The sequence below is a fragment of the Ceratotherium simum genome, chromosome 18 (genome assembly GCF_057802395.1).
Source record: "Ceratotherium simum simum isolate JZ-2026a chromosome 18, ASM5780239v1, whole genome shotgun sequence".
NCBI lineage: Eukaryota > Metazoa > Chordata > Mammalia > Perissodactyla > Rhinocerotidae > Ceratotherium > Ceratotherium simum.
In genome coordinates, this window is record NC_141917.1 from 42,765,572 (window position 1) to 42,909,750 (window position 144,179).

Below are 144,179 nucleotides of genomic sequence, written 5' to 3' on the forward strand. Positions count from 1 at the left end.
ACAACAAAGAATTACCTGGCCCAAAATGTCGGTACTGCTGAGGTTGAGAAATCCTGCCTGAGCTAACATCTGCCCTGGGCCCACAGCACTCGCCATGGGTGCGACTCAGTGTCCATAGACAGCTCTAGGTATCTCTCTCTTTTTTTTTTGTAAATTTAAAATTTGTTTTGGATTAAACTTTACAACAACAACATCAACTACAAAAATCTCTAAATTCCAATTATTTATGCCATTCTTAATTCACTCCTGAAGTGATCTGTGTCTACCCATATACATTTTCATCTATTGCAAGTACGTATTGATTCTATCATGTTCTCTCCTTACTTTCGCTTATTATCTCACGTATAAAATTCCCTGCATGGACTTGGTTCATAGTGGTAGTGTTTGGTGGCCACTCAGAACTCCATGGTGTGCCTGCGTACTGTGGTTTGCTAAGGCACCCTTTAGTTGATAGGGTTGTCTTACATGTCCTCCTTTTGTAGAGAGCAACTTCAATATACATCTTTATAAAAAATTTGCTTTTCCTGCCTTTGTCCTAACTCCTTGGGGCTGTTTCCAAAGGTGGAATTGCTGGGTCACAGTTTTATGGTTATTATCACATATTGCATGACTGTGCCCCCAAAAAGGCTACAGTATCTGGTGATTTGCAGTATCAGCAGAGATGTCTCAGGCATCCTTTGTCCTTTTCCACTGATAAGCAGCTGTTTACTGCTGCAAGCTGGATTTTGTCAATTTATTAGCTATGAAACTTCGTAGTTATTTGTATTGCTTAAATCATTGTGAAGCTACACTTTTCCGATCTATATTTTACTGTTTGCATGTCCTCCTGTGGACATTACAGAATTGTCTATCTCTCAGCTCCTGGGGGCATTGAGAGACCAGCTAAGCTGCTAGACATGAGAGGCACTCAGCAAGACTTTAGAACAATTTGTGGACTTGGTCATTTGGTTGACCATTTAAAATGCATGGTTTTTGTAGGGCATTTTAAAAGAGAAATTTCACACTGATGTATTTTGTTAATTGTCTTATGTAAACGTAATTAGTGACAAGGCCTATCTGTAATCAAAGTGTGTGGCGTTATTTGTCTTGTTAATTGTCTTATGTAAACGTTAATTAGTAACAAGGCCTATCTGTGATCAGAGTGTGTGGCCTTATCTGTCTTGTGCTGTCATTAGCAGGCCTTGTTCCCTCTGCAGCTTTTACTGGACTCTGGGGTCAGCAGGGAGAGAGTTTGCTCAGAAGCACAAACAGCCCCTGTGTATGTTTACAAAAGCCTTGAGGCCACCCTTGCCCTCAGCACTGAGCTCTGTGCAGGGCCATCCTGTCCTGTCCAACATGCTTGCCCCATGCTGGTGAAAAGAGTGTGGGAGAGGAAGAGGGAGAGGGAGAGGGGAGTAACTCCACAAGAGCACAGAGCCAGCAGTCAGCAAGCCTCAGATGGTTGGTTCAAGGGAATCTAGATGCCTGTACTGCTGATTTCATTTTCAGGAAAGGAATTCTCTGTCATGCCCCACTTCACTATATGTGTGGGCTAAAATGCCAGAAAGGTATATACAGGCCTAGACTCTGAAATAGAAATCAAAGAGTGCAGGCCAGAGTGGACATGCAGAATATTCTGAATGATTATTGCAGTGAGGAAGAGAACCATCTCTGGGTAGGCTGTGCATGTTGTCTTTTCCATATATTGTTCACATATTGATGTATACATAATGCATGCGCATGAAAGTTCTGTACTCTTAAGTAGAGTATGACAACATGGTTATTGTAATGGGAATAGCCTTTAAAATGCATTCTTATAAATGCATTTGTATTTTGACCTTTCAAATAATAAAGCTGTAATACCGTTTTTATGTATGCTATGCTTCTGTTTTAAAGTTTTATCTGCTCAGGTGTTTAAAATGAGACTTCGTAATGTGAATAGCTTTGTTAGAGATCAGGGGAGTGTCGTGACTGTGGAGAACACAGCAGAGCTACAGGTGACCAGGAATCAGACGTAGGGAATTACTCCTGTTCGCACACCTCCCACCAAGGATTCGGCTGGGGCTCACACCCGAGCTCACTGTCTTTCTATTTCATTCCTCATGGCAGCATTTTCAAACTCCTTCCAGCTCCTCAAGTTCCCTCCGAGCCTCCCCTCACTGCTTTCAGCAGATGACATGGTCCCCACTTCCTGGAGGATGTGCCACCAGCTGGTCTCACTTCTCTTCAGACCAGACTTCTGGGAAAGTCTCCGCAGCGGAGATGCCCTGCTTGTTTCCTTGGCTTCTCCTCTTCTTTCACCTTCTCCCTCTTGAGCAATTCCTTCCCCTCAGGTCGCTTCTATCTTAAAAGAAAAGAGAAGAAAGGGCGCTCCTCAATCTCATCTCCCTCTGGCTGCCCACTGACTCTCTCCATAGACCGGCCTGTGGTTTAGGGGCAGAGCAGGCCACGTCTCGTGTAGCAGCTTCTCCTGGGGGCTGAACTTGTTTTCCTTTCTTTTTTTGGTAGTGAGAGATTTGCACTGCTTGAACTTTCTAGAGGTGTAGAAAGCAAGCACTTCAGGGCAGACAATTTTGGGACAGGGGCAAGGCCACCAGAATGGCCTCTTAAGAACCCAAAATAAGGCACATATCCTCCAACTGTTCTTGGAGAAGCCCTGGAGCAGGGCAGTAGTTCACAAACAGTCACCTCAGGCTGTGTTCTGTTCCTGACTAAGGTCACTGACAGCTAATGTTACTGGCACTTACTTTGTGCTAGCCACTGTACCAGGGGCTTTCCATGCATTACCCCGTAATCCTCACAACAATGCTGACTCCATTTACAGAGAGGTGGGTACCATTACATAGAGGTAGTACCATTATCCAATTTACAGATGAAGAAGCTGAGCTCAGAGAGGCTAAATGACCTGGCCAAGGTTCTGCAACTGGGAAGTGGTGGACTGGAACCCAGGCTCCCCTGTGCTACTCTGCCTCCGGTTAATAATAAAGATGGCTACTGAGGTCAGAGAGTTAAAGGGAAAAGAAGACTCCCAGGTGTGGAGGGCCCTTGAGAATCTCTTCTTGGTTGGGCCTCTGGACCCTTCCTCTCTCTAATGGGTGCCTTCGAGGACCCCTGAGATTGGTTTTAGAGCAGGAGTGGGGGTTGGGGTAGGGACCATGTCCATGTTCTCAGCACAAGGAATGACAAGAAGGGAGAAGACCCAAGGGAGCCTGAGCTTCAGGATGGGTTTGGGATGGCTGCAGAAGCAAGAAGAGGTCCCACGATGAGAGTGGTAGAACCTGTGAGCACTCTGGGGACTTGGGCAGGGCAAAGGAGGTGTGGTGGAAGAAGGGACTTCCATGTTGGAACAGGGCCTCGCATGTGACTTTCCACTTCCCACTAATCCCCTCTTCCCACCCCTCCCCAGTCACTCTTCTGCTGTTTGTCTCTCAAACTCCTCTTGGCTGACCTGCACCTTGAACCTCAGAGTTCCCTGAGGTTCAGTCCCTGGTGGACAGCTCACTCCACAAGCTCTCTATCTTCCACATCCAGGCTTCAACTGCATCTGCATCATGCCCAGATCTCTATCTCCACTGAGCCCAGGATCTACATTTGCAACTGCTCACTGGACATCTCCACTGGGAATGAACATGTCCAAGACAAACTCTAACTGTGCACACCAACCCACTTCTCTTTCATGCTTTATCTCTCCATTCTCCTAGTTACCTAAGTTGGACCAAAACTCCTTCCTCCCTTGCCATCAGCATTCAATGGGTCACCAATTCCTTATGCTCCTGAATTAGAAAAACTCAGTTCAGCCTACCTCCTTTGTAGAGAAAACACCAGTTATTCTCTCCTCTGTCTTTCTTTCCTGTGAGTCTCCTTTACTGTTGCACAGAACACTCACACTTCTGACACTTCTGGTCACCAAATGTGTGGAGGTTTTTCCCCACACCAAGCAATTCTCTGTGACACCAGCTGGGTGTCTAATTCTGACACTAGCTACCAGGAGATAGCATCAGATCTCACAGGTTAAGGGCTCCATCCCACAGGACTGCTCCCACCTCACACACACTTCAGCTGCCAGTTGCAAGCCCAGGTTGTCACCTGTGCTTCTGACCAAACGACTATAGATCGAAGGTTCCAATGAACCCTTCCTTGGGTTCCATTAATTTGCTAAAGTGGCTCACAGAATTCAGGAAAACACTTACTTACATTTACCAGTTTATTAAAGGAGGTGATAAAGGATATAGATGAACATCCAGATGAAGAGATACATAGGGCCAGGTCTGGGAGGGTCCTGAGCACAGGAGCTTCTGCTCCCATGGTGTTGGGGTGTGTCACCCTCCTGGACTGTGGATATCTTCACCCACCTGGAAGCTCCCTGAACCATGTGCTTTTGAGATTTTATGGAGGCTGCGTTACGTAGGCATGATCAATATTAACTCCATTTTCAGCCCATCTCCCTTCTCAAGAGAATGGGGGGTGGGACTAAAAATTCCAAGCTTCTGTTCACGGCTTGATCTTTCTGGTGACCAGCCCTCATCCAGGAGCTTTCCAGGAGCCCATCTAGAGTCTCCTCATTAGAACAAAAGACAGTCCTGTCACCCAGGAAATGACAAGGGTTTCAGGAGCACTGTGTCAGTAACTGGGGTCAAAAATCAAATAGAAGAACAAACGAAGCTCCTGGTGCTCTTATTTCCTAGGAAATGACAAGGGTTTCAGGAGCTCTGTGCCAGGAACTGGGGGCAGAGACTCATATATGTGATTTCACAGTCATATTGGAAGGTGATTCCTTGCATGCCCAAGCCTGATTTTCTAGGTCAAGATGAGACCCACCTCTCAGTCCCCCTGCAAATGAAGCAAAATTCAGGACCCACCACGCCTCCCATTGGCCCTAGTTGTCCAGATTGGCACCCACCATGCTCCAAAGGTACCTTAGTTGTTCACACTGGGGACTGTCATGCCCCAGCGAAAATATCATATGGAGTGAAGAGGCTGTAGACAGATGAAACAACATTAGATGCCAAAGTCGTGCTCTTGAACACATGCAGTGACGGCAGTACAGGCCCATGAACTCAGATGCTCTCATTCTCCTTAAAGCTGTGTGAGACTCTATGACCAACAGAGAATATACATTCTTTTCAAGCCTATATTCCAAGTAGTCAGAAAAATTCACCACGTAGTGATCAAAAAGTACAATCCTGGGGCCTGCCCGGTGGCGCAAGTGGTTGAGTGCGTGCGTTCCACTTCAGCAGCCCAGGGTTTGCAGGTTCGGATCCCGGGCGCGCACTGACGCACCACTTGTCAAGCCATGCAGTGGTGGCGTCCCATATAAAGTGGAGGAAGATGGGAATGGATGTTAGCTCAGGGACAATCTTCCTCAGCAAAAAAGGAGGAAGATTGGCATCAGATGTTAGCTCAGGGCTGAACTTCCTCAGACACACACACAAAAAGTACAATCCCTCAGTGAATCCCCAGTTCCCAGTGCCAAAAAGATGTCCAATGATGTCACAAGGGAATTTCCTCTAGGATTCAAAGTGCACTCTCTATAAGGTAGAGGCAAGACTTGAGGCTCCAGGGGCCTGGAGTGGGCAGGAGGGGGAAGGCAAGGCCTACTCCGAGAAAGAGAATATGTGTAGGGCACACTACGGAGACCAGAAAGGGCTGCTTAAGACAGGACTCAAACACAGACCGTGGACCCAGTCGCAACGTCCACTCTAAAGATCAGAACTTTAGCTCACCTGACCCATGCCTGGCTTCTGGGTGGGCCACACATGTGTCTAAACTCTGGAGAGTGAAGACTGTCTATTTTAGGCAGAGTAAGAAGAAATAAGGTCAAGACAACATATAAAAGATTTAAAGAAAATGTGAAAATGCTTAATTCTTGGGTTTGAAAATACTGAATTGGTCTGTGAAAATGTGTGTGTGTGTGTGTGTGTGTGTACAGCATGCCCCATAAGTCTTGGTGAAGCTTTTCTAACTTCAGAAGTATAAATGTTACTAACATAAAACGCATCATTATTTGGAGGTTTAATTATTTATATGTTTATTAGACTTTTTAAAAATAATAAATCATTAGTTTGAATTTTTGTGTCAGCCGTTCTGAGTGAAGATGGCAAAGGTTGATGGAAACAATAACTTAAATATTCAAAAGTAAATAAGTATAAAATAAAGTTCCACTTGCAGATTGATGAAACTAAAAAACTTAGTATGTGGAAAAATGGAGTTGAGATTTGCACAACATGGATGAACCTGGAGGGCGTTATGCTTGATGAAATAAGCCAGACAAAGAGAAATACTGCATGGTATTCCTTATATGTGAAATCTAAAAACAACAAAAAAAAGTAAAACTCATAGAAACAGAGAGTAGAAAAGTGGTTGCTGGGGGCTGGGGGGTGGGAAACAGGGAGAGGCTGGTAAACAGGCACAAACTTCCAGCTATAAGAGGAAGAGCTCTGAGGATCTGATGTATGACATGGTGACTAGAGTTGATAACACTGAACTGTAAAATTGAAATTGGCTAAGAAACGGTTAAATGCGCGCGCTCCGCTGCTCGCAGCCCCAGTTCGGATCCCGGCCGCGCACAGACGGACGCACCGCTTGTCCGGCCATGCTGAGGCCGCGTCCCACATACAGCAACTAGAGGGCTGTGCAACTATGACATACAACTATCTACTGGGGCTTTGGGGGAAAAAAAAAATAAATAAAAATTATAAAAAAAAAAGAAATTGGTTAAGAGAGTAGCACTTAAATGTTCTCATACATACATAAAAAGTAATATGTGAGGTGAAAAAAAAAATTAGAGTTGAGGACAGAGGAGATTCTGAGAGTATAAATCCCTGGGAAATAGCCAAATTCCTGGGAGAACTTCCGACTTTCAAAGGCTATGAAATGGGTGGGTTCAAACCAAGATCTCCAAGAGATACAAGGAACTAGGTGATAACTGGCTTCCAGGTGGAAGGAAGAGAAAATTGACGAAGGCCTAGAAGGTCCCGGAGGGTGGAGGAATGGAGTTGTAGGCTGGATGGTGGGGGAGGGGCCGTGCTCTGGCCTGCTCCCCTTCTGTCCCCTCCCCAGCCCTCAGGAGCCCACAGATCCATGATCTGGGCCTGGGGTAATCTCCAAGTCACTCCCAGAGCTCAGCTGCCTGAGGGCAGCACTGCATTTCACACATGGAGAATCCTCTCCTTTCTGAAAAGCATTATTGTTACTGGCTGAGCTCCAATTTCACTTCCTGGGCGATTGGTACCATTCTCGCCTTCCTGCGTGGACTGGGGCTCTTCCTCGTGTTCCTTCCCTACCTCCAGAGTAATCCATCCTTATGACTTCCTTGGAAATGTAGAAACATCAGGAAGGTAAGAAACCCTTGGCTGAGACCCACCAGAAGATGATTCTCTCTTCTTTTCTACTATGATTTCCACTTTTGTGAATCAACTAGAGGGTCTCCTGGGATGGGAAAGAACAGAACATCGTCCTTCTAGGGACAAGCCAGGCCGGGCTGGCAGGGATTAGAGGGGGCACAGGATTTCCATCCGAAGATCTTGGAGCAGGAGTCCAGGCGAGGTAGAGGGCTCCAGGGCAAAGTCCCCAAGGCAGTGAGCAGCGGGCGAGGCCTGGGTACTGAGTTGGATCTGTGTGGGAGGACAGGCCCAGAGCACCGATTCCCCAGCCGCCTCTCCGTGGCAGGTGTCTCGGGCGAGACTTTCCTCTGTCGGGGCTGATCTGAGGGCAGTGCTGAGCCCCCAGAGCCTCTGAGCAGGGCTGGAGTGGGGGGCTGGAGTGGGGCTCTGGCCTCGGGAAGCAGAGTCCCACCTGAGGAAGCTCAGGAGCACCGGCAGGGCTGAGAATGTGGACGTTTCCTGAGCAGAGGAACAGAGGCGGGAGAAATCCACGGTGGGTCTCACGTAGAAAATCCTTCATGTTCTTCAAAGAAGGAAGACGGAAAATACCCATTTTGTGTTCAGTTTTCCACTTTAAAACTGCGTGCAAGGAAAGCAACACCGCAGGGTCCGGGGGCTCATGGAAAGTCATCTTGCTCATGGACGCTGAGCGCCCGCAGCTGGTCTGGGAGGGGAGGGGGCGCTGGGTCCCGGCCCCGGAGTTGTTTGCTTTTCCTCACGTGTCTGCGTCAAGCGGAGCCGAGGGGGCGGAGCAGCAGGAGGAGGAAGAAACGTGGAGCTTTGGAAGGGAAGCTGCTGCCATTCAGCCCTGTGCCCGAGAGCTCGCCTCCCCCTCTCCTGCCCCTGGGCGCCAGCTCCACGGGCTCCGAGGATGCCCGCGGCAGAGCCCGTCCATCAGGAGACAGAGCCCTCGGGGAGGCTCCCGGGAGGGAGATGAGAACCCGGATCCTTGCCCGAGTCTGTGCTGGGAACCAAGCCCCAAGCCGGCAGGGGCCTGGAAATGGGTGCTGCCCGGTAATACCAGCCCTGATATTTGTTCCCCTGTATTGAACCCAGCATATATGGGGTTAAAACCAAAAAGCACTCACTCCCCCTTCCCTTCTTCTCTAAGTTACATTCACATGTAGATATTGGTTGTTTTATCCTTTGTGTCCCTGAATTCCACAATGCAAATGGAGGTAATAAATTGTTAAAAGCCCAGGTGGCTACAAACTGAAATTCTGGCTAATTACCAGTTCTTGAGGTTTGTTACAGAGAGACTCATATCTTGAAATTATTAAGAAGCTGAAGCTCCCCAACTCCTGGTTCCTGGCGCCGAATCCACCATTCATCACAGGGACGGACAAACGGAGGACACCTGCAACTTCCTTTATCTCGGGCAAACGCAAGGCAGGCTGATGGGAGGACACCGGACTGCAAAGCATTAATTGGTGGCGGTTTCGTTCCACTTCCCAGGGCCCAATTTCGGGTGACGCGGGAGGACTGATTGATGGAGTCCTACATCTCCTGCTGTAGATAGGGATAATAGCCGGCTTGGCGCCGGAGCGCTGGGATTCCTCCTCCAAGAAATAATCACAGTCACCAAGGATACCTTCTTTCCCACAGACTTTCCTTTAAAAACTCCAACTCCTAATACCTCAGGAGGACTGTGGATTTGGGGGCATGAGCCCACCACAGCCTCATTTTGCTGGCAAAATTAAACCATTTTTCTTTTCCTCGATCCCTGGTCATTGTGTTCACTGATCCGGCTAGGGTGACAGGGTCCCGGGTTTTTCCGGCTACACTGGCAGGGCCGCGTGGGCTGTAGTGGAGGGGGAAGCACTTTGTCAATGAGAAATCTCAATGCGTCCTGAGCCTTGCTGTCCCCGTCAGGGATCACGGGGCCGTGGACACTGATGCCTGGGGTCCAGAGTCTGACCTCCCAACAGTCTCCCCTAAAGGGACATTGCTCGCAGCCGCCTGTAAGACCCCTAGACTCCTGCCTTCAGCACTGTGACCCAGTCTTCTGATTTCTAGCTTACAGAGATTGGTGGAAAAGACTGGAAGAAGTGCGGGGCCTGGTTTCTCTTCAGCAAAGGTAAAGATTCTTCCCCTTCTCTCCTGGGTCCTTCTTCCCTCCAGAGCCTGTGATGTGGTCCCCCGGCTGCAGGCAGCTTAGGGCTGAGCTGGGAGGGGGCCCTGGGGACAGGGTGTGGCTAAAGGCCTGGGGTGAGGGACAGTAGGAGAATTTTGTGAAGTGAGGGTGGGGGCCGTGGAGGGCCCTGGGCCTCAAGTGGCCACTCTTGCCCGGCCTGCCCCGCTCTCCTGGGCCCATCTGCTCCTGGCCGCAGCCTGTGCCTCCTGTCTCCCACAGCCCCCCGGGGAGGCTCTCTCACAAGGCTGGCTTTCATCGGCTGTCATGTTGAGACTCCCCTGGTGAGGTTGCCAAACAGCGTCCAACAGAGCCCACCAGCCATGCGCAAAGCCTGAGAAGATGCTGCTCTCGCCATGTCTCCACTGTTTCCCCAGCTCCTCTGACCAAGCACCCTCCACTTCTACCAGGGTCCACTTTCCCCCCTCAGCCACCTGTGAATCTGGGGCCCACTCGAAAGCCAACTTTCGCACATCCTTGGGAAAACCTCTTTTGCCCTCTCTGGGAGAGAAACTTAAGAGTCTGATAACAAAAGAGTCAGTTCCCACCCTGGCCTGTCCCCTCCCTGCTCCCTCACCAGCGTGTGAGGAAATCCAGAAGGCCCTGGGAGGGACCCTCCCTGGTGGTTGCCGTGGGCACTCAGAGGCCCCTCTGACTGCACAGGAGGGACAGGAGGGCAGGCTGCCTTCTCAGACCTTCACACTCAGCCTCACGGGCAGAAGCTGGCAGGGCGGGACTGTCGAGGGGGCCGAGCAAGGCAGTGTAGACTTGAGTCCAGGGTCCGCAATGGCCAGGAGTGAGCCACGGGAGGAGAGTGGGGGTGAAGACCCCTGCCATGGGGTAGCAACACTGGAGGTGAACTCGGGGTCCCAGTCTTCGAAGGCTGAAGAGGCCTGGGAGGTTGTGGAGGCCGAGGAGGCCCCTCTTTGGGAAGTCATGTTGGGACCCAGAGTGCTGGCCAACTCCCAGACCGTTCATGTGCATGTGAGGAGTCCAGAGTCTCCAGGGTCTGGGAAAAGCCCCTGACCACCTGCCATGTCAGTCGCCCAAGATCCAAAGGATCTTAAAACCAAGCTTGCTAGGAAGCTTGAGCTGCGAGGGAAGGCAGCGTCAGAGACGCAGCCTCAAGGCTGTGCTGCCATCATGCTCCTTCAAGACTCTCACCCCCGCGTGCTCCATGCTCCACACATCTTGGCTTCTCGCTGGTCACTGTCCAGTTCCCAGAGGGAACACACCAGTGGGGACACACCAGCTTGCCAGATGCCATATGACCTCCAGTCAAGTGGAGGGAGCAGCCAGCAGCAGCAGAAGCCCAGGATACCAAGACATAAGGCCCCACAGAAGAGTCAGAGGCAAACGCTTCCCACAATAGATGAGAGCAAGGAGTATAAGAGTCCGGGACCAGGAGAGTCTGAAGAAAGATTTGCAGGACTGAGGGCTTCCCAAGCCAGTGGGATGAGCCACCCTCCCCAGGTCAGGGTAATAGGAGACACGCTTGGGAGCAAATCCCTCCAGCTCTTGCTGGAGAAGGAAGAGGTTTGTTCAGACAGCCCATTCTGAAAAAGGATGAGACACTTGCTGCCATGTCTGAAGCCCCATAGAGAAGACAAAGCACCAGAAGATCCCTTCCCAAAGGCAGCCTGCGTCAGCCACCGCCCGAGCCAGGGACCGGAGAAGAGCAGACCAGTTAGGGACAGTGGGGCTGTCGAAGGTCAGTCGATGGTGACATCTTTTGGATGGGCCCTGGGAGAGAAATCGAGGCTTCGCCGAGGACTTCGTGCCTCCCAGTAGAAGCAGGACAAAGAACGACTGCAGGCCAGGGTAGCTGGGCCTTCCTGCCACCACGGGGTTCCCTCCTCCCCAGAGCAGACAAGAGTGATGACAGATGACAGTCCCCAAGCCACCCCCAGGGGCCACAGCTGTCCTAACAAGAGAGAGTGGACCAGAGACGGGGATGGCAAGTGGACTTTGCCACCCAGGGAGCCGCGGTCCCCAGCTGAAGCCTGCCAGTGTGGGCCGGGGGTGGCCGGTGCCTCAGCCCACCATTACCCGCCATGCTGGATTCAAAAGGTGTCTCCTGTGGTCAACCAGAGGGTGCCTCTCACACCTTTCCTCGTAGGAAAACTTTTCTCCAAAAAACAATGAAGTAGATGCAGAGAAAACCTGTTTTTTCTCGTTAGCCCATCCTCTGTGACTAAGGGCATCTTCCTACCACAATTTTCCCAAAATACATGTTTTTTTCTCATGAGAGGTTGTGGCCTCTGTCTGTGCCCTGCTGGGGGGAAGGGAAGGGATCAGGGTCTGCCCTCGTCACAGTCTGGAGCAGCAGCGAGGAGGAGGAAGGCGCTCCCAGCTCTGAGGGTGTGCATTTGGGGAGCATGGAGGCTGCTGAGGGCCTGTCCACCTCTGCCCCAGAGGAGGCAAGGGCCCTCTCACCTGCACCTGCCTCCCCTTCTGGGGATTGGAGCGGGGGCACCACTGTGTGGGGGTCACGATCTGATGGTGGGACACTGTGCGTCTAGGGTGGGACGTCGGGGAAGGAGGCAACGTGGCACCACAGTTTAACTGTTTACGTATGGAAAGACAGTTTTTGGCTTTTGGATTTTAGCTATTACAGAAAAAGCTGCTATGAACTTCATGAGCAGGTTTTTGTGTGAACATAAATTCTTATTTCTCTACAGTAATTATCAATGGCAATGAAAAATGAAGGTTTGAAAATGGGCACTCCTCCCAGGCTCTTAGAAAGAAATGCAACATGCATTTAGGACTTGAAGAGGTTTAAAGGTTGAAACAGGTGAGAAAGAGTAAACCTAATCCCATAGCGTAGATCTGAGCTATTTCCGAGGAAAAATCCTTTACCTAATGCCCCAGATAAATGCTGACCAAGTGGTCTGGAACTGCACTGTCACGTGTGAGAAAACACTATCAAAATGAATTCTAACAGGGGACCAACGACAGTTAAACTGTCAACGGCTCTTTTCCTCTTCCTCTCCAGAGAACTTTCATTAGAAAGAGATGCACCCCTATGGAGCAGGTCACCTGAATGAACCAGATGACCTGCCGTCCACTTGAATTAATAAGAAACTGATGGGCGCTGGCCCCGTGGCTTAGCGGTTAAGTGCGCGCGTTCCGCTACTGGTGGCCTGGGTTCGAATCCGAGCGCCCACCGACGCACCGCTTCTCCGGCCATGCTGAGGCCGCATCCCACATACAGCAACTGGAAGGATGTGCAGCTGTGACATACAACTATTTACTGGGGCTTTGGGGAGAAAAAGGGAAAAAAAGAAGGAAGATTGGCAATAGATGTTAGCTCAGGGCCAGTGTTCCTCAGCAAAAAGAGGAGGATTGGCATGGATGTTAGCTCAGGGCTGATCTTTCTCACAAAAAAAAAAAAAAAAAAAAGAAACTGATGGTTGCTGAGGACCCAAATTATTTGTCAGAGAACAGACAACTTGTGTCTCAATTGAATATTAGCACATGATTGCTGGATTAAATGATGATACCAAAATCACTAGAATTGGAAAGGGAAGCGGTAAAATGTGCCGTGTATTCATGGTCTTCCTATTGCTTCTCCAGATCCTACTGAAATAAGGAATATTCAATAGAAGAGAAAAGGGAGTCTTTCTGAACCTTGTCTTAATATCTGAGCAGCAGGCGCTTCCTGTGCTTATGTCTTCTGTTATTACAGCGATAGAAATCATCACATATATCAGGGAAATAATCCAATGTCATATTGCTAAATTTTGGGGGGAGGGTGTCTTTATTTAAAACCAGGGGTTCCTCTCTGCCAAACACATGCTGTTCTAGTTGGATTAGGTTTTCTGAAAGAGTTTTCTTATTGATTTACATCTTAAAACAGATGCCCTCATCATACTTTCTCTGAGGTAGGAGGACAGCCGATTCAGGGAACATGCATGGGGCCTGAGTCACGTCAGTCACTGCTCTGAGAAGCTGGCCATGAGGAGGACCTGACAGGCCCAGAACTTTTGTGGGAGAGCCTGAAACCGGACTCTGAGCACAGTCATCGGTCCTACCCGGGGTCCCCATTTGGAGGAAGGGCTCCCACTCTGGTCTGCGAATCCCAGGAGGCAGCCACTTCTTTGGATGCAGCTCCAGGCCTGTGGGATGAGCCCACCAGGCAGTCAGGAGAGCTAACCCTTCCTCTGAGCGGCTGCCGGCCCCCAGAGTGGTATTCCTTTCGTTTCTGCTTCCTTAGCAGTGATATGAGGTCCCACGCTGCATCTGAGAAACATTCCAGCAGCTGGCATCCCCGGTAATGCCCTGACTTGAAGCTCCATTTCCTTAAACCCTTCCCTGGAAAAGAGTGACTTCTATGTAGTCACCACTAGAATCTTCAGGGAATCTATTACGGGGTGTCTTTAAAAAGAGGTCTAAGGTCTTCATAACAAATGGACGTGGAGGTCTAGAACAAGTACTGAACAAGATTAGGTTTAAAGTCAGTGAAATATAAGAAAGCCAAATTAGGATTGTCAAGCATATGATGCAGTGGGAAAATAAGTCATTTAAGATATTGAATTGCACCTACTTTTCCTTCATTGACTAAGGTGATCATTGGATTTTTCTCCTTCTTTCTTTTTATGTGATATGTAATAATGATTAATTTTTTTGAATGTGAAAACAACCTTGCCTTCATGAACTAAACTCTCTTTAATGGTTTTTGTGTCCGTTTGCATTTCCCCAAGAATTGTCATTTCTTTGTCTGTAGCACTGGTGGATTTCTCTCATCCTCTTTCACTCCTTCCACCTTGCTGGAATTTACCACATATTACAATGCAGACATCAGCATTGCGCTTCCCAGCAGAGAATACTGGGACCAAAGAAATGGGCAAACTGGAAGACTGTGGTGGAGGTCATGGCATAGCTGTTAACAAGACCAGGAACCTTACTTTTCAAGAAAAGCCGCAATCTCCTTCATGAACATAGATACACAACTCATCAACAAATCCCAAGCAAAGTATAGCACAGTGAAGATGAGAAGATTTGTGATGCTAAAGTGAACACATATGTTGTGTTCAGATCCACTGACAACCCGTATCATTTGCAGTTCATAAATGAGGAAAAGTAGTAGGATATTTCTTCAAAATGGTACTTTATTATAAGGATGAAGGCTAAAAATTTCTATTTGGTGGCCTATTAATAAATAAGTAATGGTTCTTTCAGTTTTCTGTTATTTCCTCCTTAGTCCTATGTTGCTATGCTAAGCATATTTGAGTGCCCGATACCTACTTATTGGCTTATTGGAAGGCCAACCTTATGATATAAGGACAATCAGGTCAAAACTGTGTTGAGCTGTATGGTGTCAAGAACACAGGACTGAGAGTCAAGGGACTGTGTGGTAGGCCTATCTCTGCCGCAAACTAGACCTATGACCATGGGCAAGGAAGTCACCTGGCTCAAACCCTACCTAGGCCTTGCCTGGAAGAGGTATGCCTGAGTCCACGGAATCTCAAAGTTCCTCCATGTTGCTTGAACCTGTCCAAAATAGTTCCTGCTCTCCAAAAATTTGCTATCCAGGAGAAAAGTCAGACATATCCATAGACGATTCTGCTACCAAGCAAATGCTAAAAGTGGTTTAATAGAAGTGGAGTGATGCAGGTGGAGAAATTGACTTTGCAAGGTTCTCTGAAATTCTCTTAAAGGAGGCTTTTATGGAATTGGACTTTGAGTCACGGTTAAGATGTTACAGAACTGTTAGGAAGGTGCAGAGGGAAGGAAAACCTTGATCAGAACAGCAAAGTAGGGTTGAAATGCATAGCATCTTCAGAAGTGGTGAATGCACAAACTGTATTGGTGAGAAGTGATACACTGGAAAGGTGCTGGTAAGAATGCCTGGACAGATGCAGAGACATGAGTTGACCCATTGCTCACAGTAATTCATGTTCAGACATGTTTGTGATGCTCCTTTTCATATCAGATCCTAAAGATATATATTATTTCCACCACACTTGAACTATTAAACTATTCAACGGTCAGTATTTTAAGTGGAACCATGCCTGACACTTCATAAGTGCTATATAAGCATTTTTAAATGTAAAGTAAATAGAATAACTTCCCAGTATGCCCGCTCCCTTTCTTGATATGCATCTAGGTGTCTCTATATTTGTCCCTACATCATTTGATGATAGGAGGCAATAAAGTAGCTGACTTGAATTTCACTCCCAGCTCCAGAAAAAGGTCTTTGTTTGACTTATGAAGAATAAAGTTGTTTTTTCTGTTGAGAAAGACATTAAAGACCCATTTTGGTGACTGCTAAGAGAGTTCACTCTGCAGCACACCATTCTCTGATCAAACATATTCATAAATTGGAAGTATATTGATCAGCTTAATGTAATAAGAACAACTTACACAATACCTCTTTCAGTATAACCAAGATTATCATTTTATCAAGTAAAAGATTAACTTTCCATAGGTGTGTGTATGTGTAATTGTGTAACAGCTATACAACTGGATATCTAAGCACTCATGTGTACCAAAGGGTTCACAGAATCAGTAATTTGTAGTCAGGAAATGATGCCTCTGTTCTTCTGGTGGATTTCTAGATGATGAAGTCCCAAGGAGGAGCCACGCAGAGTGATGGCTCCTTTCTTGCCCACTGACTCCATGCTCCCGGCACTCTCCCATCAGCCCACATGATCCCACTTACCTTCCTTCCACAGAAATTAGGAAAGGACGATGGGCAGTGGGTTCATAAAGGCTGACAATGAAAATGTACTATGAACTGTAACTCAAGGTCTCTCATGAGACAGACACACATTTACTCTGAGAAGGCCATGCTCTTGAGGGTGTGTGAATTTCTTGTGCACGCAATGTGAGGGTTATTTGCCGGAACTTCAACTTCATAATGTGAAATGTCTGTGTTGCTATATTTGTTTGTTTTATATACTTGAGGCTGATCAAAGAACACAAGGAAAAAAAGCTGCCCTGCCCAATAGAAATTCCCTCTCCTTCTCTGAGGCTGTTTTTCTTTTTCTCCTTCCCCGCAATGGAAATATGTGAGACAGCAAAGCTTTGACTCAAGCCTATACCAGAGCCCAGGAAAATTTCCAAGACCCTTGAGATGCCCGGGGACCAGGGGCTTGTTAAATGCAGCAAGAAGCGTCTTCCTGGCACCATGAGGATTAGCAATGAATTACAGTAAAATCTGGACTGACAAGAGCGAGGAAGCCAAAAGGCACCCAGGTCTGCCCACCCAGGATGAGATGCAGAGCTCCCCAAAGAGGGTGTCACAGCCTGTAACAGCCCCCAGGGAGCTCTGATGGGCCCAGCAGTGTGGGGAAGTGTCCATTTCATCTGCAGCACCAACGGGGGAGGGGCTGACCCAGGGAAGATGCACTGTCTTTGTAGTGGACACACAGGATGAGCAGTTGCATGGACAGCAGTTAAGATCTGTGTCAGCAGAGTCAAGTCTGTGATGGAGAACGTATTGATGAAAACACACACACAGAAAACCAGTGTCTCAGGGAACCCCACCAGAACCACGCATTCCTCTTGGTTCTCCAGAAAAGGGTGCGCAGGTTTAGAAGAGGCACGGGTCCTCAAAGAAATCTTTTACCTAACTGTGGAGCTAATGTGGCCAGCTCTCTCTGCTCTCTACTTCCTGTTCTCTCACACGGAGCTCACCTACTGGCATAGCAGCTGCCTGGTGGGAGTCTGTGTTAGACAAACACGGTCTTTCCCTCCTGAGCAGGGAAAAACTCAGTTCTCCACCTCCTGTGTGTTTCTCCTTTACTTTTACACAGAACGCTTCACTTCTGACACGGTCACCAAATGTGTGGGGTGTTTTCCCCCCACACCAAGCAATTCCCCATGACACCAGCTGGGTGTCCTATAGTTTAACTTGATTCTGGCACTATAGTGTCAGATCCCACAAGTTAAGGGCTTAGTGTCACAAGACTGCTCCCACCCCACTTCAGATGCAAATCACAAATAGTAGGTCCCCAGGTTACCCACCACTTCCATCCAACTTTGCTATAAATCGGAGGTTCCCACGACCCCTACTCGGGTTCCATTAATTTGCTGGAGCGGCTCACAGAATTCAGGGAAACACTTACTTATGTTTACCAGTTTATTAAAGGATGTGATAAAGGATACAGAAGAACATCCAGATGAAGAGTTTCAAAGGGCCAGGTCTGGGATGGTCCCAAGCACAGAAGCTTCTGTCTCCCATGGTATTGGGGTGTGTCAAGCTCCTATAACATGGATGTTGTCACCTGACCCCTGTACTTTTGAGATTTTATGGAGGCTTCCTTATGTAGGCATGATCAATATTAACTCCATTTTCAGCCCATCTCCCTTGTCAAGAGAATGAGGGGTGGGACGAAAAATTCCAAGCTTCTACTCATGGCTTGGTCTTTCTGGTGACCAGCCCTCATCCAGGAGCTATCCAGGAGCCCATCTAGAGTCTCCTCATTAGAACAAAAGACAGTCCTGTCACCTAGGAAATGACAAGGGTTTCAGGAGCACAGTGTCAGTAACTGGGGTCAAAAACTGGGGTTGTTTTAAGAAATTTCCAAACTATTTTCCAGAGGGATTGTTGCCATTTTACATTCCTACCAGCAATAGATGTGTGACCCAGTTTCTCTGCATCCTCATCAGCATTTGGTGTTATCACTGTTCTTTATTTTAGTCATTCTGATAGGTGAGTGGTGATATCACACAATCTCTGTGATGGCATTAATTTTCGTAAAAGACAGAATGAACCTCAAGTCCGTTCTGAGTGCCCCCAACTCTGCAAAAGTGCCAAACTCAAGAAGTCTGATCCCAGAGTGTTCCAATGGTGGGTGAGGCAGGGTCTCTGAGGCAGCCCATCATGAAAGGTGGCGTCTAAGCTTTTATTGTCACAGACATTTATCTCCAGGAGCCACTGTAGTCAAGAAGTCTGCTTGTACTTGTTCTCTTAGTCCTTACTTAGTATTGTGATTACTATTGTCAGTGATGAGCCATTTCTAATATGGACTGTTCAGGTTTTGATCTTGGTAGCAGAGCCATTGATGAGACGATTCTTTTCCAATTCTTTCTCTTGGGAGCTGGGATTTTAAACTTGGACCTTATTGGCAAATGTACTGGGGTTTACGTTTGTCATAAATACCTGAAATACCTGAACCTCTTAATCTCAAATTCGTGTGCCCAATATGCAGCAAGCCAATCACTGAGACATCGGTGCTTGGAGATGGAGAAAAGTTTATTCAAATTGGCCAAAATGAGAAGGTGGGGGGACAGGTTCTCTCAAATCTGCCTTAACAAGAGAAGAAAGCGGGGGTTTTATGGAGGTAGGGGGCTTGGCAGGAGGAGTTTTGGAGAAACAAAGGGTCATCTGTGTTTCTTTCACTCCCAGTAAGCCCCTGGGCAATGTGACTTCTGGGTTTGAATGGCAGCTGGGAGCTGGTTGTCTGGTGATCCTTGAAGGCATTCTTTTTCTTCTGTAAAACAAGGTCATAAATCCTTGTGACCCTTGAGTCACCACTCAGGTTAAACAAGAAAACAGCAAATTGACAAGATTAATTTCTTTTCATAACAAAGTCAAAAGGTAATCTTATTGAATATTTACAGTAACCTTCAGGTACCCACCTTCACAATGTTCACTTATTTCAAGGCTGCAAGAAATGGTGAAGCCTGTCTCTGTTTGTTTGTTTGTTTTTTTTTTGGTGAGGAAGATTGGCCCTGAGCTAACGTCTGTTGCCAATCTTCCTCTTTTTGCTTGAGGAGGATTGTCTCTGACCTAACATCTGTGCCACCCTTCTTCTATTTTGTATATGGGACATGGCCACAGCATGGCTTGATGAGGAGTGTGTAGGTCCGCACCTGGGATTGGAATCTGCGAATCCCAGGCCACCAAAGCGGAGCATATGAACCTAACCACTATGCCACTGGGCCGGCCTCCAAGGCTGTCTCTGTTCATCCAGAGTCCTGCAGCCATGGGTCTCTCTTCCTTCTCCAGTGTCCCTGGAGCCATGTTCTGACGCTGTCTTTGTTACTGTTTTCACCAGGGCCAGCACTGACTCTGGAGAAAGTGAGGGAAGCAATCTGTACTGGTTTTGCTCAGTCAGTGACACTACTCCCACCACATCATCCGGCCCCCCTAGCCACTGGTTTCCCTACACCAGGGCTTCTAATCCAGGCCTATGATCAGAGGACTTTGCTCTTCCTCGTCATTAACTCACCCCACAACAAAACTTCCATCGTAGGTTCAACATTCCTGGCCTTGCCAAGTAACTAGCTAGTGGGATAAGCTGCCTGCAATGTGGCAACAGTTATAACCACCGGAGCCTGGGATGGGGTTACCCAGGTGTCTTCAAGAGCAGGTAGGTGACAGCATGTGAGGCAGGGGCTGTGCCAGAATCGGGAGGGCTTGGGCCAATGGCAAATGGGGCAGCAGCAAATCCCCATCTATAAGGATTTAAATGATTCAAAATGCTGGTGTTTGCAGCGCTGGATTAAAGGGTTAATCTCTTTAAGGAAAGCAGAAAAGTCGCTGTTTAAAATCCATGTGCAGAATCAGATCAGTAAGAGAAAAGGGCAAAGCCCTGTTTTAAGGACCCAAGTTTGGTTTTTTAAGCAGAGGGGCTGTATGAGCTGAGAATATGGGTGGGAGGATTTCTGGGAGGAGTCTTCCTTGAAAATCCTGGTAGGGCTGATGAAGTTTCCTTAGAAAAAGAGGTGCTTCTCCTGCAAGAAAAGTTGCCAAGGGCATTGAAGTTAAGCTTTGCTAAACTAGGCTAGTGGAAGGGAGCCCTGCCAGCCCACGGGCCATCATGATTCTCAAAGTTTAGGGCTGTTATATATACAGATAGACACAAAACAGGAAGGAAAAAGAGCCTTAGAGCTGGAATCTGTGATCTCTTGTTGGGTCTCAGACTAGCAATAGAAAACCATGTCCTTCTGGAAATCAAAACAGCCTCACCCTGATAAGACCAGCAGGCCGAGAAGAGAGGCTGTGGAGCTTTAGGAGCGTCAGAAGCCTCAGGGCTAAACTTCTGGATTTTAGATGGTTTAGAGTAAGATTTATGTCCCGAGGTTTAGACTGATAATCTCTAGTTATAGTGAGATCAAGTACTGCTTTCTAAGAATTCACAAACAAGGAAAAATAATGATAAAGATTTAAAAGACATAGACACTAAAAATAAAATTTGTTGAACATCTCCTCTGTACCAGGCATTGTCTCGATCTTCATAACAGTGGTAAGGAGGAGGTATAATTATCCTCTTGTTACAGATGAGGACACTGAGGATCAGAGAGATGAAGAAACTTGTCTAATCAGTAAATGACTCGAGGGACCATGATCTTTCTATTCTGATTTTTATGGAAAAAACAATATGGATGGAGTGATGTTCAGGGCTCTGGGACTTCAGTTAGAAAGGTTTGGGAAGAAGCTTGATCCTTGTTGGATCTATGTTGGTCTCACAGTATAGTGGTTCATGTTCTGAACCAAAGTTGGACTTGGTAAGGGATTGTTGTCTCACTTCTGGATGCCTGTCAGGTAAAGAGCAAATCCTTGAGCAAGATCTAGAAGGTTCTTTGTTGTCTAGTTTCCAGCTACAATTCTAGCCCATGTCTCCCCGTCATATGCCCAGAGAGTGCTTGTACCTGTGCTGTTTCTCTTTGCTGGGTGTACCCTGAGTCAACCTCATTGATACTTTCCTACCCATTTAAAATAACTCAGCTTGGGCCGTCTCCTTGGTGAGGATGTTCTGGGCCTTGCCCCCTCACTTCCCAGTGTTGGGGAAGAGGAAGAATCCCCCTCCCCACCCTTTCCCTTAAGGTTCTTATAGCTGGTCAAATAATTAAAAAGGCAAGTTAGCAGGAGAAAATAAAACAAAGTTTAATAACATGTATACGTAGGAGAAACTCAGGAAAAACTGAGCAACTTGCCAAAATGGGAGAGGTTCTAATCTTAAATACTATCTTCAGCTAAAGACAAAATATTGGGGGTAGTGGGAGTCAGCTATGGGAGATTACCAGAAAAGCACAGTACACAAGAGTAAGGTTAATATGCAGATTTAAGTCTTTGCCTTCTGCACTGATAAGAGTTTCTAGAGATAAGGTCATCCCCCCTTCTTCCTGGTACAGAGAGGGAGACACCTTTACAAATGGAGATTTTCCTTATAAATATAAATGTCTCTTACAAAGGCTAACTTCTACTTTCACTTGGTTTTCAGAGCTTTGATAAAAATGGGCTTAGGAAGTACCCTCCCAGTCTATCCATACCCAGAGTTATCTATGGTGATGGTCTGTCCCTTTTTTTTTTTTGTGAGGAAGATCAGCCCTGAGCTAACATATGCCAATCCTCCTCTTTTTGCTGAGGAAGACTGGCCCTGGGCTAACATCCATGCCCATCTTCCTCCACTTTATATGGGATGCTGCCACAGCATGGCTTGACAAGTGGTGCGTTGGTGCGCGCCTGGGATCTGAACCGGCGAACCCCAGGCCGCTGCAGTAGAGTGTGCGCACTTAACCACTTGCACCACTGGGCGGGCCCCAGTCCCTTCTATCTTAAATTCTTTTAGGTAGTTAGTAGGTGGGGAGGTCAAAGTTTCTTTCAGAGTCTTTTGTTCTTGAAAATAATCAAGGTAAAGAGACATATTTTGAGGTGGCTAATTCTGATCCCCTACACCAGTCTGCCAGACAGCATCAGTCATTCCGTGCCTGTGTTCTCATAACCCTGTTGCATGCTTCTCCAGGAGGCGTTGTTGAGTTGTATCACAATGTGTGTGTGTGAGTCTGATGCTGTCTTAAGAGATCTGTTATTTTTAAATACTTCTGCATATACAGTGCCATATGATGTGTGCACAGCTAGTTTAGGCTCAAACCAAAGGTTTCCGGACCCTAATCAAGAGTGCACAATCCAGAGGCAAAGCGTGTCTGTTATTCATATCTCTGTCAATAACGAGTGCCTTGCCAATTAGCATAGTTCATGTCAGAATTGTTTTTTAATTGGTGAAACTAGTGGCATTTGATTGACACGATGAAAATTAGGAATGGGATCTCCTTGGTAAATATAAAGATATTCAAGATAAGCGAATTAGTTAAAAGAAACTCTCCACTCTTGCCTGAATAGGATATATGTATTCAGCTAGAATTATAACCTGCACCCTTAGAATGATGGCTTAGGTGAGCCTTTATCTGGGCTTGGGTCCAGCCATGAACTCTGGAGGATTCTGGTTGCCCCGTACTGGCTATACTGGCAATTGTCTTGAGAGAACCTTGCATGGAAGTTTGTACGAACTACTTTTTTGCCTGTTTACTAATAAATATTTAGTTAATAAGTGTCTGTAGGTGCAGCAGAATTTGGCTGGAGGCTTGCTTTTATCATAGCTGGGTAACATGTTTGTAGAGGAGAGTAGCTAACATACCTGATTTAACAGTTCCTCGGTGGCTCCCATTTTAGCGTGAGTAATCTGTCTCAGGGCAGTTTGCAAGACCCACTCACCAGAGTGTGAGTTTCTGGAGGGCAGAAACTTATCTGATTTACATAAGCATCTGTGAAATGGTTGAAAGTGAAAGGCATCTGGGAGACGGAGTTTAGATGTCAAAATACCAGCATTTCAGGGAAAAATGGCACAGCATAATTGAATTCAGAAAACACGGGGCCCACGATTGCCATGTTTAAGGGGGTGCGGCTCTCTCCCCAATGTCTGGTTCTGAATTGCAGACCCAGTGACTGAGGACCTGAGCAGCCCCCATGGGACACACCTTACAAACTCACACTACTAAGATTCACAAAGACCATATTCCCTGAACCCAGGAAAATATTGACTGACTCGGGACTCGCAAAGCAGAGCCACCTGCTCAGAATCACCTGGGATGCTTGTTGCAAATGCAAATTCCTCATCACATTCCAGACCTCCTGAATTGGCACCTGTTCTTATGGGGCCCAGGTGTCTAAATTTTTAACAGGTTTTCCAGGGGTTCTTCTCTATTTAATAACAATGAACCTAACAATTGTCAGGGGAAATAAAGAAGCATTACCACATTAAAGAGTCACTTTGACTGTAAAAATGCATCCTGATTCAGAAACATTAAAATGTGGGTGAAATGTGCATCTTAGAATAAAGGCAAAATTGCATCACATCTTCCTAGACAACGTATTTGCATTTTAACCAGGCCCTCACTGCCTAAATGAAGATATGAGGTAAATGTGAGGTTTTTTCCTGGCCTGGAGCAAGCCAGTGAGAGATACTTGGGGACTGGGCAGTCTCTCCAGGGCCTCTCAAATCACATTAAACTGGTTTTATCTCTTCGCTCTGTCCCCACGTCCTTAGACATGCAGGAGCTCTCTTCATTTTGAGATTGATTGATTGATTTTTTGAGGAAGATTGGCCCTGAGCTAATATCTGTTGCCAATCTTCCTCCTTTTTTTTCCTCCCCAAAGCCCCAGTAGATAGTTGTATGTCATAGTTGTACATCCTTCTTAGTTGCTCTATGTGGGATGCCTCCTCAGCATGGCTTGATGAGCGGCGCGTAGGTCCTCGCCCAGGATCTGAACTGGCAAACCCCGGGTCACCGAAGCAGAGGGTGCGAACTTAACTGCTATGCCACCAGGCCAGCCCTGCACTTTGAGATTTAAATACTGAGGCATAGAGTCAGAGTAGACAACCCTGCCAAAGCCCCCCTCTAAGGAAGTCAGTGCTAAGGCAAAACACACCAGCAGACGTCTGACTCTCAATTTCTTCACTGAAGAAGCCACAAGCCTCTCCTTCCCATAGGCTCTAGCACGAAGCCTTTCACAGATGAATTCCTAACCTAAGGAGTTCCTTTCCTTTAAAATTCATAAAGACCCAACAAAACAGATTAGAGCACTGAGTGCAAATAAATCTACCCACTAGTGGCTCTTACTTCCCTATTTCGTTCCTCAGGAAAATAAGAAGGGAAAATATACTTTTTATTATTCTCTAGAAAGTATTTCTTTAAAAAGCAGGTTAGGGTGCCTGCCCGGTGGCATAGTGGTTAAGTTCGAGCTATCTGCTTCTGTGGCCCAGGGTTTGCCAGTTTGGATCCTGGGCTCAGACCTACTCACCGCTCATCAAGCCATGCTGAGGTGGCGTCCCATATAGAAGAGCTACAACTCTACGATTATAATATACGACTATATACTGGGGCTTTGGGAAGAAAAAAAAAGAAAAAGAGGAAGATTGGCAACAGATGTTAGCACAGGGCCAATCACTGTCAAAAAAAAGTTAAAAAAAAAAGAAGCAGGGTAGGAATGATGTACTTCTCCTTCACAAGCAAAACTTTTCAAAATTTCCAGTTTTTTAATTCTCCTGGTCAGTCAGTGGCATCTGCTGAGGATGTCCTGTGTGCAGAGAATTGAAATACACCATGGGGAGGCTTCGGGTGGGGGAGAGTCAAAGAAATAGAAAATATGGTTTCAACCCTCAGGAAACAGAAGTTCCAGCTTAAGAGACAAAAACACCCCACAGACCAGATGATTGTATCTCTGAGTAAAATTCTGGAAAGCATTTGTTCACCTCTTTTTATTAACCTGTCAATAGCCATATCCCACAGTGGGGTAAAGTCAGCCATGGAGGAAACTTTGAGGTAAAGTCAGCTGGAGATGGGGTTTAAATCAGGAGGAGTGGAGGATCACGGCAGGAACAGCATTGCAGTCTGAATGTTCCCGATTCAGGTGAAGGTACGTAGTGGGAGAAGTGAGCAGGTCAAAGGGCAGCAGGCAGCAGCAGAACCCAGGTGGCATGGATCATGTTTTTTGGGATCACTTAGACCTGGTGGCTTCCCGTCCTTCACCACGTACAGTTGTGCCATGTTGGGCAGATCGCCTTCCTGAGCCTGTCTCCTTGGTTATGAAAACAGGAGGATTAGCTCTACCTCATAGGGTTGCTTTGAGAATTAAAATAATGTGCAATGCCTGGTACGTAGTAGACATTAAATAAAGGAGCAGTTTGCCTTCGGAGTAGAGAATGATTAAATGTGAAATGGGTGAAATGAGAGAAGGGGTTGAGGTCACTGGCGAAAGGAAAGAGAACCCCAAATGTTTAAACTCTGTAGCGCTTCCCCAGGAGACGAAATCCACACCACTGCATAGAAGCTGTTTTTCAGCTTCTTTTCAGATATTGCACTCTGAAAAAACAAAAACAAAGCAAAAAACAAAAACGTGGCAGACTGCTGACCGTGGCACAGGTGGAAATCTTGAGGCGTCAAAATTACCGGACACAACAGGTTTCAATCACTAAGCTGACCCCAATACTATGGCCACAAAGATTCTAAGACTTAAGTATAATGAGAAAGCAAAGATGAAAGAAGACCCCCAGAGGAAATAAACATGCCTACATTATTATTTAAGCAAGTGATTTCTGATGACAAATGGCACATTAAAAAAAAAAATCTCTCATCTGACATGGACTTTATGTGTTAGGGCCCAATACACTTTGGACACTATCTGTGATTCTTTTTCCTGGTGGAGGAGAGAAGAAAGTTTTGCCCTTCAGTTTTTCCATCTCTGTTTTATGGAGAGCTCTATCAGTCAGGGAAGCAGATGTCACACTCAAATTAGGATGATTTGGAAAGGGTTTATTTACAGACTGACTGCAGCAGTGTGGGCCAGAAGAAGCAGAGGAGATAGGGGAGTGGCCTGGGGCTGGTATCAGCAGAGCTGTTACCAGCGCTAGGCCGGAGTCTTTGAGGGGAGGAGAGAGCCATGTAGGAGGGGACTGCCTTGAGAGAAAATGTAATCTCCAACTGAGGGACACAGTCGGCCTGAGGTGACCTTGCAGGAAAAGAGCCAGGGGAATAAATATTGAAGGGTAGCAGAATATGTCACCCAAAACACGCCTCTTTGGCATAAGGATTATTCTGAGCTGATTATTTTGAGAAACAGCAGACACAGGAGAAGTTCTGAAAACAGAGTAGAGGTTACCCTTTTGTAAAGGACATTTGCATTTATAAAGAAAATTTCCATTTATAAGAGTGTCTCTCTCTCTCTCTGTACCAGGAAGAGAAAGATGACTCTAAATCACAAGAGAACATAATCAATGGAGAAGCACCTACTTAAATCTGTATAACAAATCTTACCCTTGTTTACCTTGTTTTTCCTGGTAACCTCCCCATGACTGGCCTCCTCCTGCACCTTGCTTGCTTTTGTCTTTAACTGAAGATGGAATTTAAGCTGGAGTTCTAAACCACTGGGGAGAGTTACTAATTTTTTACTGGATATCTCCCATGTACAAATGACGTATACATGTTAATAAACTTCTGTTTATTTTTTCTCTTGTTAATATGTCCTTTATTACAGGGGTCTCAGCCAAGAACTCAGAAGGGTAGAGGGAGTTAAACCTTCAACATATGAATTTTGGGAGAACGTGATTCAATCCATAACAGTCGGCCATTGGGTTTATACCAGTACACTCTTTAAATGGTTGCTATGAACAGGTAGGTAACTGGAGTAGCTCACAGAACTGCCAGAACCTCTCATTTTCATTCAAGTGCCCATCACATTATTCTTCCAAACACCCTTTTCTGGTATTGGATGTCTACTTCTACCCCTCTGACCGTAAGTCCCTTGAGACATAGGAATCTTACCTGGGTCATTGATTTCTAGTTGTCAGATCTAGTGAAGTTTGTTCTAATCTAGAGCTTCATTCAATCCTGCGAGTAACTTTGCATTCTTACCAGCAACATGAGTCAACAAATTCCCTTGTTACTGAATCTAATTTGAATTGTGTTTCTGCCACTTGTGTCCCCAACTCTGGACTAGTCCTGACTAGGGATAGAGGGCATTTATCTGTGAGAATTTTGTTCTAGTTGCATAGGGGCAGGAAAAAATTAGAAATGTCACTCACAATTGAGATTTGAAGCCAGTTTTCTAAAATAGCAACCGGCCTATCCATATCCCTAGCAGATGGGTCTACCCCTTGAAGGGATCCACAGAGCTGGGGAGGGGACCCAGCTCTCCTGTTTAGTGATCACTGCAGCCAGTCATGATGTTTCTCAACACTGACCTTTAGAAAGATGTCACGTACAATATCACTGTTTATATGCGGCATTGACAGGATCACTTAGGTATCAGAGAAGGGTTAATCCTAGATCCCCCTGCCTGCTCGTTTCACCACACTCCTCGTTCTTGATGAGATGGGTGGGTTGCAGCCAGGATGCTCTGGAGACAACAGCGGCTTCATCAACCCTCTAATAAAATGCCTTGAATATATTGCCTCAGAGGCTGCAGACAGCTACTGTGCTAAATTATTCACTCTGACTTTTACTGGGTACCTTCCTCCCATTTCAATTACTTGGGATTTTTATAGAAAATTGGCTGTGGGAATTTGACTGCTCCAACTGCCTGGTAATAATCTGATCTGGATAGTAAACTCAGCATGGGTTGATTCTGAGACGAGGCAGAGCATTCTCAAAAGAATTCGTGAGGAGCTGCCCTCAGCTGCCGAGAAAGCTAGGAATCTGTTTATACAAAATGATGCTATTTATTTGTGAGAATTTTGTGCTGTTTACATAGTAGCAGGAAAAAATTAGAAATGTCACTCTTAATCAAGATTTGACTCTGGTTTTCTAAAATAGCAACCAGCCTTTTCAGAAATGCTTTGACTACCGTCAAATGGGGCTATGAAAATGCTTTTGAACATCTGTGTTATAATACAAAACAATTTTGACATACACACACACAGCCATAAACATAGTGGCTAAAAGCTTGGCTGGGTGCTTACTCTGTGCCAGGTACTGTGCTGTGTTTATATTTGTTAGCTCATCTAATGCTAACAACAATCCAACGGGATAATGCCTGTGTTATCTTCATTTTGCAGATGAGAATATTGAGGGTCTGAGAGATTAAGCGACACAGTGAGTTTAACATAGCTTCTAAGCGGTGGTTTGATTTCAGAGTCTGATTCTTCTTGACAAGCTAAAATACTTTACAGTTAGGCCATGTTTGAAGCAGACAAAAGTAAATATTAAATTCTTTAATTAGTTTGTTTATACTCCATAGTCAACTCTACTCACTTCTTGAGTTTTCTTTCATTAAGATCAATAGTGTCCATAAATACAAGGAAAGTGTTTTGGGTCCCCCCAAACACACTGCATTGTGTTTCACATGTGGACTCAGCTTCACTTGACTCACATCTACCGTGGTGATTATTGTCTGGTGTGAGAACTGGGGGGTGTCCAAGCTTGAGGGCCTAACCTATGTATCCTAGGTTTTCAGACATGCCTGGGTGGCCAGTGGGGTGGCAAGACTCATCTGTGAGTGTAGTGAAAGTCATTTACGCAAACTCGGCTCAAGGATGGGCGACCAGCATCGGAGAGAGCTCAGTTAGAACTTTTGGGATTTGCTCTTTTTCTGAATCCCCAGAACACGTGCAGAGTCCTGGGGAGATGAAGTAGTAAGATGAAGAGAGCCAGGAGGCTTTTCACTTGTCTCTGTGGGCGCTTGAACGCAGAAGGCAGGGTAGCCCAGCACTGCTGCACTTCAGTGAGAGGACTGCCAGAGCACGTGACACAGAGGCCAGCAGGTCTCTGAAACAGGGGAGGTGGGATCTGTCCTAGATCTGGCACCGAGAAGCAGCAGTCTCCAAAGCAGGAGAGAAGGAACGAGCGGGTCCCACATCACAGCTGTGAGAACTTGAGGAGGGAATGGTGCTCTCTCTTGATAGCCAGGTCGTCTCCATCCCCACACTCAATACACCCAGGAGCTTCCTCAACTACTTAGGAGATTTTGAGGGAGCCAGCCTCACCAAAAATGTGTGAGTGAGTTGACGCCAGAGAAATAGTGTCCTGTTGCCATTAGTGAGATTCTAATGGTGTGGGAAATGCAGATCAATGCAAATTAAGAAAAAACTTGTTTTTTTTTTTTTTAGCTTTTGCAGCTTTTTTTTTTTTTTTGAGAAGTATGCAAAGAAAGACAAATAAGGCTCTTTCCAACCTGGACCTTGGGTGGAACCCTTGGCTCTTCAAAGATCTCATTTGATATACCATTCTTCTTCCCCACGCCTTTCGCGTCTGGAACTTTCACTAACTTTAGGTCATAGAAACAGAATAGGAGTTTTTTTTTTTATTTTACCTCAGCTATGAGTAAGCAGATCTTTAAAAGTGTGCTCAGTTCATTATAAAGGAATGTGGTTAGTAAGGATCTCAATGTTTGTGGAAGGATCACAGATATCCAATAACCCATTGAGCAGCTATTAATCTGAGAATACACATTGACTAAATCCATCAGTGTCACATCCAGCATTTTACTAGATCAAACTACCCTGAAAATAAATTAATCAATCAATTGCATGCTGTATAGTGTCAAATACCACACTATGTAGAGGCTGCATAAAATGATACCCTCCAAATGGTCCTAAGCAATCGTACTCATGATGCTGAATTCTCTTGGTATTCAAGTCACTTCCTAAGATCTCTCCACTGTGTGACTTCTCATCGTGGGCAATGCAGAGAGACAGGCTCCAGGGTATTATTGTTAGCAAGTCACAGTCTCCTTAGCGCCTAATTTAGCTTTCACTCTTTCTAGTGATCAAATACCTGACAGGGGTTTTATTTTTCCCAATGTCTTTACCGTGAGCCAGGCATGGTACATGGGGACATAGAGGTGAGAAAGCAAGGAGAATTCAGTTCCACATGTCACGTATTCTGGAGCACCTGAAGCAGTTCAGAGCCTACAAGTACCTTATTTTGTGTTTCTGGGACATTTTGGAAGAAAAATTTTAATCAAGATCTCTGCCAATATTTCAAAATTGAACTAAAAATTCATGATACTGCGGCAAAAGATTCCTTGATATTTCAGCTTCTTACACTGTTCAATTTTCTGTTTAATGGGAAGAGAAAATAAACTGTCCCTGTCAATGGGGAGTACTTCAGGGCTTGTGTGATCATGGAAACTAAAAATCCAGAGCAGACAGCTCTAAGGCAATAGGGAAGTTCCACTCAAATTTGGTGTCCAGCAGTTTCCATCTCCAGGGGTGCATGGAGGAAAAAATAGCTGTCAACACTGTGCCCCGCCACCCCTCACCCCCAGGATATGTGGCTTTGCAAAGTCTCTTGTAAGCCAGCTCAGTACATCTATTCCTGATGCAGTCACATGAAAGTCTACAGTTTTTCTCCCTGTGGCTAGGGTGTCAGAAGAGTGCTTTCCTTTTATAGTTTGAAATTTATACGTTCAGTCAAAATAGCCTAATTGGATATTATAATGAATATGTGTGTTTTTGAGCACCAGAAATCCTATGGGGCTATGCCTCTCCCAATCTCAGGCCATGGCGTTTGGTGAAATGGTCCCATCCTGTATCCCTGTGTGTGTGGTGGTGGTGGTGGAGGGTGCGTTGTATTAGTTACCTATTGCTGTATAACAAATAATCCCACAACTTAATGGCTTACAACAAGAAACACCATCTCATAGCTTCTTTGGATCAGTAATCTGGGTGCAGCTTTCCTGTCTGCTTTTGCCTCAAGAGCTCACAAGACTGTAATCAAGGTGTCAGCAGGGCTGTAATCATCTCAAGGCTCAACTCAGGGGAGATCTGCTTCTAAACTCACTCAAACGCCTGGTGGCAGGCCTTTGGTCCTTGCTGGCTCTTGGACAGAGTCATCAGTTTCTTGCCACATAGGCCTCTCCATAGGACAGTTCACAATATGGCACGGTGAGCAAGACGGAAGTCATGATCTTTTTGTAACATAATCTCAGAAGTGATATCCCATCACTTTTGCTGCATTCTGTTCATTAGAGGTGAGTCCAGCTTACACTCAAGAAAAAGAAAATATACAAGGGCATGAAAACCAGGAGACAGGAACCAATGGAGGCCATCTTAGAGGCTGTCTACCACAGGGTGTGCTGACAAGCCTGGAAAATCATCTGGAGTGTTCCATTTCTCTGGCCACATGATTGGCTCATGGATGGGCAGACAATCCAAGTCAGGCGAATGAGACTTAACTCTGGAACTTTGGCTAGAACTCTTGGGAAAGAGAACTTCTCTTTCCACTGGAGTTTCTAGGATGTCGGCCTGGAGCCTCAGTGGCCACCTCTGTCACCATCTTGGGAAAACACCTTGAAAACAAGGCCAAAAGAGAGGAAAATATGACCAAAAGATGGAAGTGAAATATCCCTGGTGTCATTGTTTGAATACCTTCGACCCAGGTGTATCTAGAGCCAATTCTATCCCTGGATTTTCTGTGACATGACCCAATGAAAAGCTTCTCTTTTTTGTTTAAGCCACCTTGAAGTGGATTTCTGTCACTTGCTATTGAAAGATTACTGATATACAGATATAGTATAATAAAGACACTATAATTTTTTTTTTAATATTTCTGTCTGGTAAAAAAAAATCAGCAAAAGCTTAGGGTTGGGTAGTGAAGATAGACCAAATCACTCCTTATACTTGTAGTAAACTATTTTTCAGTACCTTAAATTTACCAGGTCTGGGAGAATTTCAACTCCCTTGTCCTAAATCCTTGTTATCACAACAGCAGAATAGTTCTCTGTTGCCCTTCAGATGCTCAGCTGACTCCTTGTGTCCGGCTGAACTTGGGTTTGAGAGGTACCACTGCTCTAAATCAGTGTTTCTCAACCAGGGGTGATTTGGCAATATCTAGGGACATTTTTGTTGTCATAACTGAGGGAGGAGATGTGCTAAGCTACTGTCATGTAATGGGTAGAGGTCAGGGATGCTGCTAAATTTTCTACAACGTACAGGACTTCCCCCCCAAAACAAAGAATAATCCAGCCCAAAATCTCCGTAGTGCTGAGGTTGGGAAATCCTGCTCTACACGGCCTGTGAGTAACTTAGCAAATTACAGTGGGGGATTGCGTTAGCTTGTTTCTGGTTAAATAATAATACAAGAAGGTTCAAGCTTGAACATGTCAGAACATGTTGGCTTGGAGGAGAGTCTGTCTTCATCCTGCCTCCCATGGTGAGTCCTAAAGTTGGATAGTGACACAACAGGGAATGGATTCTTAATGTTTTTCAATACCTATTCAAAAATTGATTCTTCAGACATATATTCACATCCTCTGTTCTGTTCTCATAGAATAATTTCCATTTCAGGATGACCTGGGATGCTGAGCAAGGAAAGAAAATGATTTAGGATCTACTCATGAGATCTGGTTCCATATCATCCTTATAGACACAAATCTCCATTGAGATCCTGATTTCAAAGATTAAAGGGTTTTGCTTCTAGCTGGAAAACAGGGCAATTAGTTTTTTTTTTTTTTTTTTTGGTGAGGAAGATTGTCCCTGAGCTAACATCTGTGTCAATCTTCCTCTAATTTGTATGTGGGTTGCCACCACAGCATGGCTTCATGAGCGGTGTGTGTTTGTGCCTGAGATCCAAACCTGTGAACCCTGGGCCGCTGAAGCAGAGCACGTGAACTTAACCACTATGCCACGGAGCCAGCCCCACAAATTTATTATTTTATAGTTCTATAGATTAGAAGTCCAGCACAGTCTCACTGGGCTAAAATAAAGCAGGGCCATGTTCTTTCTGGAGGCTCTAGGAGAGAATTCATTTTCTTGCCTTTTGCAGCTTCTAGAGGCTGCCTTTATTCCTTGGCTTGTGGCCTTCTTGTGGGGGGCATCTACAAAACCAGCCACGTGTCTCTGACAGTTCTTCTGCAGTCATTTCTCTCTCTGCTTGCCGGGGCTAGGTTCAGCCTAAGGCCTGGAGCACATCACTAAGGCCCCAACCAAAGCCTGGCTCTCCATCTGTTAACTTTCTCCTGAGATGCCAGTGTCTGTCTACTTCTCAGTGTTTCTGGCCCATGGACCAGCGTTGTCTGAGACCAGAGCCCAGTGGGAGCTAGATAGGAACCAAGCCCAGACAGAGATCAAGATATCATCTAATTGCTAACAAAGCTGCCTAAAGAACCTGGCCCTCTCTGTGGCCCAGTGGGCTTGCTAATGGTGACCCTGGAATTAAACCAACTGGGTCATGGGTCCAGCTGGACTCCCACAGGCCTTGCTCTGCAGGGACAGGCCCCCTACCTCCTGTGGGGTGGAGAGCTGACTAGGGCACATCGTCCTCCAGATAGGCTGGCTCCTAGACAGAAGGAGCTGAGAGAGCAGACCTGGGGGCTGTCCTTGGCTGACTGGGCCTATGGGGGCCCTGGCCCATTAGAACCACATGAGCAGGTTCCTGAGAAGAAACAAAGGCACATGAGGCTGGGTCCAAACAACTTCAGTCTCAGTTTAGAATTCCAAAGTATTAATGACGTTCAGGACAGTGCAGGGCTCAGCACGCCATCAACGAGTGGACAACCCAGGGTGCTGGAGGTGTCGACACAGTGACTTGATACATACACATCTCAGAGCTTCTTTACTCCAAATCTTCCTTCTTAGGAAACAACCCACAGGATGAAAAAAACTTTCAGTTGCCTTTCCAAATAAATAATAAATTTTTACTTGGAAGCTAAATTGAATGTTTTCTCTATGAGAGGCAGCATGTAAGTCAAGCCCCTCCCAAGACATGTTTTATTAGCCAGGCTTTGTTGTCCTCCAGGAAAAAACATGAATTCTAGGAAAAATGACAGGCTTGCTGGATGTTGATTTCCTCATGGTAAGATGATAGCCTCTGTTGGGGAAGAGGGAGAATCCCCCTCCACCCTTTCCCTTAAGGTTCTTCTGGCTGGCCAAATAATTAAAAGACAGATTAGCAGGAGAAAATAATGCCAAATTTAATAACATGTATACATGGGAGAAACCGTGGAAACTGAGTTTCTCAACAAAATGGCAGAGATTCTCATCTTAAATACTATCTTCAGCTAAAGACAAAGGAGGATATTGGGAGTGGGAGAGGAGACAGCTATGGGAGATTACCAGAAAAGCACAGTAAACAAGAGTATGCAGATTTAAGTTCTCTCCTTCTGTATTGAAAAGAGTTTTCAGAGATAAGATCATCTCCCCCTCTTTCCAGTACAGAGAGGGAGACACCTTTACAAATGGAGATTTCCCTTATAAATGTAGATGTTTGTCTGGCAACCCTTCACAGGGCCACCTAGAGAATATGGCAAAATGTTTGATAAGATGGGCTTGGTGGTGCCTTTTCTATTGTAACATCTATTTTACATTATAGTACAGCCATCATATGATAGTGGCTCCTTTCTGAAACAGGTCTTCTATGTTAAATTCTTTAGGCAGTTTGGGGAACGTCAACTGTCCATCAGAGAAAATAATCAAGGTGAAGAGACATATTTCAGGGTGGCCAATTTTGATCTTCCACACCTCCTAAGCTGACAATTCTGTGACATTTCCCTGGTTGGTTGCCAAGAACAATTTATACTTTAACCAAAGGGAGAATGCTCCATCCAAAGGCAGTGTCTCTTGGACACAAAGCGATATTTTCCATCATAGTCAGACTTCTCTTTCTTCCCTAGATCCTGGTCCTTTCGCTATCCCTCCTCCTGTCAAGAAACAAAACAAAAATACCAAAAGAAACAAAAAACCAGAAACAAACAAGCAAAAAAACCTAAAACAAAAACTTCTAAGAAGAGCAACCCCAAAACAAAACAAGGAAATGAAACTCCAGGGCTCCTACTGTCTGAATATCATCTTTTGAGTCCTCCTGCCCTCCTTGGCTGGGAGAGCCATGAGTGAATGAGCTGGGGACGGTCCTTCCAAGGTCTGTGGTGTCAGGTGGGGACAGGGTGGCACTGGGGACCCGTCGCTATGCTGCCCATGGCAGGGTGGATTTGCAGGCCCACAGACCAGCACTTCCCTCTAGGGTATTCCTGACTCCTTAGGCCAGGAGGGCAGTCAGGCTCCTCGAGCACCTGGGAACAGCTCATAGTTGTGTCTGGCATTGGAGCCACAGTCCTCAGGGGGGCAGAGCCATCCTCAGGGCAAGTGAATACCAATGGTAACCCCAGCTTCCTCCCCACTCCCACTGGCCTTGGCGCCCAGCATCCTTGGCTGGTGAAGGGCAGCAGGGAGGAAGTGACTGATGGCTAAGCCTCCAGGGCATTTGCACACTGGTACCCTAGCTTCCTCAGGCCACACCCTCATGGGATTAGGACAGAGCTCAATAACAAACCAGGAATTCTCTGGCACACTGCTCACCAGCAAGACTATGGAACCCTAGCAACAAAGCCCTCTTTTCTAGGCTTACATGGCTGCCTCCTTCTCCCTCCTGCAATCTGCTGTGCCCCCAGCTCCTGAGGGGCTGTGTGGAGCCCTGGCTTTGGTTAGAGTGCCCAGCCATGTGGGTCTGATGGGTTTCCCAGGGTGTGGGCTGTGCCATGCTAAAACTCAAAAGTCCAGGCAAACTGGGATGGTGTGACCCTACAATGTCGCTCCTGGGCCCATCCCCTCTTTAAAAGTTATGTTACCTGTTCTGGTGTTATCTTGAGTGTGATGCCCCCAGCTGCCCCCAGACCCTCAGCCAGCTTATGCCCAGCAACTCTACCCCTCAGGGAACCCCTCCCTGACTGGAACACAAGCTGGGGTGTGAGTGTGGCCCTTGCTCCCCATGCCTTGGCAGGCTTGCTCCCCAGGTCCATCAGCCTCCTGTAAGGTTCCAGTATCCCTCCCAGTTCCCATGATGTTCCTCGTGACCCCAGCTGGCCCCCTCTGTATACCTGGTCATGTCACAGAGAACGCCCCATGAAACATTCATTCCTTTTCTCACAACAAACTGGACTGTCTCCTGGCTTCACCCCTGTGGCCGATGTCCATTTTAACCTGTTTTTGCCATTGAGTCAGGTGGGTGTGGGACCTAGACCTCAGGGTTTGCTCTGTCCCATCTCCTAGGATGACCTGGACCCTAAACACAGACCCCCCCCCCAACATCCCCAAGGGGCACTGGTGTCATAGAAGCATTCACTCCTCCCAGTGGACCAGAGCCCTGTCAAGCCCTTGGCAAAGTCTGCTGTGTCCATTCTTGTCCTCACTTTGAGGCTCTGACCAGGCCCCTCAGATTAGATTGGTCAAATGTCCCATCTCCTGTAACACGATGGAGAATAGAGTGATTTCTGGGCCGTCTGTCAGAATTGTGCTTGATGAGTTGGGCATGAAACTAGGTGGGGATGGAATAGTATGTGCTAAAAGCTGGGACCCCTGAGAGCTGTCATAGGACCCAGGGAGCCCACATACTGTCAAATATATTGAAATTTCCACATTTCACATTAATTATAATTTTTTTGTCATAAAAATTTTGGAAGTGGTTTTACGTTTTGTTTTTGAAATTATTTGGCTATGTGGAACTTTGTTTTATGATTTCTCAGCAGTCATCCTGCATCTGTAGGGATTCTTATGAATTGAGAAAATCCATCTATTCTAATCTAATTTACAAATTGTTTATAAATGTAATAACATTTTTATGAATTCTAAATGAAGGTGATATTATGTTTTATATCCACTGAATTAAATATCCTTCAATTTCAATTTTGCAATTTTCTTTTCTTGCTTTTTGGCCAACAATCGTTTTTTTCAGGTTGCTGTGTATGTTCCTAGGTCCCTGAGACACTCACCGGCCTTGGATACTGGGCGTCCTGTGCCAGAGCATAGAACATCTCTGGCTAAGTGTTGTGATTGAAAACACCAAACTGGCAACTACTTGGAAACTGGTGGAGGCCAACATCTTTAAAACGGGACGTGGAGCAAAAAGGAGGCAGTGCTGTTTACTGGGGGGCAGGGTGGTTCCAGGTGGAGGGCTGGGGCTCAGGGGTCAGCTTGTGTTGTGGGTGGAGAAGCAGGGCAGGCCCCACAGGGCTGACGGGATCCAGCCATAGGTTCCCTTCCATCCACGTTTCCAAATGGAGCCTGGCTGTTAAATGGGATGCGTGAACAGGTGATCCCGATGGGCCCCTTTGAGTTTGGTAAACTGGGGCCAGGTGAGTCTGATCCTTTGAGTGAGTCTGCCTCTGACCATCACCTGGGCCCCTCCTTGCACACGTGCCCACTCTCACCCCAGATAAAGGCCAGGTCCGTGTGGTCAGAGTACTGAAGGCTGCACCTCTGCAGGGTGCGGGTAGGGATGGTGGCATAGGTTAAGTCGCCAGAAGCAAACCCCGAGACACAGATTCAGGTGTGACTAATTTATTACGGGCGTGTTCCCAGGAGAAACTGGTAGAGGAGTGAGGGGAGCTTCATGGGGAAGGCGAAGAAGCCAAGCAGGGTGGGATTTCAAAGTCCCGCAGAGGGCAGTCCCAGCCTGATTCTGCTGAGGCCGCGGGAGGTAAGTGACTGGTCCCCAGCGTGTGTCCCCTGCCAAGGCAAGGGCCCTGGGTTCTCACATTCCTAAACCTCTCAGTCATTGCTAAGGGCTTCCTCACTGGGTGGGTAACTTGCAGGGACTTTTGACCGTGTGGAAGCCAAGGAGGCCGGCTGCCTGGGAGGAGCCGCAGGCGCAGGCGGCGAGAAGCAAGGCTCGCCATGGGAGGGCTGCCAGATGTTGTAACCAAAAATGCAGAGCACGTGTTTATTTAACATGCACCAGATACTATGCTGTGTGTGTTTGTCAAAGATTGTCATTTAATATTCCCCTGGAGGCTCTCTGAGGGGCACCCCCGATTTTTAAGGTGGAGCTTGGTGGTTTGGAGCAGGAGCACTGCAGTGGGACCTGTCTGAGCCCCAGCTTTGCTGCCTGCTGGCCTGTGGCCTCACATGAGCTCCTTGACCTCCCTAAGCCTCAGTTTCTTTATCAATGAAATGGGGGGAAACAGTAGTATCACTGCCTATAACTAAGGGGAGATTAAGTGAAGTCTTGATTGTTCTGAGCTGCACACAGCATGAAGTAAAATCCCAGTGAATAACAGATATGCCTATTGTGTTTTTTAAAAAAATTTTTATAGTATTTTGAATGTGAGGCAGCCTCATCTCACAGGAGAGTAAATGGCGATGGAAGTTTTGAGGAGTAAAGGAAAGGTAAAGAATAGTTCTTGCCGTGACGAAAGAATTTTACATGTGAAATTGGCGAGTCACGGTGCTGGTCTGCCCAAAACTATTTGGCATGGAGGAGAAGAGGGTAATTAGGTTTATACAGGGTATGGACTTCTAGCTGAGTGGGACAGAGGGAGCGACAGGCCCTTGCAGAGTTTTGGTGTGGGTGAAGGCAGAGGAAGCTGATAGAGAAGGGTGGAGGCATTGGTTATGGAAATGGAGGCCTAAGGAGGGCCAGGAGGTGGTCAGGGGGTTTCCTGTGGGAGTGTTGAGTGAGTTGGAAGGGGAGGTGGTTGGAGACGTAGGGTTAGTGATTTGGAGGCGCTGGGGTGTGGTGAGATCAAATTCAGGGTGTGATCGTGGGCTTGTGGGGCTGAGGGGAAGGAGAAGTACTCTGGAGATTTTGAGGGAACTCAGAGGCCAGATGGGTTGTTTGCTTCAGGCCTTCGGGCCGGCCTCAGCACGTCTTAGTGTTGTTCATCTCCCTCAGTGTTCTTCAGAGCTTGGAAAAAATTACTGATATCTTCTTTGTAAGAAAATTGAAAAAACTGTACTGTATCCCTTTGCTTATGATTCTCAAGCCTTTGCCTCTAGCCCAGATATTGCTTCTGTTCCAGACTCCTCTTTTCACGCACCACACACACACTTTTAAAGCCAACTTGGCTTGAACGTCCCCAACTTGTTCTCTTCCCGCATTGACTGCCTTTCCTCTTACATTTGGTGAAGCAGCTCGAGTGGCTGCTCTCCCCCACCTGCCTGTTGAATCAGTGGAGCACGTACTGACGATCCCACCTCATTAAGACCCTTTCCTATCCATTCCTTCCTCTAGGTCTTCCTGACTCGCCGTAGTTCAAGCCTTTACTCTCTCTCCCTGCGTTCCAGCAACAGCCTCCCGCTGCTCTCCTTTTTCACACCCTACCTTAGAACCAAGCATTTCTCCCCCCTGAACACAAAGTGGTCTTTTAACTTTTTAGGTCATATTCCTTCTTAGTGGACTTAAGTGGCACCAACTTTGCCGCCAGCCCCTCCAACCCAAGCTCCTTCTGAGGCTCTCTCGTGTCTCGAGCTGTCCTAGACTATCTTCGGTCCTGGAGGCGTGCCAGGACGTTTGTCTCCAAGCAGACAGTAGGTGCTTCCTTTTCCTTCTCTGTCTGTTGAACTCCTTTTAAGATTATGTTGGAACAACAATGGTAGAACCTTTCCTAATCTCCTAATGTTAAATTAAAACTCCCTTCCATTGTATGTTCTGGAACTGACGTTCAGTCTTCCTAAGGTATATTAGAAAGGAAAAGAAAACTTAGAAATGCAGGTTTGTGTTCTTTCTCCCTACCTTCCACATAATTTTACTAACACTCAATGCCATTTATTGAGTACTTATTATGGACCAGTCACTGTGCTAAAAGTTTTATGTGTCTTATTTCATTTAAGCTTCACAACGTATCTGTGAAGTAGGTTCAATTATTCCTCTCATTATAAAAAAATAGAGCTAATGAGGTGACATTGCCCAAGATCATAACACTTGAAAGTGATGGAATCGGGGTTCAATAAAATTCAGGTCCGTCTGAGAAAGCTGTGTTCTTAATATACTTAATGCCTCTCTCTATCTTCACAATTTCAGTGTTTTGTAGAGTAGATTGGAAGCTTACATGAATTTAGTTTAGGAGTTTTATGATTTCAGGCCTTAAGTTCAAGTCTTGAATGCATTATGTGGTAAGATAACGGTCTACTTTCATTCTTCTCCATGTGGCTGTCCAGTTTTCCCAGCACCATTTATTGAAGAGACTGTCCTTTCTCCATTGTATATTCTTGGCTCCTGTGCCATAAATTAATTGACCATATACGCGTGGGTTTTTTTCTGGGCTCTCTGTTCTGTTCCATTGATCTATGTGTCTGTGTTTATGCCAATACCATACTGTTTTGATCACTATAGTTTGTAATATAGTTTGAAATCAGGGAGCGTGATACCTCTAGCTTTGTTGTACTTTCTCAAGATTGCTTTGGCTATTTAGGATCTTTTGTGGATCCACACACATTTTAGGATTGTTTGTTCTATTTCTGTGAAAAAATGCCATTGGGATTTTGATAGAGATTCCATTGAATCTGTAGATTGCTTTGGGTAGTATGGACATTTTAACAATATTAATTCTGCTAATACATAAGCATAGAATATCTTTCCATTTGTTTATGTCTTCTTCAATTTCTTTCATCAATGTCTTAAAGTTTTCACCTCCTTGGTTACATTTATTCCTAGGTATTTTATTCTTTTTGATGCAATTGTAAATGGGATTGTTTTCTTAATTTCTCTTTCTGATAGTTTGTTATTAGTGTATGGAAATACAACTGATGTTTGTATATTGATTTTATATCTTGCAACTTTACTAAATTCATTAATTCTAACAGTGTTTTGGTGGAGTCTTTAGGATTTTCTATATATAATATCATGTCATCTGCAAATAGTGACAGTTTTACTTCTTCCTTTCTGATTTGGATGCCTTTTATGACCTTTTCGTGCCTAATTGCTCTGGCTAGGACTTCCAATACTATGTTGAATAAAAGTGGTGAGAGTGGGCATCCTTGTCTTATTCCTGATCTTAGAGGAAAAGCTTTCAGCTTTTTACTGTTGAGTATGATGTTAGCTATGGGCTTGTCATACATATTATGTTGAGGTATTTATTGTCCCTCTACAACCACTTTGTTGAGAGTTTTTTCATAAATGGATATTTAATTTTGTCAAATGCTTTTTCGGCATCTATTGAGAGGATCATATAATTTTTATCCTTCATTTTATTAATGTGGTGTATCACATTGATTTGTGGATGTTGAACCATCCCTGTATCCCTGGAATGAACCCCTTTGATCATGGTGTATGATCCTTATAATGTATTGTTGAATTCAGTTTGCTAATATTTTGTTGAGGATTTTTGCCTCTTTGTTCATCAGGGATATTGGCCTATAACCTTCTTTTTTTGTTGTGTCCTTGTCTCGTTTTGGTATCAGGGTAATGCTGGCCTTATAAAATGAGTTTGGGAGTATTTCCTCCTCTTCTATTTTTTGGAAGAGTTTGAGAAGGATTAGTATTAATTCTTTGAATATTTGGTAGAATTCTCCAGTTGAAACCATCTGGTCCTGGACTTTTATTTGTTTTTGATTACTGATTTCATCTCCTTACTAGTAATCAGTCTGTTCTATTTCTTCATTATTCAGTCTTGATAGGTTGTATGTTTCTAGGAATTTATCCATTTCTTCTAGGTTGTCCAATCTGTTGGTGTATGCTTGTTGTTGTCATTGTTATTACAGATGACGTAAATGAGAGTCAGAGAGGTTGTGCCAGGTTTGTCTGCCTCCAAAGCCCATGCTTTTCCTAATGGGCAACCTTGCATTGTTTGTTCATTTCTATCTAGGTCTACTGTGTAATGGGGGAAGGTTCAACTTGGGCGGGGGCTGAACTAGCTGTTACTGAGAACCTGGGGAGTGTCTCTGGGAAGGAGTTCCACATGTTCCTACCTCCATCAATGCCATCTTCCTTGATGCTGTCCACAGAACCTCAGATGAGGCCTGCAGTCTCAAGGCAGTGTTCTGGGAGGTTAGGCAATTGACAGGAGAGGAATACAGGAAGGGGGATGAAGGCAGAAATTGACTGGGCAGGGGATTGACTACAGTTGCCTTAGAAGAGGAAATGAGGTATTTCTCAGCTGTTTGCCATTAGTGGTTGTCTGGAGACACCTTTGTGACTTTCCCAGTCTAGTCACACCCTGGAAACCGTCCCTTGCTGTTGGCCCCACCCTCCCCAGCTCGTAGGCATGGTCAGAGACATGGCATCGACATGAGCCCCTGAAACCAACAAATTGGCCTCCCCAGGACAGAAACCTGCTAGTCCTAAAGAGGGGAGATGGGGCCTGGTGTCATAGGCCAGGAATCTAGAGCCTCAGGCTTCCCTCATCATCTGTAGGATGTTCTCCTTGGACGTGTCATCCACAGCATCAAAAGTAGGGTAACCTCTTCTTCATCTCCCTGGCTCACTTACCCAGATACACCTCCTTTCCCTCTTTCCTGACTGGCTATGTGGCTTCTGAAGTGTCCTGTGAGCTGTCACTGCCTTCCTATTTTCCTCCTAGTCTAAGCCCCCTTAACACTATTCTCCTTAACACTTCCCATCCCAGGCTTTACCCTCTTTTGTCCATTCCTCATTCAAGTGCTAGAATAATCTCGAAGTTATCCCACTTGCCCAACTGGAGAACCTGAGAAACTCCCAAACTCTTGTGATGACAGAAAGCCTGGCCCTCCAGCTGGCTACACCACCACCAAGCAGGGCACGGACTGGAGTGGCCACCTGCTCACCCCCAGGGTGGTGCACATGCATGGAGTGCTTTCAGTTGTGTGTCCTGGGTGTCTCGCTGGCCTCACCCTAGCCCCAGCCCTGACACCAACTCCTGTCTGTCCCACCCACTTCATTTCTTCCTGTTCCCTGCCCCCTATGGGAGGCCTTCAACATCACCAAACCCTGACACTTCATTTATCATGGATCAGAAGGGAATCTGACACCTGCAGAATTACTTGCATAAAGCCTCCTTGTTTAAAAATGGAGCTGCCTTGCTTTCTATGATTCTATTGGAGAAGGGAGAAACCTGCTCCATGTTGCCTCAAATTCAGTAAAGAGCTTGCGATTGCATGTCTCTATTGAACCTTCTTCGATTGAGGTTGGAGATCTATGATTAGGTGTGAACTCAGGGCATTCCTGTTTCTGTCCTGGGAGCAGAAAAAGAGCAGGATTACCTCCCCCAGCACTTGACTGTGGGTTGCAGATCAATCCAACTGTGGCCACACTGAGAGGAATGGAGATAAGGCAGCTGGAGGTCCTTGATGGCTTGAGGAAATCACACTTTAGGCCAAGGGCTGGAAGCAGGGCAGGTAATATCTGGATGGTGCTCAGAGAGGTCAACAAAAATTCTTTTGCCCAATCCTGAAATTTAAATCACACTGTGACAAAAAGAGTTATAGTTTAATCTGACCCAGAGAACTGAGGCAACATTAATTTGACTTCTTTTTTTTTTTTAAAGATTTTATTTATTTAATTTTTTCCCCCCAAAGCCCCAGTAGATAGTTGTATGTCATAGCTGCACATCCTTCTAGTTGCTGTATGTGGGACTCGGCCCCAGGATGGACGGAGAAGTGGTGCCTCTATGCGCACCCGGGATCCGAACCCGGGCCACCAGCATTGCAGTGCGCGCACTTAACCACCAAGCCACAGGGCCGGCCCAAGGCAACATTAATTTGAGAACAGTTTGCACACACTGGCCCCTCTCCTTTTCACTTCTTCATAATTCCACAGAAGATTCTTTTCTTCCAGGAAGGCATGCTTGATGAATACAGCTTTTCTGGAAATATGAGTGTTTTCCCCAAAATCATTTTCCAGAAAAGGAGTCTCCTAATAGTTAATTCCTTACAAAGTTTCTTATATTACAGATTGTCTCTTAATTACTTTGGAAATAAGATTTATGTTTGGGCAAGACCCATTCACCAAAACAACCTCATTCATGCCAGTTTGGGAGGCCTGTGGAGATCACCAGAAGAACTGCCATAAAAGAAGCCAAAGGCAAAAAACAAAGATTTAGTAATTACTCCTGGGGTATGATCTCAATATTAAATATGTTAGATTTCATTGTAAAGTTTTTTTACAGATCCTTTTAAAAGGCAAAATTGTAAGAGGTTACATTGTGGAGATGATACATATGCACTTCTAGGATAATTGGGGGAAACAGTTAACATTAAACAAGCAGATACTTAAGGCTTGGAACACTGTTTCCAATGACAGCTTCATCACACTGTGTCCCAAACAACTAGATGGAAGCGACAGGGATGAGCTCTGGAAAACCGTGTTGATGATTCACAAAGGGGAGCTAGTGATGACGAGAAAGACCCTGTTGTCCCAAGGCATGTGGAGATTTGCATAGAATTATTTCATAAGGTGTGACTGAAAAAAAAAAATCAATATTCTATATTTCTGTATTGTATATGGTCTGACTTGAAACATGATCTATAGGTAGACAACTATTTAATCAACTTCTCTAAAGTTTATACATTCAAGTTGTCCAAAAATTTTTCTTTAGGATCTTCTCATTGAGAAATTAGGGGATCCCTCTATATTTGGGGCTGCCTTATATTCGAGCCTAGTGGTAACTCAGACCCTGGTTTAGGTTGCTTGCACTTATTTGCCTTTTCACCTTTTTTATGTGTGTGTGTGTGAGGAAGATTGGCTCTGAGCTAACATCCGTTGCCAATCTTCCTCCTTTTTTTTTTTTTTTTTTTGTGAGGAAGATCAGCCCTGAGCTAACATCCATGCCAATCCTCCTCTTTTTGCTGAGGAAGACTGGCCCTGAGCTAACATCTGTGCCCATCTTCCTCCACTTTACATGGGACGCCGCCACAGCATGGCCTGACAAGCGGTGCATCAGTGCGCGCCCAGGATCCAAACCTGGGCCACCAGCAGTGAAGCGCGTGCACTTAACTGCCAGCCCCTATTCGCCTTTTCTGATGTGGTTTTGTTTTCAAGGCTGAGCCTGATCCTAAGTGTTTATTTCATTTCCAGACAATTTCTGAGGGCAGGGAGGTGTTCTTTTTCTATTGTAACCCTCCAAATAGAGTTCTTTCCTCCTGCGGTGCTGTGAAGTTCACTGGTCTGTCCTCTCATTTTCCTTGTCTGCAGGATAAGGAAACTGAACAAGAAGATCTGTAAGGATCCATCCTAGCTTTAATTATTTTTGACTTTTTGTTTTTTGACTTGCTGAATGTATGTGTTGCTTTATAAAAGCCCTCTCCTTTGGTGAGAGTGGGAATGGGAATCAGGAGGTGTTTTCACGTTGGAGGTGGAGAAGAGGGCAAATTCCTGACTGCTCATGGTACTATGCAACTGGGCAAAATGAAACCTGAGACACATGCTAAAAATAAAAAAAAAAATTAACAAATTTAAAAATCTGTTCCATCTATTCATCCATCCATCTCTTCCTATAAGCAAGATTTACCCAGCACCTGTAGATACCAGGCACTGTGCTGGGTGCCAGGCAAACAGAGATGAATAAGTTGGGGAACCTGCCTCTGGGGGCTCAGCTCCAAGGTCAGAGAGAGACAAACACCAGCCATCTGTCCGGTCTCAGGACACAGAAGGCCCTTAACTCTGGGGGTAAGGAGAGAGGAGGAAAATGGAAAGTCTCACCCAGGAGGATCTGTTTGAGTCTATTCTTGGTGAATAGGCAAGCATTTTCTAGGTAAACAAGGGATTAGGGCCGGGAGAACATTGGGGGAGGAAACCATGTGCATAGGCTGAGAGGTGAGATGAAACACAGTATGTTCCAGAAACAAGAGCATGGATATCTGGAGAGGAGGCTATGTGAAGCTTGAAAGAGAGGCACAGCAGGACCAGGAAAGACCATGGAGCCTGAGAAGCAAATGTGGGCGGTGTGGTCAGAGCAGCTGGACTGCAGCAGGCCCTTCGGGCTGCCAATGCTGCCCCTTAGTGGATCGGAGAAGATGGGCAGATGCAGCTGGAAGCCACACTGCAGAGGAGAGGCTCCAGAGGGGGACAGGCTGGGATGGGTACGTGCACTTGGCAGCAGACCTGGGAAGTCTGTGGCAGAACCACCTGGCACAGGAGTGTGATCTGAGCACCTAGGGAGGGTGCCCTGCCCCCAGATCCTTTTGTCACCAGCTGCAGGGGGCCAGATTCCACCCCAGAGGATCTTTTCTTTGGCCAAAGTAATGAGACTGTAGGAGTTGTGTTATAACGCATTCTGCTCAAGAAAGTGGGACATATTTACCTCCCTTTTAGGTGTTGCCATAAGTGGTGAGAACAAATGCATGTGCTGCGGGGAGGCCAGGCTTCAGAGCTCAGACGAGGGCAGAGAGAGGGAGAGATTCTGACTAAGAAACACTGCTCTGGGCTCAAGGCTCAGCACATTTAGAAGTAGGCAGTTGGCGAGGGGGGAAGCTTGAGGGCACTAGATGATGGTGGGGAGGTCAGGAGGCAGAGATAAGGAGAGGGAGAGAAAACTCAGAAAGGAGAGGGAACTAGAAGTGTGTGACTCGACAGGTGGGCCATGGGCCACCGGCCACGGGCCTCGGGCATGCTGATCATCAAGGTATTTGCTAAAAGCACTTGGGTCCAGTGAGTATACAGCCCAGAAGGTGGGTTTTGGAGTCACATTAGCGTTGGAACCCCATTCTGCTACTTGTCAACCATATGATCCTGAGGCAAGTTGTTCAACCTCTCTGAGCCTATGAGTCTGTAAATGGTTTTGATATTTATCTCCTAAAGATTTTTAAGGATTTAATGACGCAATGTAAACATTCCATGGATGGCATGTGTTTATTCACCTTGATACACCCTGTCCCAGCATGTGGCCCTCAGTAGGTGATCAAAAATGTCTTGGGCATGCAGGGAACAGCCCCTCACTCCAGCAACATGAGCAGCCAACAATTTCTAGTCACAGTCCTAAAAGTGGAACTTATATTTTTCTCAGAGGTCCTTTCCTAGGCTCTGATGCCACTGTGCAGCCCAGGTATTGTAAGTCTAGACTGAACAAGGGGTAAAATCCACACGGACTCTGACCCAGAGCCAAGAGTGACTGCTTTTTCATTCTGAATGTTTGTGCAGGATTATGTTTTCTATTGTCAGAAGTTCAGTGCCCCAGAGTATCCTTTTACTTACATATTCTCTTTTAAGCCATTCATTTAAAAGCACGATCCCCTTCCTGGAAGCTTTTAGAACCAATTCTAGAGAAATTTATACTAATTCATTTAAAAGCTATCATGTCAACAGCCTTTTTCTATAGCCAAAACTGTAGGGAAAACAATTTCTCATAGGGAGAGGATCCAGATTGTATCTTGGACCCATTAAGATTGTTCTAGCAAAGGGGGCCTGGACTGAGTCATAAGGTTGGTCTCATTCAGTGTCTGAACAAGTGCTTTCGGAGATAAACTACTTCTGATCGCTCACTCTGGCCACTTTTTCTTGAAAGGACTGTCCACAGCCCTGCCTGACGAGGCAGCTGCAGTGAGAAACACTTGATCTGCATTGCTTCCCCCCCGCCCCAACTTTATTTTTGTGTATGAGGATTCCCATCATATATCTCACCATGTTATCCCAGTAAGATTCCAATTTCATACAAATATATAAATAATTTTAAAAAAGTAAAAATAAGAAAAATTTTTAACTAAAAAATGTTCAAGAATGATGAAAGAATTCTAGTTACAATTTTCTGACATATAAAATGAGATAACCATAGTCACAAGGAATAAATGTAAAAGAATGGTTTTGAATGTCCACAGATTTCTAAAACTAAGCTATGCCTTCCTATCTCGTTAAAACCTTTAGCAGTTGAGAAAAAAGAACTATAATCTAAAAATAAATGTTAAACTTTGAATTTAAAGGTAGATTTTTCTCCCTTAACGGAGATAGAACTGTTTTAAGCTGTTGAGAAACCAAGTCCCCTTTCTAAGGTCTTTCTAGGTCAGCCAAGAGCCAGCCTAAGTGAGCAGCTACAGGCACAAGAGCCATTTACCGTCCCTCTGCTTCCTCCCCTTTCCTTTTTCTACCCCAGTTCTCCTTTTCTCCTGCCCTTCTGCTTACTCTCTCAACTAGCCAAAGTCTCGGACTTAAACATGTAAAAGCACGCACACAGTTTGTTGTACTAAGTTCTATGTTTATAATCTGAAAGTATGGAAGAAATGTTTCATATTACTTTAAAAAAAAAAAAAAAAGCTTAAACCAAAAGTTAAACAAAAATGTTTCTGTGCCTCTAGGCTAGGGAAACACAATGCTGAGTGAGCCCTGTAATCTTTTTGAAAGCAGGATGGATTGAATCCATATATAAATTAGGGTACCACAAGAGGTACCACAAAGAAGTCAGGCTGAGCTTGTAAGCCTCATAGCCATCTATAAGATTTTAGACAAAGGAACATACAGGCCAAAGCCAAGATATTCTTTCTATAACCTTTAGTATATATGTGAAGGGATGAAGTTAACTTGTTGCCTGGTTTGTGGATTTATTTTTGACTCACTGCATAGTTTAGATAAAATCACAATATGCAAATCTAACGGTTCAAATATTCTCCCAGGTGGAAGTGTTGACTAAGTTAGTTTCATACACTACTACCCAGCAATGTATCAAGCTGGCTTCATGCCTCACTGTGACAAGCACTAGACTCCAGCCGAGTGTGGGCACAGACAGGCCACAAGATGGCACAGCACCTCTGTACTTGGTTGGTCCCTTGTCAACCCAGTAGGAAAAAAATCCACTAGGAGGTAGGATGCTGGGACTGCAGAACTCACCTTAGTAAATGTGGAAAACTGGTAAAGGAATTTACCTTTGAGTAAATTCTGAGTCCATTCTATATAGTATTAAGGCCAACATAGCTTGATTTTCTTCTAAATCCTATTCCATTATGCTAAAGGAGCATGTAAAAAGCCACAGAACCCTCATAAAGCATCTAGTTTACACTAAGACCCAACATCAGTAGGGATAAATACTGTTACTTCAAACATTACATGTAACGACATCAAATGGTACTGACCACACAGAAAAAATCTGAATAAGAATTTATTTAAATTTACTTAAAGGATTAGAGCTAATATATAGGAGAACATTTACAGTAACATTTAGAGTTATGTCAACATAAAAACCATTAGCTGTGGTTACGATTAGCACATGCAATTTACTGCAAAGGTAAAAATACATACATCACTCTCTCTAGACAAGTCTTCTATGTGAAGTTAGATTAGATGGGGGTAAAACAGCAAGTGAACCTGAAGGGATTGCACTTAGAAGTAAATGGGACACAGCTAGTATATAAAGAGGAGACACACCTAATGCTAATCACTGTACTGTAGTACTAGCAAATTGCACTTATTTTTTGAGTATATTATTCAATATACATATACATTAAGACTAAAGAATTTTCAAATATCCACCTTTAATATATCCTTTTATTTCTGATGATCTCATGTTGGTATTCATGTAACAGCATCTGGAACATGTAGTTATCATTCAGACAAAGTTTGTGTTTAAGGGACAAAAGACCTGGACCATCTATCCCCATTGGCCTTAAATGCATTTTCATCACCATCTATCAACTTTAAAGAACAACTGGGTAACGAAGTTAAACTAACCCATTTGAAGGAACTGCTGACTACAAAAAACCCTTAAAAATGTAGGAAAAAGTGGATAACAGAAGAGCTCACCCAGAGCTATCTTCTATTTTTAATGCAGCATATGCTAGAATATCATGCTAACACACATACTAGTAGCATATATGATTAAAAAATAGATTAATCCAAAAGATATTACATTCGGCTTTGGAAAGTTTTGTTTTGTCTTACATCTGAACCCTGTTTATGAGTAGACTGAAAAGGAACTGCTGTCAAGGACCTGTCCAAAGAAGAATTAGGCTCTAAGTTTGCTAGTTTTGCTTTCTTTGAAATCAATGACAATACACAATTTTAGGCTAAACCTAAATACCTTGCTATTTTATGGTTTCATATTCTCTTAATTTACAGAAAAGTGCAAAAAAAATTTTTCAAAGTAATGTTAACCTGGGCAATAGACTCGAACATGACCTAAAACAGAAACCTATCCCAATAATTTTTAACAATGAAATTTTAAGTTGTCTATAGCTTATTATTTTGACATTTTACCCATTTCAACAAAATAAAACTAGTGAAACAGAAGTGTATGGTTTAGAAATTTGTTCTTAAAACCAAACAGAGGAGAACGATGTGAAATATAACAGAATGGAAGAAGAGCTCACCTACTTTATACTTGGTCAATATGTGCCAGGTAATAGAAACATTTCATGGAATTCTATATAATTATTCTACTTCTACATTTATGGCATGATTTTAACTAGTTAACTGTGTGGGTAGAAAACAGACAGCTTTTAAAATTTGATTTCTATTTATAAAGCTATTTTAGATGTTCTACTTTATGAGCTTTCATAAATGTTTTAAAAGTATATTTCAACTTCATTAACCTTTAACTTCACAATAAGCTAGGGTCATTGGCTGACATGCGTAAAAGGAATAATGTTGAAATTATACGCACAACTAGGTAGAGAACAGATGTGAACACAAAACGTGAATGATTTTGCTTTTCCTACTGCTTCTACTCACATGTTGGCTATGTTTGTGAGTGCTGACTGATCCATGTTAAAAAGGGATTAAATTTTTAGATTTTAATGGGTTTGAAGTTGGATAGTTCTCCAATAGTTATTCAGCATCATGCCTTTATGAGGGATGGGGATAGGATACCAAAGAAAGACACCAGCAACTAATAGTCAAATTACAGTAGCAGTACATATAACATATGCTTGATTATTATTTTTAATCCTACAAGAGGACAACTGCATCAGAAGGAGTGAATTAGTTTTGTCCACCAAGAGACGGTTTTCTGATGTGCATTACTTTAAATTTTTGGATCTAAAGATTTAATGAGTAATAAATCCACTAACATATATAGACTAATTTTCACATAAACCAGATTTGTTTCTCTGCCTACCTAAAATATAATTTACATGCATCAAAACATAGATTATTCTAAGACATGCCTTAGGAAAGTAAGTTTCATGTTGCTTTTCTCTTTCTGGGCAAAGATGTATATTACATATTAGTGACCAAATACATATTTATTTCTTGAATGGATTTTTGCACAGTAACAATTTAATGTCCCAAGTGCTCTTGTGGCTGGTAGGCATTCACTCACTGCACCATGTTCTACACAAGTTTCAACAGACAAATTTGTTATACGATGTCCTTTCTTAAATGACTCTTCATTCTCATTCCCTTAGATCATGAGTTCACATTTTAAAAGTGCCCCCCCAACCATGTACAAACTTCACACTAGAATATTCTTCACAACACTGCTATTTGTAAGAGGAAGGTGAGAGCTAAACATGATTACAATAACATGACTACTTATTTTGAGGAAATAAAAAAATGTAATCAATATAAATTTCATGACACATATCTAGTCCTGATTTGGACCAGCTTTTGACGACCAACTTAAACGGTGGTGATGCCATTATCCTGTAGTGTGAGTCTGGGGTCTCTCTGTCCCTACTTGACCTCTCTGTGCCTAATTTTCCTCATCTACTTCTAATTCTGTCATTCTACAAATCTCATGTTGGTTTTGCCTAAAGTAGAACTGGATGTATCAGAATAAAGCATCTGCTCTGTCTCACAAAGATCATATATGTGAAAGAACTCATGAAAAGTATTAGGCAAGAATACAAAGGAGAAAGTATAATAGGAAGTCTCATGTGAACAATATTTTGAGAGTAATGAGTAGAATCATATTTCAACTGTAAATGTATACCAATTTTTCTTAGCCTTTTATTCTTCAATAACCTCTACAAACGTTGGCCTGGTTTCTGTAACTTAAATATCACAGAAAAACAAAACCTATTTTCTCCAAACTTACTTGATAGCAGTAGTCAACCACTAATGATTTATGACAACTTCTCACTTACTCAGCTCCTATCTTTAGCCCCCTGCCTCCTTGTCAAATGGAAATGGCATAAACGCAAAAGTGGGTTTAGCACTAAACTCTGGAGGCCTGGCTCACTTCTGCACTGAAGAACAGAACATGTGGAAAGAGGTTTAAAATATAACTAAATCACAATGTAAAACTAAGTTCTATCTACCTCAGAACTGGCAGGTATTAAAACACTATTCATTAAGTGCCTCTACAATAAGGATATTTGCTGTGATATTTACTAAGATCAATATGTACATTTTTTGAGTTGGGTTTTGTTTTTCTGAGTACTGCCCAAGTCCTCTTAGTTTGCTTCAAACACCTAGTAGAAAAAAGAACATTTTTGATCTTGGCCTATTCAGAAATAAAAACAAAGCATATTAAATTAAAACACAATTTTAAGCCCAAGACATATTGTATAAAGTGCTTCATCAACCAAATTCTCGGAAGTCTTAACAAGAAGGGTCAATATGTTTATATACACATATAGAAAAACGTTAACAAAAACGTTAACAATTTAAGCTCTTATAAATGGCAAAGAATTTTAAATGCTTAAGATAGCTTGTGGTATTCATTCCTAGCTCTTATCTGGGCACTCAAATGAGTTTGTGAAATGGATCTTCAAAGAGGTTGTCAATAATTGTCAATAATGATAGAAAATTTTTGAAAATTTGTTGATTATTGTTAAAATTTTGTTAAGATTATATAATATTCAAAAATTAATACTTTTAATTTGCCAAGTTAAACTCCAGAAGTCCTTTTCTCCAGTAACTGGCAGCATCATTACCAATGGAAGAGAACTAATATTTTATATGTTGGTATGATTTTAAACGAGCCCAATTTTTTGTGTTTTTTTGGTCAGACAACAAAAGCTGGGCTTATATAGTAATGCCATCTGAACCTCTTTTTAAATTATGTTGGCAGCTGAAGTAGAGGGTCTAGACTTTGCTCCCCTAATTTTTTACATTAACTCTCCTGAAGCCACTTTGATGACTATTTTGATCACTAAAATCAGTATAGCTGTGCTCACTGCTTACTATTTAAATACTCTCTGCTTTCTAGGTAGCAAAGCAAAAAGTTTTACTTTATAAATTTCAGACAAGCTTTCTATTTTTCTTCAGTGCAAACATCCTGAAACAGCACAAAGTCATTCAGCTATTCAGAGGATGAAGTCAGTTTATGTAGTGCTTAAAGTGGAATCCCAGATATTCTGGAAAGGAAATAGCCCATGTGGGAGGACAGTACATTTTTGTCCTTAAGGGCAAATGAACATCTTCAGTGAGCGAAGATTATTTTTATCTGAAATTCCAGATAAAATATTTTTAGCTTTACTTTACAGGTACTGCTGTGTAAGAGAACAAGTCTTTCACTGAGGCATATAGCCACCTTGTCTTACAGTCTGTGGTAAGTAACTTTTAGGCATTCCTTCATCAATCGCAGCCTCCATCCCAACTGTTTCAAATCTCTCTACTTGCTCCTCAGTACCTGGACCAAAAGAAGCTGCTGTAGAAACTTCCTGAAACATTTTCATTTGCCCAGATCCACTGGACTGTGAAATATGATCTGAAATCTGCTGCTGTTTAAGTCTAACAAAATCTTCTTGATTGATTGATGAACCTTGCTTTGACCTTTCAAAATGTGAAATAACTGGACTGGTTTCACGTTGACCGCAGTTTTGTTTGAAATACTGTTGCCTAGGCAAAACGCCGTCACTGCCCTCTACGTTATCTACTAGCTGTAGATCTTCTGGTCTTTCTTCGGAATCTAACAAAGGCTGGGTGGACTCGGATCTTGAGAAGACCTGGACTGAAGGAACCTGGTGTCTGTAGCCACTATGCACCACAGTGGAATACTGGACAGTGCTCGAAGTGTTTTGTGCAGATTCATTTTCATCACTGCTAGAAATGCTTGGCCTAGAAGACGACATGCACGAAGACCCTCCAATACCACTGCTGTGTCCTTCAGTACTGATTTTTTCCCTCTTGAATAGATCCAATGATTTCATATCTTCTGGAAAGGTCTTTTTGTCATTTGCTTCTATTTCCACAACACTTACATCAGTGAAATTGCCATCTGAATACATCTGATCTTTTGAATTAAAATTATGCTAAGAAAGAGAGAAAAAAGATTATATACCTGGTATATGTTCATTTGGAAACACTGAAATAAATATATATAGCAAATATTAAGTAAAGACACAGAGGTAATGCATCTCTGAAACTTTTCGGCAACTTTCAAGGGTGCAGAGATAATCTATATCACTAAATCACTGTCAAGTACCTGAATCACAGACATTGTGAAATGATTCTAAGAAGTATAAATAAGGCTGTACGTCCTCAGAATTCCAAATCAATATTGTTGGTGTTACATTTTGATAAGCTAAGAGTCTATAAATAATATTTCATATTTCATTCGTGCCTAGAGTAGGATTAATTGGATGGAAAAACTAGGAAACATTAAGAAAAATCAGACTAAAAGGACTGAAGTTTCATAGAATATAAAATACACAACACATTTTAATCTGTTAATATAAAATTAAAGGATTATTAGAAGGTAATAAATACAAATCATTTCTTCTTAAGAGAAGTTCAAAGATATTAGCGTAGGAGTCCAGAAATCATTTCATCAATGTTAAAATGGTAGAATGTTACATTTTATTTTAATATCCAATTCAAAATGCTTGCCTTACAACACAGTTAACACATAGCAGTATTAACACTTCGAACTTGCAAACTGAAAACTTAAATATTTTTAATGTTTACTGAATAAAATTAGGAATATCAGAACAAATATGCTGTGATGATAAACTCCTTGAATATGTAGGTATTATTTAAAACTTTGATTAAAATTTTCATTTATGTACTATTTTTTGTTTACTTTTTGATTCAGTCTGATTATCTTTTGGTCAAACTCTACAAATGTATTCTAATATGCTTGTGTATTATAAACAAGTCAGAAACATTTTGTCTTACTCTTGGAGGTGTGTGAGGTGACCACTGGGCAATATGACTCTTTGAAGGATCTGGAACATTAGGCCAGATGTGTTTTTTAATTCTAGAGAGAAAAGAAATACAGCATATGTAGAACCCCATGTAATGAACAACAAATAGTCCTTATTTCTAAACATGTTCATCTAAGAATCTTAAGAATCAAACCAATTAAATAAACCCAAAATACCTACTGTACCCCAAAGCCAACAAAAAAAATTATTTTTCTTGTAACCAATATAAAAATACTGTTAAAAATGCATAAGGATCTTAATCTAGTCATAAAAAATTGTTAAGGCTAGAGAGGAGGCTGGGAAGATGGAAGCATAGGAGGACTCTGAACTCACCTCCTCCCATGGACACAACAAATTTACCACTACCTTTGGAACAATTACCCTGAGAGAGAACGGGAAAATGGATAGAAAGAACCCTCACAACAAGGGACAGCGCTGACTGAGGTGGAAGAGGCAGAAATTCCGTTCCGGAGAGGAAAAAGCCACATTCCAGCTGTGGCACTTCATGGCTAGGAGCAATTTTAAGCTACGAAGCTTTCCCTGGAGGAGTGGGGGATCTGAGTGGGAAAGCTTTGCCACAATAAGCAGTTTTTGAACTCCGCACAACCAAGACAAGTGTCATAACTGGCTTTGCTGGCTATTAACAACAACAGGGAATACCCCCAGAAAAGCTATCCAACATAAGAGAAAGAAAAGCTTACTCTTAAAGGCCCCACACACAAATTCACCCATTTTGGAAAGCAACCTAAAATCACCAGAAAGAAAGGTACATAATCCTTTGTTGAAAAGAGACTCACTTGATAGGTTCTGGGTGCAACTCAGTGAGGCAGGAGGTGGCTGGGACCGCCTCCCCAGAGACTGAGACATTGGTGGCAGCCATTATTATGACCTAGTAAAAGTGTGCTGACACACTGGCAGACGCCATTGGAGTTCTTCCCCTGACCTGTTAGCATAGTGGTTTGCCCCACCCACTAGAGCACTGATTTAATCCAGCTCAGCTAGGACAGGCAGCTGGTCTTAGGGACTGGCCCCACCCAACAGTGGGCCCACATAGGTGGGGCATGTGGGACCTCTGCAGCAGGGCAAGTGGGTCTGCCTCTGCCAGGCAGGGTGTGCATGGGGGTGGGCCTGCGTTGGCAGAGGGTATGGGGCCTCTGCAGCAGGGTAAGTGGGTCCACTTTAGTGGTCTGGGGTGTGCGTACAGGGCAGGATTGCACCGACAGAGTGTGTGGGCCTGCAGGTGGTGGGGCTTGTCAGCTGCAGAAGACTTGTGCTTCTCAAACAGCCACACAGGGGATCGGCCTCACCTTTCAATGCCTGAAACAACTGTGTGCTGCCACACCTGGGCTGGCCCCACCCAGCTGCACTACTTGCAGGCCGGAGGCCTAGAGCAATTGTAAGCCCCTGAGCCTAGCAACCAGCCACACTGGGAGCCTACTCACTTATCAGAAAAATTGCAGCAAGAATGTGCTATTAGACCTTGTAGCCAACTGTGGTGGGGCTCCCCATGCCTGATAAAGTGACTGAAGGGACCACAGCAGCCTCATGCAGCTGAGCATTACAACCAGCTGGACAGGGGGACAGCCTAGCCTCCCCAGGCATCTGCAGCAAGAGCAACCCTGCCACAACGGAAGGACACACATAGTCCATATAGGGGACACTCCTGGAACATCTGGAACTGGTAACTAAAGGGAAGCACACTGCTGGGCCTCATAAGGCATCTCTTATATAAGGCCACTTCTCCAAGAGCAGGAGATGTAGCTGATCTATCTAATACATAGATTTAAATACAGAAAAAGAGGCAAAATGAGGAGACAAAAGAATATGTTCCAAATAAGGGAACAGGACAAATCCTCAGAAAAAGAACTAAACGAAACAGAGATAAACAATCTACCTGATAAAGAGTACAAACTAATAGTCATAAGGATGCTCACTGACCTTGGAAGAAGAATGCATGAATTCAGTGAGAACATCAACAAAGAATTGGACAATATAAAAAAACCAATCAGAACTGAAGAATACAATAATGGAAATGAAAAATTCACTAGACAGACTTAATAGCAGAACAGATGATACAGAAGAACAGATCAGTGAGCTGGATGAAAGACTAGAGGAAATCACTCAAGCTGAACAGAAAAGAAAAAAGAATTAAAAAGAACAAGGACAGTCTAAGAGACCTCTGGGACAACATCAAGCACACTAACATCCATATTGTAGGTGTCCCAGAAAAAGAAGAGAGAGACAAAGGGGCAGAGAATCTATCAGAAGAAATAACAGCTGAAAATTTTCCTAACCTAAGAAAGAAAACAGATATCCAGGTACAAGAAGCACAGAGAGCACCCAACAAGATGAACCCCAAAGAGGCCCACACCAAGACACATTATAATCAAAATGTCAAGAATTAAAGATAAAGAGAGAATCTTAAAATCTGCAAGAGAAAGGCAACAAGTTACATAAAAAGGAAACCCCATAAGGTTATCAGCTGACTTCTCAGCAGAAACCTTACAGGCTAGAAGGGAGTGGCACGATATATTTAAAGTGCTGAAAGGAAAAAACCTACAGCCAAGAATACTCTACACGGCAAGGTTCTCATTCAGAATGGAAGGCAAGATAAAGAGTTTTCTAGACAAGCACAAACTAAAAGAGTTTATCACCAATAAACCAGCCTTACAAGAAATGCTAAAGGGACTTATATAAGTGCAAAAGAAAAGACCACAAATAGGACTAAGAAAATTATCAAAAACAAAACAAAACAAAACAATAAAATCACTGGTAAAGGCAAATATACAGTAAAGGGAGCAGATCAACCACCAATGAAGCTAACGTGGAGGTCAAAAGACAAAAGTACTAAAATTATCTCTTTCCATGATAAGAGGGTAACGGATATACACACACACACACAAAAGAGGTTAAGTATGATATCAAAAACATAAAATGTGGGAGGAGGGGAATAAAAGAGTAGAGCTTTTAGCAAGAGGTCAAACTTGACATCATCAACTTAATATTGACTGCAATATATGTAGGTTATCATATATGAACTTCACAGTAATCACAAACCAGAAACCTATAATAAATATACAAAAAATTAAGAGAAAGGAACCCAAGCACAATACTAAAGAAAGCCATCAAACCACAAGGGAAGACAGCAAGACAAGAAGAAAGGGAACAGAGAACTACTAAAACACCCAAAAAAAAAGTTAAAAAGTGGCAGTAAGTACATTCTTATCAATAGCTACTTTAAATGTCAGTGGACTAAATTCTCCAATCAAAAGAGACAGGGTGGTTGATTGGATAAAAAAACAAGACCCATATATATGCTGCATACAAGAGACATACTTCAGACCTAAAGACACTTACAAACTGAAAGTGAAGAGATGGAAAAAGATACTCCATGCAAATGGTAATGAAAAGAAAGCTAGAGTAGCAATAATTATATCAGACAAAATAGACTTTAAAATAAAAACTGTAAAAAGTCAAAGAAGGGCACTACATAATAATAAAGGGAACAATCCAACAAGAAGACCTAACACGTGAACTATCTATGCACAAATCATAGGAGAACCTAAATATATAAAGCAATTATTAACAGACGTAAAAGGAGAAATAGACAGCAACACAATAACAGTAGGGGACTTTAACACTCCACTTACACCAATGGACAGATCATCTGAACAGAAGATCAATAAGGAAACGTTGGCCTTAAATGACATACTAGACCAAATGGACTTAGTAGATATATACAGGGCATTCCACCCAAAAACCAAAGAACACACATTCTTTTCAAATGTACATGGAACATTCTCCAGGCTAGATCACATATTAGGCCATAAAACAAGTCTCAATAAATTTAAGAAGACTGAAATAATACCAAGCATCTTTTCTGACCACAATGGTAAGAAAATAGCAATTAACTACAGGAAGAAAATTGGAAGAGCCACAAATATGTGGAGATTAAACAAAATGCTACTGAACAACTATTGGGTCAACAAAGAAATCAAAGGAGAAATCAAAAAATACCTGGAGACAGATGAAAATGAAAATACGACATGCTAAAATTTATGGGATATAGCAAAAGCCGTTCTAAGAGGGACGTTTACAGCAATACAGGCCTACCTCAACAAACAAGAAAAATCTCAAATAAACAAGCTAACAGTGTACCCAAAGGAACTGTGCACCCAAAGGAACTGGAAAATGAAGAACAAACAAAGCCTAAAATCAGTAGAAGGAAGGAAATAATAAAAATAAAATCAGAAATAAATGAAATAGAGACTAAAAAAAAAAAAAAGAAAAAAAAATTAATGAAACAAAGAGCTGATTCTTTGAAAAGATAAAATTGGCAACCCTTTAGCTAGACTCACCAAGAAAAAAGAGAAGGCTCAAATAAATAAAATCAGAAATGAAAGAGGAGAAATTACAACAGACACCCCAGAAAGACACAAGATTATAAGAGAATATTATGAAAAGCTATATGCCACAAATTGGATAACCTAGAAGAAATGGATAAATTCTTAGAATCCTAAAAACTTCCAAAACTGAATCAAGAAGAAATAGAGAGTTTGAATAGACCAATCGCCAGTAAGGAGATCAAAACAGTAATCAAAAACCTCCCCCAAAATAAAAGCCCATGACAGACAGCTCCTTTGGTGAATTCTACCATACGTTCAAAAGACTTAATACCTATCCTTCCCAAGCTTCCTAACTCATTCTACAAAGCCAACATTACCCTGATACCAAAACCAGACAAGGACAACCAACAAAAGAAAATCACAGGCCAATATCACTGATGAACACTGATGCAAAAATCCTCAACACAGTACTAGCAAGTCGAATACAACAATACATTAAAAAGATCATACACCTTGATCAAGTGGGTTTATTCCAGGGATACAGGGATGGTTCAACATCCACAAATCAATCAACATGATACACCACATTAACAAAATGAAGAACAAAAATCACATGATCGTTTCAGTAGATGCAGAGAAAGCATTTGACAAGATACAGCATCAATTTATGATAAAAACTCTGAATAAAATGGGTATAGAAGGAAAGTACCTCAACATAATAAAGGCCATATATGACAAACCCACAGCTAATATCATTCTCAATGGTGAAAAACTGAAACCTATCCCTCTAAGAACGAGAAGGATGCCCACTTTCACCACTCTTATTTAACATAGTGTTGCAAGTCCTATCCAAAGCAATCAGGCAAAAAAAAAAAAAAAAAAGAAATGGATCCACATTGGAAAGGAAGAAGTGAAATCATCACTATTTGCAGATGACATGATTTTATATATAGAAACTCTAAAGAATCCACCAAAAAAACTTCTAGAAATACTAAATGAATACAGTAAAGTTGCAGGATACAAAAGCAACATATGAAAATCAGTTGCTTTTCTATACACTAACAACAAAGTAGTAGAAAGAGAAATTAAAAATACAATCCCATTTACAATTGCAACAAAAAGAATAAAATACCTACGAGGTGAAAGACTTGTATACTGAAAACTAAAAACAGTGTTCTAAGAAACTGAAGAAGACACAAATAAATGGAAAGATATTCCGTGCTCTTGGATTGGAAGAATGAACATAGTTAAAATGTCCATACTTCCTAAAGCAATCTACAGATTAAATGCAATCCCTATCAAAGTTCCAACAACATTTTTCACAGAAATAGAACAAAGAATCCTAAAACTTATATGCAACAACAAAAGACCCCAAATAGCCAAAGGAATCCTGAGAAAAAAGAACAAAGCTGGAGGTATCACACGCCATGATTTCAAAATATACTACAAAGCTATAGTAACCAAAACAGCATGGTACTGGCACAAAAACAGACACACAGATCAATGGAACAGAATCGAGAGCCCGGAAATAAACCCACACATCTCTGGACACCTAATTTTTGACAAGGGTGCCGAGACTGTACAATGGAGAATGAAAAGTCTCTTCAATAAATGGTGTTGGGAAAACTGGTCAGCCACATGCAAAAGAATGAAAGTAGACCATCTTACACCATACACAAAAATTCACAGTGGGTTGAAGACTTGAATGTAAAACCTGAAACCATAAAACTTCTAGAAAATATAAGCAGTACGCTCTTCGACATTGGTCTCAGCAGCATATTTTCAAATACCATGTCTGACCAGGCAAGGGAAACAAGAGAAAAAATAAAATGCGACTACATCAAACTAAAAAGCTTCTGCACAGCAAAGGAAACCATCAACAAAACGAAAAGACAACCTAACAGCTGGCACAAGATATTCGCAAACCATATATGTGATAATGGGTTAATATCCAAAAATATAAAGAACTCATACATCTCAACAACAAAAAAACAACCAACCCAATTAAAAAATGGGCAAAAGATCTGAACAGACATTTTTCCAAAGAAGATATACAGATGGCCAACAGGCACATGAAAAGATGTTCAACATCACTATGGAAATGCAAATCAAAACTACAATGGAAAACTACAATGGAAAACTACAATGGAAAACTATTATGGAAATGCAAATCAAAACTACAATGAGATTTCACCTTATGCCTGTCAGAATGGCTATAACGAACAAGACAAGAAATAACAAGTGTTGGAAAGGATGTGGAGAAAAGGAAACTCTCATACGTTGCTGGTGAGAATGCAAACTGGTGCAGCCACTATGGAAAACAGTATGGAGAGTCCTCAAAAAATTAAGAATAGACGGGCCGGCTCCGTGGCGTAGCGGTTAAGTGCGCGCGCTCTGCTGCTGGTGGCCCGGGGTTCGGATCCTGGGCGTGGACCAATGCACCACTTGTCAGGCCATGCTGTGGCGGTGTCCTATTTCATATGGACAAAGATGGGCACAGATGTTAGCCCAGGGCCAGTCTTCCTCAGCAAAAAGAGGAGGATTGGCAGGGATGTTAGCTCAGGGCTGATCTTCCTCACAAAAAAAAAAAAAAAATTAAGAATAGAACTACCATATGATCCAGCTATTCCACTGCTGGGTATTTATCCAAAGAACATGAAAACACAAATGCGTAAAGATATATGCACCCCTACGCTCAATGTGGCATTATTCACAATAGCCAAGACCTGGAAACAACCTATGTGCCCATCAAGGGACCAACGGGCAAAGAAGATGTGGTATATATATACAATGGAATACTACTCAGCCATAAAAAAAAGATGAAATCTTGCCATTTGCGACACATGGATGGACCTTGAGGGTATTATGCTAAGCGAAATAAGTTAGAGGGAGAAAGTCAAATACTGTATGATCTCACTCATAAATAGAAGATAACAACACACACAGAAACTGAAATATAATGATGTACACATGAAATTTATATAATGTTTTAACCAATGTTACCTCAATTAAAAAAAATTGTTAAGGCTAAAGCTATTTATCAGTATTCAATTAAAAAAAAAATCTATGAAACCAAATCCTGCAATAAAAACCACTTAAACACTCTAGCCAGATCACAAAACGTTGTGGCACACCCCCTCCCAACAACAACAAAAAAAGTAAAAATGTTCAATTTCCAACTGAAAGAAACCAGATAACAAATTTTCACATTGGTACCAGATAAAATATGATAAATTTGATTTCTTTCAAGGACGAAAGTCTAATAATATAAAAAATAATTAATTTAGAATATCCCCATCATCAAAAACTGACGTATTTTTACGTTAATATAGTTCCTAGCCCAAAGTCAGAAGTCTGTAAGTGTACATAAGTATACAGAAAGTGAGTCATCTTAAGAATAAGCTCAGCATTATTCACAATAGCCAAGAAGTGGAAGCAACCCAAGTGCCCATCGACTGACGACTGAATAAAGAACATGTGGTATATATCTACAATGGAATACTACTCAGCCATAAGAAAAGACAAAATCGTCCCATTCGCAACAACATGGATGGACCTTGAAGGTATTATGTTAAGTGAAATAAGCCAGACAGAGAAAGACAAACACCATATGATTTCACTCACATGTGGAAGATAAACTAACACATGGACAAAGAGAACAGATTAGTGGTTACCAGATGGGAAGGGGGTTGGGCGGTAGGGATAAGGGGTAAAGGGGCACATTTATATGGTGACTGACAAATAATAATGTACAACTGAAATTTCACAATGTTATAAACTATTATTATGACCTCAATTAAAAAAAAAAGAAAATTTGAAACTAATAAACATCTGCATAGCCACCACCCCAAATTCACACACACACACACAAAGTTCAAATATAAAAATAAAAATGAGTAATAAGATCCTACCAGACTGACTCTACTGTGGGAACAACTATAAAATCTGGACATAATACGAAAAGCAATCAAGTTAACAACATAGATGAACAATCAACCAATCACTGGATAAATTCCTTGAAAGACAAATTACCAAAAGAGACTGAAAAAGAAAACTTCAATAACCCGATATTTATAAAGAAATTGAATTTTTTTTGTGTGTGTGAGGAAGATCAGCCCTGAGCTAACATCCATGCCAATCTTCCTCTTTTTGCTGAGGAAGACTGGCTCAGAGCTAACATCTATTGCCAATCCTCCTCCTTTTTTCTCCCCAAAGCCCCAGTAGATAGTTGTATGTCATAATTGCACATCCTTCTAGTTGCTGTACGCGGGACGCCGCCTCAGCATGGCCGGACAAGCGGTGCGTCGGTGGACGCCCGGCATCCGAACCCGGGCCGCCAGTAGCGGAGCACGCACACTTAACTGCTAAGCCACGGGGCTTGCCCCCCGAAATTGAATTTTTAATTAAAAATCTTCCCACAAAGAAAAATCTCAGGCCCAGATGGCTTCATTTGTAAATTGTATCAAACACTTAAAGAGGAAATAATACCGATTCTACAAAAACTCTCCCAGAAAATAGAGGAGGTAACAAGTCCCCATTAATTTTCTGAGGCCATTCATTTTATGAGAGAATCTATATTACCCTGATTCCAAAACTAGACAAAGACATCATAAAAAAAGTACAGGCCAATATTATTCATGAACATAGAGGCAAACATTATTAACATGCTGAATCCAGCAAAAGCCAAGGAATGAAAGGATGGTTTAAAATCTGAAAATCAATGAATAAAATTCACCATATTCATGGAAGAAAAGAGAAAAATCATATGATCATCTCAATAGATACAGAAAAAGCATTTGACAAAATTCAACAACGATTCATGACAAAAACTCTCAGCAAATAGAAATTTTAAAGAACTTCCATAATTTACAGCTAATGTCACATGCAATGGTGAAAGAGCGAATGCTTTCTCCCCTAAAATCAGGAATAACGGAAAGATGTTGGCTCTCACCACTTCCATTCAACATTGTACTGGAGGTCTTAGCACATTCAGAAAATGAACTGAAAGCCTAAAGATTGGAATAACTATCTTTACTCACAGGCAACATGACTGTATATGCAGAAAATCCTATGGAATCCAAAAAGCTACTAGAGTAAATGCATTTATCAAGGTCTCAGTATACAAGATCAATATATTAAAAAAAATCAATTATATTTCTATACACTAGCCATGAACAACTAGAAAATAAAAATTTTTTAAAACTCCATTTACAAGAGTATAAATAATACTTAGGAATAAATTTAACATAAGATATGCAAGGCCTGTCCACTGAAAACTACAACACATTTCAAAAGGAAATTAAAGGAAACCCAGAAGTATACCATGTTTATGGACTGAAACACTCATGTGACTCATGAACATGTGAACTCATGTTCAGATTGCATTTTTCCCTAAACTGATTTATAGAGTCAATAAAATCCCAATCAAAATTCTAACATGCTTTTTTTAAGAAAATTGATTAGCTGATATTAAATTTTATATGAAAAGGCAAAGCCAAAATAATTTTCAAAAATAAGATATTGGAGGAATTCCACTACCTGCTCTCAAAACTTACCATAGGGCTATAATAATCAAGACAATGTGATATTGGCATGAATAGACATATAGATCAATGGAACAGAATTGAGAGTTCACAACTAGATCCAGATTTATACAGATAATTGATTTTGGCAAAAGTATCAAGGCAATTCAATGGGAAAAGACAGTCTTTTCAATAAATGATGCTGGAATGGCTAGCTATATCTACAGAAAAAAATAAACTTCGACCCTGACCTCACACCATGCACAAAAATTCTAAATAGATAATAAACATAGAGCTAAAGTGATTAAAATTCTAGAGGAAAACATAGGAGAACATATTTGTGACATTGGGTTAGGCAAAGATTTCTTAGAACATAAAATGTAAGAACCATACAAAAAAACCTAATAAAATAGACTTCATCAAAATTAAAAACTTGCTTTTCTGAAGTCACAGTTAAGAAAACAAAAAGGCAAGCCACAGACCAGAATTTGCAAAACATATATTTGACAAAAATTTTGTAACCAGAATATATAAAGAACCCTTACAGCTCAATATTGACAAACAACCCAACTTAAAAATGGGCAAAAGATTTCAAAAAACACATTACAAAGCAAGATGTATAAGTGGCACATGAAAAGATCCATTACTAGTTATCACGGAAATGGAAATTAAAACCACAATGAGATAGCACTATCCACCCATGAGAAAGAATGGCTAAAATTAAAAACCCTGACAATACCAAGTGTTGGTGAAGATACATAACAATTTGAACTCTCAAACTGCTGTTGGGAATACAACATGGTGTAGCCACTCTGAAGAACAGTTTAACAGTTTCTTATCAAGTTAAATACACACTTGACCATACGACCCAGCAATCCCACTATTAGGTATTTACTCAAGATAAATGACATATGCCCACACAAAGATCTGTATGCAAATACTCACTGCAACATTATTCATCATAGCCAAAAATGAAAGAAACAACCGGAACTTCCATAACAGATGTATGGATAAATAAATTTTGATACATCTATACTATAGAATACTAGTCAGCAATAAAAAGGAGAAAAAGATTAGTATATGCAACAACACAGGTGAATCTCAAAAATATTCTAAGCAAAAGATGTCATACACAAAAGACTACATGCTGTTTGATTCTACTTATATGAAATCCCAGAAAAGGCAAAAACTACAGTCACATAAAGCAAATCAGTGATTGCCTGGAGCCAGGGCTTGAGGGAGAAGAAAGACTACAAAACAGAATGAGGAAACGTTTTAGGGTGATGGACATATTCTCTATCTTGACTGTGGTGGTAGTTATACATCTGTATACATTTATAAAAATTCATCAAACTGTACACTTAAAATGGGTGAATTTTATTGCATGTAAATTATAGCTCAATAAAACTGGGGAAAAATGCAAAAATATGAATAAGGGTACTTACAGGTCTCGCTTATTAAAGCAGAACAATACTCCCAAAAGGGTTGTCAATAGGAATGCTAAGCAAACAGGTACAACTATGGCTTCAATTTCTCCTTGAGCTAAAAAAACAGAAAAGAGTAAGAAGGAAAATAATTGTTGACACATACGTTAAAGAGAAATAATGCAACTTCCCAACCAGATTACTGTTGAAAAGATGAAATACTGTCTTAATTTTTTTTACAGTCTTTTCAAACTAAGTATTTTCCTCCCTCTGTTCTTGACAGATCATATCCTAGCCACTTATGCCTTACACAGTAAGGCCACAGAGTAAGCATACAATATTATGTTGGCTGGGGGAATAAAATTAGTTCAGTTGATTGGACAGATAATCCACCTGGTAAGTTAGAGCTTTCAAACTTAACCATTTATTACATTTATGATCTGCACTTGGCAGAATCTTAGCAAAAGCTTATCTTTGAGTTCTATGAGTATTGGGTAGAATTGCAAAAGCTCTAAAACAATCTTAGTAATTGAACTACAGGGGCCGGTCCCGTGGCTTAGCGGTTAAGTGCGTGCGCTCCGCTACTGGTGGCCCGGGTTCGGATCCCGGGAGCGCACCGATGCACCGCTTCTCCGGCCATGCTGAGGCCGCGTCCCACGTACAGCAACTAGAAGGCTGATCTTCCTCACAAAAAAAATAAAAATAAAAAAATAATTGAACTACAAATGTAACCTACAAGGAATAAAAATGTAACCTTTAGGAAAATTTTTAATAGTTATTAATAGTTATTTACTATTTTTAAAAATGATATATCTGATATAGGGCTAAGAATTTTAGGAGAATCTTAAATGGCACAAGGAGTGGCAGAAGCAGGAATATCATCATCTAAAAAGCAACAAGCCTGAGATTCCTAAATACCACATGAACCTCTATCTGCATTTAAAAGAGGGCTTATTGATCAAATGAATCCACTAAATTTATATTGGAGATTTTTTTTTTTGTGAGAAAGATCAGCCCTGAGCTAACATCCGTGCCAATCCTCCTCCTCTTTTTCCCCAAAGCCCCAGTAGATAGTTGTATGTCATAGTTGCACACCCTTCTAGTTGCTGCATGTGGGACGCGGCTTCAGCATGGCCAGAGAAGCGGTGCATCCGTGTGCACCCGGGGTCTGAACCCTGGGCTGCCAGTAGCGGAGCGTGCGCACTTAACTGCTAAGGCACAGGGCAGGCCCGGAGATATTTTTTAATGATTTACCTTATGGTTGTTTCCGGTTAACTCCTCTAGCCCCCTTTTAATTAGTCTTTTACAGCAAAAATGTATGAAAGTAATATTGCAGTCATATAATATTCACTAAGTCTTATCTCTTTATCACACATATCCCTTTGTAAGCAACTTTACATCCTACGAAACCCAGGAAATCAAGAAATCAGATCAACCCTTGGGAATAAACTATAGGTTGGCAAATATTAACTCTTGAATGCTAAGGTTCTCATACATATATACACCAAATCAAATTCAGGCAGAACCTTCCTTTTATTGCTGCTAAACTTCTGCTTATTATATTTTCATGCTTTGGACCTTTACTCATGCTGCTCTAAGATGGCTGCTTCTTCCTATCTGTCCACATCCTAACTTCAAGGGCTCAAGTATCTTTGCTCCACAAAACCTTTGTTGAAGGTAAAACTCCCCCCACCAATATCTTTGAATTCCTACTCTAATTACTGTCTAAATGGCCCAAATGGCTTTCCATTTGTTTTGTTTACTTATGCTGTATTTTTTCAACTAAGCTATAAGGTCCTTGGGAGCAAGGCCCATGCCACATGAAGAAACCATAATGAATCCATAAAATAGATAGGTCAGTGAAAAAAGCAGGTCATGAAGTAATACTACTAGGTATGATCTAATTTTGGAAAAAATGTATGCATAGAAAAGACTAGAAGGATATACAAACATGTTAAGAGATTATTTTAGATGAGGGATTAGGAATGATTTTTCTTCCTCTTTGTATTTTACTGTATAGTCTAAATTCCCTATAATGAACATTACTTTTATAATCAGGATAATATTTAAAAGTTTATTATTTTTACTTTTCTAAAGATCATGGCACAAAGTTTTATTTCAAATATTATTTGTTACATATATATTCTATTAACATGTCACCACAAATCTTATCCCAGAAACTATATTCACTATTGGCCATCACAGCAAAGCTGAGGATCTTTTATTACCTATTTTACGTAGTCACTCACCCATTTATTCTCATTCAACAATCATTCAACCAACAAGGAATATGGAGCTTACTATTTATTATTTACTGTGTTGGTACTTGGGGGTAGGGGTTACAAATACAATTACAGTAAAATAAGGTAATTTCTATAATGATTCAAAATGTAGTAAGAACAAAAAAGAATGCAGCTTAAGTCTGCCTTAGGGAGGCTACAGAAACAGCCAAAACAGAGAAGGTGAGAACCTAACCTAGAGCAACACACCAGGAAAAGACAGAAAAAGGTGGAGAAAATGATGAGAAGCTTAGGGTCAAAGAAAAAGATTATGAAAGGGCATAGACAAGTAGTAATTAGAAGGTATGATCAATAGGACTTGATACTTGGCTTATGTAAATGAAAAAGATACGAAGAAATTGCATCTACGTGTCTGGTTTTGGCAGAGTTGGATGGTTGCGGCATGGAACAAAGAAAGATAAATGTATTTGGGAAGGAAAGAGAGGATGGCTGAAGTCATAGACAGGGAGTTTGAATAGGCAGATAAGAAAATAGAGCCAAGAACAGAGCCCTGCAGAATACAAACAATTTACAAGCAGAGTGAAAAGGAAATCAAGAAGGAAGTACCAGAAAGGGAATAGACTCAGGAGAGTGCTATTAGAAAAACAAAGAGGGCCGGCCCCGTGGCTTGGTGGTTAAGTGCGCGCGCTCTGATGCTGGTGGCCTGGGTTCGGATCCCGGGTGCGCACCGAGGCACCACTTCTCCGTCCATCCTGAGGCCGAGTCCCACATACAGCAACTAGAAGGATGTGCAGCTATGACATACAACTATCTACTGGGGCTTTGGGGGGGAAAATAAATAAAATAAAATCTTTAAAAAAAAAAAGAAAAACAAAGAAAAGGTTAAAAGAACCAAGGTAAGAGGCAGTTTCAAGGATGGAGAGGCCAACAGAGTCAAAGACTGAGAAGTGTAGGAAAAAAAGATGAAGCCTAAAAAGCACGCATTGGATATGACAACTAAGAGGTCTTCTATGAGTGACACCAGAGAGGTGTCAGTGGACTGGTGGGCTGGAAGCCTGGTTTCAGGAGGTTAAAGACTGAGCTGGAGGTATGGAAGAGAGGAGACTGCAAGGGTGGACTAGTCTTTCCAGCAACCTGCCTAAAAAAGGAAGGAACAAGAGAAGAAGGAAAGAGACGACACCCAAGTTTTACCAGTGAAAAAATGAACCCATTTAGAAAGACATACAAATTCTTTTGGGATTTATAGAGTATAGGTGAAATTAGTCAGAAACAGTTAATGAAACTACAAAAAAGGTGAAGAAAAATATTTTCTATAGTTTAAAGGAACAACCAAAACCAGAAAAACAACAATATAACAATCATCATTTATTTATTAACACTTCATTTCTATGAACCCAAAGATGTACTTTTAATAAAATTTTAGCATATACACTAAGTCAGTATTAGTATGATTAAATTTTAAAAAGAAAGAAAGAGAAGAAAAGAAAGATCAAAAGTCATTATTTCTTACCAAACTTCGGTGTGGTAAAAGTGAATTCTGGCCCATCCTTTCCACCTTCGTCTGTGTACGCTGCCATTCGTACCATGTATAAAGTGTCACTAGTCAAAGAGGACAGTGTATATTCTGTGTGGGAAGAATCCACATTCACAGCTAGAAGAAATCAATAAGTGTGCTTTATTCAACTATTCAATGTTTTTGCTTCATTTGGCCTATATTTGACATTGTGAAAGCATTAAAAAAGGAATATAAATATAATTTATCAGAAAACAACTTTCATAACTCTGACAATATTATTCTATAAGTGCAACACAATATTTCTTTAACAGTACAACCATAAGGCATATTCTCAGGTGTCTCTTTTTGAGGATAATATACTATATAGTCATTGTCACTTAACAACAGGGATACATTCTGAGAAATGCATCATTAGGCGATTTCGTCGCCATGTGAACATCATTGAGTATACGTATACAAAGCTAAATGGTATAACCTACTACACACCTAGGCTACATGGTACTAATCTTACGGGACCACTGTTGTATGTGCGGTCTGTTGTTAACCAAAAACATCGTTATGTGGTGCATGACTATACTAAGATGCGTAACATAAGAAAATGAGACTTAAGTTAGTATTTAAAAACTTAAGGAAAAAAACATCTGATTCTTAATAACTGATATCGTTTTATTACCAGTTTCATTTCCAATGATAGTTCTATAAAATATAGTATAATTTCTGATAAATCCATTCTGAACATCCACAGGAAGTTGGTCCCACTCTAAGACAGCTTCATTTTTCCCCACTTTTTTTGTCCGAACAGTAGGTCCTTTGGAAGGTGCTGGAACAGAATAAAGGTATTTGCTAACTGAAAATCATTAGAATTTAGTAAAATTTTATCATGAAATTATTTGAACATAATGAGACATATTTTCATTTAAAGGGCTAAAATGTCTTTGTTAATACAAAACCCAACATTTTTCAAAGAAAGTGAGTTTGTACTTACGAGCTTGTTTAAGGTATGCCTTTATAGACTCAGGGCTTCCTGGTCCGTCAGCATATACTGGAGTAACTGTTATCAAATAACATTTGCTCTCTGCTAGGTTCCCTAAAGTAAGAATAGTAGATTAAGCGTCTTTTTTCCCTATAACAAAAAAGTCTAATTCCATTATTTATTTTTATATTATAATTTCATGATGATTGTACTTTTAACACTTCAGCTTTTTAAGCAAGCATCGCCTTTTGTGTACCAGACTCAAGCTTAATAAAGTAAAACTGTTAATAAAAGTAAAAGGTTACTTTTATTGCCAATACAGTGGATAAAAAAAAAATTTATATTGTCAATAAAAGTAACAATTGCGTTTATATTCAGGATTTACAAAACAGTGATCTCAAATTATCCTGGGTCTTACTTATAGTTTGACAATTTAGTACATCTTACTTAATTCTCTGAGGACTGCCTAATGAGCAAGCCACTATTAAGAGCTAGGGAAAGCACTAATGGCCCTGGTTTCTCAGGTGACTGGGAAAAAAAGAATTAGTGTTATTTCCCCCAGAAAGTCACACAATTTTAAAAGAAAAAATTATCTTTAATACTTCCTTTATTTATAATCTCTCCAAATTAACGAAGTAATCTATCTATTCCTTTAGCACACAACAGTAAAATTCTTCTTTTTCTACAGCATTTTATCTGTCCATATCAGAAAATAAGGTGTTTGTTATACTGAAGTTTATACTGTCAACAACAACTTGTATTTCCCTATTGTTCATGAAGTTACATATGCTCCTTTACCTTCTTACACAGAGTTATCTTTTCTTGATGACTCAATAATATCAAGAGGATGAATAATTTTTATATTCTGCTGTAACACAGCGATATTATCAGGGCTACTGAGCTATATGGGGCTACCTGTACAACCTGAAGGTCTCCAGAGCCTATGCTATGCTTTATTTAAAAAGTTTCTGGGCTGGCCCAGTGGTGTAGTGGTTAAGTCCAACGCGTTCTACTTCGGCAGCCTGGGTTTGTGGGTTTGGATCCTGGATGTGGACCTACACCACTTGTCAGCCATGCTGTGGCAGTGACCCACATACAAAATGGAGGAAGACTGGCACAGATGTTAGCTCAGGGTGACTCTTCCTCAAGGAAAAAAAAGAGGAAGATTGGCAACAGTTGTTAGCTCAGAGCAAATCTTCCTCAGCAAAATAAAAAAGTTTCTATTGTCCAGTTATTACTAATCTGTCTCCTCTCTAGCTCTAATCTGCTTTTAATTTGATAAGGTTGATAAACTAGAAACCAAGTTTATTAAAATTGTATATTAAATAATAGGTTAATGAGGGGCAAACAGCCTATTTTACGAATAAAGCTCACAAATTTTAATGCATGTATGTCTTTGCTTAGAGCTTTTCTCTGATTAATCGTATTATTTATAGCTGAATTCTAATGGTTATCCTTCTTTACTAAAAAAACACAGAAGCTGAGTGTTTTTGTTTTCTCTTTAAAGTTGTTATATCACTTTAAAGCCACTTAATTAGTACTATAAAACGCAGAGCAATCCACTTTGGAGCTCTATAATATCATTACTTTCTGTCCTTCATTAGTACTTTTAAATACATAGTACAACTAAGAGACATAAGAAAATCTGAGCTCTAGTTCTGCATCCCCTGTTCAACAGCTATAAGAAGTCAATAAGCATTGAGGGTATTATGCAAAGTGAAATAACTCAGATGGAGAAGGTCAAATACCGTATGATTTCCTTCATTAAGTAGTAGATAATAACAACAATAAACAAACACATAGAGACAGAGATTGGATTGGTGGTTACCAGAGGGGAAGGGGGGAGGGAGGAGGGCGAAAGGTGGTGTGTGTGTGGTGATGGGTTGTAATTAGTATTTGAGTGGTGAACATGATGTAATCTATGCAGAAATAGAAGTATAATGATGTACACCTGAAATTTATACAATGTTATACACCAATGTTACTGCAATAAACAAAAAATTAAAAAAAAAAAAAGTCAATAAGTTATCCAGATGCTATCGGAAAGTATTTTCTCACTGAAAGATGAGGGAGTTAAATCAGGTACAGAGAACATACAACTAGTTAGCAGCAGAGCTTGGTTTATCTAACATTTCTCTCTTACTTTACAGGTTTGTGAGCATTCCTTTGATGATCAAAACAACATTGGAGTATAGAAAGAAGATAGTTATTAACCCCGCCTTGTCCATAAACAGACTCTGCAGTTCAGAGGGATTAAGTGTGACTTGCTGAGTCATACATCTAGTAAACTAGATGCAACTAGTAACTATGCTAAATTAGAAGTCTTTTCAATGGACCGCAATGCCTATAAAGCAGAAAAGAATATGTAAAAGAAAAATCTGTCTGAAGAGTTAGAAAAAGGATATCAGCTTAAATGTTTCTAGCCAGGTATACCTCTTAAATAGGTGCGATGTACGGTACCGTCTTCTTGTTGCCAGTCTGGGATACAGGGCAATGTATCCGATAACACACACCACTCCAGTATATATTTGTTTACAGATCCATTTGTAGCAGTCCATTCTACCCAAAGCACATTATCTTTGGGAAAGGCTTTAAGATCCATTACAGGGTGAGTAGCTTTAAAAACAAAGTTTGAATACTGGTATGATAAAATGAACATTTAAAAATTTGAAATTTCGATATTTTACACTCATTTTTATAACCATGTGCTCTATCTTGCTATCAGTTTTTGTAGCATATAATTTTAACATGTATTTGCATAAATTAAAGCACTTTATTATAATTCACATGTAAAGTAGTCAATTTATTTTGAAACTTAAATTCTCCCTCTCCTAAAACTCTCCTAATGTTTTGTGCATAGAAATTGCAATTTTTTCTTCTTTGAAATCTACAGATAAAGCTATAGATAAACAATATATTTAAGTCATATGCATATAAAGTTCACAAAATCTTAAAACAATATTTAAAAAAACAGATAAGTAATCAGAAAATGATTAAATGAACTAAGTAGCTTTCTGAAAAGTTTAAGTGAGCCACATAATGATGGAACAGATTATTTGGCTGCTGACTGATTTCTGAAAATACAATCATTGCTGATACTGAGGAGACAGTCTTAGAATACTTATGCTTTTTTATGGGAGCCCTGACCATACTTAACCACCTTTTCCCATCCATTAAGTCAGGCTCCATCTCACAGACACAAACCTTGAAAGTCACAGGCAGGGATAGTTAGAACAGATGCATCTGATTTGCCAACCAGATTTCTTGCTGTTAGAGTTGCTATATAGCGATCATTTGTGAGGTTTACTGTCAGTTCTGTGCCATTAACTGTGTAATTTTGTAAACGTGATTTCCATCTTGTGACAGTCACTTCATAATCCAAGATTTTTCCATTGGCTTCAAAAGGAGGCAATGTCTATAATAAAATAGTTTATTTTACAAATATATTTCTTTTATTAAAGATTAACGTAAATCTTAAAGTTAATCAGTTATTTAATTCTGCTTTTAATGTTAAATCTCTAAATATTTACTTGGAAGGGACTGGCAACTTCATTTTGAACTCACTACTAAAGTAAAACTACTACATACTGAATGAAGAGTAAAGGCATGACTTCAACTAAGAGGAAAAGTAGCAACATTCTTTCAGCTTTTAGTTCTGTATACAACTCTGCACTGTGGCTATGTGGGTCTAAATTATTCTAGGCCTGAGTATTCCTCTCTACATTTCAGTATGATCCACTCATGCACATTTATGAAGTGCACAAAAATTTTATATTTCCTATTATTGGCATCCATTTTGATTACCCAAAACCTTTATTAATTATTTTCTGTGAGGCATTCAGGAAAGTTCAATAAAAGACAACATCTTTCTTCTGACAGAACGTTCATAAAACTGTGCTAAGTATCTATGAGGTATTACGTGCAGTTTATGAATCTGACTTCTGTGTAGTATATACAAAGCTCCATGTGTTTATTTATTAAAAAGTTATCAAATGCTTTGCTGATATTAAGATAGATAAAAATTTAAGTTAAAAAACTCCACTCATAATACCATATAAAATGTATTTATATGAGATTAAAAAATATAAATATGCAATTTTTTTTACCTTCCATATGAGTTGCACAGATCTATGGCCATGAGTACGGGATGGCTCGATCTTATACCAGAAACTTGGTGCCTTGGATGGTCCTAAAGGAATACATAAACTTTTTAAAATAAAAGTTTTTACTGTAACAATAAAATAAAATCCTAGAAATTATAATGTTCTTGCCCTTCAATGACATGGTGTCTTTAACTCTTTCTTTATACCAGCATTTTGCCAACCCAACACAATATGCCTAGGACTTCCTTTATTTAGGGTAAGAGCTTGATGATTTAGATTATATTGGGAACTGTTTTCTAAGCTTAAAATTGTAAAGCTATAAATATATCCTAAGCAATAACCAAAGATGCAACACTATTTCTTACGACAAAAAATAAAATTGAAAAATCATATTTAAGATACATGATTAAACCCCCTAAATATATATATGTAGGAATCTAAAATAAATTAAAATAAATGGAGTAAATGTAGTATAAGTTTATTACCTTATGTTGGCATGATTCAGTGTAATAGGATATAATAAAAATGAATTCACAGGATTGTTGTGATAATCATCAACCACGTCAAAAAGCACTTTATAAAACAAAGTATGAAATGCTAGTAATTAGGATTTAAAAATTCTTGTAGGGTCAACTGATTTTTCAAAACTTTTATAATATAATCACAAAATACGGTATTCAATAGAATAAAAAAGGATCTGAATAAAATCTAAGCAGTGATGTGTTGATCATGAAGAGGCAATTACAGATGACAAAACAGAGAAACGAGGAAAAGCAGACCAGGAAGGCTGGGGAAAAGGCTTGCTGGTACAGGGGGTTCAAACAGATATGTTTTAGAGTATAGTGCAGCATCCAAAAAGAATAAAGAACATGAAATTATAAAGAAAATTTTATAGTCCAGAAATATTTCCTGAAGAGAACCTAGAGGCTTCATTTACTAAGTTAAAGAAATGCTTAATCCAATGGTTCATAACTTTTTGGGCTCCAGACATTTCTCTGGTTTGACAAAGGTTATGTATCATCTCCTCAGAAAATGCACAAAGCATCAACCACAATATTGTGTCTACATTTTAAAGTAGTTCAGGGCCGGCCTGGTGGCTTAGCGGTTAAGTGTGTGCGCTCCGCTACTGGCAGCCCGGGTTCGGATCCCAGGCATGCACTGAGGCACTGCTTCTCCGGCCATGCTGAGGCCGTGTCCCACATACAGCAACTAGAAGGATGTGCAACTATGACATACAACTATCTACTGGGGCTTTGGGGAAGAAAAAAAGAAGGAGGATTGGCAATAGATGTTAGCTCAGAGCCAGTCTTCCTCAGCAAAAAAAAAAAAAAAAAAAAAAGTAGTTCAGGTACTCCCCCAAACTGACCTAAGTACCTTTAACGGCCCCAAGAATCTCAGTTTAAGAATTCCTGGCCAAGACAACGGAATCTGGTTGAGGACCCCAAACCCGCAACAGCAGGACTGCTTTCTTTCCTGGCATTTACAAGAATGAAAGAAAATTATTAGCAGAGAAGTGTACTTTACTTTTCTGCCTATGGCATTCTCAATTCACATAACTATCTAAACCTTTAGCAGAGCTGGAAGTGAAGGGATATAGACGGTAGGGGAGGTTTTAAAGCCATGGCTGCTGCCACTGACACCTAAAGTGTGAGACTGTGATAGGAAAATGTTCAAAAAGAAAAATCTATATGCCATAGGACTATTTCTAGATGGCTACAGAAGAAATTAGTAATGTTAGCTGCTTTGGAGACGAAATCTTACTTTAGACCATATATCCTTTTACACCTTTTAGATTCTATACTATATGCATTGTATAATCATGGGAAAAAAAGAAAAATGAAAATCAACCAACCAACCAAAACTCCAAGATCTTTTTCCAGGGGCTTATCAAGTGCCGGTAGAAAAATATAAATAAAAAATATAGGGCCGGCCCCGTGGCTTAGCGGTTAAGTGCGCGCACTCCGCTGCTGGCGGCCCAGGTTCAGACCCCGGGGGGGCATAAACGCACCGCTTCTCTGGCCATGCTGAGGCCGCGTCCCACATACAGCAACTAGAAGGACGTGCAGCTATGACATACAACTATCTACTGGGGCTTTGGGGGTAAAAAATAAATAAAATTATTAAAAAATAAATAAATAAATAAATAAAAAATATAGTATAAATATCTTTCTGATGGTGAAGGTCTAAGGTATATTTTGCTAGATAGAGCGCTTTTAATGATTCAGGATATAATTCTCCACTTAGGGATATTTCTGGACCACTCTCCTTTAAAAAATGTTCTGGACTTATCAACCGTTAAGTCAATGGTTTTCTCATGGTATCTAAGACACCATCCCATGATAATTTTTTAGGTATCAAATAGATTTATACTATCAATAATGCAATTAAATTTTATATCTTGATGTCCTTAAAAATAAAAGTGTAAAACACTAGCTTGGCTAAAATGATCACAAAATAAGAAGCAATGATGTCTAATATGAGACACAGTTCATAGCCAGAATTCCAATGCTAGCTTTATTTCTTCATATACTTATTGACTTACTATCTTCATATGTGATCCCACTTGCTTCTTCACTCCAGTCACTCCAGAATCCTTTACCATCTGCCTTCATACAACGAATCCTAAACACATATTCTGTAAAAGGTTTAAGGTCCTGGACAGTGAATGAAGATCGAGTGGATGCTGTATCTTCAGGAGGAATCTGAAAATAAAGTGAATTTACCAACAATAAACCCAATGGTATTTACTATCGGTCTTCTAAAATGCTTAAGATTTTAGAAACTAATTTAATGAAACAAGACTAATAAATTAAACTCAGGATCTGGAGAGAAATAAATGTAAGTCAAAAAGCAGTCAAAATCAGTAAAGTTAACAGACTTGGGAAGTATGAAAACATCTATTACTAATCCTTTCTTCCTTTAGTTTTCTTTCTTCCATGGGGCTTATAACACTCAGGGTCTCAGCAGGAAAAAGATGGCACATTCCAATTAGAATTTAATTCAAGGAGAGTTTACTAAAGGGAATAAGGGCAGAGTGTAGGGAAACCTAGATAGTGTAGTCAGTACTCTGAGGCTTGTAGCTATTACCACCCCTAAGTCCAAAGGGATGAGGGAAGGTACCAGAACCTGGAAGAGGGTCAGATAGGAATAACTTGAGAGGAGCAGTGACCTTAGGCTGAGACACCTGGGGCAGCTCTAGGGAGGAAGCAGGGAAAACAAATGTGCTGATCTCACTTCTATCTCTCTCTCTTGCCAGGTCCCCTCCTCCCATTAACCAAACTCACTAGGCAACTAGAGGGAATAGGAACCCACATATGAAATCCATACAAGTCAGCAGCCCAAGACAAAGAGTAGGGTGAAGAAGGGTAGAGTATAAGATCTGGATAGGTAAAAGGAAGATATCTAGCCCAATCAAGAAAGACTAAAGCTATCATTGTAGATAAACTTGGTTTTCAGGAAAAAAGAGGAGACCAAACATAGATAAATAACTGGTTCTTTCTAGTATCAATTTCAATACTGGATAACAAAATAAGTGTCAGTCATTTTTCTACCAATGAATTAAGATGCTATGATATTAAAAAATATTTTAAAGAACTCGGGTATAGTATCCTCTCTGTACAACAGGAAGCATTAATCCATTTTGGTTTGTTGCTTTTTCTGGTTATATTCTGAGCCCTTTACATAAGTGGAATGGAGGACAAAAGTAGTAAGGTCATGGGCTCAATTTCCTTATAAGCTCATTATTGCAACCACAGAAACAAAGCAAAAGCACACTGTTAGTGGTAAATAGAGTTATAACAAAGAATATTAAGGGAAGTTCAATGCCATGGGGATAGCCTTTTAAAAAGCTCCAAGTATTCTTTTTGCTGACAGTATCATCTTTGGTTACACTGTTCTTTTCCTTTTCAGTCTTACAAGTTCCCCACCAAACCTATTCTCTACCTCAAGGGTTGGCAAACTTTCTATAAAGGGCTAGATAGTAAATATTTTAGGCTGTGGGCCAGATGGCCTCTGTTGCAACTACTGGACTCTTCCATTGTAGCACAAAAATAGCCAGAAACAATATGTGAACAAATGTGTGTGGCTATGTTCCAATAAAACTCTATTTACAAAAACAGGTGGCAGGCTGAATTTGGCCTGTAGATGTAGTTTGCCAACTTCTGCTCTACCTTATTCATATAATCTCCTCATTTTCACTCCATGTAATCTGCTTATTATTTGTGTTCCTTTCACCTCCCATCAAAAATGCTATTCCCTACCACCCTGCATCACTTCCATAATTTCACTTAAAAGCTACTGTATGCAGCAAAACTATATTTTCCATCTGGATGTCTTTCTGTCTGCCCTTGCTTGAAATACAGATCTAGAAGAGGTGTCAAGTAAAATATTTCACATAACCAGACACTTAAGACATTCAGAAAATGATTGGGACTTTTAGGTTAAAGGGTTGCAAGAAAGACCACCTGAATAAACAGTAACTTTCAATTTACCTGGCTCCAAGTTGAGGCATCTTTGGTCCTATATTGAATGTTATATTTCAGTGTTATAAAATTCTTAATATTTGAGTTGATCCATGTCAATTTTAAGATACTAGATAGTTCCTCTGAGTTGTTGACTGACAAATTATGTGGTGCATTGGGCTTCACTGAAGAATAAAATAAATTCCAATGTTTATCATATTTTAATTTCACAACTTCTTATATAAACTCAAATATACTCTTTACATTTTCTTTATTTCACAATATTAATTTATTCTTACCAAATAAACTAATTTCTCTGAAAACAATGCTACACCATAGTATTATAAATGGAAAGAAAAGCTTTCTAAAGAAACTTTAGTTTTCCTTGTCACTTTATTACATTTGTTAATCTTTTCACGTTCAGATATCAAAAGATAATTAAATGTTTATGATTTATAAAATTTTAAAAAGAATAAAAATGGAACAGGTATACTATGATTACAATGCTGTAAAATATTTGATAATTGGACAAATACTAGAATATCCAAAGTAAAAATAGCTGTGAGTGTCCTGGGATTATGGATATTTTTCTTTTTCCAAATTATTCTTAATGTTGTTGATAAAATGAATTTGTATGGCCGGCCCCGTGACCTAGTGGTTAAGTGCATGTGCTCCGCTGCTGGTGGCCTGAGTTCGGATCCCGGGCGCACACCAATGCCCAGTTTGTCAGGCCATGCTGTGGCAGCGACCCATATAAAGTGGAGGAAGATGGGCACAGATGTTAGCCCGGGGCCAGTCTTCCTCAGCAAAAAAAGGAGGATTGGCATGGACGTTACCTCGGGGCTGGTCTTACTTACAAAAAAACAAAAAGGAATTTGTAAAAGTCACTAAGATAATAAAATAAATGCTTGTTTCTACATTAATTAAAATCTAAAAACTACTTTAATTTTTAAACCACTGTATATTCTAATAAATTCTCAAATTCAGATTTATAACTACCTTTATCTATAGGATCAAAATTGATATGATCTGATGTAACCTTCCCAAGGGCATTCTCTGCTTCTACCCAGACTTCAATGTTGACAAAATACACAGGAGAATAATCCACAGTGCATGAGGTGGGGGTATCACGTTTTGCTTCACAATCATCAAACTTCTCTGTTGCCCTAAATGCAAAAAAGGAGGAATCAGTCATTAAAAATAGATTTCAAAAAATGAGAGTGAAAAGGCTACTCGAAAAGAGTTTGATGAGACCCAGATTATTATAGCTTAGAATAAATAAGTTAATTCCCTTAAATTTGGAATAAATTATGATCACTAAAAACAAAATTTCTTAAAAGGTAATTTGTTTTTCCTTACAACTGAGTTTGATGTCTATCCTAAAATGCAGGGGCCTGCCCGGTGGCGCAAGTGGTTAAGTGTGCGTGCTCCGCTGCGGTGGCCCGGCATTCGCCGGTTCGGATCCCGGGCACGCACCGACGTGCCACTTGGCAAGCCATGCTGTGACAGCATCCCATATAAAGTGGAGGAAGATGGGCACGGATGTTGGCCCAGGGCCAGTCTTCCTCAGCAAAAAAACAGGAGGACTGGCAGATGTTGGCACAGGGCTGATCTTCCTTACCAAAAAAAAAAAAAAAAAAAAATGCAAAATATTTTCAAGTTTTTAGTCCAAGAATATTACATTTAGAATATGCTCTATTCCTGTTGACCTTTCTCCAAAAATTATTTAATTCCTGTGATCTTAGTACTGTTTCTTTCCTTTCCTGAGAGGGAATCTTTCCTGTACCAGCAATGTCTTCTTTAGGCCCAGTGTGCTTTTTCTAAGCACAATATGCTAGGAGGTGATAGGAGGACAGGGATAAGAATTTCTGTCATCCCCAAAAGTTCCCTCAGCCTCTTTCTAGTCAAACCCAGGCAACCACTTTTTGATTTCTATCACCACAGAAAGTTACAAGTGATATTACTATATTTACTCACATATGTTTAAATTACACATCAATTAAGAATATTTATATATACACACTATTTTTGAAAATAAAAGAAAAACCAAAACAAGTAACCTCTAGGGGGAGGGAGGAAATAAAGTATAGCAGACAGGGAACTGAGACTTCTGTGAATATACTTTGTTTTATAAATTTGACTTTTTATATTAATTTATTATTTGACATAATTAAGAAAATTCCTAAAAATCAAAAGCAAAATGAAACATATGAACTCTTGTATTGAGCTGGTGGTATAAAACATAGAAAGGAACTATTTCAAGTAACTTTAAAAACAATATTAGGGGCCGGCCCCATGGCTTAGCGGTTAACTGCGCACGCTCCGCTACTAGCGGCCCGGGTTCGGATCCCGGGCATGCACCGACACACCGCTTCTCTGGCCATGCTGAAGCCACGTCCCACATACAGCAACTAGAAGGATGTGCAACTATGACATGAAGCTATCTGCTGGGGCTTTGGGGAAAAAAAAGGAGGAGGATTGGCAATAGATGTTAGCTCAGAGCCGGTCTTCCTCAGCAAAAAGAGGAGGATTAGCATGGATGTTAGCTCAGGGCTGATCTTCCTCATAAAAAAAAATATATATATTAAAATTCTTTTTAGTAATCATATTGTTGGTCCTAATATTGACACTGTTATTCTGCAGCTGTTGTATTTATTGTGAGACAAAGCAAATAAATAATTATGTTGGTGGTGTTGCAAATGAAGGTTTTCAGCACAGCAGAAAGAAGATACAGAGAATTAGATAGATGAAATGAAGTAAAAACCCATAGTCTGGATTTTAAACTGGAAATATCAGAATGAGTTCACGATGTATTGTATCTTAAAAACATTTCCTAGCTCTTTCCACTGCAAAGGCCCAGAAACAACGATCACCCAGTAGCAATGAGTTCCCTTAGCACCCAGACTGTAGTCTCTAACTGGTATTTCACACTAAATGGATAGGTCTAGGGGAGGAAATATATTAAGATGAACTTAGAAAATCATGTCATATCAGAAATCAAGGAAGCTATCAAAGACTAATGAAGTTGTATCCAAAGGATGAGCCAATCTGAGTAAGTTCACTAACCCAAGATGGAACAGTTTAAATATCAAGAAGAATAATAACCATAACACATCAAATATGTTTAAATACGAATTCATAATGAGGGAAAAAACCCCTCATTATCTATCTACCTTTGGAGCATACTAAGGAACCAACTAATTATAAAACTGAATAATAAAGGGAAAATACCATTTTGCTTCTCTTATATGAACTGTACCTCAGGGTAACCAACAGTTGACGAAGGGAGGTTTTCTTTAAGAATTTCAGGTAAAAAAAAAAAAAAAGATAGAATATCACTGTTTTGTACCTTATATACAAATAATGATCACTGATGACTGCTCAAATCTTAAAAGTGAAAAACTAATGGGAAGCAACATGGTTAAATCCCAGAAACATTCTGCTGAGTCACAAAAACCTTTCGCAAAAGAGTAGATACTGTATGATTCCATTTCTATGATATTCTGAAACAGGCAAAAATCTAGAGCAAAGAAAAATCAAACAAGCAGTTGCCTTGTGGGATGAGGTAGGATACGGTGGTGGCTGGGATTAACTGGGAATGGGCATGACGGAACTTTCTACGGATGTTAGTAATGTTCTATATCTTGATAGGGGTTTGAGTTACACAGGTGTACGCATTAGTCAAAACTCACTGAATGATACATTTAAGATATGTAAGTATATTTTAAGATATACATAAAGTTTACCTAAAAACAAAAACATACCTGTAAACATGTAGTTAATTACATCTAATTAATGATGTAAATTCTCAAGTGTTCAAGGGTGAAGTATACTAATGTCTGCAACTCACTTTGAAATGATAAAAGAAAGGTGGATTGATAAATGGAGAGAAGGATGCACAGACAGTTATGCAATAAAGCAAATATAGTAAAATGTTAATTGTGGAATGTAGTAATGGGTATGAATAAGCATTCACTGTAAAATTCTTTCAACTTTCCTTCATGTCTGAAAAAAACTAATGAGGAATTTTATAATGAATGGATCAGGCTGACAAGACCTGAAACCACTGCTTAATCTTAGCATCAGAAAAAGAAAAACAATCAAACATTATGTAGTGGTTCCTGATGCAGGTACACACCACTCCTATGAATTATTTGGGGGGGGGGCGGGGATCAAACCCAAATCTGATCAAGTGTCTAGATCTAACAGCAATATTTAGGAAATAAAGGGGCAGAGGAATATATTAAGCAATATATAACCGTTATTTTAAAAACTGAATTGCAAAGAAAAAGAAAGGAGAGAGAAGCGAGTAGAACCTATGGTTAAGGGAGACTTACAAGACATATCAATTTGCAATGTATGGGGATTATTTGATTTGAACAAATGTAAAAATATATACATATATTTATGAGACAACTGGGGAAATCTGAACCCTAACTGAAAATGTCACAACATTAAAGTATTTTCAATTATAGTCACGCAACATTTAAGGACGAGGATATGTTCTGAGAAATGTATCGTTAGGCAATTTCGCTGTTGTGTAAACATCATAGAGTGTACTCACACAAACCTAGATATCGCCTACTACAAACCTAGACTATATGGTACTAATCTTATGGGACCACTGTTGTATATACAGTCTGTCATTGACCAAAACGTCGTTATGTAGTGCATGATTGTACATTTGGGTGTAAAAATGGCATGTAGTTATGTTTTTCTAAAAAGTGTCCTTTTCTTTTAGAGATATGTACTAAAATATTTATGGATGAGATGATACCATGTCTGAGATTTTCTTTAAGACAATCTAGGGTGGGGTATTATATAAAATAAGACTGGTCATGAGCTGATCATTATGAAACTGGATGATGGGCACACGGGGATTTACTATACTATTCTTTTATAGTTTCAGACATTCTAAAATAAAAGGTTAAATAAAATGTTTAAAAATTTACATTTAATATTACTACTTGACACGATAAAAATTCCAGCACAAATGATTAACTTAATAAATTCAACATAAAACCAACTTAAAATAACTTGCCATTCAGATTTTAAAGTGAAGTTGGTTTCCAGGTATGTTTCCCTTCCAGGAGCCCACTGACACATCATTTTCTTTCCTTCGTTCACAATGCAATTCAAATTTTTAGGTTTTTCTGGAGGCACTAAAAGGGAAAAATTAGCAATTTTCAAAAAGTTTTATATCCACAAATAACATGCAATTTATAACCTAGACATTTACAACCTAAATTAGATAGAAAAAACAAACCCAAGCAAAAAGTGTGGACATAATGAAAGACTGGTGACTAAAAAATTAATTTCTTTTCTATTTAAACTCAAACTTTCTAGATACTAATATACATTTTCTATCATAATTGTCATTAACTTGTATGTATCAAATTAATTTTCTACACAAAATCAACTTTCATTTATAACTGGATCATCTGATTTCTCCATTAAGTATATTTTAAAAAGTAATATTTGCATATTAGTAACAGGCAATTAAATAGAAGCAAAAACCATTCATTTATATTTCTCTTTCTATTGCCTTCCCAAACTCTACTAAAGGAAAAGCAAATGCCAAAACCGTAGTTTCGGGTGATCCACAAATTTGATAATCCACTCTTGGATCGTACTAAGTTACTTATTCACTTTGACATAGAAGAAGGACTTTCTCCAGTACTTATTCACCTTCTTTAGGTAGCTGTTTTACTTGCGCATTTTCTCAGTAATTAAGGGATACTGAAAGTTACTATGAATACGTTCACAGATTTCAATTCAACAACACTTTTTTGGGAGTTTCACATCAACATATTTTTCTAGAATACTGACAGATGCTTGACTTTCAGGAAAGATATTAAACCTGTGTTACTCTTCAGGCTTTTTATATATAAGTAATGCAAATGTAGTTCCACTTCTAAGCTTATTTTAAAAAAATATATATGTATAAAAGTCACGAGCCGACAAGTTACTGCATTTCATAGAGACAGACAGACACTAAAAATGCAATTCAACAGTCATGACAAAGTCTGAAATAAGACAAAAACAAAATAAAACTTACAGCCTGAAATTATTCTGATTCCATAAACATTCTGATCAATCTGTCCAAATGTACGAATGTTGCAAGTGAGTTGACTATTTAATAAAGGTATATTTGTAAATGTGACACTAGATGCTGTTCTGTTTATGACAGTATATTGTTCTTTGGGAACAGTAACATGGTTTGTTTTCCAGAAAATGTAATTAGCATTTACATGGAAATAATCCATACATTTTTCCTTTAGCACACAAACTGCAGTGAAATTAGAACCAAGTTGCACAACTGGAGATTCAGGGTTGATATAACCACATGGATCTAGAAGTCCACCTGAAAAGGAACAACAGAAAATATAAAAATGGATTGAGTTTTTCTGGTACAAAATGTTTTGTATCAAGGCGGTCCCTCAATCTTCACTAAAATATCTCTAAAGACACAGAAAAAGAAGAAACAGTGAAAATTAATACGGTCAGAATTTAATGCCTAAATTTCTAAAGAAATGTACAAATTGTAAGGCAGATGGAGCTGGATTAAAAAAAACCTATGTAAGCTTCAGCCATTTTTTTAATAATATTCTAACTTTGCTTTAGAAAACACACACTGCCTGCAGCATGATTCATACTTGCTCCATCAATCCTGTTCCTTGACTCAGATCCAAGGTCTAAATTAAACCTTCCAGAAAACAGGCAGTGGTAGTCTCTGCTACTCTCCAGTCCTGAATGCTGTTGGGGGTGCAGATAGGGGCACAGAGAGATAACATACATCATTCATATAACAAAATTCAGACAGCAAAGGAAACAGCAAAGGAGCAATAAAAAACAGAAAGAATAGAACAAGATGGCCAAATATATTAATTTTTACAATAAGTTGTATGGGATAAAATCCCATACTAAAAAACAAAGAATCACATTGTATAAAAAAATAAAAGACAATATGCTTTAACTATCACCTACTCCATGTTGATGACATCTAAATCCCCATCTCTAGTTCTACCTTCCTATGTTTTCAATAGCTTGTGAGACATACCCACCTGAGATATTCCGTAGGTACTTTAAAATGAACATGTCTAAATGAACATGTCACTGTTTAAAATGAACATGTCTAAAACTGTATGCATCACAGTCACTTTCAAATTTATTCTTTGTCTACCTCTGCTAACAGCACCATTCCCATCTAGTCATCTAGGCCAGATACCTTGTGTCACCTTCAGCATCTCTAATTAGCTTTCTCCTACCTCCAACTTAATAATACTACACTGAGTCTTGTTGGTTCTATATTCTTACTATGTGTATTAACCTCTTCTCACCAACCCTATTTTGACTGCTGAAGCTCAGGCCATCATATTATAGCACAGTCTGACCTCCTTCCAGTTTATGCTACATACTATTGCAAGAGTTACTGTTCAAAATTTTGATTATGCCATTTCCCTATTTTAAATTATTTAATGGCTACCTATTACCATCAAGATAAAATTCCCAACTATTTGGCATGATTCTAATCTACTTCTCTAGCCTCACTGTTCAGAATTTTTTTCCTTTTTTTGCTGAGGAAGATTCGCCCTGAGCTAACATCTGTCACCAATCTTTCTCTTTTTGCTTGAGGAAGATCTGCCCTGAGCTAACATCTGTTGCCAATCTTCCTCTATTTTGTATGTGGCACAAAGGATAAAACTACCTTAAAAAGATAAACAATTATTTTCTTATTCCATATCTCTCAAAGTCAGCAGGAAGATTTAAAAACAGTTTTTGCAGTCAAACTTGTATTCCCAACTGGAATCCTGAGACCTCTCATTGAAGGTGGAATCTTCAATGGAATCCTCGAACCTCTGTTAAGTGTGTTTCAAGCCCAGAGTCGGAATATGTATTTCTGTTTCAAAACTTATAATATGGCCTGTTTATACGACCTTGCCATTATTTATACATGTCTAAACCCCAGTGCACACATTACTCTAAATTTTCAATTGTATAGAACTTCATCTTGTGGAGTATTAAGTTACCCTGTGATAGTGAGCCAGTCCTTACAAATTCCTAGATCTCACTTTATTCCTTGGTAAAATTACTCCTGTTTTACTTTCACTAAATTAATAATAGGGAATAGTAAATAGGAAATACACTTTAGAGTATTAAAGAACATGAGCTATAACCAGAGACTCAATATTAATAATTCTTATTCAGATAGAATGAGAGAAATACTAGAAATGGGCAAATGTTTCAGTTCTCAAAGTGAAACAGAGGCTCATTAAAACCATCCTATGCCAAATTAATCCCATTTTTATAGGGCTATTAGGCTATTTGAGATTAAATTGTAGAAGGAGAGTATTTTAATTTAAAAAAAGGTATTTGATAGAGATTAGTTGGGGTATTCATGTGGACAAGATGAAGAAATGTGGATTGGACTATACTGTAACAGATATTAGAATAAGCACTGCAAAACTGCTGATATTTGGCTGTTCTTGATCTAAAAAAACAGAAATTCCATAATTTCAAACTAATAGATTTTTTTTAAAAAATTTTATTTATTTATTTTTTTGCTGAGGAAGATTCACCCAGAGCTAACATCTGTGCCAATCCTCCTCTGCTTTGTATGTGGATTGCTGCCACAGCATGCCCGCCGACAAGTGGTGTAGGTCCGCGTCCCGGAACTGAACCCGGGCTGCCCAAGTGGAGTGTGCCAAACTTAACCACTAGGCCACAGGGCCGGCCCCCAAACTAACAGATTTTTAATTGGTTGACTCCTCATATATAAAAAATATTGACTAAGAAAAAAGTCAATGAGAGGAAGGTCTTGAGTAGAGTATGCTGAAGTGCCTGCCCTCAGTCCTTGGGGCAGACTGTATTTTCCAAAGATGGTCACATCTACATATTTATCCCATCCCACAGGCTCTTCTTACAGTGTGACTGATAATACTCCCACAAAGATGTGGGGTCTCAATTCCCCTCCCATCTTTAGATCTGTGTGGGTGCTTATGTCCACCCTAGCCAACAGAGGGTGCTACGTGACTTCCAACGCTAGATCAATAAAAGAATACAGCTTCTGACTAGTTCTCTTTTTCTCTTGGGAGATTTGGCCTAGGAAACCAGCCACATGTGGAAAGGAAGCCACGGCCACACGGAGAGACCACGTGTGGTGTTCTGGCCAACAGCCTCAGCAAAGCCCTCAGCCTACATATCTAGTATCAACACTAGACATATAAGTGAATGAGCCTTCAGATGATTCCAGCCCCCAATCTTTGAATATTGAAGCCCCAGACACCACAGAGCAAAGATGAACCAGTTCAGCTGTGCCTGTTTATATTCCTGACCCACATAAACCATGAGAAATAATAATTATCGTCATTTTAAGCAATGAAGTTTTGGAGTAATTTGTGAGGCAGCAATAGATAATGTAGTCCTTTTCTTTTCTTTTCTTTTTTTTTTTTTTTTAAAGATTTTATTTATTTATTTTTCCCCCAAAGCCCCAGTACATAGTTGTCTGTCATAGCTGCACATCCTTCTAGTTGCTGTATGTGGGACGCGGCCTCAGCATGGCTGGAGGAGTGGTGCCTCGGTGCGCACCCGGGATCCGAACCCGGGCCGCCGGCAGCGAAGCGCACGCACTTAACCGCTAAGCCACGGGGCCGGCCAGTCCTTTTATTTTCAACATTTTTATCAACAACTTGGGGGAAAACAGAGAGAGGCACACACACACTTATCAAATTAGCAGAGGACAAGACTATGAAGGATTGCCAACACTTTGAATGATAATGTTATGATTCAAAATTATGTTAAAAGGTTAGACTGATAGCCTAAACTAATAAAATGAACTCTGCCGGAGAGGAAAATACCTCCTATTTAGGTTGATAAGAAATAAATATAGGGTGAGGGAGAAATGGCTTAAAAGTAATTCATGTGAAAACAACCTGAGAATTTTCACTGAGTGGTAGCTTAATAGGAAACTACGGTTTATCTTAGCTGGCAAAAAAACTATGTTGCTTTAATAAAAACGATGTTCAGATCAAAGTAATAAAGTCACTATACTCAGACTATGTCTTAATTGCATTATTTTTTTTCTAAGTGCATTTTATTCAAACCTTAATAATAAATATATAATTACTATCCTTTTTATAAGGCTTACTGTGGGCCAGGCTCTATCCAAATGCCTTCTGTACACTAATTCATTTTATCCTCATAATAACCCTAAAGGGAGGAACCATTATTATCCCTATCTTATAGATCAGGAAACTGAGGCACAGATTAAGTGACTGGCCAAAGTCCTACAGCTGGTAAGTGGGAGAGGTTGGATGGTATTATATTTTAAATATGCTATGGGCAACAAACAGAACAATCAGGAGGGTACTCAGTACGTACAGGGTTGGAGCCAAGTCCTATAAAGAATGATGAGGATAAGTGGGTAAGTTTAGTTTGGGAAGAGAGGGCTTAGAGACACATGAAAGCAGTCCTTCAATACTTGAAGAACTGAACAGTGCGAAGAGAAAGTAGGCCTACTCTAGAACTAGGATTAATGGAAAAATAGTTAAAGGAGGAAAATTTGAGTTCAAGAATAAGGAAAGACTCTCTAAATAAGAAAGATTTTCAACATGAGCTTTCCGTCACTGGAAGTATTCAAAAAGAAGCTGCATTCCTGGATTTGGAGACGAGTTGACTTAGAGCAGTGCTTCTCAAACTATCTGTGGTGAAGGACTGGTTTGGGTTTTTTTCCCCCAATCCTTTGCAGACTTACACTTTTGTTCTATACTATGTCCCATGAGACAAGTCCACTGATCACATGCTTGGATGTCACAGCTATGTCCAATTGTTAAAAGAGTTTCTAAACATTTATTCTTAATTTCTGTACTTATCTCATTGTGGATCAGTAGTCAGACAGGCATCAGGCTGTGGACCAGTTTAAGCAGTACTGCTCTAAGTGATCTTTTATTCTGGTATCACAATCACACTGCTGCTCAGTGACACCTTTGGCCATTAAGGAGTAAAGGGTTAAAAGTTAACAGATTTTCTACTTCTTTATTTAAAGAAAAAAAAAAAAACACATTTTTTTCCTTCCATACCTTAAAGTTACTATTAGTATAGTTAAACAGCATTTAGGATTACTGAGTGACTGTTTCTCAAATTATACAAATTATAATTTAACAAGAGTATTTTTACTTCTTAATATCATTTTTAAAACAACATTATTCTCTCAGTAATGATCCTAGAAAGAATAAATATATAAGCATAATTATATAATTACTAAGCATAAGCTTAAATACATAATTATATAAAAAATATATAAACCTAATTTCTGGGGTCAGAAGGTCAGGTATTTCATAAACCTTACCTATAGAGTCAGTGGTGAGGAAAACTAACAAGGCTTGCACTATCCAAGTTTGCAATGTCAACATCTTGCATAGATATTTCTGTAAAAGACAAATGTAATATTACTTTTAGTATTTTTTCTCATTACACATAAGATACAATTTCTAAAGCTCTTTTGTTTCCATTGTTTCCATTGTGTAGCTGTTTTCTAAAAGGCGGTAAAATTCTTCCGAGAATGCAGAAAACAAGTTTAAGTCTTCACAATATTTTTCTTTATTCCCATTGAAGTTCGGGCTACGTAAAATATTGCTGGAAAACATAATTTATACTTTAAGGATAATTAAAAGAGGAATCCTGTTTCTTTATTATGCGAAGTCTTGCAATATTAGTAAGTACTCTGTGAGACTGAGAACTTCAGAGAGAAAAATTTCTCCACAGCAAAACCCACCATAAGCAACCTCTAGATACTTGAGAAAATGGAAAAAAAAGTTTGCAATTCTCATAGCATGACCAAAATATCCCGATACATGAAAAAATGCCTATAAATCACTAAAAAATTCCAAATCTCTTAGAAAAACAGGCCAGATGAGTTGAACAGGCAATTTATAGAAAAGGAAATACAAGTAACTCAAACATATGAAATGATACTTTCAATCTCACTCATAGTGAGAGATGCAAATTAAAACTACCCAGATAGGAATGCAAGATGATACAGGCACTCTGGAAAACAATATGGCAGTTCTTTACCAAGTTAAAAGCACCCTGTAAGACTTGGCATTTCCACTCCTAAGACTATACCCAAGAGAATAAGAATATATGTCCACACGAAGACATCCTTTATTTTGGAAGGAACCATTATCTCTATTTTCCAAGGGTGTAAGCAAACCTGTCCTTTGCTCTATGGAGAGAAGCCATTTCTATCTTCTAATATCCTTGAAAAAATAGTCTAGAAAAAACGTAGTCAGGGTTTTTGTTCATAAGACATGCAGAAGTGCAAGAGACTCATGGGGAATTATGTCCTAACCAATTGTACACTAAAAATTGGTGAATTTTACCGTTTATAAATCAGACCTCAATTAAAAACAAACAAAACCTACCCAGACAAGGGGAATAGCCAAAAGAAACGAGTGCTTAACTCCTCCAAAAGACATGTACAAGAGTGTTAATGGAAATTTTATTTGTAAAAGCTGAAAAGTAAAAGCTACCAAAAATTCATAAACAGTAGAATAGATAAATTGTGGTATATTCAAGTAGTTGAATCACAGCAACAAACAGAATAAATTACAGGTACTCACAACACCATGACTGAATCTCACATATAATAAAGAAAGAAACCAGACACAAAAAAGTATATTCTACATGATTCCCTTTATATGAAGTTCAAAAACAGACCAACTTAACCCGTGGTAATAGAGGTCAGAATAGTGGTTATTTTGTGGGGGGGAGAGGAGGATAGAAGGGAGCATTCTGGGATGCTGGACATTTCTATATCTTGATCTGGATGGCGATAAAAATTCACCAAGCTGTACCCTTATGATCTGTAGACTTTATTGTATGTAAGTTGTAATTAGTAAAAATAGTAAATAAGCAAACAAAACAAAAACTATCCCAATATCATTCTCACCTCTAGTATTGGCAAAAATATAAAAACTAAACAGTTCTCAACACAGTGTTGTGAGACTACAACATAAAGGCAATCTCATATACTGCAGGTTATAATGTAAAATGGCATAACCTTCCCAACAAATCGTACACTTAAAACTGTGAATTTCATTTTTTGTAAATTAGATTTCAACTAAAAACAAAGAAAAACCCTACCCAGACGAGGTGTATGACCAGTTTTGCACTATGAATCAAAATTAAAATACACATAAGTTTAAATCTAATGATTTTACTCCTAGTATTTTATCCTATAGATATGAGCAAAACAATACATGTACAAGGTTATTCACTACAACATTGTTTTTAATAGTAAGAGGCTGAAGCAACCTAAATGTTCATGAATAGGGGACTAGTTAAATTATGGCATATCCAAACATAGTATACATGTAGCCACAAAAAAAAATGAGGAAGCTCTATATGTACAAATATGTAATGATATCTAAAATACATTGTTAAGGTACAGAACAGTATATTTGTTATTTGTGGGTAAAAATAACAACAAAAAACAAAACACACTAATTTCCTTATATATGCATAAAATATTCTCTAGAAGGATAAAAAGTTGGATATGGTTGTCACTGGGTGTTTGAGACATCTGATGCCAATCCTCCTCTTTTTTCTGAGGAAGACTGGCCCTGAGCTAACATCCGTGCCCATCTTCCTCTACTTTATATGGGACGCCGCCACAGCATGACTCAACAAGCAGTGCATCGGTGCGCGCCCAGGATCCGAACCGGCGAACCCGGGGCCGCCACAGCGGAGCCACCGGGCCAGCCCCTGTACCATGTGACTTTAGTACTTAGTCAAAAAATAAATATAATTTAAATTAAAAAGTACCACATGTGTAAACTTTCCCTCCCAAATAAAACTATTAACTTCTTGATGAGGGCTTCATTTGGAACATACAGTCCCATATTAGAAAAATCCACCACATCATTCCACTGTTCATCAAAACAACAAAACAAAGAAAATATTTGAATACACTGGTAGAGTACTATGTGGTCATGCCATCCTGACCACTCACCCTACCAAGTACCTTGTTCACACTGTAGAGAGGTTTCTCTATAGTTCCTGAAAATTGTCAATCTTTCTATTAACATACTATATATATATTTTTTTTTGTGAGGAAGACCAGCCCTGAGCTAACATCTATTGCCAGTCCTCCTCCTTTTTCTCCCCAAAGCCCCAGTAGATAGGTGTATGTCATAGTTGCATACCCTTCTAGTTGCTATATGTAGGACGCTGCCTCAGCATGGCCGGATGAGCGGTGTGTCAGTGCACGCCTGGGATCCAAACCCGGGCCGCCAGTAGCGGAGCATGCGCACTCAACTGCTAAGCCGTGGGCCGGCCCCTAGCGTACTATATTCTTATAAGAAAACACTGAAACAAGGGGTCCCATGAAGGTATTTATGATTACTTCAAAGCAACTGCTTTGAATATAGATATATATTTCTCTCTATATATTTCTATATAGATATATAGAATATAGATATATATTTCTATATAGATATATAGAATATAGATATATATTTCATGGCATTGTTCAGATATATCGATATATATCTGAACAGTGCCATGAAACACAAGTACAATCATGCATCGCTTAATGACAGGGATACATTCTGAGAAATGTGTCATTAGGTGATTTTATTGTTGTATGAACATCACAGAGTGTATTTTCACAAACCTAGATTGTGTGAGCATCACAGAGTGTACTTTCACAAGCCTACTACATACCTAGGCTATATGGTACTAATCCTACGGGACCACTGTTGTATATGTGGTCTGTCATTGACCAAAACATCGTTATGTGATGCGTGACTGTAAAAGGAGAACAGGCAATGGCAGATTTCACATTTTAACAGTTAGAAAGTAATGTTTCCTAATTTTCAAAGGATTGTCACTGACATGGGATAAAGGAACATCTATTAAGGAACTTGATTTCATAGTCCAAACTTAGGAGATGGAGAGACAGTAATGCTATCTAAAATATTATATGCAATATAGTCAACTTCATTTTGGGGCTTTATCTATTTTAAAATTGACAGAACTGACAGTACTCTGCTTATTTTTCCCCTCCTTTCATTCTGTTAACAGTAAATATTCAATGTAAGATTCTATTATTAGCACTATTCTCTTTCCTCATATCTTGCAGAAATTTCTATACATATTATAACTACATATTGCATATATTAATTTTCCTTGAAATCTGCATGTTATCTTGGAAGCTTCTACGAAGCCAAAACATGACGACTAACCACAGACACAGGAAAGGATTATTCCAAGAACAGAGTGGTTCTCCTTACAGCAGCAATTCCCGTGTACCTGCTTCACCATAGTAATGTGCTGAAAGGAGCCAGAAGATGCATCATAAGTAGTTCACTGCTACTAATGCTAAAGTAACAAAGTTCATGAATAATTTACCTAAAAAAATTAAAACAAATTCAAGATTATCCCTATAGTTGTTCATTCTCATTCACTTTCATTCCCATGGATTTTCTCAAGTGGAAGAAAAAGCAGTGGAGTTATAATTGATAAATATTTAATAGTTTTGTTCTGGGCCGGCCCCGTGGCTTAGCGGTTGGGTGCGCGCGCTCCGCTGCTGGTGGCCTGGGTTCGGATCCCGAGTGCGCACCGACGCACCGATTCTCCGGCCGTGCTGAGGCCCCGTCCCACATACAGCAACTAGAAGGATGTGCAGCTATGACATACAACTATCTACTGGGGCTTTGGGGGAAAAAAAAAAAAATTAAAAAAAAATAGTTTTGCCCTTTATAAATTATTTTTATTATCTATGGCTTGTGATTTTTGAGTTTCTTTTCTTTTGACCCAAGGACAGAATGAAAAAGCATGAACACATTTACATTTACACTGCATGTGAGGAAGAATGTCAATATAAACACTGTTACTATAGTAACATTACTACTATAATTGTAGAATAGCAGATGCACTACAATTGCCAAACAGAAGGCAAAGTAAAATTTGTTGAATGAATTAGCTGAGCAGGGATCAGAATGGGGAAAATTTCAATATGGTATCTTTGACATCTTTTACACAGTACCGTATTACTTCGAATAAATTTGCAAAAAGTTGGTCATGCCTAAACTGTATAAACTAATCATTATTTTAAAAATTATCCAAATCTATTCTATTCCATTCCTACTAATTATGAATTCATAACAACACTTGTATACTATTTTACATGACATGAAGTGCTTTCATGTAAATTATTTCACTTGATTCTCCTAATATCCTAGAGAAGCTGGTGGGTAAGGCAGGGATTATTATTTTATTTTTTTAAAGAGTTTATTTTCTTAAAGCAGTTTTAGGTTTACAAAAAAACTGAGAGGAAGATACAGAGGTTTCCCACATACCCTCTGCTCCTACACATGCATAGCCCCCCCCATTATCAACATCACTCACCATAATGGTACATTTTACCAAGGAAGAACCTACATTAACACAGTATAATCACCCAGTCTATAGTTTACCTTAAAGTTTACTCTTGGTGTCATATATTCTATGGGTTTGGAATGGCAGGGATTAATTACTGGAACTTTACAAAAGAAAAAACAAAAATTCAGAGTAAGTTACTTACCCAAATCACAAAATTAGTAAGCGAAGGAGCAGAGACTTGAGACTAAGTCTTCTGCCTCCAAATGTCATGCTCTTTTCATTGGGTCTCACTGTAAAGAGAGGAGAGCCTTATTCAGAAAGCTGGCTTGGATAATATCTTTTTTTCTTTTTTGGTGAGGAAGATTGGCCCTGAGCTAACATCTGTGCCAATCTTCCTTTACTTTGTATATGGGATGCCGCCACAGCATGGCTTGATGAGGTGTGTAGGTCTGTGCCTGGGATCCAAACCTGTGAACCCTGGCCCACCGAAGTGGAGTGCACAAACTTAACCCCTATGCCACTGGGCTGGCCCCAGGATAATATTTATTATATGTGTACTTCTTAGATCCCTGCCTGCTATTAAGCTTTCAGGTTTTCAGAAAGTATCCCATTTTAGACATCCTGTGAGCTTCAGATAAAACAATCCTATAAAAACTTGTATAAGAGTATTCAAACATCCTAGTGTTGTTTTGATACATACTTGGAAACCTTATCTGTTCCCCCACGCCTCATCTGAACTTCCTTGATGTCCATGTAGTATCATAGAATCATGAAAGGAACATTTTGCTGAATTTGACAAGTGGTTAAAGTAAATCTTTAACAGAATCATACCTTTGGTTTTCTACTAGCAGTAACTTAAGGCTATTGACTCTTCAATTGCCAAACTGTTTTATACACATAGACGTAAAAATTCATTTTAAGGTTTGTTCAGTACTAGGTTAAATTCTAGCATAAGTAATGGTGGTTCCTCTTCGAAATGTAACAAGATAACTTCAAACTTAGACAAGGACTTGAATCCTCCATGTTTTACACACATTAAGCCTCTGATATAACTTAATAACATAAGAAATCAAATTTTTAACAATGAAATTTTAAAATGCAAAGGAAGTACATAATTATTTTTAAATTTTCAAATGAATAGAAATTGAAAATATGTCATGTGAAAGGCCCCTATAATCCCACTGATAACTTACTGTGAACAATTTAGTGGATAATCTTGTAAAATTTTCAATGTATACATATATATATATATATATATTTTTTTTTTTTTTGGTGAGGAAGATCAGCCCTGTGCTAACATCTGCCAATCCTTTTTTTTTTTTTTTTTTTTTTTGCTGAGGAAGACTGACCCTGGGCTAACATCCATGCCCATCTTCCTCCACTTTATATGGGATTCCGCCACAGCATGGCTTGCCAAGCAGTGAATTGGTGCGCACCTGGGATCCGAAGCGGCGAACCCCAGGCCGCCGCAGTGGAGCATGCGCACTTAACCACTTGTGCCACCAGGCTGGCCCCTTCAATGTATATATTATAACTTTATATTGTCTAAATATACATTTTCTTATTTTACAAAAATGGGATCACAATAATGTTCTGTAACTTGCTTTCTTCACTTAACATTACAAATTGGACACCCTTCTACGTCAATATATGAAGATTAATTTCTTGTAGCCTTTGCTCAAATTCACCTTCTCATACAGGTCTTCCCTGACTGCTTATTCCTCCTTTTCTGTTTTTTCTCAGTAGCACTTAAAACCTTCTGAAATAGGTTGTCAAGCATTTCTTGTAAAGGGTCAGATAATAAATATTTTAGGCTTTGTGGGCCTTAAGGTCTCTGTTGCAACTAGTCAATTTTGCTGTTGCTGTGAAAAAGCAGCCATAGACAATATGTAAACAAATGGGCATGGCTGAGTTCCAATAAAACTTTATTTACAAAAATAAGATGCATGCTAGATTTGGTCTGTGGACCATAGTTTTCCAACCCCAATTCTAAAATACTATTTAACCTATTTATTTTGCTTATTGTCTGTCATGGGTTGAATTGTGTGCCCCCCCAAAAGATATGTTGAAGGCCCAACTCCCAGTACCTCAAAATGTGACCCTGTTTGGAAATAGGGCTGTTGCAAAAGTAATTAGTTAAGATGTCATACTTGACTAGGGTGGGCCCTTAATGCAAGATGACTAGTGTTATAAGAAGAGACAGAAACACATATGAAAAATGCCATGTGACAACAGAGGCAGAGATTGGAGTGATGCAGCTGTAAGCTAAGGAATGCCAAGGACTAACGGCTACTACCAGGAGCTATGAAGAGGCAAAGAAGAATTCTATCCAGTCTTAGAAGGACCTCTGGCCTCCAGAACCTTGAAAGAATACATTTCTGTTGTTTCAGGCCACCCAGTTTGTGGTACTTTTTTACAGCAGCGCTAGGAAACTAATACATTGTCTGTGTCCCCAAAACAGAACGTAAGCAAATGAGGCAGGAAATTTTGTCTGTTTTGTTCCCTGCTATACTCCTAGCATCCAGAATCATACCCAGCATAGTAAGCAACTAATATATTTGCTGGATGAATACAATGACTTCCTCGTGTTGTTAGCAGGTATATATTTATTAGTGTATAAATATGCTATAATTTAACCAGTCCCAAGTATTTGCATGGATATAAGCTTTCATTTCTCGAGATAATACCTAGGAGTGGAATAGCTAGGTCATATGGTAGGTGTACGTTTAGCCATACTCTTCTTTGGTGATGTGCCTGTTCAAATATTTTGCCCACTTTTTAATTGAGTTTGTTTTCTCATTATTGTGTTTTGAAAGTTTTAAAAATATATAGATATAAAGTCTTTATTAGAAAACTGATTTGTAAGTATCTTCTCCCAATCTGTGTCCTGCCTTTTCCTACTCTTAACAGTGTTTTTAAAGAGCAGAAGTTTTCCTTTCAATGAAGTTCAATTTATCAATTAGTGCATTTGGTGCTACATCTAAGAAATCTTTGCCTAACCCAAAGTCTCAAAGGTTTTCTCCTATGTTTTCTAGATAAAAGCTTTAGTTTTACATTTTACACTGAGGTCTACAAAATATTTCAAGTTAAATTTTATATATGGTGTGAAGTAGGGATTCAAGTTCATTCTGTTACATATGGATAACCAACTGTTTCAGAACTATTTGTTGAAAAACTATGCTGTCTCCAGTGAATTGCCTTTACACTTGTGTCAAAAATCAGTTGTCTATATATGCGTGGATCTATTGCTGTACTCTATTCCAGGGGCGGTCAAACTTTTCATATAAAGCGCCAGAGAGTAAATATTTTAGGCTTTGTAGGCCATAGGGTTTCTGTTGGAACTACCCAATCTGCTGTTGTGGCACAAAAGCAGCCATAGAAATGGGTGTGGCTGTATTCTAATAATATTTAATAGGAGGTAGCCCGGATCTTACCTGTGGTCTGTAATTTTCCAACTCCGGCTCTATTCTGTTCCACTGATCTATTTGCTCATCTTTATGCAACTACTCCACTGTCTTGATGACTACAGCTTTATAAATCTTAAAATTAATGTTCTGTGTGTACTTAAAAAGCACTGCTATTGCTGGGTGGAGTGTTATATAAGTCAGTCAAGCAAATTTGGTTGATAGTGTGGTTCAAATCTTCTATATTCTTAGTGATTTTCTGTCTACTTCCTCTATCAATTATTGAAAGTACTAATATCCCCAAATACAACTGTGGCTTTATTTATTTTTCCTTGCAGTTCTATAAGTTTTTGCCCCATGTATTTTGAAGCTATGCTATGAGGCACATAAATATTAGGTCCTCTTGAATTGACTCTTTTATCATTGTGCAGTTATGTTCTTTACCCTTGGTAATAGTCTTTGCTCTGAAATTTACTTTGATATTGTTATAGCCAATCCAATTTTCTTTTCATTAGTGTTACCATGGTATATCTTTTCCCATCCTTTTATGTTTAACCTGTTTGTTCCTTCATATTTAAAGAGCATTTTTTTTTGTAGGCAGCATGTAGTTGTATCTAATCTGACAATTTCTGCTTTTCAATTGGGTATTTAATTTATTTACATTTAATATTATTATTGATATACTTAGATTTAAAACTATCATCTTCATATTTGTTTTCTACTTACCAGTTTTTTGTTCCCCTTTTCTTCTTTTTCTGTCTTTATGTTTGTTAACTAAATATTTTTTATGATTTCCATTTTGTTTTCCTTGTTGGCTTATAAGCTATAGTTCTTTGCTTTCCTGGTGGCTGCTTTAAGGTTTACAGTATACATCTCTAACTTACCACAGTCTATCTTCAAGTGATATTATACCACTTCACGCATAGTAAAGTATACAGGCATACCTCAGAGACATTGTGGGTTTGGTTCCAGACCACCACAATAAAGTAAATATCGCAATAAAGGAAGTCACACAAATTTTTTGATTCCTAATGCACATAAAAGTTATGTTTATACTACAGTGTGGTCTATTAAGTGTGTAATAGCATTATGTCTAAAAAAAATGTATATACCTTAATTAAAAAATACTTTATTGTAAAAAATACTAACCATCATCTGAGCCTTCAGCAAGTAGTGACCTTTTTGCTGTTGGAGGGTCTTGCCTCAGTGCTGATGACTGCTGACTGAACAGGGTAGTGGTTGCTAAAGTTTGGAGTGGCTGTAGCAATTTCTTAAAAGAGACAACAATGAAGTCTGCTGCATCAATTTACTCTTCCTTTCATGAACGATTTCTCTGTAGCATATGATGATATTTGACAGCATTTTACCCATAGTAGAAATTCTTTCAAAATTACAGTCAATCCTCTCAAACTCTACCACTGCTTTATCAACTAAGTTTATGTAATATTCTAAATTGTTTGTTGTCATTTCAATTATCTTCACAGCATCTTCACCAGAAGTAGATTCCATCGCAAGAACCACTTTCTTTGCTCATCCATAAAAAGCAACTCCTCATCCGTTACGGTTTTATCATGAGACTGCAGCAATTCAGTTATATCATCAGCCTCCACTTCCAATTCTAGTTCTCTTGCTATTTCCACCACGTCTGCAGTTACTTCCTCTACTGAGTCTTGAACCCCTCAAATTCATCCATGAGGGCTAAAATCAACTTCTTCCAAACTCCTGTTAACGATGATATTTTGACCTCTTCCCATAAATCACTAATGTTCTTAATGGCATCTAGAACAGTGAATCCTTTCCAGAACGATTTCAATTTACTTTGCCCAGATCCATCAGAGGAATCACTATGGAAGCCATAGCCTTACAAAATGTATTTCTTAAATAATCAGACTTGAAAGTTGAAATTAATCCTTGGATCCATGGGCTAGAGAATGGATGCTGTGTTAGTAGGCATAAAAACAACATTAATGTCGTTGTACATCTCCATTAGAGCTCTTGGGTGATCAGGTGCATTATCAATAAGCAGTAATATTTTGAAACGAATCTTTTTTTCTGAGGAGTACACCTCACCAGTGGGCTTAAAATATTCAGTAAACCATGTTGTCATCCAGGCTTTGTTGTTCCATTTACAGAGCACAGGCAGAGTAAACTTAGCATCATTCTTAAGGGCCCTAGGGTTTTCAGAATGGTAAATGAGCACTGGCTTCAACTTAAAGTCACCAGCTGCATCAGCCCCTAACAAGAGAGTCAGCCTGTCCTTTGAAACTTGGAAGCCAGGCACTGACTTCTCCTCTCTAGCTATGAAAGTCCTAGATGGCCTCTTCTTCCAATATAAGGCTGTTTTGTCTACATTGAAAATCTGTTGTTTAGTATAGCCCCCTTCATTAATTATTTGAGCTAGATCTCCTGGATAACTTGCTACAGCTTCCACATCAGCACTTGCGGCTTTATCTCGTTACTTTTATGTTACGGAGATGGCTTCTTTCCTTAAACTTCATGAACCAACCTCTGCTAGTTTCAAACTTTTCTTCTGCAGCTTCCTCACCTCTCTCAGCCTTTGCAGAATTGAAGGGAGTTAGGGCCTTGCTCTGGATTAGGCTTTGGCTTAAGGGAACGTTGTGGCTGGTTTGATCTTCTATCCAGACCACTAAAACTTTCTCCACATCAGCAATAAGACAGTTTCACTTTCTTATCATTCATGTATTCAATGGAGTAGCACTTTTAATTTCCTTCAAGAACTTTTTCTTGGCATTCACAACTTGGTTAACTGGCACAAGAGGCATAGCTTTCAGCCTGGCTTGGCTTTTGACACATCTTCCTGACTAAGCTAATCATTTCTAGCTTTTGATTTAAAGTGAGAAACATGTGACTCTTCCTTTCACTTGAACACTTAGAGGCCACTGTAGGGTTACTAATTGGCCTAATTTCAATATTGTTGGGTCTCAGAGAATAGGGAGGCCCAAGGAGAGGAAGAGAGATGGGGCAATGGCAGATGGGTAGAGCAGTCAGAATACACACATATATCAATTAAGTTTGCCTTCTTATATGAGTGCTGTTTGTGGCGCCCCAGAACAATTACAACAGTAACATCAAAGATCACTGATTACAGATCACCATAACAAATATAATAATGAAAAAGTTGGAAAAGCTGCGAGTATTACCAAAATGTGACACAGAGACACAAAGTGAGCAAATGCTGTTGGAAAAATGGCATCAACACACTTGCTTGACACAGGGTTGCCACAAACCTTCAATTTGTAAAAAATGTAATATCTGCAAAATACAATATAGCTAAACCCAATAAAGCGAGGTATACCTGTACAAGAGTATACATCCATTTCTCCCCTCTTGATCCTTGTGCTATTTTTGAAATACAACTTACTTTTACATATGTTATAAACTTCACATGTACTTTACAAATTTTATAAACTATATTGTCATTATTTTTGTTTAAAAAGTCAACTATTTTGAGAGACTTAAATAATACGAAAATCTTGTATATTTACCGACGTAGTTACCATTTCCAGAGTTTTTCATTCCTTTGTACAGATCCATACTTCCATCTCATATTTTCCTTCTGCCTGAAGAACTACTTGAACATTTTTTGTGTGTGGGTCTGCTGGTGATGAATTCTTTAAGTTTTTGTATATCTAAAAAGTCTTTCATTATCATTTTTCAAAGATATTTTCAACTGGCTATAATTCTTGATTGATAGTTTTTTTCTTTCAATACTTTAAAACCGTAGCTCCACTAACTTCTTACTTACATTGTTTCTAATGAGAAATCTGCTACCATTGTTATTTTTGTTGTTTTGTATAAAAGGTCTCTTTTTTTCCTCTGGATGTGTTTAAGTTTTTTATAACTAGCTTTATCGTGACTTTTGAGCAATCTGATTGTGATGCACCTTGGTGTAGTTTTCATGTTTCTTGTGCTTAGAGTTTGTCAAACTTCTCAGATCTCTTGGTTTACAGTTTTCATCAAATCTGGAAAAATTCTGGCCATTATTTCTTTAAATATATTTCTGTCTCTGCCCCTCCTGCTCCCACTCTTCTTTGAGAACTCCAATAATATGTATATCAGGAGGGTTGTAGTCCCACAGCTCACTGATGCTCAGTTCATTTTTTTTTTCTCTGTGTTGTGTTTATAATAAACAAAATTGCTGTGTCTTTAAGTTTACTAATCTTTTCTTCTACAATGTCTAATTTTCCATTAATCCTAACTAGTGTATTTTCATCTCACACATTGTATTTTTCATCTCTACAAATTCAATTTGGTTTTTTTTCATATCTTCTATAATTCTACTTAACTTTTTGAACATATAGAATACAGTTATAACAACTGTTTTAATGTCTTTGTCTGGTAATTCTAACATCTGTGTCAGCTCTGTGTTAGTTTTGATTAATTGATTTTTCCCCTTTCCATACACTGTATTTTCACGCTTCTTTGCATGCCTAGTAATTTTTGAGTGGATGTCAGACATTGTGAATTTTACCTTGTTGAGTGTTGGATATTTTTGTATTCCTATAAATACTCTTGAACTTCGTTCTAGGACACAGTTAAGCTAACTGGAAACAGTCTGATTCTTTCAGGTCTTGGTTTTAAGATACACTGGGTGGGACCGGAGCAGTGCTTATTCCAGGGCTAATTTTTTTTTTTTTTTTTGTGAGGAGGATCGGCCCTGAGCTAAAATCCATGCCAACTCTCCTCTTTTTGCTGAGGAAGACTGGCCCTGCGCTAACATCTGTGCCCATCTTCCTCCACTTTATGTGGGATGCTACCACAGCATGGCCTGACAATCGGTGCATGGGTGCCTGGCCAGGATCCAAACCTGGGCTGCCAGCAGCGGAGCACGCGCACTTAATCACTACCTCATGGGGCCAGACCCTCCAGGGCTAATTATTCCCTACTATTGAGATAAGATGCTTTTGTGTACTCTATCCAATGCCCATGAATCAAGATGGTTTCCAATCTGGCTGGTGAAGACAGGCACCATTCCTGACCATGTGGAAACACCAAGCACTGTTACCTGTAATCCCTTCAGAAGGTTCTTTCCCTGGCCTTCAGTAGTTTCTTTACATGCATGCACTTGTCAGTACTCAGCCGAATGGATGAAGGGGGCCTCTGAATCTTTCAAGAGTTCTCATTTCAAGAATTTCAAGAGTTCTTCGGTACTCTGTTCTGTGAACTCTAGAAGACTTTGGTGTCCCCAGCCATCTCTTCAACTCAAAGAGTGTCCACTGGGCTTAGCCTGGATTTCCCCTACCTGTGCCACGGTCTGAAAACTCTCTCAAGGTAATAAGTGCAATCACAGGCGTCACATCATTTGTTTCCCCCCATTGCCTTTCATCATCCAGTGTCCAGTGTCTTGATTATCATTGTTTCATGTATTTTTTCTGTTTTATGGCTGTTTCAGACAGGAGAGTAAATCTTATCTTTGGTACCCCTTTTGGCCAGAAGTACATGTTGAATAGTCATCTGAATATCAAATCAGAAAAGGATTACACAATCAAACTACTGTCAAACTATTTTGAATATTGGTGTGAAAAAGCCTAATTAAAGTATGTGCAAATTTATTCTTGCAATATATTTGAAAACAAAAATCAAACCAAACCATAAATACTAACAAGTATTTAGCCTAAAAATACAAGTATGGTTCAACATAAGAAAAGATATCAATGTTACACACTATATCAATAATTAAAGAAGAAAACTACACAATCATTCCAATAGATGCTTGAAAAGCATCTGATAATATTCAATTGTTCACTTAAAATTTAAAAATAACAACAAAGTGTCAGAAAACTAAGACTGAAAGAGACAATCCTTATCTTCATGAAGTATAACAAAGACAAAAGGTTAGACTCTGGAATCAGACTGCCTGTGTTCAAATCCCAGCTCCTTGATTCCTCAAAAAATTAAAAATAAAAATACCTTATGATCCAGCTATCCCACTCTTGGGTATCTACCCAACGAACCTGAAACCAACAATCCAAAGAGGCTTATGCACCCCTATGTTCATTGCAGCATTATTCACTATAGCCAAGACATGGAAACAACCCAAGTGTCCCTCAACTGATGACGGATAAAGAAGATGTGGTATATATATCCATGGAATACTACTCAGCCATAAAAAAAGACAAAACCGTCCCATTTGCAACAACATGGATGGATCTGGAGGGTATTACGTTAAGTGAAATAAGCCAGAAAGAGAAAGACAAAAAGTGCATGATTTCACTCATATGTGGAAGATAAACCAACATACGGACATATAGAACTGTTTGGTGGTTACCAGGGGCTGGGGGGTGGGGGATGGGCACAAGGGGTGGAGGGATGCACTTATATGGTGACTGATAAACAATAATGTACAACAAAAATTTCATTAAATAAATAAATAAATTAATTAATTAATTTAAAAAAATCCCAGCTCCTCTATTTTTTGTAAAACATTGTAGGCAAGTTATTTAATATCCTTTGCTTTCATTTTCCTTATCTGTAAAAATGAGGATAACACTACCACGTACCCACATACTACCTAGGACTTTTGTGAAAATTAAGTAAGTCAATACACATAAATTACTTAGAATCTGTCTGGCTTATAGTACATACTCAATAAACTGTAAAAGCTGTTATTATCAGTGCAGCTCTTGCTGTTGCTGCCTCAGTACTTTATGAGAAACCTATAATTAACATCATATTTAAAGATAAAAGTTAGAAGCATTCCTATTAAAGTCAAGATTCAAACAAGATGCTTGGAGTCACTTATTCAACACTGTTCTAGAGGGCTTAACCAAAAATATAATAAATAAATAAAATATAAGAAAAAAGAAAAACTTGTAGATGATATAATCACCTATCAAGAAAAAGAATGAGAATCAAATGACAAACTATTAGGACTATTGAAAGTTTAACATAATAGTTGAACAAAAGATCATAAAGGGTCAGCCTGGTGGCGCAGCAGTTAAGTTTGTGCATTCCGCTTCGGCCGCCTGGGGTTCGCCAGTTCGCATCCTGGGCACAGACCTACTCACCACTCACCAAGCCATGCTGAGGTGGTGTCCCACAGAGAGCAACTAGAAGGATGTACAACTATGACATACAACTATCTACTGGGGCTTTGGGGAGAAAAAAGGAGGAAGACTGGCAACAGATGTTAGCTCAGGGCCAATCTTCCTCAAAAAAAAAAAAAAAGGCAAAAAGCAAACATAAAAAAAAAATTCACATTTCTAAAACAAAAAAAATAAAAAAGATCATCAAAAAATATAGTTCTCCAGATATGGAGAAACAGGAACCCTCATACACAGCTGGTGGGAATGCAAACTGGTGCAGCCTCTATGGAAAACGGTATGGAGATTCCTTAAAGGCTTAAAAATAGAGACGCCCTATGACCCAGCCATCCCATTACTGGGAATCTAGCCAACGAACCTGAAATCAACAATCCAAAGAGGCTTATGCACCCCTATGTTCATTGCAGCATTATTCACCATAGCCAAGAAGTGGAAGCAACCTAAGTGTCCCTCGACTGATGACTGGATTAAGAAAATGTGGTATATATATACAATGGAATACTACTCAGCCATAAAAAAGGACAAAATCGTCCCATTTGCAACAACATGGATGGGCCTGGAGCGTATTATGTTAAGTGAAATAAGCCAGAAAGAGAAAGACAAACATGGTATGATCTCACTCATATGTGGAATATAAACCAACACATGGACAGAGAAAACTGTACTGTGGTTACCAGGGGCAGTGGGGGTGGGGGGTGGGCACAATGGGTGAAGGGAGTCATGTATATGGTGATGGACAAACAAAAATGCACGACCCAAAATTTCACAATGTTAAAAACCATTAAAACGTCAATAAAAAAAAATATATATATATATAAATATATATATAGCTCTCCTATATACCAGTTATAACCAATTAGAAAATGTAATAGAAAAAATCCTAGGGCCGACCCCGTGGCTTAGCAGTGAAGTATGCGCACTCCGCTGCTGGCGGCCCGGGTTTGGATCCAGGGCGTGCACTGACGCACTGCTTCTCCGGCCATGCTGAGGCCACAAACCACATACAGCAACTAGAAGGATGTGCAGCTATGACATACAACTATCTACTGGGGCTTTGGGGGAAAAATAAATAAATAAACAAAAACTTAAAAAAAAAAAGAAAAGAAAAAATCCTATTCACAATAACATCAAAAACTATAATATATCTAGGAAAAATCTAATCGGAACTATAAAAGAACTTTATGGAGAAAACTATAAAACCTTACTAAAAGGTTCATTAGTAAGACCTAAATATCATGGAATGAAAAAATATATACACAGTAGAGACATCAGTTCTTCACAAATTAATATATTAATGCAATACAATTTTAAGCCAAATTGCAAAGTGGTTTATTATGAAACTTTACAGACTAATTTAACATTTCATATAAAATACTAGAGAAGAATAGCCAAAAGCCAATTTTCAAAAAGAATAAACAAAATACTTGCTGTGCCATCTATTAGTACATACTATAAAATTATAGTAATTAAAACATGGCATTGGCACAGGAATAGACAATTAAATCAACAGTACAAAACAAAAAGTCCAGGGCCAGCCCCGTGGCTTAGCGGTTAAAAGCGCGCGCTCCGCTGCTGCCAGCCTGGTTTCGGATCCCGGGCGCGCACCGACGCACCGCTTCTCCAGCCATGCTGAGGCCACATCCCACATACAGCAACTAGAAGGATGTGCAGCTATGACATACAACTATCTACTGGGGCTTTGGGGGAGAAATAAATAAATTACAACAAAACAAAACAAAAAAAACAAAAAGTCCAGAAACAGACACAAGTAAATATAAGAATTTAATATGTGATTTTAAAAAAAGTATCTCATATCACTGGGGAAATAAAGGACTATTCAATAAATAGTATTGGAACAACTGGCTCCACAAGCAAAAAAATAAAGAGCCCTACTTCATCACAGATGCGTATACTCCAGACTGATTAAAGACCTAAATGCAAAAGTAAAATTCTAAGGGTACTGGAAGAAAATACAGAGTATGCCTATGACCTTAGAGTTAGAGAAGGCCTTTTACAAATTATCATTGACTGTTTTAGACATATGAAAAGTTTAAAGACTACTTTAATGACCATCCATTTTCTCACCATAGCTTAAGAATAAAACATTACAAACATAATTGAAGCCAAATAAATAGTTCTTGCCCTTAAGAAGTTCAAAGTTTAGAGAGGTAGAATATGCACAGAGTGCTACAGCAGCATAGAGAATATCCAATTCAGACAGGGCCCAGAAGAGCCCAGTTATGAAATAAAAGTTTTCTAGACAAGGAAAATAGAATACATATGAGCTATACATCATCTTTGACACTAATTGTCAAGTGAAGATTACCAATGGCAAAATCCCAGAGCGTGCCAGTCTACAAACCAGAGCTGTGCTATCTGAAACAGAGTTCTGATGAGTTTACTTTGTGTTAGGGAGTGGGGTGCGTAATACATACAACAGAACACCCAAACAAAAACAGACTGTACAGAAGACCAATATGAAATGCACTATTCAGAAGTAATTACGAAACCGATCTACCTTAGAACAAAGGATGAAACTGATTTGTTTGAGTAAAGAGAAAATAAAAATTTGAAGGCAGAATGTTCCAATTTTAACAGGGCAACAGATTTATCGTGCTGAAAGAAATAAAGCTCCTGCTCTGAATATGTATACACGCAGCTTTAAAACAATAATCTCTATTACAGCCACATTTCAATAGATGTAGCTCTCATTCATGATCAATTAGCTAACTTAATTCTCATTAAATCTCACTAAGATATGCTAGATAGACACAGAATACAAAGGAGACTGTAGCCATTGTGACAATATCACAAGTGTTTCCGAAGCATTTCACATTATTGACCAGCTCTGCTTCTTGAATTTCTCATACCTCCTGGTTTCTACGTAATCATATTATGTGGTTGAATTCTTTATCTACTTTACTGAATTCTCTGCTAGGGTTTATCTCCTGACTACGAATGTACCCCAAAGTATCTGGCATCTACTACTCTTTTAAAATACCAACTTCTTTGAAGACATATGACTTCAACTATTACCTTCGAACAAAATAATTTCAAGAATTCTGACTGGGACCTTTATTAACTCCAGTTATGTATCATGGTCTTAGATATTCTTCTGCCTCTGACTCAAATGAATTTAACATGTCTAAAAACCACACACACATATACACAGGGTCATGCACATGTACATACATAAATGCACACACTTTTTTTTTATCACAGCACTTATCTTTTTTCCCCATCTAAAAACACCCACCCTTGCCTAAGTCAATGAGGTCCATTGTTGTCTCTTACCTATCTATTACATTCAGCTTTTCTCAATTACAAATCTTATGCAGTCTTCTTTCATAACGTCTTTCCCATTTGTCTCTTCTTTTCTACCTAATTTAGGCACTGATCACCTCAATACTTATAATTGCCTTCCTGCTTCCAGTCTCGTTCCTCCCTCCAAATCATTCTGAACATTACTGGTGGATGAATCTCTCTAAAACACTACTTTAAACTTGTTGCTCTTTTCCTTAAAAGTTTTTTAAAGGGTGAATAATAATGCCAAATATTTTAGCTATTTAAGAACCTAAAACTTTGGCTTCAGTGTGCCTGTCCAATCTATCTTCTCCAATATTCAAAGTCCATTCTAAAAAAACCTCTCTACTCAGACTTCTCCACCAAGCTACTCCACCACTATACTTCTAGAGAAGAGTAAGCAATCTGGTTTCTACTCCAATCATGCTGAAATTATTTTTGCAGTTTCCCAAATGCAAAGCAAATATTTAAGCTCTTCATTTTACTTGACCTCACCATGCCATTCACAATTCGGTCTTATCTATCATCATTCCCTACTAGCCACCCCTATGGATTCTAAGCTCAAGCCACAGCAAACTACTAGACTTTGCCTAACACACTTTGTTATTTCAGAGTTTGTGCTTTCACATATGCTATTCCCTGCCTCCAGAATGTCTTTTCCCGGATTCTGCTTTGCACTGTTTATAACTCAGATGGAAACATCATCTCTTCTGTGGAAGAGATGGAATTTCCCCAACTCTTGCAAACATCTTTGCTCCCAATGCACTTGTATATAGTTCCCTAATACTATTCATAACACTGTACTGTAATTGTTTATATGTCTTGATATTGTCAGAATCTAACACACAGTCATATGCCGCATAATGACATTTCGGTCAACAACGGACTGCATAGATAATGGTGGTCCCATATATAATGGTGGTACCATATAGCCTAGGTGTGTAATAGGCTATATCATCTAGGTTTGTGTAAGTATATTCTATGATGTTAGCACAATGACGAAATCGCCTAAGGACACGTTTCTTAAACCATATCCCCATCGTTAAGCAACGCGTGAGTATACTTTGAGGCACAAAGCAGCAAACAATTAAGAGTGGGTTTTAAAAGACCTACTGGTGTGGCCATATTATTCCAGTCACTGTCACTCAAGCATACTACGTGAAGAGGCAGTATTTGTATCATGGTTAAGAGCTCGGATTGTGAGACCAGGCTGTCTAGGTATGAATTTTGGATCTACCACTTATTAGCCGTGTGACACTGGGCAAGTTAATTAACCTCTCTGTGCCTCGATTTCCCTCTTTGTAAAAGGAAGATAATAAGATCTACCTCATAATGTTATGAGGATTAAATGAATTAATACAGGCAAAATGCTCAGGATAGTGACTGACATAAAATAAGCATTACATATGTATTGGCTACTATAATTAATATACCTTGGTTATTTCCCACCTTTTCCACGTAGACCTCTATTTGGAATGGGCTCCCTTCATTTTTCTCTTTACCCAAATCTTACCCAGGTTTCAAGGCTGACCTCTGGTAAATCCTTTGATCATTCCAACCCTTAAATGATCACTCTCTAATTTAAATATCTATAGCATTTTCTGTATCATTCTGCATTTGATTAAAACTGCCTGCCATCCTTGTAATTTTTCACATAACATTTGTCAACCCAATTTCTCTAAACTCTTTGAAGGTCCTGATAACATCTCATGCATCTTTGTAAGTTCCTACAGCCAGTAGTACGTGTTTAGTATTTGCTGTGTAAAATAATAAAGCTCAGCAGAAACTTCAACTTGACCACTCTGTCTTTGCAATCAAAGAAACGGAGAGGACTGTGAGAACATTCCATGCTTCTCTAGGAGCCAAGCTGCAAACGTATCACGGCCAGGGAATTCTCCCATTAAAATCAGAAGCTCTGAAATAGCTTCCAGGGGAGAAAACCCTCCCTGCAGAGGAGTTATGAAGAGTCCTTAAGTTCCCAAACTAAATTGTAGTAGTGGCTTCTCTATGAGAAACTTGTTAGCATGACAAAATGACGGACTGAGATTATAGGATTTGGAATTACACAGATCCAGGTTTCACAGGGACCCTCAGCCTCAGTTTCCTTCTGTATAAGGTGGGTATTCTAACACCTACTTCACAGGTATATAATAATCACATTCACCCTAACAGTTAACTGAAGCACAAAATTCTCTTCGGAAAAATTTTAAATAAACTGAAAACACTGCAATCCATAAATAAAAATGAGAACATTGAACACATTTTTCATTACATAAGAAAACAAATTAGCTGGCAGCAGTACTTATAATATTCTAAATTACCTATGAGAAAATTAAACATGTATAGTATTGTCAGTTATACAGATCTGAGATGAGGGAAAAATTCCACTACAAAATTTATCCTCCTTTTCTGACACTTTCTCCATCCTGTAATTTTTTTTCTTCCACTTCTGATTAAAAACAAGTATTCAAAATTATCCCAGAAGAGAAATATTTGGAAAGCACAATTTAACTTAATATGAAGTTGGTTCAACAAATGTAGTGTTCCGATTTATGGTCCAAATATACTTCCAAATAGGAATTAACAAGAATTTAAGAAATGAAGATAATGGCGAACAGCTCATATGATGACCTGAGTCAGTAATTTCAAATTAAGAGTTGTTCCAACTTGAAGCTGGCAGTCACAGTCTAAAGGGTTTGTTTACAGCACTGACTAAACCAAACACTCCAGTCTTTTAGAAGATTCATCCTGGCGCTCTAATAATTAATTCTTTTAAAGCAGTATAATTGCCAAAGTGCCCAATACTACACAAATTAAACTGAAATGAGTTTCCTTGTGAAGGAAAAAAGAACAAAAGTGACAAATCTTATTTTTAGCCTGTGATATTTTTTCAGTTTGGGGTTACGAATAAAACGCTGTTCATCTACCGAAAAAAAACAGAACTTTGCTGCTTGGAATAATCTTTAAGCTTGGGGGAGGGGGTGCAATTTTAAAGACATGGATTTGGTGCCTTTAGGAGACAGCGGTATGTGGGATTCATTAGGACCGGCACATAATAAGAGATCAAAAGAAAACAGACGTTAGTTAGGAATGTTAATAAGTATGGTGAACTTCCAGCAATGTTGAAACGTTACAATTTAAGGATGAAAAGATGGCTTTTGGGAAGAGAATTAACCTTCGGATAGAAAATGAAGAGTCCAGCGCGGGGCTAGTGGAATTTAAGGGGAGATGGAAAGAGAATTGCGAAAAAAGTGGGGATTTGGTAACCAAAAAGGGGTATGACCCAGAAGGTAGTTTCGGGATGGGGGCGTATGTGTGTGGTGTGGTGTGGTGGATATAAGGTTTGCACTTAGGGTCGAGAAATCTAGGTGACAAAATTGGGGAAATCAAATTCGGAGGTGTGGGAACCCGAAGGGGAAGGAATGTGGGAATTTCCAGGCTGGGGCTAATAAAGTTCGGGGCGTGCGCGCTGTCGGGGCGCCCCTGCCCCGGGGAAGGGTGGCCCCCTAGCGTGCCCCCTCTCCTGGCCGGTCCGCCCCGACCGAGCCCTTACCCTTCCGCTACACGGCCCTCCGCACCAGCACGGCCCCTCCTCACCTCAGGCCGCGGCGCCTCGCTCCTCCACGTCTCCACAGCGCACGTCCCCCTCGGCGCCAGGCCGGGCTGGGCCCGTCGGCCGGGCGGCCGCGGCCCCCAGCTCAGCTGCGCCCGGGCGTCCCCCGCGCGGTTCCGCGGGCCTCTCGGCTCCCCGGCCCGGCACCGGCTCGCTCCCGGCTCCTTCCCGCAGACGCGGCACGCAGGCCTCCTCCCACCGCGGGGCGATGTGCCCCACTGATCCCGCCCCGCGGCGCCCCCGCCCACGGACTTGGGGCCTGTGCGCTGATTGGCCCCCGCGAGACCCGGCGCGCCCGGGCATTGGCCCAGCGGCTGCCCGTCGGCGAGGGGGCGGAACGCAAGGCGGCTGCGATTCCCGTAACGCGGCTCCCGGCGTCCCGGATTCCGGTGGCTGCGCCCGCGTCGCCTCTTCCAGACGAGATCGAAGGGTTCCCCCCACCTCCTCTCTGCGGGCGGAAGGAGCGGAATGTTCCATTTTTCCGTGGAATAACGGGGTCGTGAACTGAAGTCGGGTGCTGCCCGCGCTGGCCGCCCTTCCTTCCCGCTGCGGCTCCTTCGGGCTCCCTTTGCGGCCTTCCACGGGGGACTCAGAGCCGCGAGGGACCGCCGGGCACCCTTGGGGACAGGGGAGGCGTGGGAGCTCCTCGGGAAAAGTGGGGGGCTCGGTGGTCGTGACTCTCGTGCGGCGACGAGATCCCCGCAGATTGTGGCGGCGGCGGCTTCGGTCCAAGTCTTATGTAAACGAACCTTGCCACTATATATATTTTTAAGTTAGTATATGAGTTTGGTTGTGATTTATCAGTGAACCCCAGAGCTGGTGACACGCCAAGAAACTAGCTTTTCTTTGCGGTTTATGCCTCCCAATCTGTGATCAAAATACCGAGTAAAAACCAATTTCATTACATTCTCCCACCCCCAGCCTGTAAAAGGGCCCTTCAGGCTCGCTTTGATGTAGTTTTTCCAGAGCAAGATGAGAAGCGTAAAAGATAAGCTGTGTGTGTGTAAAGAAACACCTCCAAGGCCAAGGTCTTTTGTGGAAGGATGGCAGACTATAGGAGGGGAATAATGGTTTAATGGACTTGAACAAATTATACCCATAAGTTAACAGACAATTATAAGGTTCTTCATTATATGGAGGATTCAGATAGAGTAAAACACAGACCAACTTATCATCTCTTAGTTGTTGATCAGATAATTCTTAAAAGACACGGAAAAGTGGGCCTGCTATGTGTCTAGTGCTAAATAAGTCCCCGGCAAGCTTGGGGTCGGTGCTGCAGGGGTGACAGAGCTCCATTGTGTTCAGCTGCTGCTGCTCTCTGTCATCCTATATCTAACCTACAGAGTGTGACTGGATTGTATTCTAGCTCTGCGGTTTATAGAGGTGTTTATTTTAAAACTTTTAAAGAATTTTCTTAAATTAAAAAATTTATTTAGATCTAGCAAAATTTTATTTAGGGCAATGTATAGTGCTTAAGTGTACTTTTGGGTTCCAAATTACCGGAATTTGAATCCTGGTGCTAATTCCCATATCTGTGAACTCAGGCAGGTCTTCTCAGTTTCTTCATCTTCGAAATGAGAATAATGTACCAACCTAATAAGATTGCTATGAGGGTTAAATGAGTTAAAATTCATGAAGTGCCTGGCACATAGTAGGTGCTCCATAAATGTCAACTGTTATCGTTATTGAATGTCTACTATGTCAGTGCTTCCTAAACCTTTTTGCATCACAGCATAATTGAAAATGATGACATTTCTCTGGCACAGGGAGTAGACAGAGGGGATCAATATCTCACAGCACACTCACCTGCCTTGGCCATTGGTCAGGAAAGCAAAGGTCTGAGTTAGTCCTTTTGTGGATATCTTTGTATTGGCTCAGCCCGGCCCGAACCCCTAAGAAACTCATTTTGTGGGGATGGTTAAAGTCCTAGGCTAAAAAAATGAGTCAATATTGTGAGATTTTTCAGAACAGCAAGAGCCCTTCTTCCCTCTGCTGGAATTACATGACCTTACAGACACCTCTGTAGGGTACTGGCCCTGAAATAACCACTTTCAAGTTAAGGATTTGTCATTAGAAAGCCCTGTCAAAATGCAAAGATAAGTGGGAAAAAGTGACATATCAATCAAGAACTTTCCGTTTATGCCTTGGGACCGTTTGGGAATTTAAAAATGTCAAAAGCGGAGGGTGGGGAACCTGTATAGTGAGAGGGCAACATGAGGACACTGAGGTTACTTGAGAGTAGGTGAACAAAGCTAGGAGAAAATGCTATGGAACAAAGGTGATAAATGTGGAAGACAAACCTGGCCTGCCATGCATTTTGTTTAAATCTGGCCCTGACCAGGAAGTACATGGATAGCCATTTACTTCCTTGCCTGTGCCTAAGGTGTTTCTGAAACTGCGTCAGCCTAGGAACTATCTCCACGTCCTGCATCAACCTAATGACATCAGCATCCATTATAATGACTCAATTAGCACCCTAACCTCACAATTTCTCATCATTCTCTTTTCCAGTGTTCTTCAACTTCACTCTGTATCAGAAACCCACAGATCTAACCACACCTTGGATCGAGTCATCGGATGAAATTGCTCCACCTGCAAAATTTTGGATTGTGAGTTTCTCTCTCTACTGAGAGCTACCTACCCTTCTAGCTCTCTTACTCACTCACTCCCATTGAGTCTGCAATTTGTCCTCAAGGTGACCTCCAGTCTTTGTTCTCAGAGTTTATCAGTAATTTCCTACCTTCTCTTATCTTCCTAAACTGTGAGAACCTTTTATCAACCATTTTACTGCTCTTAGTAGTATCTTCAATTCCCTTGACCTTCAGCCATGTTTACCTTGTCAATGCTATTTCCTATTTCCCTTTTCCTTGAACTACCAGCCCCTCCCCAACATTTATTCTTAGTACAGAACCTTGTTTCATTATTCCCTGTAAAAACCAAGCCCACCATTTTTGAGCATCCTTAACTTTTTTTCTCCAATTTAGGAGACAACTATGTATTTATCCTTTTCCTCTTTTTCCCATTGCTTAACAGGAGGAACAACCCATATTCTTGTAAAAGTTTTCCTCTTTCTATGTTCTTCGTCCTGCTCCTACCAAGTTCAGCCTCCTAGTTTTCTATTTTTCATGATTAGCCTAAAATACCTTAGAAAATTAAAAAAATTAAATACTAACTCAATGGTGAGTTGGGGACAGCTTTTCTGTATATGTTAAAACCTTTGTAACCTAATAGCATCTAATTCACCAAACAGAATTAAAAGTAATTAATTCAATATAAGTCTCAAAAATGAAGCAATTTAAGCCACATCATAATCCACTTAATAAAATAAGTTTGCGATGAAATATAAACTTAAATCAAGTTGTAACTAAATTTCCAAGCTAGAAAACAGGAAAAATTCATTTCATAGCAACGAAACTAAGCAACATTACGACTCCATTTCAAAAATCTTACTGAAGAATAATGTATATTCAGAAAAATGATCATACTATGAGTATAACTTGAAAATTTTTCACAAACTGAACACAGCCATGTAACTTGCATCTAGATCGAGAAACAGAACATGACCAGCTCCCAAAAGGCCCCTCCTGCTTCCTTCTAGTTACTGGAAGGCCACTGGTGACCACTATTCTGACTTCTGGCACCATAGTTTTATGGCTATCATTTTAAAATTGAGAAGTTAGCAGAAACTTCTTAATGTTATTAGTACTTGCTTATTTTATTTCATTCTAATGAAATAGTAGAGCAGGAGAGTTTGAAATGAGATAAGTACTGCTCTGTATAAAGGTTAAGTACAGATGTGAATTGAAGCGGAGGGAGTCTAGCTTCTCGTTACTCCAGACCTCTGGGAAACCTGGTGAAATGGCCCTGGGCTGGTCAGTGATCTTGCATTACCCTCTTTCACAGAGAGCTTGGATTCAGAGAAGGAAAGGCCAGTGCAGAAGCGTGAGCAGCGCTTAGGTGCATCCTATTCACGGATACATGCATAGGACAGGGAAATCAAGTATTGTGACTGCAGCTTTGGAATAGCCCACACTAGCTTCAGAATACCATCCTGAGGAGTTTGAGCATACTTTGCTCTTGTTAGCTCTGACAAAACATGTGCAGAAGCAAGGGCTTTCCTTTGTTGACCCTCATTTGAAAGAATACTCTTCGCTTACAAAATAGATTCCTTGGCTCCAAGTCTGATACTTATACTAAAACCAGATAGGGGAGAAATACCAATATGAATTTTTAGAAAATATTTTTATTTTTTATTCTTGTATGGCCAAGAATTCCCATACCCTTGCCTGGGATTTGGATAAAGACATAGTACTAATTGTATTAAATAATGGCTAGGCAAATGTGTGTCTGTCTCCTCAAGGGAAGATGGCAGTGCCTACTGAAAAGGTAAAATTAAATGAATATACTTCTTGAGATAACTGGAATTTTCTGAAAATTGTCCTCTGATTTTTCTTTACAATTTTAGGAGTTGGTCATTTTCCATAATCAACAAATAATAAATGGAATTTAGTGTCAGAGTCAAATGAAACTGGAAACAAAGCTAATCTAGCTCATATTTCAAATGATGAGAATTATTATTTTGCTGTAAGCAGGCAGGAGATAGACAGACTCTTAGGGTGAACTCTGTGACCTCTCACTTCCTGGTGTTATTTGTGTCATTTCCTTCTCATGACTGTGAAAGTATGTACTTGACTATGTTAAATAAGATTATAATGCCCATCTTGCTAGTGTCTCTTTGTTGTGGCTTTGAAAAATCAAATTGCCATGTTGTGGCCTCTATGTTACATGAGACTGTAATGCTTGTCTTGTGAGGAGGCTCTTTCTCTCTCTCTTGCTGGATTTGATGAAGCAAGCTGCCATATTGTGAACTGCCATATGGAGAGATCTATGTGTCAAGGAACCGAGGGTGGCCTCTGGCCAACAGCTAGTGAGAAATTGAAGCTTTCAGTCTTACAACCTCAAGGAACTGAATTCTGCCAACAAAACAGATCCTGCCCCAGTCAAACCTCAGGTAAGACAGCATCCTCAGCCAACAATTTGATAGCAGCCTTGTGAGACCCAAAGCAGAGAACCTAGTCAAGCTGTGCTCAGACTCCTGACCCAAAGAAACTGTGAGATAATAAATGTGTGTTGTTTTAAGCTGCTAAGTTTGTAGTAGTTTGTTATACAGCAGTAGAAAACTAATGCAGCTTGCAAAAGTTGAAAGCTATTCATGTAAATGTTCATAATGAATGTTGTTTTTACTCATTCAAATCAAGCACTTCTTAAGTCAATAAGAAGATATGGATCTGGAGAAGGAAATTATATCAAACTGGAGGCTGCTCTGGTGTCCTGAAGACCCAAGAATTAAGGGGTCCAATTTATTCAATTTATTTATTCCATAAACATTTATTGAGCATCAACTATGTATCAGGCACTGAGATATGGATCTAAACAAGACACGTGTTGTTCTTCAGCACCTCAAAGTCTAATGAGAGAGAGACATAAATAAACCAGCAATTATAGCAATATCATAATGCTGTGAGGAAGGTGTTAAGAGAGCATTCCAGGAGTGCTCATGTATGAATACTTCAGAAACTGGGGGTATAAGAACTCTGTACCTCTCTCTACCTCCAGTCTCACATGCTCACACCTTGTGGTGGATTAAAAACGGTCATAAATTCTTTGATACTCCTCTTTGGAGAGATGAGGTCTACTTCCCCTCCTTTTGAATTTGGGTAGGCTTGAATACTATACTGATCAACAGAGTACAGAAAAAGTGACTCTGCCAGTTTGGGGGCTAGCCTTTAAGAATAGATTTCACCTTGGTCTCTGGAAGTCCTGAGCCACCATGTAAGAAGTCCAGCTACCTTGTTAGACCATATGGAGAAGGCTGAGATGACATGGACGGGGGTAGTGGCCCAGCTGCCGAGGCACCAGGCATGTGAGTAAAGCCATCTTGGAACCTCCAGACCAGCTCATGTATCAGGTGAATACTACTTTAATGCCAATCAGTGCCACATACAGCAGAAGAATTGCCTAGCTGAGCCCTGCCCAAATTCCTGACCCACAAAATTTTGAGATATAATAAAATATTTATTATTTTAAGTCACTAAGTTTTGTTAGGGAGCAATAAATAACCAGAACGAAGCCCTCAAATCCATCATGCAAAATGCTGAAAATCCAACCATCTCACTCTCCTTGAAGGTCTGCCAATGCCTTTACATCACCTAAGCCCCTTTTGTATGTCATAAAAGTCCTCAATGACCTGATCCCTACTTAATTCTCTAGCCTTTTCTCTAATATAACCTCCAACTCCAGGCTGTCATATTAGCAATTTGCTAATGGTTCCTGGGCCAGCCTCCAATATACTGTTCCTGCTTCCATGCCAAGAAAAGATAGTTTATGCTGTTCCCTTGGCTTATTATTGCCTTCTTCATTTTCTTCACTTAACTCTATCACCATCTTTCAGTATTCATCTTAGAAGTTATTTCCTTCTCCCAGAAGTCTTCTCTGACTTCTTCCTGCTCTAGACCATGAGAAACTCACAGCAAAAGAATGCAAATGATTCCAGATGATCTCCTCTACCTGTTTTCCTCCAGAGTGAGCTAATTCTGGGTCAGTAGGAAAGGGCTTCTGTCCTCAATCTTGACATGCCCTGGCATCCGGTAAGATGAACAATAGCCCCATATGATTCTTGGGTGTCCTCACCCCCACATTAGGCAGCTGTAGAGATGTCCTTGTTCCACTTGGACTCTGGATGTACATTCCATGCCACTATCCACTTTCATGACTTATTGTCATGACTATTAGACCCCTTGGGCCCTTTGTCAACTAAATTCTGTGCCCTTTTGGGGGCATAGGGGCAATTGAGCTCTTCACCTGTGCCTCTCTGGGTCTGCTAGAGATTCAGAGGGGCTGCCTGAGGCTTTCCCTGCCTATGGCACTTTATGTGGCCATATTTGCCTTACTACTGTCACAATACTGTGGGCTAGGAAACATCTGCTAGGCTGCTGCCTTCTAGGATTTCACACGGTTACAGATCCTCAACATCATCATGAGCCTCCATCATCTTTCCCCACCTTGGAGCTAACCTCAAAGTCAGGGGCATAGTGGAGGACCCTGTCTTACATCTTCACTACCTCTAGTTCTCTTGCTAACACTCATTTCTCTACTTTTGCCCTCTCCAACTTGGAAAGTCTTTATCTAGTCTAGAGGTGGGGGTGGTGGGAGGTTGATGTCAGTGGCACAGGCAATTAAAACTGGTCAGAAAACACTCTTCCCAAGTCTTTCTGTCTTATACCTGGACCAAGGCTTTTGAACTTGCAAGTCAAGAGATTGACACTTTTATTCTCTGCTAATGCTATGATAATTTTTCTAAAGCAGTGGAGGAGAGTTAATAAATGGGGAGTGCAGAGAGAAAAAAAATAATTTTGAATGAATACTTTACTAAAATATCTTGACATACCAGAATCAAGTTTTTAGCTCTCCCAAGTTTATGCTCCCTCTTCTCACACCTGCCAAGACAGTCGTGTGTAAGAAACCCCAAATTAGAATGAAGAGTGTCTGCTTCTTTAATCTGATTCCTGCTGTGTAGGTAATGAGAAGAGGAGAGAGATCAACCAGATGAAACCTTGCTTTCAAAAACATGGGGCCATGGGCCGGCCCTGTGGCTTAGCGGTTAAGTGCGCGCGCTCCGCTACTGGCGGCCCAGGTTCAGATCCTGGGTGTGCACCGACGCACTGCTTCTCTGGCCATGCTGAGGCCGCGTCCCACATACAGCAACTAGAAGGATGTGCAACTATGACGTACAACTATCTACTGGGGCTTTGGGGGGAAAAAAAAAACACGGGGCCAGAGCTTAAAACTAAATATTTTCCCAAGGGCTGATTGACTTGGGAACTGAGCCTCAGAGGTCATGTAGAAAATTTCCCAGTGACATTCAAGGCAGCCCACACTCTCTATTATGATAAATAAAGGGAAAAACTAAAACAGCTGCCTGGCACTGAACTTCTCTTTGTGTCCAGCTCTAGTTCTGCCTTGTGGAGCTGTGTGAAAGAGGGTAACCAATGCCCAGATGTGTCCCTACACATCTCCTTCCCTTTGACCATTTCTTCATGCATTCATTTCTCCTTCACCCTATTACCTCTTAACATCATTATGAATGTTTTTTCATACACTGCCTTTTTCTGCATGCATGAAGGCAGAACAAGAAATGAAAGAATAAACAATAGCTCTCATGTGTTTACCTGTAATGGTAGGAGGTAGCGAAAGGAAACCGTTTGTCTCTAAACTTCTCTAGCATCTAGCTACAGATGGACTAAATGATCCAACCTCAAATGCAGAAAACTATTCTAAATCATTTAGACTGTGATTTTGATTTTAAAAAGGATAAAGTGATTTTTTTCCCAGTAGGAATAAGTTACACTGTTTTCTCTAACTGATCAGAGACAAATTTTCAATCCCTGAAAAACAAGTATAATCATAACAGCCACCCTTTCTTGAGTGCCAGCTATGTGACTAACTACCTATACAGTCGTCCCTTGGTATCCACAGGGGGTGGGGGGAATTGGTTCCAGGACCCCCTCAGATACCAGTATCAGTGGATGCTCAAGTCCCTTATATAAAATGCATAGTTTTTGCATATAACCTGTGCACATCTTCCCATATACTTTAAATCATCTCTAGATTACTTAGAATACCTAATACATGTAAATGCTATGTAAATAGTTGTTATGTTGGATTGTTTAAGGAAAAAAAAGTCTGTACACATTCAGAACAGGTGCAACCATCTTAGGCCTTTCAATCCGTGGTTGGCTGAATCCATGGATGTGGAACTCGTAGATACTGGCCAACTGTATTAGGCACTTTATATCCCAATTAATCTTTGCAATAAACCAATGTGGAAGATGTTGTCATTCCCATTTTATATATGGGAAAGCAAAAGCTCTGAGAGTTTAAACAATTGGCCAAGGCCACACAGCTAGAAATTTGTTCACGGGCCTGGAATTTAAGTTTTGATTGCTCTCAAAATCATGCTCTTTCATGATACCACATTGTCACCTCACCACATGTCTTACAAATGCCTTCTCATGATTTTCATGATTTTGAGCTGTGTCATAAATGTGATGGATAAAGAGGTTGGGATAAAAATGTTTTCTACCACAATTCTTTGGATCCTGAGACTGTGCTCTTAAACGCTACGGGAATGGCTATTCATAAATTACAGGGTAAAAAGTTACTTTATAATTTAAAATATAGTCAGTATCAATTTCTGTATAAACTAGGGCTCCTTATGCTACAAGTGACAAAATAACACAATACGTTTCTGAGAAGTCCAGAGGCTCTAGGCAAGCTTTGGTCTGATGGCTCAAATGATGTCACCAAGGGCCTGGCTTCTCTCTCTCTCTCTACTCTGCTTCGACGGTATGGCTGGAGCCTCGGGCTCTAGTCAGTGGTTGCCTGAGTCATTACCATACTTCACTCTATGGTGACAAAATGACTGTGGCAGTTTGAAGTCTAACATCACCACACCATTCCAGTGGGAGAAGAGTGAAAGTTTGCCTTTCCCAAAAGCTCTAGCAAACGTCTCCTTGTATTTCATTGGCTCTAATTAGGTTACATGTCCATGCACAAATCCTGGCCAGGGGAATGAGATAAGCTGATTAGCTTCAGTTCACTGGCTCCCACCTCTGTAGCTCACCCAAGACACATGTCTGAGAATGAGAGGAGGGCGGTTCCCCAAAGCAAATACAGGGGATTATTTCCTGGAGGAGGATGTACCCTGGGCAGGAAACAGCAGTTGTCCATGGCACCCACACACCTATGGCCTAGAATTGTTAATATTTTGGTATATTTCCTTCAAATCAAAACTTATTTTCTAAAATATTTTTTACTTGCATATACTTTTTGTTTTGTTTCTTCATTTACCATTATGGCGTAAGCAATTTTGCATGTTGTTAAAAACTCATTTTACTGACTATACTCATAGTGCTTTTATTGCTCAATGAAATCTCCCAATAGACTCATGGATATAGATATTGGCAGTAGATGAAGCTGGAGGGTATGCTAACTTTAAATTAGGCTGGGTATAGTCTTGGAAGGAGGCAGCTACCTGGCTGCTCCCTACTACTCTTGGCTGCAGCCAAGCCCCAAGCCCCTCTCTGCATGGCTTCTGGGGTTTGGTTTGCAAGAGGAGAGAATGAGGAGAAGGTAGGCTCAAACCTTCCAGCTACACTTGGTCCACTTTGCCCTGTTGCCACAATCCCCCAATAGAAAAACTAGACACCATCACGTTTTCCCTCATGACCTGAGAAACTTTCTAGCATGGGTAAAAAGACCAAACAGTGGGAAAACAACTAATTAGAATTATGGCAGATCATGGGTGGAAGGAGCCACCATTGTATGACTCTGAAAACCATCACCATGGCCCTGGCATCAGTCTCTGAAGACATACAGTATCGCCTCTATGTGAGATGTTTTTCATTTGGTTGGAATTTTCACTTGTAAGAGGGCCAGTTTCTTTAGGATTTGGCCAGAATATTTCAGATCCTGAATTTGTGGGTCCAAACTCATTTGTGCTTATTCTAAGTAGAATAATCAGGTTGAACCTATGGATTAACAGTTGACATTGTGCCAAACAAAATATTTTCTTCTTTGAGGCAAGTAATGAGTTCCAATATTCTTCTTGAGCCTTTCTCTGCTAAGGAAACAGGTCACATCATTAAAACTGCCTTGGAGGCAATTATATGGTAGCATTTCTTAAGCTAACATTCTAGAAGAGAGGGAACTATACCAATACAGAGAATTATTAATTGCTATTTTTGTGCCCTGAGATGACCTGACGTTTTATGTGTTAGTCTCTAAGTGAAGTTCACAGTTATCACGTTATGTGCAAAGGTACAAGGCACTGCACAAGGGGTGGGTGGCTGCTGGCTCTGATTTCTGTTCTGCTGGGCCTTGGTGGAAGCAACAAATTAGGCAAATAGAAGCAGGCACAATGCATGTTACATGTTGGTTTGTTTCATGTTTGTTATTTATGATGATGGATCTGAAAGGAATCACTGGATGATAGGACTGAAGACCAGGTGGCTCTACCACTTATTAGCTCTATAACTTTACACAGGTTACCTATCTCATCTGAAACTCCATTTCCTTATCTGTAAAATGGGAATACAATTTTTTTCAACAAGTTATTATGAAATCTAAATAAGACAATATATGTAAAAGTGCTTTAGGTAACAAATATTTTATAAATGTTAAGGTGTATTATTGTTGTTATGATTATTATTACTATTAAGTTTACTATTAAGTTTAATGGAAAGACTTATAGATTGACTAGTTAACTTCGATAGCTTAGTAGGAATCCATGGCTTAGGGTCTCAAAATAACGATGAAAACATAAATGTCAGAATCTTATTTTACACACACACTGCAGTTTGTTTAGTTGGTGCCCTTGGTGACGATGGGGTAGATTTTTTTACCTTTCTAGTTCTTGCTTCCCATTTGCCAAGTAGTTAAGGCAGGATTCTTTCCAGATTCCAGCATCATAGCTTTTGAGAATTGATAGAGACCCCAGAAATTTGACTGTATGTCCAACCTTCTTATTCTACCGATGAGGAAATTGGGACTCGCTCTGGTTCCAGTTAGTCCCTCATTCAAACAAATAGTAAATGGCGGAATTGAGATGACAACCTACAGTCCCAAGTGAATGTGATACTGGACTGAATGACTTGGAGTAGTCTGGATCTGATGTTATACCGTAAAGTGATCCTGTCACATGGAGATACAGAATCTTTTGTGTGCAAATAACCAAGGTTCTTGAGTAACTGTCTTAAGAATGGGATGAGAATCTCCAATGGATTTTTGTCATTTTTCTGATATCATTAAATTGTATTATCTGTAAGAATATTGTTTAGAAAACATTGCCATGGTATAATTCTTGTTACTTGCTTAGGATAAGAAATTATACCCACCATTTATCAATCACACATCATGTGCCAAAAATTCTACTTAAATTAGGTAACTTAACCTTCCCACCAACCTAGAAAGTTGGTACTACTCTCCCATTTTACAGATGAAATCAAAGCTCAGAAAGGTTTGGGAACTTACTCAAGGTCACAGAGCTAAACGTCAGAGCCAGGACTCTAAGCCAGGTCTGTAAGGCATTGAAGCCCAGGCTCTTTGCACCACTTTTAGTTAGTGAGTATAGATGACTCAGAGACTAAGACTGTTTCATTGATGGCCACATCTTTTGTTCCTAGCCAATTAGAAAATAAAACTTCTGCACAATCTGTCCTAAACCAGAGTTGCTTGCTCAACACAATACACACTGTTAAGATTCTCTACTTCAAACAAGTGTTTAGAATCCTTCCCTTTTACAGTGAATTCACACTGGTTTGACCCCAGCTCTCCAAATCTCTCCATTTGATTTTGTCCTCTTTTTCCAATTTTCATAAGCACTTCAGGTTCCTTTCTTGAGTGTGAAGGGAAGGAAAAGAATTACTATATGTAGTCAAATATGGAACCTTGGTTAATAAACATAAGAAGTAGGGGCCAGCCCCGTGGTTTAGCAGTTAAGTGCGCCCACTCCGCTACTGGTGGCCCGGGTTTGGATCCCGGGCGTGCACCAACGCACCGCTTGTCAGGCCATGCTGAGGCGGCGTCCCACATACAGCAACTAGAAGGATGTGCAATTATGATATACAACTACTGGGGCTTTGGGGAGAAAAAGGGAAAAAAAGGAGGAAGATTGGCATGGATGTTAGCTCGGGGCTGATCTTCCTCATACACACAATAATAATAATAATAATAATAAAAGAAAGGTTCTAGAAATAAATAAATGTAAGAAGTAGAAATTTAGGCAAACACTCAAGTTAAATAGAATTTGGTTACTGCTTAGCATTAAGGCATGACAATAAATACTTTTTAGATAACTAACTGAAAGACAGGCCTGTCCCTTCTGTTTCTTGGGAACTTTATACATACTTGAACATTAAGCAAAAGATCCTGGAGAGAAAGGTAAGAAGTTTTTCACGATTCTACAATTTGGTTGAAATAATCTTATGTGTAGAACATACACATCATGCGTTCCTTTGGAAAACCACATTCCATGTGCAAGGCACGTGGGCTGTGAAGGGGGTGGGCAGATGACTAAGTTGGGGTCAGAACATCTCTGAGTCTTGGCTCTGTAACTTCCTGACTATGCAGCCTTTGGCAAGTCTGAATTTCACTTTCCTAATGGGTAGAATGGGACTAACAAAGGCTGTCCCTGGCTACTGCACAAGGATGGTATGAGGGCCAAATGAGAGAAGAGATGAGAAAGGGCTTTCTAAATCATGAAGTGCTGGGCAAATATAAGGAGTTAATATCAACCACAGAACTTCCTTACTTTGTGTGTGACTACCTGTGATAGGGTGGTGGCTTGAGGAGGTGGTATGGGGAAGTGTTGTGCTAAGGAGGATATTGGTAGTTTTACATTCAGATGCTAAACCACAGCTGCCGAGCAGGCAGAAAGCCAGGGCAAGCCTGCTCTCTCTAACTGCACTTGAGACTCCACTTTTCTTGCTTTACTATTCATTCACTGCCTTGCCTATGAACAGGGAAGTGTAAGGCCCCTCACTTGCCACAATCAAGTGGGGAGGAGGGAAGCCAGTGCTGAGCAACAGAGAGGTTGAGTCACTAACAATAACTACTATTTGTGAGTGCTTAGTATGTGTCAGATGTGATGCTAAGTGTTTTGCATACATCATCTTACTTATTTCTCATGTCAGAAAATGAGGTCAGTATGATTGTTATCCCCATTTCACGGATAAGGAAACTGAGAGTCAGAGAAGTCAAATAACTTGCCCAAGATATTAAGTAGATGGCAGTCTCCACCAAAAGTCAAATCCGGGTGGTTCGATTCTAAAACCGACATCCTCAAAGACCTATACTCTCTTCTTAGAAGCCAGAGTAATCTCTGGCTCACATACATTCTCACACTCAGCTTCCTGCTGCCAAACACAACCCCATTGGTGGTATCCAGTTTCCAAAACAACAGATGCAGAGAAGGAAGGGGTTAGGTGCCAATGATGTTCTGGCAACTCCATTTCCTACTCACCGCATAGACCTTCCTCAGTGCAGTAATGTCTTGTTCTGTGGGGGTGGCCAAGCATTTATCTGATAGCCTGTATCTTTTTGCTGCTGGAACTTCTGGCTAATACGTGTCATAAAGTTGTCATAGTAGTTTAGGCCACAGTAGGATTAGGGTTGTAATTAAGGCAGGGTTTGGTGTGGTGGTCACAGCCAAGGAATGTCTGTGACCTGGGGATAGGGGGCAGTTGCTAATAGTGGCAGCAACTGGTACCAGACCAAGTCCTCATCTCCATAGACCAATGGAATCACCATCTATAGCAAATATTTCCTGAGCATCATTGGAGTGCCACATTCAATGCCAGGTGTCAGATACTTACACATGATAAGGCACTTAGATGTGAGAGAAAGCAGTAGAAGGCAGTATATGAAAAAAACAGATCAGTGGCTCAGAAAGTAAGTGAAACTGAATTTTAGAGAGGAGGAGACAATTTGGGGTGGCACAGTGAGGGTGACTTTATGAAAGAGGGAGTGAATTGGACTTTGAAGGAGGGGTGGAATTTGACTATGTGAAAAGGGGTGGGGTTTGAAGAGAGCAATATGAGAGAGGATGGCGTTGTGGGAGAAGGTAGAGTGCAAAGGTTGGTTCAGAACAAGTGGGAATGAGCACTGGTGTGTGATACTTTTGGCTAGTGCAAACAGAAATGGCTTCAACAAATTATTTCTTTCACATAGTCCTGAGGTTGGATGGGCTTCTGGATTGCTTGATCCAGCAGCCAAATAGTGCCAGGTTCTTTTCATGTCACTGCTCTACAGTTCACAGAGTCATCTTCAGCAGTCAGGCAATATGTTCCTTGTTCACATCCAACAAAAGAGAGATTGATTTATCTTTCCCAGAAATCCCAAATTAGCCTCTCTTAGTATTTCATTGGCTCAAACTGGTCTTATGCCTGCCTGTTCCTAAACCCATCACTGATGAAGGAAATGGAATATTATGATTGGCTTATACCAGCGGATCTCAAACTTTAGCCTGCATTGGAATCACCTGGAGGGCTTATAAAAACACGTATTAGGATAACTCCTACCTCAGAGTTTATGATTCAGTAGGTCTGGGGTTGGAATTTACATTTCTAACAAGTTGTCCTGTGATGCCAGTACTGCTGATCTGAGTCCACACTTTGAGGACCACTATCTTAGAATAATCATTTGGAGTGGAATGGAGGTGGGGGCATCAACCACAATGTCTCCTATAGCTATGGCCACCAAATGTCCTGGTTTGCCTGGCATAGTTCCTGTTTATGCTTGTTAAGCTAGTGTAATTATGCCTCCTTTCTCTCTCAAAAGTGCCCTGGTCATTTTCACATATAAATTACATGATCACCTTAACATAGGGTGCTTTGAATTCATGTCAAGGACCCTTTTCTGCAAGTGAGCACAGGCCAATGAACTAAGATTCATCAATAAAATATGTGTTCCAATTGGGACATCTCTTCTTTGTCCTGTGTCCAGGGATCTAAAAGAGAGAGAGAAAAAAAGCCATCAGTATCAATGATGTTTTACACTGTTGGATCCTGACTGATATGTGTTAGGAGCATTGCTTTTAATTTGTATGGAAACTATTCTCTACGCATCATAAATATAGCCTTTGGTATCCTTTTTGCTTAACATCCTTAACAATATAATTCCTTTTACTAAATAGTAAGGCATCTATTGTAACGAACTCATTTTTGTCTTATGTTCATTGACTTAATTGTTACAAAAATATGAAACATATTTTATATTAAGCTAAAATATCATATTTTTAAAACTTTGGCCATAATGCAGCTCACAGTAAAACAGTTCAGAATTAATAAATAGTGTTGGTTGCCAAGTATTTCTGGTTCATCCAGAACTAAGAGTTTTTATTGAAATTTACTACATCTGGCAGTCATAGTAGAAGACCGTGTAATTTCTGGAAGAAAATTAGTGAAAGAATATTCCTGTTTTCCTTTCTTAATCTAGTTTCTTTTTCTTGGCTTTTTCTACCAAAGGCTACCAAAGACTAGGTTTGAAATGATCTTACACATTAGACACCTCCAATCTTATTCATGGAATCAGATTTAATCTCTTTGAGTTTCTTAAGAAACTGATAACAAGCAGTGTTTGGGATGCAGTTTAAGAGTTTACTTAAACCACTTCCTCCAAACCCCACACAAAATCATAAACCCAAGCAAAATCCAGATGAGAATCATAGACATCTCATTGCTCTTTGCAAAACCAAGAATTGTGAAATTTTACTTAATCCAAAATTGTTTGAGTTTTGTTGTTTTAAACCTTTTACTAGACTTTTTTTCTTATGCCAAAAAAACCACATATGGTTTCAATCTTTTGAGAGAAGGACAATTTGGGATGAATCTAGTAGAATAGCAACATTTAAAAAGTTTAAATATGGTAGAATTTTTGAGTTGGAGAGATCCTAGCAGTCTTCTGTTCTAAACTTCCATTCATTATAGAAATCTCCTCCCCAACGTCACTGAGAGATGGTTCTTTCGACTGAGTTACTACCTCCAGGAAGAGGAAAGCCACAGCTTCAGAGGGTGGGCAATTGGTTTCATTGTTGAACAGCTTTAGCTAGAAAGTTTTCTTACGGTGAGTTACAACATGTCTCCCAATATGTTTACTTTAGAGGACTATAGACTATGGACTGCATGGTGTCCTCTCAAAATTCGTGGGTTCAAGCCCTAATCCCTAATGTGACTGTATTTGGAGATAGGGATTTTAGGAGGTAATTAAGATTAAATGAGGTTATGAGGGTGGGGTCCTAATCTGATAGGACTGGTGCCCTTATAAGAAGAGGAGGAGAGAGAGATCTTTCTCTCCACTGCATGGACCAAGGAAAGGCCATGTGAGGACACAGTGAGAAGATAGCCATCTGCAAGACGGGAAGAGAGCTCTCACCAGAAACTAAGTAGACTGGCACCTTGATCTTGGACTTCTGGCCTGCAGAACTGTGAGAAATAAATTTTTGTTATTTAAGCCACTCAGTCTGTGGTATTTTGTTATAGCAGCCTGAGCTGACTAAGACAGACCATATGTACTGCCTTTTCTATACCAGAGCTCTCAGCTATCATGCCCATTTTAACACTTACAGTCTTTAAAATGAAAATTCACTGTGAGTTCCATTTTCTTTGTCTGATACAATTTCCAGATTGCTGTCCATACTGACTGCCCATTTTGAGATAACTCCAGCTTGTGTCTGTCTCATCAAAATAATGTTGCCCAGGGGCCAGCCCGGTGGCGTAGTGAAGTTTGTGCACTCTACTTTGGCACCCCAGGGTTTGCAGGCCCGGATCCCAGGCGTGGACCTATACACCACTTATCAGGCCATGCTGTGGTGGCATCCCACATACAAAATGGAGGAAGATTGTCACAAATGTTAGCTCAGGGCTAATCTTCCTCATCAAAAATAATAATAGTAATAATAATAATAATAATAATAGTAATAATAATAATAATAAGTGTTGCCCAGAACTGAACATGATAGTCTAAGTTCATTCTGACCAATGCAGAATACATTAAAGCATTATTTTCTGTGAGCTAGATTCTTTATCTTCTTGTGGGCCGTACATACTATAATATTGGTTTTGTTTTTTCAGAAACATATTATTTGCAGGTTAAACCTGTGGTCACCTAAAATCTGCAAATTTTTTAGATGAGCTTCTTTCTGGGCCCTGGAATCCAGTAGGGTCTTGGATTACTGAGTATGAGAGCATATGAAAAAATGTAGAAGTTTAAAGAAAACTGATATTTCACCTTATAGATGAGAAGTCCAAGAGCCAGTTTGTTTACATAATATATAAGTCAATTATATACTATGTTGGAAGGTGCTAAATGCTATGGAAAACAAGAAAAAGTAGAGCAGAGTAGGGGGTTTGGGGACTGCATTCTTCTGGTCACAGCATAGCAAAAGCACTGGCTCTCATTAATATGATTGTCTCTTTTTCTGTTTCTGCTGCCTCAAACCCAGCCATGAGTAAATTGATTAATTTAGAAATTTATTATGTATTTCACATATTTAATATCTCTAATGCAGGGTTGTTGTAGACTATGGTAATTAATTCAGTTTAGGAAATAGTCACTGAGTATTCATTTAGAATAAGAGCTTGTGATTTTATTTATTAGTGGTGTATCTGGTTTTGAAAATGCCTTCATTTAATCAATTGATTAAGCATCCATCATTTAGTCAACAAATACTTATGGACTGCTTGTTATGCAGAAGGCTGAATTATATGTACATGTATTATAGTTATAGTTACAGAATTATGCACTGTAGAATTCCCTTTTAAAAAGGTGGAATTAGGTGCTTAGAAATATTATGAAGTTAAATGTGGCAGTATTTTCTAATCCAAAGAATATAGCTGTGGTATGAGCATTTTTCTTTTTTGCTTTATGGTTATGTAAGAACGTGTTAGTTGGTCTCACAAGACCTCTCTGGTAGATAGATTAGCATGTTTTGGTAGATAGATTAGCATGTTTTCCTCCTTGTACATGTGGGGAAACTTGAAATTCCAGGAAGATAGGTACCTTACCCTTAGTCACTTAGGGAGTGTTCATAATAGAATGGAAAACTTAGGTTTCAGGGTCATTGTCTAGCAACATCTAATCTTGAGCCAATTAGTGTAAGAGGTCACACAACTTTGGCTCCAGGTCTCGTTGGGAGCCAAAGGGCCTTCACTGTACTACACACCGAGACCTTTGTTTCTGGGGTCCACATCCTTGGTGTCAAAAGGCCTCACGTATGAAAAGTTCTCAGGGTGCCACAGGTCACCTGTCTCAGCCAGTGGGGTTCAGCCCTCCCTCTGGTCCAGTATCAGCAAGTACTTGAGAGTGTATGGGTGAAAGTGGGAGCAGGAGAAAAGGACAGAAAAACCAATTACCATGTTTATTCTAGATTTTTTATCTTACTGATTCTAGATTTTTTACTTACTTTTTATCTTATCTTAAGATAAGATTTTTTATCTTATCCTACTTAACCTTCTCCTAGCCAATTACAGAAAAAAAGAAAAATGATAATCACAAAAGAGTTCTAGATATGTGACCCTCACCTATCATGCTCAGGTCTTAACTTTTGGATATTGTTACCTAGGAATTTTTAACCTGGTTACTAAATGGGCAGAAGGAGTATTAAGCCATGGGGATGTATTAAAAATACCTGGGAGAAGGGTGTTAAAATATGAAGATCTCACACTAGCAAAAGTTCTCAGCTCTAGCTCCACATTAAAATTACTTGAGGGGGCCGGCCCCATGGCTTAGTGGTTAAGTGCGCGCGCTCCGCTGCTGGCAGCCTGGGTTCAGATCCCGGGCGCGCACCGACACACTGCTTCTCCGGCCATGCTGAGGCCGCGTCCCACATACAGCAACTAGAAGGATGTGCAGCTATGACATACAACTATCTACTGGGGCTCTGGGGGGAAAATAAATAAATAAATAAAATCTTTAAAAAAAAAATTACTTGGGGAATTTTAAAAAAATACCCAGGCCTGGGGCCTACCTCCAGGCGTTCTGAGTTCTTTGGTCTGAGGGACAATCCTGACTGATATTCTTTTAAAGCTCCATGTGGTTTTAATGTGCAGCCAGGATCAGTGTCCTGGTCATGCCCTATTAACGGATAGGAGAGTGTCCTCCCCCAGCTGTGTGAGTATGGAGAAAAAAGCCTGAGAACCATCGATCCAGTGATTCTGAAAGTATGTTTTACACACCAGCAGCATCAGCATCACCTGGAAACTTAGAAATGCAAATTCTTGGGCCTCACTCCAAACCTGCTAAATCAGAAACTCTCAGGGTGCAGTTCAGGAATCTACGGTTTAAAAAGCTCTCCAGGTGATTCTGATGTATAGCAAAATTTGAGATCCACTGTCCTAACCTAACCTAAAGGATTCTGAACTTGCAATTTGAATATAATTGAGTTAGATACCTGTCCTTTCTGATAAAGAGAACATTCTAGTTATACACACATGAGCATAGATAGGGCTTTGTTTAGCTAAAGAAATTAAAGTGTGGCAATAGAAATGTTAGACGTTAACTAGGGAGGACTCTGGGGGTTAGGGCAGAGGTGGTATATTTTTTTTGTTTAAAGCTCTAGGCTCCTTCCCTGCAAATCATACCACGTGGACAGCCATCCTTTCCCCTTGAGCTCTTTTTGCATTGTCTATGAGTTTATATTTTAACCGACTCTAGACAGGCTCTTCCCCATAACCAAACAATGTTTTCAAAGACACTAAAGATTAGCAAACAAAGCCCTGTTCCAGACAAAAGGACTGGAAAACACTCAAAGCCACCCTGAGCCAAGACATCTCCGTGGGAATTAACTGGGTCCTCGACTACAACAATAACACTGATGATGTCGTGTCAGACTGCTGCGGTCATCAGAGTTGGGGCAGAAGAGTGAAGTTTTCTGATCCATTTTGTCCCTCAGTGACCCCTTTGGCTCTGAGAGAACCTTTAGATATGGTTTTTGGAGGTGGGATGGCGAATGTTTTCAGACATCCTTCATATCATCCTATTGCCAGCTCTCAATCATATCGATGAGGATTTGAGCAATGTCTTAAAGCAGGAGAACTGTGGTATCACAGGAAAAGCATCCTAGTTGACAAACTTCCATGCAGAGTCAAACTTCTTTCTTGTGGAGGAATCTATTATAATATCAGAGACCCAAGGATTAGGTTGCTTCAAGCGCACCTGTTTCAAATAGCTAATAAATTCCTGAGGAATAATCACTCTTGCTGGTACTAAAGACATGCTTATAGTCAGAATGTGATGGTAATGATTCACTCTGAGATTTCATGTCAAGCCACAGGAACTAAAAATGTTAGTATATTTCCCAATGTGAAACACGACCTATAATCTTAATCCATTTAACTTCCTCAAATTGCGGTATTACTCAAAACAGCCTATTTCTTCACTGAGCACAGATGAATTTCCTCTGTGGTAACTGTCACCATCTAATCCAATGATATGTCCAGGCTTTCCTCACCACCTGTGTGTTCTCCTTCAAGGAAATGTTAGCAAGCAAGCGGAATTGCTTGTTCTAGTTAAGAGCTTGTTCTTGGGATCAGATTACCCATGTTCAAATCTACCAACATGGCTTGGGGATGTATGTTTGGATGGATTTCTTCACCTTCCTAAAGTACAGTTTCTCCACCTGTAAAATGGAGAAATAATAGTACTGACCTCATAGTATTAGTAATAGCACAGAGTCTAGTATATAGGGAGTGCTCAATAAATATCAGCTGTTAGCTGAGGAGGCTATAGCATAATAGTTAAAAGCAGGATTTTAAGGCCAAACTGATTCAAATCCTAGCTCTGCCACTTATTAGCTGGATGACCTTGGACAAGTTTCTTCATCTTTCCGTGTTTATATTTCCTCATTTATAAAGTGAAGATAGTCATATTATTTCACAAGTTGCTGAAAGGATCAAATGAGTTAATACATGTAAAGTGCTTAGAACGGTAATTGGCACATAGCGAGTCTGGATTAAATATTAGTTAGAACTATGATAGAGGAACCATGACATAGAAGTCCCATCAGGACATAGTGGTGATGGGTCAAAAGCCTGATCTCAGGTAGAATCAGACTAATATTACTCTCCTTAACTTCATTACCTGATTAACACTGGCTAACTCATCAGAGATGGAGTTGAAAAAGGAGTCTAGAGAGAACTGGGATAACCTGCTACCAAATTTGCTCCTCACATTTGTCACACACCGGGAGAGAATATAAATGAGGCCTGCCTGCCATATTTTAGATGCTTAAAGGTTATACATCAAGCTAAAAAACTGATAAATAAAACATTTTCTATCCTCCTATCTTGACAAATATACCTTCATAACAGCCTGGAAGTTCAGGTTGGAATGTAGAATTCTGAGTTCCATGCCAGAAGTTGGACGTACAGAGAGCCGATGTCCAACCCCTGGCCCCCAGGCCCTGGACTCCAGCCTCTTGCCTTGTCTAGCTTCTTCCTGCACCCAGCCTCAATGTCCAAGGTCCACCCCCAGAGACCCTGCCTCGTACACATCCCAGTGGTGACCATGTGCCACCTGGCAATTTCCAGGGAAGTCTCAGGCAATGTTCTGCAAGTTGACCTGGGTTCTTTGGGGAGAAATTTCCAGAGTCTTGGGTACCAGGAACTCAATCTGAAGGGAGAGTGTTATGGACTGAATGTTTGTGTCCCCTCCTAGATTCATATATTGAAGTCCTAACCCACAATATGTCTGTATTTGGAGATGGGGCCTCTAAGGAAGTAAGTAGAGATAAATGAGGTCATGGGGGTGGGGCCCTGATCTGATGGGATTAGTGTCCTTATGAGAAGAGACACCAGAGAGCTTGCTCTCTCCCTTTCTCTGTGCACATGGCACTGAAGAAAGGCCATGTGAAGACACAGAGATAAGGCAGCCATCTGCAAGACAGGAAGAGAGCTCTCGCCAGAAACCGTCCATGCTGGCACACTGATCTCAGGCTTCTAGCTTCCAGAACTGTGAGAAAATAAATTTCTGCAAGTCTTTGGTATTTTGTTATGACAGCCTGAGCTGACTAATTCGGAGAGTGTGGGTTCGGCTCCTGGTGGGCACACCCCTTGGCCCTGCAGATTCCTTGATTTGTGTGGAGAAAAGGCAACCAGACTAAAGCTAGAGTCCCTCTAGAGAGAAGACCTCAGGGCAGGGATGCCCTTGAGCCCCCAGGATGGTACCTCTCCCCAAAAGCAATCAGAGAGAAGCAGAGAAACTTTGAATTTCGTTTGTACTTGCTCTAGGCAGAGAGACTCAGTGTGGGAATTGAGACCAAGAACTAAGTGGACCTTGACAGTTATGTTCATGGACTATTGAGCTAGAAATTACCTTAAGGATCATCTAGCCCTCATTTTTACAGTTGGAGAAACTGTCTACAGACTTCCCACAGGTTATTGTAGAACCTTGCTGAGATCTTGGGTTTCTAAAATCTTAGGCATATAACCTTTTATTTGTTAGGTTAAGTTTCCCAATTTATGAATTAACTTTCAGAAGCCTGCTGAATTTGCTAGGAGAAGAACTTTGGAGAATGCTTTAAGAATTCTTTCCTCATTGCAGGCCAGAGCTACTCATGTCTGCTCGATCCAGGCTTGATGAGGTAAAAGCATTTGGTCAAAAAACATACATAGCTGCCATGTAATTATTGTGTTTCTCTTTACACTTATTAACTAAAGAAAAAGAGCATAATAACATTTTGGGGGTAGGCTTTGGATATTTACAGACTGTCATTCACCCCAATGAGACAAACATATGACTAACAGCAAATATAGTCCTATGAGGTTCAAACAAAATGTTTGTTGACATTAGAAGTCTATTCAGGTCACATGAAGAAAGCACTTTGGAGATGGCAGAGGTGGCCAAGCTGTAGCTCAGTCATGGAGCTCATATCCTCTCACATCCCTGAGAGCCTGGGGGGTTAGGAAGGGGGCACCTGGGACTTCAGAAGATCACAGTCTAAAGAGATAAGTTAGCATCCTTCATGTCTGTGGTTCTATGTAGCTTCTGTCCTTCCTTTGATAATAGGCAACCTATTCCACAATGACAGTCTTTCTAGGCAGGGAGAAAGGTCTAATTATAATAATAATTTTCATTTATCTGGGCTATTTTCATTTTCAAATGACTCCCACACATTTGGACACATTTGAGTTGATTGGCTGTGCACTTTCATTATTCCTGTTTAAGAAGTGACAATATTAAGATTCAGAGAGATTAATTAAAGGATTGGCCCAAAGTCATACAGCTGATAAATTTAGAGCTGAGTTCATGTCTTCTGGCTTCAATTCCTCTGTAGTGTGCTGTAAAAATAAAACGGCCAGAGAGGTCTTATTCAGACCTTGGCTGTGCTTATCAAATGCAATTATTTTAAGAAGGAAAGCTGATGTATTTTTTCTCCTAATAGGGCTCTGAGTTTGTGCACATCCTTTGCTAACAGCTTGGATAGTCCAGGTGCTTCCCAGACCTCTCTCTTCTGTTTCCAGGAGGACAGAGCTATGGCCCCTTTCCCTCTGCAGCTCTGCCATTGACAGCTGCCATGCTGCTGCTCTTAGGTTGAACGGGTAAGATTGGGGGGGTGTCTCTAACCAGTGTTCAGTTTATCTCCTGAAAGGAGTAAAAACCACTCAAAATAATGTTCCAAATAATTCTGTTAAAACATAATCTAGTGTTCATTGGCTTTTTCCTTATTATAAAAATAATCTTATAGATTTCTTTGTGGAAAATTTAGAAGGTGCAGAAAAGTATAAAGAGGAAATCAGATTCCCCTGTAATTCCACCTCTCTGAGATAATCGCTGTGAATATCTTGATGTGTTTCTTTAAGTCTTCCTGTTCTATATTTAAAATACTTAGACCATACTATATACATAGTATTTTGTATCTTGCTGTTTTTAAAATTTAGCATTATGTATTACTGCATTTTCCCATGTCATTAAATATTTTAAAAAATATGTATATTTATTTTACAGATGTACTACTATTTATTTAAGTGCTTTCCTGTTGTTGCATGCTTAAATTTGCATCTAATTTTTCAGTTTTATAAATAATTCTATAATAAATATTCTTAACATGATTCTCTATTTTTATCTCTAAATCCTTAAAATTGTATCTTGGAAGTGGAGTTATTGGATCAAGGACCACAAATCCTTTTAAGATCCTTGATACTTAGAGTCAAATTGCTTTTCAAAGAGGCATTACCAATTTATTCCACCACCTGCAGCATAGAAGAGTGTCTGTTCCACTACATCCTCCCAACACTGACTCTTGCCTAATGGTTTAGCACTGGGATCACGCTCTTGAATCACGTTGTCTAGGATTGAATCCCAGCTCAGCCACTTCCTAGCTGCGTGGACTGGGGAAAGTTGTTTAGCTGCTCTGGGCCTTGCTTTCTCTTCTATTAAGTAGGCATAGCAATACTGCCTACTTAGAGTTATTATGAAGTTTAAATGATATATTATAAGTAAATACTTAGAAGGGTACCTATCACATAGTAAGTACTCAATAAATGCTGGTCTATTATCATTAATAACATTCTCTTCCAGTTTGATATATGAAAAACTGTATCTCATTGTTGCATTAAATTGCATTCTTTGATTAATAGTGATATTAAGCATTTTTTATGCTTATTGACCAATTTGTGTGTGTATATGTGAATTGTCTCTTCATACCTACTGACTACTCTCAATTGGGGTTGGTGTTTTCTTGTTATAGATTTGTTAGAGACCTTTATATATTAAGAATATTAACCTTGTGCATGTCACCTATATTGCAATTATTATGAACAGTTTTTAATTTGCTTTTAATCTTTGTTTATAATTTTTTTTGTTATCTAAATGCTTAAATTCCTATGTGGTCCAATATGATGTTTTCTTTGACATTTTTTTCTGTTGCTTTTATGCTTAGAAATCCAGCCCTCCTCTCATATTAGTTTGTAATACATAATTTATCATTCATAAATTGAGTTTTTATATATTCTAAGATCTGTTTTGAGATTCACTAAAAGATTCCATTTTTTCATCAATACAATAGTGTTTTAATTATTTTAGCTTTATAATATGTTTTAATATTTGATAGCTTTTCTCTTTTAAAGTTTTTTAAAATTTTTGAAGGCTTATTCTTTCAGTGTATTTTAACATCATGTTGTCAAGTTCCCACATATGAAAAATCCTTTTAAATAGATTCAGATTAAACCTATAAATTAACTCTGTTTTAGAAACATGGAATATTTCTTTCTTTATTACAATTTGTTTTTCAAGTTTTGAAGTTTGCTGTTTTTGCTTTTGTGGTTGTTTTCACATACGCCTATACATTTCTTGCTAGGATTGTTTCTACAGTTTTTAATATTTTTGTATTGTAAGTGGGCTTGTTCCTCCCACTATATTATCTAACTTACTGCTGATATATGGGACATTTACAGATTTCTGGATATTTTGTACTTGACTACTCTGAAGAACTTAAGAATTCCAAAAGGTTTATGGTTGAGTCAGTTGGGTTTTCTAAGTACATAATCAGATCATCTGGAAATAATGTTAATCTTTTTCAAATAATTATATCTCATTTCTGTTTCATGGATATTGTCAGTTGCTGGAAATGTGTGGAAAATGCAATATCTAAAGCAATCTCTACTTCCCTGCTTTCTCCACTCCTGTAGCAGAAGAGCTGAGGATGAGTTTAAGGGGTGGGAGGAAGAGTGGAGCAGGGATGGTGCTTATCTGGGAACAGGTAGAGGATCCCTTGGGGCTAAAGATAACACTTTCTGCAGCCCAGAGCACTAGCTCCTGGTTTACTGTGGTCAGTGAGATCTGCGGCCTTCCTATTTCCCTTCCCTCTGCCTGAGCCACGTGCATTCCTCTCTCTCCTCTCTCAGTGAGGTTATGGCAGTGGCCACAGCCTCTGCACGGAGGAGAGAAGTTGTTCACCTGCTTCTTACTCCGGTAGCAGCTAGTTCATCTTTGGCTGAAGATCAGACCTTGGATCAGCTGCAAGGGCTCCTTAGTGCACCTACCCTGATGTGATTCTTCCCTTCTCTCCAACTTCCCTGCTCCCACCTTCCTCTGAGCTACCAGCAACTCTCACTTTGACTCCTGCAATAGCTTTCTAAATGGCTCCCCTCCAATCCATTCTCCTCACAGGGTAATATTTTAAAAACCAAAATCACAATGTACTCCCTTATTAAAAACCTTTCAGCGGCTCCCCATAGCACTTAGAATAAAATACAAACTCCTGAACATGGCCCCGTGTGATTGGTCCCTTTCTATCTTCAATAGCATCTTGTACCATCTCTCTTCTCCTTCTGCTCTGGGCTCCCCGCACTCTGCCTTCTTTTCTGTCCCTAGAACACACCAAGAGCTTTTTCACCTTAGGGATTTTTGACTTGCTACTCCTTCTGCCTAGAATGTTCTTTCTCCAGCCCTTGGCATGTGTTCACCTCCTCATCATTCAGGCCTCATATCTAGTTTCCATATCTCCATCTTTTCTGCTCTCAGAGTGCCCTGTTTGTGTTGTTCATGGCACTTACCACAATTTGTAATGATCTTGTTTATTCATTTACTTATTTACTGTGTGTTTGTCACCTGGATAAACTCTATGGCAGCAGGAAATTTTGTCGTGTTTCTATCTGAATACCTGGAATCTAGAACTGTGGCATAGAAGGCACCTGAAGAACACTGCGTTAGCCTGAGTTCCTCCTAGGAAATGGATTCTGCTACCAGGGCTTGTGCGCACTTTGGGAAGTGATCCCATGTAAGAGGAGTGAGGTTGGGGAAGTAAAATAGTGAAGGAGGAAAGGCAATACAAATGTCTGTTCTCAAGTGGCCACTGTGGTGGACCACTCAAGACAGGGGATCGTGGTGATGGGCATCTTCTGTGGAGCCACGAAGACTGTGTCTCAGAACTGTCCATTTAAGGGACAGAAGAAGAGGGTATCTGCCCACCAGATTCTGTTGCAGTTCTGGTCAAGGGCTCACATTTCCATGGGTACATGCAGGACCAGCTATATAATTTGTGAGGCCCAGTGCAAAATGAATTATAGATCTTTGTTCAAAAAGGATTAAGAAATTCAAGACAGTGATAGCAGAGCCTTAAATCGAGCCTGGGGCCCTTCTGAGCACGGGCCGTGTACCACTGCACAGGTCTCACGGCCAAGCCCTCATGCCCTAGGTGTATGCCTGGATGCTAAGCAGGTTCCTGCAGGCATCCCGCTGGATGTCCGAGTATCAGAGAAGCCCCAGAGCAGAAGAGCTAGAGTGATGAGGTGCAGCTGAAGCAAGGTGCTGTCGGGTTACGCCTGCAAGAAGCAGGTTACTCAGCAGCAGCTGGAGCAAAAGGTGGGCTGAGAGGATGTCAGGCGGGGCCACTAGAGGTATCAGATACCGAAAGAATAAATGACTTGAGTGTTGCTACTGCTTACTGAAATATGCCTAAAATTCCAGAAAACCTAAATGGCAATTTTGAGAGTAATTATTCTTGTATTTTTCATGTTAGTGGATATTTCTCTTTTGCTTCACCATGAAGTATGATCTTGGTATTGGTTTAAATGAGATTATATTTATTATGTGAGAAAATGCCCTATTCCTAGTATTCTGTACAATTAACTAGTAAAATATTAAATAATGAAACAGTTTTATTTTATGTTATCTATTGATATGTCAGAAAGGACCCCCAAATTGAGTGCCTTAAAACAACTACCTTTTATTATAGTTCATGATTTCGTGGGTCAAGAATTTGGGCAGGGCTTGGCTAGGTGTTTCTTCTCCTCCGTGTAGTGTCGTCAGCTGAGTCCTTAGTAGTACTCAACTATTGGGTAGGCTGGTCTGGAGGGCCTGGGATGGCTTTGCTTACATGTCTGGTATCTCAGCCGGGTTGGCTAGAAGTCTAGGCTCAGCAGGGACTGTCAACCAGGGCACCTACAGATGTCCTCTCTAGCATGGTGGTCTCAGGGTAGGTGGATTTCTTATATGGTGGTTCAAGGCTTCTAGAGAGTATGTTCAAAGGGACCCAGGTGGAAGCTGCAAGGCTTCTTGTGACCTAGCCCCAGAAATCACAGAATGTCACTTTTACCACATTCTATTTGTCAAGCGAATCCCTAAGGCCAGCCTGGATTCAAAAGGAGGGGAATAAACTGATCATCTCAATGGGAGGAATAGCAAAGAATTTGTAGCCATCTTTAATTTACCATGCTCCTATTAAAGTTTCTTATAAACCACATGGTAGGACAACTGATCCCTTTGGCATGGAACTAGTGGTATCTTCAGTTAGAGTTGCTAGATAAAACACAAATATTGCATGAGATATATTTACCCTAAAAAACTATTTGTTGTTTATCTGAAATTCAAATGTGACTGGGCATATTTTTTTTCTTTCTAAATCTGGCAACCCTATCTTCATTATTCCTAAGTATATTGTATAAGTACCAAAGTATACAGTAGATATGCTAGCATATCCTCAGCACAGCCAAGGGAGATGAGTTGAAGATCAAAGTGAGAGTGGGTCTGTCATATAAAGCAATCCCAAGGAGCAAACTGCATGGGAAGAAGTGCTGGTTTACTCTTCTGATCAACTGAGAATTAGCTAGAAGCCTTTCTGTTTTTAGACCTAGTTTCTGCAAATTTTCTAAAGTGTAGGAAAGACAACATGCATCAGTAGTTAAAGGCCAAGGCTCTGGAGTTAAACACGTCTGGACTCAAGTGCCTGCTCTCCCCTGACCAGCTGTGTGATCTTAGGAAGAAAGTGGACTCTTCTGAATGCTGTTGCCTTATTGATAAAAGAAGGGTAATGATACCTTATAGGGTTGTTGTAAGGGTTAAATGAGTGCCTGGAAAGTACCCAGCATGGTGCACATAATGAGTGCTCAACAAAGTTACCAGTTATTATTATTATTATTTTAAATCTTAACAAGTAGAATAGGCTGAACATAATTATTTTTTTAAATTATTGAAATTTGGATGAAAATCTACTCCTGCAAAATATGTAGTTACAGTTTATTTTAAAAAATCTTAGTATTTTCATATAGCTAGGCACATATATCAACAAATATTTATCAGCTTCATTCATTTATACACACATTATAGACAGAAAGGGTGTGGTTAATGGTTCCAGTTAGTTCACTTTGAGGTAAATGAGAGACTATTCAATTTTTAGAAAAATCCCTCTACTGCACAATTATCTGATTGTGGAACATTTTGAGTGACATTTAAAGTGGTGTCATTATTTAATAGTCATGTTGCTCATGTGGCAGTGACTAGCCCTCAAACTCCAAACACTTACTCAGACTAAAAACCCTGACTAAGATGACTACTTCTTTTTATTGCTTGCAAGAAGGTAAGAGATTTGATCTTTTGATTTTCATCCTTCTGTGCTCTGTCACCCAGTAAGTGAAACCAGTACTGTTGTCAACTATTGAGTGTGCTTTGAATGTCAACTGGCCAGCACAGGGACCACTCAACATATTATTCCTCAAGGATTAAAAAAATGTGCACACTAACCAGACAAATTTGTAATATAAAACATTGGTACTGTGGGCTACATATAAGTTTATGTACTTTAAGCATTTGCACAATTTTCTAAGGCATCCTAGACAGCAGCTCTGTCCAATGAACTTTCTGAGATAGTGAGAGTGTTCTAGGTCTATACTGTCCAACATGGTAGCCAATATGCACACATGGCTATTGAGCATTTGAAATGTGAGGAACTGTATTGTAAATTTCATTTAATTTTAATTCATTTAAATTTAAATTTAAATTGCCACATGTGGCTAGTGGGTCCTGTATTGCACAGTGCAGCCATTGATAGTAAATGACATTTGGGCACTCTACCAATGTTAAAATTCATCAGAAGTTCACTTCTCTTCAGTCTCTTTATGAGTTTCACTAACTCAGGAAGTTATTTCAAGCTTGCTTAAGTTTAAGGCAATAAATTCTAGATCTGGAACAAGAAGTTCCATTTCCCTATCCTGTATTCAAAGTGACATGGCTAATCGATAGTGGCGTGTTTTTCCCTCTGAGCTTAGAAGTAGCTTTACAGGGGCCGGCCCGGTGGCGTAGCATTTAAGTTCACATGCTCTGCTTTGGTGACCCGGCCTGGGGTCCACTGGTTCGGATCCTGGGCGTGGACATATTCAACGCGTATCAAGCCATGCTGAGATGGTGTCCCACATAGAACAAGTAGAAGGATATACAACTACCTACTGGGGCTTTGGGGAGAAAAAAGGAGGAAGATTGGCAACAGATCTTAGCTCAGGGCCAATCTTCCTCAAGAAAAACCCAAAAAAACAAAAAAACAAACCAAAAAAACCTAGATAAGTCTCCATGGTGTGTGTTTGTTTATTTATTTATTTTTGTGAGGAAGATCAGCTCTGAGCTAACATCCATGCCAATCCTCCTCTTTT

General features: G+C 40.3%; 2 protein-coding genes across 5 annotated transcripts; one reads left to right on the plus strand and one right to left on the minus strand.

The window, feature by feature from the left end:
• Positions 1 to 9,725: 9,725 nt before the first annotated feature.
• Positions 9,726 to 11,285, plus strand: LOC147914627 (spermatogenesis-associated protein 31E1-like). The gene is given in 1 exon segment (XM_087443054.1): positions 9,726 to 11,285. A coding segment is annotated over 1 exon segment (1,218 nt). The 5' UTR covers positions 9,726 to 9,834; the 3' UTR covers positions 11,053 to 11,285.
• Positions 11,286 to 48,909: 37,624 nt separating this feature from the next.
• Positions 48,910 to 113,372, minus strand: IL6ST (interleukin 6 cytokine family signal transducer). 4 transcript variants are annotated; one of them, XM_087443288.1, is made up of 17 exons: positions 113,190 to 113,330; positions 96,024 to 96,111; positions 90,786 to 90,864; positions 85,707 to 85,802; positions 84,480 to 84,600; positions 80,438 to 80,604; positions 79,469 to 79,623; positions 77,521 to 77,680; positions 74,982 to 75,064; positions 74,080 to 74,290; positions 73,309 to 73,491; positions 70,888 to 70,989; positions 70,576 to 70,722; positions 69,897 to 70,037; positions 66,168 to 66,264; positions 54,826 to 54,907; positions 48,910 to 53,960 (listed from the first exon to the last, which is right to left on the minus strand). In XM_087443288.1, the coding sequence occupies exons 3-17, from the start codon at positions 90,847 to 90,849 to the stop codon at positions 53,220 to 53,222; spliced, it is 2,550 nt and encodes an 849-aa protein (XP_087299414.1). In that variant the 5' UTR covers positions 90,850 to 90,864; positions 96,024 to 96,111; positions 113,190 to 113,330; the 3' UTR covers positions 48,910 to 53,219. The 4 variants fall into 4 exon arrangements, with proteins under 4 accessions (XP_087299414.1, XP_004422884.1, XP_014637130.1 ...); XM_004422827.3 differs by having other exon boundaries at positions 85,497 to 85,802; XM_014781644.2 differs by lacking the exon at positions 96,024 to 96,111 and having other exon boundaries at positions 85,497 to 85,802; positions 113,190 to 113,372.
• Between the last annotated feature and the right edge of the window lie 30,807 nt (positions 113,373 to 144,179).

Bases quoted from the DNA above. Each gene is read 5' to 3' on its own strand.
- IL6ST (XM_014781644.2), bottom strand. From the start codon at position 90,849: ATGTTGACATTGCAAACTTGGATAGTGCAAGCCTTGTTAGTTTTCCTC. The intron at 54,908-66,167 runs GTAAGTACCCTT...TTTTCTCTCTAG, and splicing joins TGCTTTAATAAGCGAGACCT to AATTAAAAAACACATCTGGC. The intron at 53,961-54,825 runs GTAAGACAAAAT...TCTCTTTCTTAG, and splicing joins CACCTCACACACCTCCAAGA to CATAATTTTAATTCAAAAGA.